The sequence below is a fragment of the Kogia breviceps genome, chromosome 4 (genome assembly GCF_026419965.1).
Source record: "Kogia breviceps isolate mKogBre1 chromosome 4, mKogBre1 haplotype 1, whole genome shotgun sequence".
Classification (NCBI taxonomy): Eukaryota; Metazoa; Chordata; class Mammalia; order Artiodactyla; family Physeteridae; genus Kogia; species Kogia breviceps.
This window is the reverse complement of record NC_081313.1, coordinates 150,940,184-151,062,079: the sequence shown is the minus strand read 5'-3', so window position 1 is coordinate 151,062,079 and position 121,896 is coordinate 150,940,184. Positions and strand designations below refer to the sequence as shown.

General features: G+C 41.7%; 1 protein-coding gene, 1 long non-coding RNA gene and 2 other non-coding genes across 6 annotated transcripts; 3 read left to right on the top strand and 1 right to left on the bottom strand.

Annotated features, from left to right (window-relative positions):
- Nucleotides 1-1,085: 1,085 nt before the first annotated feature.
- RUFY1 (RUN and FYVE domain containing 1) lies at nt 1,086-58,624 on the bottom strand. Of its 3 annotated transcripts, XM_059060523.2 has the most exons (19): nt 57,974-58,624; nt 48,738-48,911; nt 47,229-47,346; nt 42,373-42,474; nt 40,829-40,952; nt 36,113-36,174; nt 32,953-33,018; nt 30,241-30,310; nt 25,997-26,098; nt 25,146-25,262; nt 24,578-24,745; nt 15,785-15,882; nt 10,456-10,575; nt 9,642-9,771; nt 7,865-7,959; nt 4,893-4,941; nt 4,265-4,447; nt 2,846-2,923; nt 1,487-1,730 (listed from the first exon to the last, which is right to left on the bottom strand). In XM_059060523.2, exons 1-19 carry the CDS (start codon nt 58,245-58,247, stop codon nt 1,584-1,586), a joined length of 2,277 nt encoding a protein of 758 aa, XP_058916506.1. In that variant the 5' UTR covers nt 58,248-58,624; the 3' UTR covers nt 1,487-1,583. The 3 variants fall into 3 exon arrangements, with proteins under 3 accessions (XP_058916502.1, XP_066888333.1, XP_058916506.1); XM_059060519.2 differs by lacking the exon at nt 4,265-4,447 and having other exon boundaries at nt 1,086-1,730; XM_067032232.1 differs by lacking the exons at nt 4,265-4,447; nt 57,974-58,624 and adding an exon at nt 49,179-49,231 and having other exon boundaries at nt 1,086-1,730.
- On the top strand, nt 57,996-98,359 carry LOC131754670 (uncharacterized). The gene is made up of 4 exons (XR_010840394.1): nt 57,996-58,630; nt 84,324-84,436; nt 90,159-90,355; nt 97,555-98,359. It is a non-coding gene; the product is annotated as an uncharacterized lncRNA (long non-coding RNA).
- Nucleotides 63,603-63,675, top strand: TRNAE-UUC (transfer RNA glutamic acid (anticodon UUC)). Its single transcript has one exon. It is a non-coding gene; the product is annotated as a tRNA-Glu (tRNA).
- A 9,275-nt stretch (nt 98,360-107,634) lies between the features above and the next one.
- On the top strand, nt 107,635-107,741 carry LOC131756452 (U6 spliceosomal RNA). The gene has a single exon (XR_009335635.1). It is a non-coding gene; the product is annotated as a U6 spliceosomal RNA (small nuclear RNA).
- The last annotated feature ends 14,155 nt before the right edge of the window (nt 107,742-121,896 follow it).

Sequence of the window (121,896 nt, the reverse complement as noted above, 5' to 3'; positions counted from 1 at the left end):
GCTTAAATCAGTAAGTGAAACCATTATCGTAGGTAAGAACTCAGACATTTGCTAGGAAAGTAGTAAGCAGTTCTTACAAGTGTAGTTCTAGGATTCCCTTCAGATACTTAACACTAGTTTGGGAATTGCCACTCATTCATCCCCTCTAACAGAAAAAGTTCACAGTATTGAGGTTAGAATTAAGAATCGGAGCTGTGAATATAGGTTTGTGCTGTTTGAAACCATGTGTACATTTTACTTGCTGTGACTACTGAAGGTGGTTCTTGGGTGAGGCGAGTATGGTGAGTGTACTCGGAAAAAATTGCTTGGAATGATAGTCGTTATTTACAGACTGTAGATGGCAGCACTGTGTGAAGGTATGCATGAAGGGCCCTGCAGTCTGCCTGCCCTGCCACATGCTCTCTGAAGGCTGGGTGCATACCTTCAGTTGGGTTGGGGATACAGGAGTGTTGTAATTTTCTGGGGAGGCACTGTTGAGCATTGGTGTTCAGCTGCTGCCCCTGAGATCTTTACTGAGTCACTCCATGTCTGGGGAATTGGACACAAGGAGAGTTCCTTCCCCATGTCCTCTAATTTTTCACAAGGAACATCTTTGTTGAAAAACATGCCTTATTGGAGGAAGAAAAGGGACTAGAATTAGAAACTTGAAAGAACTCTAGAAACATTGTGGTTCTTTGGAACCTTGTGAAAACCTGCAGTTTGGAATGAATGCAGCTTTGGAGCTGGGCACACAGTTTCGTGTTTTTCTGTAAGAGGAAAAACCCGAGTGAACTTTTTGGCCAACCCAAGTATATATAGGGAACGACTCTTGGGCTTTGGTGACAGGTACTTTTCTGTGCTTGTTGGACTTAACGGCCCAACTTGTCCTCGGCTCAACTGGGCAGAGCAGCCTGCACCCCAGAACACAGGCTCAGGTCTTCACCTCGAATGCAGCCTCCCTCACCAAGGGCCTCTTAGTCCTGAAATGGGGGTTGCTCTAGGCATCCTCTGAAGTTGACACAGCTCTTTCATTTTCTGCACCAGAATGAAAAATGATTTTACTGCAGGGCTAATGATGGATAGTCACAAGAGTGTGAAACAGCAAATTTCTTGACTATGAAAAATAAATGATTTTATTGCAGGGCTAATGATGGATATTCACAAGGGTGTGCAATAGCAGATTTCTTGACTCTGAAGCAGGGAAGGCATGCTGGGGCAGCAGGGAGGGAAAGGAATTGATTACTCACTACACTAGTGGGTCTCCTGCAAAATAGGTTAATTCTTTGGAAACTGAAAAATGACAATAGCGAAATCATGAAGTTATATCTGAACCAAAGCCAGTGGTGTCAACGGAGAAGAATTTCAATCTAGAGGAGCTGAATCCATACAATTTGGAAAGGAGAGGTGTGCAGCTTCTGGTCCCGTGTGCTGTGTTCCAGAGTGCCAGCAGCCCAGGCGAGAATTTTGTTCTCTTGGGAAACTAACCTCCCAAGCCCCTGGCCACCTCGAGACCCAAAGAGTTTGGCACTGCTCTGAGGCCGCCCACGCCCATGAAGACAGGCTGGCAACTGGTCCAGAAAGCAGGCCCTGCTGATGCCCCCACCTTAGGAGCCAGTGGAGGAGGAGCAACGCTGAAGGAGCAGGGTGTGGCAGCTGTCGCACACTCGCACTGGCTTGGGGTAGGAGGGCAGGGCCAGCTCATTACTGGAGCACGTGTTGCAGAAGATGTGGCCACAGTTCCGGCAGTGGTGCTAGAGGATGGAAAAGAACTCACGCTCAGAACACGCTGAGCTGCCTGGGTCTGCACACCCGCTCTAGTTTATCGACCTTTAAAAGTTTAATGCTTTAAAATCCCTCCTTCATGTATCAGTGAGGCATGTACCAATTTGGAATGGGTTCTTGTAGACCTCTTGTTTCTACATTTACGTTCCTGTAAAATCCATGGAGTTTTGGAGGGGTGTGTTAAGGTTCTTTTTCTTTGTGTTTTATTGGACTTGACAGCTCCTAACTCACTGAGTTGGTAGTACGTGCTACTTTAAAGAGCCTGGGTTCATTCTCTACAATCGCTACATTCCATGGTGGTGACCCAAGGTTTCTTTAGCCAGCCCCTCCTGAGAAGGGCATCTTGCTTTTGTAAACAGGGCTGCCGTGAACCTTGGGCACATGGCAGACGCCAAGACAAGGACCTGTGTGTCCCTCTATACATCACTTCTGCCAACTGCCCCCCACTCCCCCAGTCAGGCTAGACAGTGGACCTTGAACTGGGCCATTCAGTGTGGGGAGCCTTAGTAAAGGCGCTCTATTTTGTGTGAAATCTATATCCTGCCCTTGTCCTGCCCAACTGGTCAATAAAGGCCCTGTCAACCCTGGACCCAAAGGCTGGGCCCAAGACCTGTTCTGGGAACCTGAAGGCAGGCTACACACATTCACCGGTGGGGTGGGGGTGGGGCAAGTGCCCTGCCCAGATTGCCAGTTACCTTTTGGTGCCACCCGGATGCCTGTCCTGAGACTTACTGCCCATAGGTTCCCCATAGATTCTGTTTTTGCCTAACTTAGATTTTGGTCCTATTGCTTCCAAAGAATTTTCAGTTGATATACACACGTAGACCATTTCTGCAGACAAGCAGCCCCAACTCCCAAATCATTGAGAGGACTGTGATGGAGACAAGCCCTGTAACTTACTGGCTGGGGTCCCTGAAAGGGGGCAGGCTGGAAGGTCGTCTGCATGGGCCAACAGACCAGTGAACATGAACACAGTGCAGTGGGCCTAGTCCCACAGGCCTTTTTCCAGAACCAGAGGAAGGAGAGCCCAGGCAGGGCATGAACTCGGCCCCTGGGCGAGCGAGTGGAGGGCTACCCCACATACCTTTCTCCGGGAAATGGAAAACTCCTTTTCACACTGCTTACAGTGCGTGGCTTCATCGTCTTTCAGCCAAGTATGGCCCTGAGGAGGAAAGAACACCACAGAATACCACTTTACGGCTTGGTTCCGGATGAACCTTTAGCTGTGTTCATCCTTCAACCCAGCATTTGCTGTCCCTTCCTAATAGCACCTGGTCTGCTTTTGCGGGACTGCCTCTTCTCCACTAGAAGTGGCTTCACAGGACTGTCCCCCACCCTGACCACAGCTGGAGCTCATGTGCTGCAGCCTGCCTGCCCTCTGGCTTCCTGGTCTCCACAGGTTGCCCCCAGTCCTCAAGCCAGATTCTCCAGCCTTCCGTTGACCTGAGACTCACCCACCCCCTTTCAATAAATGCCCTGTGGCTGAGGTAACCAGAATCAGGATCTGGTTAACTCCAGCCCTGGCTGAGACATAATCCAAAGTGGCTCCAACCCTGTCAGCGAGACTAGAAAATCTGTGACAACAGTCCCCACCATAGGACAGAAGGCAACGTGCTGTGGAGACAGGAAGCCCTTCTCCACACACACTGAGCCCCCAGTCGTCAGGGCATCGTGGGAGGCAGATGTCTCCATTCTGCCCAGGAGCCAACTGAGGCTTAGAGAGATGCCTTTTTGGAGGTCTTTCTAAGGGAAAACTAGGATATGCGATTTATTCAGCCTCAGGGGTCAAGGGCCCTGTGTACTTTCACGGCTCCTTGGCTTTTGTTGGCCATCATATTCCTGATGACACAGATCTTACGATTGGGAGCTGCAGCACCGCACCCAGGGCTTGCAACCTTGCATCCACTAGTTCCACGCAGCTCTAGAGTCCCATTTTATGATTTTTATCCTCCCTCTGGCACTGTTAGCTGACGTTTTCTGCACACTTCTGTGCAGTGCAGGGGATACAGAGATAAACAGCTCACAGCAATGACATCCAAGGAGCTTTCAGTCTACAAGGGAGGATACAGTAAACTGATGTGAACTGCAAGTCCAGGCTGCTGTTAGTTGCTGTGACAGTTTGCTGTTTCTGACCTCAGGTGCCCTGGTAGTCAGAGACATTAGGATTTCTGCTCTAGCATACGCTGGAGGGTGCCTTGTGAAGAGGGTGTTTGTGCACTGCTGCCACAGCAGAGCTGAGGGTGAAGGCTAGGAGTTCCTGCCCCCTCCTCTCCACTGTCTCAGCCCCAGCAGGCCAGCTTGGTACTGCACGGGGTCACCTGGACCACATGTTCCTGCTCTCCTTAAGCTGTGTGCCACTCTGCCCTCCCCAAAATGGTCCAGAAACTTGGCCCAGCTCAGGGCTTAAGTGGTTCCCAGAAATGGCACAGGGCACTTTAGTTGGGCCAGTGTGGCCTCTGGCCCCTCACCTGGAGGGAAAGGTCTTATTATTAAAAAAAAATACCTGGATCTTTTTCTGCCACTTTTCATTTCCTTTGTTAGGGCACCTATGATCTAGGCCTAATGTCAAACTACAGCTGACAGCAGAGAAACCAGAACCAGAGGACCTTGGTTCCAGCTTGGGCCCTGCCACTTGCAGCATCATCATCTCAGCTAAGTTACATGGCTCTGAGCAGCATTTTCTTATCTGTAAATAAGTGACAGTAACCACCAATCAACCACACATTCTCACCTGACTTTTGTGAGAAAACCTAAGAGCACGCTAGAATATTAGCACAAGCTGACTAGAGTTGTGATTCTTATGTTAATAACATTAATAATCCAGTACCGGGCTTCCCTGGTGGCGCAGTGGTTGAGGGTCCGCCTGCCGATGTAGGGAACGCGGGTTCGTGCCCCGGTCCGGGAGGATCCCACATGCCGCGGAGCGGCTGGGCCCGTGAGCCATGGCCAATGAGCCTGCGCGTCGGGAGCCTGTGCTCCGCAACGGGAGAGGCCACGGAAGTGAGAGGCCCGCGTACCGCACACACACACACAAATAAATAAATTAAAAAAGAAAGAAATATAAAAAAAAAAAAAAAAAAAAAAAAAAAAAAAAAAAAAAAAAAAAAAAAAAAAAAAAAATAATCCAGTACCTTCAGTGCCTTATTTACTTCTTTGATGTCTTCCATCTTCAACTTTGACCTTAAAAAAAAAAAAGACAGCGAGAAAGAGAGATTCATAGCCTCACTAGAGGGGCTTTCAAACTTGAAGTAAACCCACTAAAACTTTTTGGCTTTGTGAAGTCAACAAGACTTGTAAGAGAGGAGTGTGATAACACGAGTTCTTGTAAAATTATTTCTTTCCACCTTTTTATAATCCCAGAGTCATCTCATGTCTGGCGCAGTCTGAGGCTGAGCCTGTGGACTGAATCTGGCCTAAGAACAAACTATTGAATTGGCAAGGATTTAAAAAGACTTTGAAATAGCTGCAAGCATTTAAAAATAGAGAATTATAAAAGCCCATGTTTCTGGCTTCTCTGGGCAACTATTCCTGAGTGTGACATGTGCTTTAAGTCGGGGCAGGGGAGGGGGGCGCTCCCACATCAGGCGTGGGCTCCCCCATGGCAGGAACCTGAATCCGTAGGCCTCTCACCAGCCCCTTTCCTGCTGCCTGCTCTGTCTAGAACGACCAGGCTCAGGGGGCATGATTGTTTGTTCTTGTTCCATTCTTTTAAAAAATATTTATTTATTTGGTTGCACCAGATCTTAGTTGCGGCATGTGGGCTCCTTAATTGCAGCTCGCGGGGTCCTTAGTTGTGGCATGTGAACTCTTAGTTGCGGCATGCATACTGGATCTAGTTCCCTGACTAGGGATCGATCCTGGGATCCCGGCACTGGGAGTCCTAACAAATGCGCCACCAGGGAAGTCCCCTTGTTCCAGTCTTGTTAGTGCAAGAATAATTCCTTAGTTCTCCACATAACAGACAGGACTGAACATTGTCTAAACTGGAAGAATTAAACCAGATAAAACGAAACATATGTATTTGTCAAAGCCTTTTTTTAAAAGCTGAGATTAGCCTAAACTGTCACTGGATTAGCCTAATCTAAGTGCCAGAGAGGCAGGCCTCTGAGACATAGGCTAGACTTCTAGGGAAGGATTAGGAAACCAAACATCAAGGCCTTTAAAAGAAAAAACCCTGTGGCCTTCAGGAATGCTTGGAGGTGCTCCTTCTGTTCCCTGACTGGCTGCAGAAATAGGCTGCCAGTGGGCTGACAGGGCCAGAGGCTGCCTGGGATGGACAAGGTCAAGAGGGCAGCCTCAACATATAAGAACTTTCCTGGGAAATACAATTTGAAAAGGATCCAGATGTTCCCGATAAACTGGGCAGCTGGGCCTGTAGCTGGTGGAGGCATCTGAGAACAGGCTTCTCTGTCATCTGGTGTTGGCTTGCAAAAAGAAGGGAGGAGGGGAGAAAGCACTAGCCTTGCCATGGTATGTATCCCTGACATGGCAACACCTACACAACCCTGCTGTGAACGACATTCTGAAGCTGGGTCAGGCAGCAGTGCTGGGAGGCTGCCAAGTGCAGGGGTGCGTTTTCAAGACCAGAGCCTGTCCGCTTTTCTGAGGACTGTGGCCTACTAGGAGTGTGTTTCTGACTCTGTTTGCTGTCTGTCCAACATGAAGAGAACAGGCAGGAGAAAAAGTGGGGCTAGCCACCTGAGAAGGGGGGAGGGCACCCCGAGGACATCTCCCTCTCCGTCTGTCTAAACACCACTGCAAATCCAAGAAGCCAGCACCACGCCAGCCTCCACATCTGGTTCTCATTAGTCTCAGGGACGCCCTCAGAGCTGGCCTGTGCTCTGAGTGTGGGGTTGACACCTGGCCTTGCCCACTCTCCAGGAGCTCTCCCCACGGTGGGGCAGCAGCACAGGGCACTTGGCCTGAGAGGTGGCAGGCAGCCCTCAGGGCACAAGGGACCAGCAGCCCTGAGCTGATCTAGAACTAACATTTTCCTTGCTTTTCTTCATACTTTTGTGGGCCAGCCCAGAGCACTGCTTGAAACCTTCTAACTTTCCAGACAGAAAAATCCTAAGGTTGTGCGCATGTGTGGACTACTTTAGTGTGTTTCTGGTTTATCCTCACGTTAGTTCCCATCTCTGGACCTTTTCTGGTCACAGTGTCTTCTGCACTGGGCCTGAGCCCGGGCTGTGCTGCTCACTATGCCTGCATCAGGACTCAGGTGGGAGCAGTGAGTCAACCTGGGGTCTCTGTGTGAGTGCTGGGGAAAGAGGAACTTCCGTTCCTCTGACGGACAGCTCTGCTGGGTGCCACACTGCCCCCGTGGGGGCCAGACCCACCTGTGAGGTAAGTGACAGAGCTGGGAGGTAGAGACTGATTTCTGAAGACTTTTTGCTTAAGCAAGCCAGTGTGAGTTGGATATCTGTCACTGGCAACCAAGAGTCCTGACTTGAAGAGAAAAACCTACACACTGGGTTTAAAAATGCAATCATCACACAAATGGGCAAGTTCCACAGTCTGCAGTGTGACCTATCAGACTGTCCAGAGCAACCTGGCAGGACTGGCACACCAGGGAGGACAGCTGTCAAGTCGAAGGGGAGACAGAACCAGCAGGGTCTGCACTCCTTCAGCATCACCCATTGGAGACAGACAGACAGACTCTGCTAGATATGAGTATCCAGTCTCAAGAGAGGTTCAGTGGTTACCATACTTGCACTGTGGCAGGCTTACATTCTCAAGCCGTAGTCCTCCCTCTGGAGCTAAACACACAACCCTCTCATCACCCATCTTGTTCCCTTGGGACACAGATAGTAAGTTTGTGAACATGAGGGTTCCAGTCACTAGCAAAGGATATTCTTGATGAATTAATTAACCCAAACCAGTGCTGTGTCCCTGGGGCCTGACTTCCTGGGTTTGGTGGCGGGGGGGAGGGGGTCACCCTTGAATAGCTGGCAGGCCTCCCCAACTGGCCTTCCCTCTTCTGACAAGAGGACACAGGTTTGGGGCTTGAGTGATGCAGTGGGCAGGCTGGTGTGACTCTCCAGGGGTAGGCAGGCCTAGTGGCCCTAATGGAGGTGGCAGACAAGGGGAGTGGGGTTCTTACTGGCTGAGGTGCAGACCCATTTCCTGGAGGGCTTGTTCCTGCTCGTCACAAACCTTCTGTAACTCTGTCTTCTCATCCTGGAGCTCCCGCAGCTCCTAAAATTAACAAACCAGGTGCTTGACACAGAGTTGAAAGTCTTTTTTTTTTTTTTTTTTTTTTTAAGGTTTAGTAATCATAGTGACAAGCAGGTTGGAATTTTTTTTTTTTTCTGTTACGTTTTTTCTTTTTTGGCCACTCCGCGAGGCATGCAGGATCTTCATTCCCTGACCAACCTGTGGCCCCTGCAGTGGAAGCACCAAGTCTTAATCACTGGACCGCTAGGGAAGTCTCTGGAATGTTTTTTAAGAGCAAGAAACAGTTTTGTTGTATTAACCTTCTTCAAGACAGGGTTATTTCATAGGTTCCCTCATGTTTCACCAGAATGGGTAACGGGAAGGTGAGCGCTTCAGGAGTGGCTCTGCAGTGCAGACAGTGACGTGGGGTGAGAAACGTTCAAAACAGACCCTCACAGTGTAAAAAAGGCTTTGTCTATCTGAGTTTCTATGAAAAGACAGATTTGCATCAGGGCAAGCTAGTTTAGGAATAAACTGTTTTTTTGGAAAGGGATGGTCAAAATTTCCTGAGAATGAATGAGCAAGGCTGATGAAGACCAAGATCTGGGATCTCTTTCATGAGATCCCTCCCTTCTGGAGGCCCCGAGCCATGGAGTGAAGCTCGCTGGGGACGATGCTGATGACTGTTTGTAATCTGGGGCCAGCACACCTTGAGGACACAGGCTGGCAAGGGCAGAGACAAAGACCCAGAAAAGTAACCTGGGTTTTCAGGGCTGACCCTGGGGCAGCAGCGGGGCTTAGGCCTGAGTGGTGGCAGTTCCCCCTTAGCTGCTCCTGGGCCCTGTGCTCCACAGCCTATTAACACAGGCTCACAAGGGCATGCTGAGGCTTCCCAGTGATGTTAGACACATTGTTTTGTTTCTTTTGCAGGGGTGTGTGTAATTCAAATCTTAGATCAAAGTATTTTGAAGTAAAGGGGGCATGTTCCATCATGCGGCAGAACTTTCTAGAAGTCCTCTCCTCCCACCTCTGAGCCAGAGTGAGTGGCTCTTGAAGAAGCTCTCCCCTCCCTAACAATCCCCACACTGGGCCTAGCAGGCTCTCTCATGAGGGCCTCTAGGTACTTTCCAATGGAAATCAAAGGGCCTTTCTCTCAAATTGCAGCGGTACCCATTTTCGCACTCAACAAGACAAAATCTAGGTCTGGGAACTGCCCCCGCTGCAGGGATCCACCTCCAGGTAAGGTGTGGTGCAGGAAGGCCGCCTGAGGCCTCCGCTCAAGGCCTCCTGCCTCTGCTATCACACCTCAGCCACGCAGCCCTTCTTTCTGCTCCTTTGCTGTGACAGACCCTCACATTTCCTGGTGGCTCTGCATGGCTGGCCCTTGTTCAGCATTCAATTGTCTGCTTAACTGTCACTCTCTTCCCAGGCCACCCGCCATGCCAGTGTGGGGACATTTTTCTGTTCTACTCTCTTCACTGTCCTCATTACCGAGTCTCTCTGGTTTGCTCACTGGATTATGATGCGTCTTTGCCTCTTCCTCCTAGAGCAGATGTGGGAACAGTGTCCCAGGCCCGGAACTGGCTGGCGCATAGCGGGGACTGGCCCTGCAGCTGCGGATTCACGAGTCATGCGTGTGGCTCACTTGCCCACTGGGAGGCTCTTGAGCAGGAGTTTCTGCAGATGCTAGAAGCTCTTCTTCTCCCCAAGACAGTATGCCTTACCTTTTTTAATCCTTCTACTTGCTGTAGCTCTGCTCGGAGTAGAGAGGAAGTGTCTTTCTCATGCTGTAATTCTCGCTGAAGAGCCTGTCTTTGCTCTTTTTCTGATTTCAACTCTTTCTCTAGACTTGAGCTGTTTTCGCAAAATGAACTTGCGTTAGTCTCAATGAGAGATTTTCATGGAGGTGCACAATCCACAACCCAGGTCACCACTCAAGAAACGGGGGATTCATAGGAATCTGCATTGCCACGTGAGCATCTAGACCTTTCAACGAAGCATGGAAATAAGGCTCCCTCTCCCGCAGGGCCATCTGCAGCTCCAGAGGAAAGACCAGGAACATGTCATGGAAAGCAGGCACAGGCACACACTTGACAGTTATGTGAATGGAGAGGGAGGAAAAGAGCTCTAACGCTTGGGGTCACAAACACAGAACCCTCTACTGAGATGGAGCCCTGAGGAAAAGAGACATTTATTCTGCAACATTTATCCTGCTTTTTCCTATCCAGAGCCAGCTGACAATGGAGGATATTGAGGGGTTGGGGGCAAAGAGAAAGCTACAGGGGGGTAGGAAGTGAACCACAGCTAAATCCTGATGCCCTTCTGACCAGCTGAGTAGCCCTGGGGACTATACTGAAGCCCCTGCAATCGTTTTTCTCATTCATGAAACAGGGAATAGACATCTCTTCTCTCATCTGAATCCTAGCCTTGCAGGGGCCACCTCTGAAGTGGACACTGGGACAGTCTGCCCCAATTGGGAGATGGCCTTCCCAGTCCTTCCCACACCGCTCAGCCACCTGCTGCCGCCAGGGCTCCTACCACTGCTCGTGCAGCTGGGAGAGCTGCTGCTGCAGAGCGCTGCTCCTCCCGCCGAGCTCCTGCTGCAGCTTGTGGCTCCGCTCCTCGGCCCCCTGCCTCGCCCTCTCTGAGTGCTGTAACCTAGACCAAATGAACCAAATCTTTGTAAGGAAAGGATCATTCCTCACATTTACCATACAATTTTTGCATATTCTTGCTGGCTTTCTTTTACATTTAAAAATTAATTTATGGTAAAATTGACTCATTTTTGTGAACAGTTCCTGGAGTTTTAGCACAGGCATAAGTTCATGTAACCATTACCACAGTCCATTCTATCAGGTGATACAGAATAGTTCCATCACCCCACAAAACACGTCGGCACTGGCCCTCTGAGTCACACCTTCTCTCCACCCCTAATGTCATATACATGAAATTATACTTCATATAACCTTTTGAGACTGGCTTCTTTCAGCATATCTTTGTGATCAATCCAAGTTTTTGTGTGTATCAGTGGTCATTCCTTTTTATGGCTGAGTAGAATTTCATTGCATAGATGTACCAGTTTATCCATTCATTTGATGAAAGATATCTGAGCTGCTTTTAGTCTTTGGCAATTATGAACAGAGCTGCTATAAGCATTTGTGTACAGGTTTTTGTGTGAACATGAGTTTTCATTTCTTTTGGGCAAACAGCCAGGAGTGGGATTATTGGGTCATATGGTAAGAGTATGTTTGGCTTTTTAAGAAACTGTTTTCCAAAGTGGTTGTACCATTCTGCATTCCCACTGGTAATGTTTGAGTGTTCCAGTTGCTTTGTAGCCTCTCCAGCACCTGGTACTGTCATTATAAAAATATGTAGCTGGGGAGCTTCCCTGGTGGCACAGTGGTTGAGAGTCCACCTGCCGATGCGGGGAACATGGGTTCGTGTCCTGGTCTGGGAAGATCCCACATGCTGTGGAGCGGCTGGGCCTGTGGGCCATGGCCGCTGAGCCTGCACGTCCAGAGCCTGTGCTCTGCAACGGGAGAGGCCACAACAGTGAGAGGCCTGTGTACCGCAAAAAAAAAAAAAAAAAAAAAAAAAGTAGCTGTTCTAATAGGTGTGCAGTGTCATCTCATTGTGATTTTTTTTAACATGCACTTCCCTAATGGCTAATGATGCTGAACATCTTTTTTTTAACTCAAGTATTGTTGATTTACAATATTGTGTTAGCTTCAGGTGTACAGTAATTTGGTTATACAATACACATATATGTATACATCTATATTCTTTTTTTTCCAATTCTTTTCCATTATAGGTTATTACAAGATATTGAATATAGTTCCCTGTGCTACACAGTAAATCTCTGTTGTATGTATGTATATATATGTATATATATATAGTGGCATATATCTGTTAATCCCATACTCCTAATTAATCCTTCCTCCCCTTCCCCTTTGGTAACCATAAGTGTGTTTTCTAAGTCTGTGAGTCTCTTTCTGTGCTGTAAAAAAGTTCATTTGTATCATTTTTAGATTCCACATGTAAGTGACATCATGTATTTGTCTTTCTCTGCCCGACTCACTTACATTTAGTATGATAATATCTAGGTTCATCCATGTTGCTGCAAATGGCATTATTTCATTCTTTTTTTTTTTTTTTTTTGTGGTACGCGGGCCTCTCACCGTTGTGGCCTCTCCCGTTGTGGAGCGCAGGCTCCGGACGCGCTGGCTCAGCGGCCATGGCTCACGGGCCCAGCCGCTCCGCGGCATGTGGGATCTTCCCGGACCGGGGCACGAACCCGTATCCCCTGCATCGGCAGGCGGACTCTCAACCACTGCGCCACCAGGGAAGCCCTTTCATTCTTTTTTATTGCTGAGTAATATTCCAGTGTGTGTGTGTGTGTGTGTGTGTGTGTGTGTGTGTGTGTGTATCTTACATCTTCTTTATCCATTCATCTACTGATGGACATTTAGGTTGCTTCCATGTCTCAGCTACTGTAAATAGTAGTATTGCTATCAACACTGGGGTGCACATATCTTTTGAAATTAGAGCTTTCATCTTCTCTGGATATATGCCCAGAAGTGGGACTGCTGGATCATATGGCAACTCTATTTTTAGTTTTTTAAGGAACCATGATATTGTTTTCCATAGTGGCTGCACCAATTTATATTCCCACCAACAGTGTACGAGGGTTCCCTTTTCTTCACACCTGCTCCTGCATTTATTTGTAGACTTTTGATGATGGCCATTCTGACTGGTGTGAGGTAGTATTTCATTGTAGTTTCAATTTGCATTTCTCTAATAATTAGCCATGTTGAGCATCTTTTCATGTGCCTATTGGCCAACTGTTATGTCTTCTTTAGAGACATGCTTATTTAGGTGTTCTGCCCATTTTTTTTGGTATTGTATTGTATTTATTTATTTATGGCTGTGTTGGGTATTTGTAGCTGTGCACGGGCTTTTTCTAGTTGCGGTGAGTGGGGGCTACTCTTTGTTGTGGTGTGTGGGCTTCTTATCATGGTGGCTTCTCTTGTTGCGGAGCATGGGCTCTAGGTGTGTGGGCTTCAGTAGTTGTGGCACATGGGCTCAGTAGTTGTGGCTCCTAGGCTCTAGAGTGCAGGTTCAGCAGTTGTGGCACACGGGCTTAGTTGTTCTGCAGCATGTGGGATCTTCCCAGACCAGGGATTGAACCCGTGTCCCTTGTATTGGCAGGCAGATTCTTAACCACTGCACCAGGGAAGTCCCTTCTGCCCATTTTTTTATTGTGTTGTTTCTCTGTTATTGAGTCATTTGAGGTGTTTGTATGTTTTGGAAATTAAGCCCTTGTCAGTTGCATCATTTTGCAAATATTTTCTCCCAGTCTGTAGGTTATCTTTTCGTTTTGTTTATGGTTTCCTTTGCTGTGCAAAAGTTTGTAAGTTTGATTAGGTCCCATTTGTTTATTTTTGCTTTTATTTCTTTTGCCTTGGGAGACTGACCTAAGAAACCATTGCTACAATTTATGTCAGAGAATGTTTTGCCTATGTTCTCTTCTAAGAGTTATATGGTGTCACGTCTTATATTTAAGTCTTTAACCCATTTCTAGTTTATTTCTGTGTATGATGTGAGGGAGTGTTCTAACTTCAATGATTTACATGAGACTGTCCAGCTTTCCCAACACCACTTGCTGAAGAGACTGTGTTTTCTCCATTGTATATCCTTGCCTCCTCTGTCAAAGATTAATTGATGTAGGTGTGTGGATTTATTTCTGGGCTCTCTATTCCAATGATTCATATGTCTGTGTTCGTGCCCATACCATGCTGTTTTGACTACTGTAGCTTTGTAGTATCATTTGAAGTCTGGAAGGGTTATGCCTCCAGCTTTGTTCTTTTTCCTCAGGATTGCTTTGGCAATTCAGGGTCTTTTGTGGTTCCACATCAATTTTAGGATTATATGTTGTAGTTTTGTGAAAAATGTCATGGGTAATTTGATAGTGATCACATTAAATCTGTAGATTGCTTTGGGTAGTATGGTCATTTTAACTATATTAATTCTTCCAATCCAAGAGCACGGGATATCTTTACGTTTCTTTGAATCAGCTTCGATTTTCAATTTCTTTTATCAATGTTTTGTAGTTCTCTGCGTATAAGTCTTTCACCTCCTTGGTTAGGTTTATTCCTAGGTTATTTTTTTTTTTTTCGATGCAATTTTCAACAGATTTTTTTTTTTTTTTAACTTTCTCTTTCTGTCGTTTCATTGTTAGGGTAAAGAAATACAACAGATTTCTGTCTATTAATCTTATATCCTGTTACCTTGACAATCTTTTCATGTGCTTATTTGTCATCCATATGTCCTATGCGGTGAAGGGTCTGTTTAAGTCTTTTGTCCCTTTAAAAAAATTATTTATTTATTTATTTAAGGCTGCACTGAATCTTAGTTGTGGCACATGGGATCTTTTAGCTGTGGAATGTGGGCTCATAGTTGTGGCATGCAGGCTTCTTAGTTGCGGCATGCATGTGGGATCTAGTTGCCCAATCGATCCCTGGATTGAAACCAGGCCCCCTGCATTGGGAACGTGGAGTCCTACCCACTGGACCACCAGGGAAGTCCTTTGTCCATTTTAGATTGGATTGTTCGTGGAGTTCTGAGAGTTCTTTATATATTCTGGATATAAGTCCTTTGTCATATATGTGATTTTCAAATTTTCTCCAAATCTGTAACTTGTCTTTTTATTCTCTTAAGTGTGTCTTCCACAGAACAAAGTTTTAAATTTTGATGAAGTCCAATTTACCAAGTTTTCTCTTATGGACCGTGCTTTTATGTCATGTCTAAGAGCTCTCTGTCTAACCCAAGGCCACAAAGATTTTTCTCCTATTATTTCTTCTAAATGTTTACAGTTTTAAGTTTTACACGTCGATTTATGAAGCATTTTGAGTTAACTTTTGTATAAAGGTGTGAGGTCTAAATTGAGGTTCATTTTTTGGTGTATGGGTATCTAGTTGTTCCAATATCATTCATTGAAAAGATTATCCTTTCTCCATTGAACTACCTTTGCACCTTTGTAAAAAAAAATCAGCCACCTGTATTTGTGTGAGTCTATTTTTGACCCTATTCTGATCCCCTACTGACCTGACATTTACTTATTTATTTTTAAAATTTTTATTTTTTGGCGTGGCATGCAGGATCTTACTTCCTTAACCAGGGACTTAACCTGTGCCCACTGCAGTGGAAGTACAGAGTCTTAACCACTGGACCACTAGGGAAGTCTCTGACCTGATATTTGTTTATTTATTTAAATTTATTTATTTATTTTTAAAAATTTATTTATTTATTCTTTTGGCTGCGTTTGGTCTTCATTGCTGTGTGCAGGCTTTCTCTAGTTGTGGTGAGCAGGGGCTACTCTCTGTTGTGGTGCACGGGCTTCTCATTGCTGTGGCTACTCTTGTTGTGGAGCACAGGCTCTAGGTGCGCAGGCTCAGTAGTTGTGGCTCACGGGCTCTAGAGTGCAGGCTCAGTAGTTGTGGCACGTGAGCTTAGTTGCTCAACAGCATGTGGGATCTTCCTGTGCCAGGGCTTGAACCTGTGTCCCCTGTATTGGCAGGCGGATTCTTAACGACTGCACCACCAGGGAAGTCCTAACCTGATATTTAAATTTGAGCTCACTGGATAGTTCTAACCTCATGAGAGGACAATGTGATGTGGCCCTAAGGTTGATTAAATGAATACATGCTTAGGCAAGGCTGGGGAATCCAGTCCCCTTGCTGGGCAAGACTGCAGACCTGAAGGATAGTCATCCTAACTTGTCTGTACTTTTGAGAGACTCTGAGTAAGTCCCCAGGCCCAGATAATGCCCAGTAACTTCTAGGGAATATCTCCCGGGGGAAGTGTTTACCTTTCTTCCATTTGTTTCATGCTGGACATAACTTGATTGGTTTTTTCTTCAAAAGATGTGATGGCTTCATTCTTCTGTTGTAAACTGCTCTCTGCATTCTATAAAAGCAAGGAAAGAGGGTCATTTTCTGCTTCTCCCTCACCCCCCTGCCTGCTCTGGATTACAAGTGGGTTCAACTATTCTTGTACTTTTTTTTTATAACACTTTCAAGAGTGTTTCATTAATTGTTGCTCTTCCCCAGAGCCCTGGAAGACAAACTGGGCCAAGGCTCCCATGTCATCAACATAAAGAAAGGCAGAGGGGGAATTTCCTGGAGTTCCCACGGTTAGGACTCGGTGTTTTCACTGCTGTGGTGCAGGTTCAATCCCTGGTTGGGGAATTATGATTCTGCAAGCCAGCCGGCCAAAAAAAGAAAAAAAGAAAATAAAAGGCAGAGAGGGAGATACTGAAGCCCTCTGTTTGAACAGTCCATGCCCCTTTTTGAAAAGGAACTTCAGAGTCGGATCTGACTCAATATTACTGAGTCTTCTCAGGTGTCAGGCACATCCATGAGTTCACCTGACTCTTTCAGAGTTCTCATGGTGGGCGTTGTTAACCCCCACTTCTCTGAGTGAGAGGGAGGCTCAGAAATAGAAAGCACCTGGGAAAAGGATAGAGCACAAATATGGTGCAGCTGGGTTCTTACTCACAACCATGTGACTTTCTGAGCCCAGGCTTTTAACCATGGCAGATGCTGAGTGATTAGGAGGTAACAAAAGAACAACATGTTTCTGTATGCTTACAAGAGACACTCTTTAAAATACAAGGATACAGAAAGGCTGAAGACAGAAAGAAGTCCTGATAAATTCTTAAGAATATATAGATTGTAGTGTCTGGCTTTAAAGTAATAAAACTAGACATAAGCAACAAAAGAATAGATTGTAGTGTCTGGCTTTAAAGTAATAAAACTAGACATAAGCAACAAAAGAATAGCTAAACACCTCATATCTGGAAATAGAATAGCATATTACTAAAAACTATTGAGGTAAAAAAAAAAAGAAAAAAAATACCCAGAAGAGAGATTATGAAATACTTAGAGCTGAAAGACAATGAAAACACTCTGCAATATTTTACTATACTGAGGATGCACCCTAATTTTATATACCACTATGAAGGAAAATGCTACTTGAAACATGTCATGCCATTGACTATAAGATGCATCTTGATTTCAGAGATGACAAATGTGAAAAACATGCTTTTTAGGTGTGAAATACTTCTGTCAAAATTTGAGGGCCATAGCTAAAGCAGTACTTGCGGGTAATTTTTAACTTTAAATAAAATGTTTAATGAAATTTAAAAAGATAAAACAGATGAGCTAAGCATGCATTTCAGAAGTTGAAAATGAGCCACAGAGCAAACCCAAAGAAATAAGAAAGAAAATAATAAAAGTGAGGGTAGAAATCAATGAAAAAGAAATAATAACAATACACAATAAATATTAGAAAAAAAGCTGGTTCTCTGAAAAGATTATGAGAACAGACACACCTCTGGCAAGACCAGATAAGGAAGAAAGACAAAAAATGCAAAAAGAAAATGCTGAATAAAAGAGATTTTAAAATTCTGCAAAAGAATGTTACAAACAAGTATGAACTAAAACATTTGAAAACCTAAACAAAATAAGATACATTTTGGAAAAAAATATAAAAATATACCAAAATTGGTCAGAGAAGAAATGGAAAATATGAATAAGTCAGTAAACATTCAATAAATAGAAATGATAGTCAGTCTCCCTGCCCAAAAAGCCCAGCCCAGATGAATCCTACAACATGGGTGGGTTCTCAAAACTTTTGGAGAATAGACACTTTCTATCTTATAAGCGTTATTTCAGAGAAAGAGAACTGGAAACCTTATTTTATAGTACCAGTCCAACCATGATTCTGAAACCAAATAAGGCTAGTAAAAGGAAAGAAAGAGGTCTGTCTCATATATAAACACACAGATTATATATAACATGTTAGTTAACTGAGTCAAGAGTATATTTAAATATATCACAATCAAGCAGGAATCCAGGAATGTAAATGTATAAATTGCCACATAAATAAGGGAGAAAAAGAACAGGACTATCACAACAGATAAAATGCAAAAAAGCCGAAAATATTTAATAAGGTTCAATATTTATTTATGAGAAAACCTCTGAGCAAACAAGAAATAGAAAAGAACTTCCTTAACTAAGTAAAGATTATACATCAACCATCTAGTAAGCATTGTTCTTGATGGAGAAATTTTTACATGCATTACTTTTAAGATCAGGACCACAAGTCTGCTTACCATTCCTACTACTGTTTAATGTAGTCATGGAGGTCCTGGCCAATGCTAAAAGAAACAAAAAAGAATGAGGAGTACAAAACCTGAGAGTGAAGAAATTAAACTATCTTTATTTGCCTATGATATGATCAATCAATTACATATCAAACCAAAAGGATTAATAGACAAACTATTAGAACTAGGTGGTGAGCAAGGCTGTCAAACACAAGATCAACCTGTAAAGCACAAAAGCACTTCTCTACATCAGCAAGACCTCACTAGGGGATGCAGCCAAAATAAGGCACCCATCACACTAGCAACAAGAACTAGACAGAATTGAGGAGTTCACCTAGAGAAAATGCAACTCTTATGGAATAAAAAGGACAAAAAGAGAGTAATCTATAAATTCAATGCAATTCCCATTTAAGAAATTCAGCTGGATTTTTTAAAAAGGAAATTTATACCTTATTCTAAAATTTTTATCAAGAATCAGACTATACTACAAAGCTACAGTAACCAAAACAGCATGATACTGGCACAAAACAGCACACAGATCAACAGAACAGGATAGAAAGCCCAGAAATAAACCCAAGCACTTATGGTCGATTAATCTACAGCAAAGGAGGCAAGAATATACAATGGAGAAAAGACAGTCTCTTCAGTAAGTAGAGCTGGGAAAAGTGCACAGCTACATGTGAAAGAATGAAATTAGAACATTTTCTAACACCATATACAAAAATAAACTTGAAATGGATTAAAGACCTAAATGTAATACTGGATACTATAAGACTCCTAGAGGAAAACAAAGGCAGAGCACTCTTTGACATAAATCAGAGCAATATTTTTTTGGATCTGTCTCCTAGAGTAATGGAAACAAAAGTAAAAATAAACAAATGGGACCTAATTAAACTTATAAGCTTTTGCATAGCAAAGGAAACCATAAACAAAATGAAAAGACAACCTATGGAATGGGAGAAAACATTTGCAAATGATGTGACTGACAAGGGATTAATTTTGAAAATATACAAACAGCTTATACAGCTCAATATCAAAAAAAACAAACAACCCAATCAAAAAATGGGCAGAAGACCCAAATAGACATTTCTCCAAAGAAAACATACAGATGGCAATAGGCACATGAAAAGATGCTCAACTTGCCTAATTATTAGAGAAATGCAAATAAAAACTATAATGAAGTATCACCTCACACCAGTCAGAATGGTAATCATCAAGAAGTCTGCAAATAATAAATCCTACACTGTTGGTGGGAGTGTAAATTGGTACAGCCACTGTGGAAGACAGTATGGAGGTTCCTTAAAAAACTAAAAATGGAGTTACCATATGATCCAGTAGTCCTACTCCTGGGCATATATCTGGAAAAGACGAAAGCTCTAATTCAAAAAGATATGTGCACCTCACTGTTCACAGTAATACTATTTACAATAACCAAGACATGGAAGCAGCCTAAATGTCCATCAACAGATGAATGGATAGGGGCTTCCCTGGTGGCGCAGTGGTTAAGAATCCGCCTGCCAATGCAGGGGATGTGGGTTCGAGCCCTGGTCTGGGAAGATCCCACATACCATGGAGCAACTAAGCCCATTTGCCACAACTACTGAGCCTGCACTCTAGAGCTCAGGTGCCACAACTACTGAGCCCACGTGCCACAACTACTGAAGCCCACGTGCCTACAGCCCATGCTCTGCAACAAGAGAAGCCACTGCAATGGGAAGCCCGTGCACCGCAACGAAGAGTAGCCCCCACTCGCCGCAACCAGAGAAAGCCCACGCATGGCAACAAAGACCCAATGCGGCCAAAAATAAAAATAAATAAATTTATATAAAAAAATAGATAAATGGATAAAGAAGATATGGTATATATATACATTGGAATATTATTCAGCCATAAGAAAGAATGAAATAATGCCATTTGCAGTAATATGGATGGACCTAGAGATTATCATACTGAAGTGAAGTCAGACAGACAAAGACAAATATCATATATCACACATAGAATCTAAAAAAATGATACAAATGAACTTATTTACAACACAGAAACAGACTCACAGACTCAGAAAAGAAACTCATGGTTACCAAACGGGAAAGGGGTGAGGAGGGATAAATTAGAAATTTGGGATTAACAGATACACACCACTATATATAAAATAGATAAATAAGGACCTACTGTATAGCACAAGGAACTATATTCAGTATTTTGTAATAACCTATAATAGAAAAGAATATGAAAAAGAATCACTTTGCTGTACACCTGAAACTAACACAACACTGTAAATTAATTATAGTTCAATTAAAAAAAAAGAAAAAAAGGATAAACGTTTACAAATAGATAAGTCAATCAAAAAAAGAAGAGGGAAAAAAGGGAAAAGTGGGCAGGCTTGATCTATGTTATGGGTCGAGTGTGTCGCTCCCAAATCCATTATGTTGAAGTCCTAACCCCGAGTACCACCCAGGATCTTATTTGGAAAACGGGTCACTCACCGCAGGCATAATTAGTTAAGATGAGGTCACACTGGAGTAGAGAGGGCTCCTAATCCAATATGACTGGTGTCCTTATACAAAGGGGAAATGTGGGCACAGGCATGCACACACAGGGAGAAAGCTGTGTGAAGATGAGGGCAGAGATGGAGGTGATAACTTCTCCAAGTGAAGGAAACCCAAATATTGCCAGCAACCACCAGAATCTAGGAGAGATGGATGGGACTGACTTCCTCACGGCCCTCAGAGGAAACCATTCCTGCCAACACCTTACTCTGAAACTTCTGGCCTCCAGTACTGTGAGATGGCAAATTTTTGTAAAGCCACTCAGTTTGTGGTACTTTGTTACAGTAGCCCTAGCAAACTAACAGAACCAACCAGACACTAAAACATATTACAAAGCTATGGCAATTAAAACAGACAAATAAACCATCAAGCAGAATAGAGACCTAAGAGATAGTTACATTCACAAAGGAACTTGATATATGATAAAGGTGGCACAACATACTAATGAGAAAAGTATGATTAGCTTTTAAGCAGCTTACTATATGGAGAAAAAGAAAACTGGATCCCTAGGTAAGGCCATATACAAAGGTTAACTCTAGATACATTAAAAACCTAAATGTGAAAGGTTTAGACTAGTGTGGAATATCTTTGACACCTAGGCATGAGAAAGAGTTCTAAAACAAAACCTCCAAACTGCAAACCATATGTGAAAAATCAACACATTAGACTACATCAAAAATAGGGACTTAAGGACAGTAGATGACAGACTAGGAGAAGATATTTACAATCTGTAAACCAGTAAAGGACTAAAATGTAGACCATACATGGAATTACTACTAATCAATGAGGAAAACATAGGAAACCCAAAAGAAAAAAGGACAAAAAATATGAATAGGAAAGCCACAAAGAAGAAACATAAATGGCTAACCAACATGAAGGGATGCTCAAGCTCACTAGACTGAGAAATGAATATTAAATCAACTGTACCCTCGCAATACAGGCACCACAGGACACAGCTGGAGGGAGCGTGTGTTGGTGCAGCCCTTCTGGAAAGCAGTGAGGCTGGGATTATGCAAACCAAGGACACAAAGGAGGAAAGGAAGTGTCTGGCTGGGAGGACACTACAATTACGTCTGCCAGAGAGATTTCAGAGGGAGATGGGTACACTAGCTGTCAAGGTGTTGCTTGTGCTAGCGCAGTGGAGGAAAACCGTTTGTCTGTCACCGGGTGAATGGGCAAGAAGACACAGTGGGTACAAATGCGGGGAATACACATGTGGATGAATGTAGCACTGAGGGAGAAAAAGTAAGGAATAGAATGAGATCCACAACATGATACCACTTATGTAAATTAAAATTCATGTCCTCAAAATGATACATGTTTTAGAATGACAAATATAAATAAAAAGATAAACACTTTAGAATGTTGGCCTAGAGGAGAGGATGGGAGTAGGGGTGGAGGGTAAAAGGGAATAAGAAAACAGGAGGGGTGTCTTATTATAATGTCCCAAACAGAGGGATATGACTGACTCAACTTTCTGCATCTGAAGCCTAGAGGGAGAAAAGGGTATGAAGCCAGAATTCCAGCAGCACCAGAGACGGCCTTGGGGGTGGTGCTTCCCCAGGGAACCCAATGTATGCTGTGCTGACTCAGCAGCCAGGGGTTTGGCACTGTCAAAGCAGATGTTATGACCCTTGTTAGTTATGGCAAACATTTAGTCAAACTGTCGCTTGCCCAAACTTGGAAGATGGAATCCACGCAACTGTGCCAGGGCTCCAGAATGCTAGGATGTGCAGTAGGGCTTGCCATGTGAACAGGTGCTATAAGCAAGGGGTTTGCAGGGAGAGATGGACAGGGATACAGAGGTCAAATGTAGGGGCCTCACAGGTTAGAAAAGTCAACTGCTTCTGGACTCAGAAGGAAGAGAGAGGACTGAAGAGTGAGCCATATGGCCTTGTGACATCCTGCAGCGAAGATCAGAGTAGGCTGCTTTCCTCATGCCTCAAGCTGTTGTTCCAGATGACTGGCCACTGACATGAGAAAGACTGACAGAGCAAAGAAACGGAGCAGGTGTGGGAACTGTTTCCTCATAACAAACTATGGTCACTGACACACGGATCAAGTGGATGCAGACCAGAGGCTGTGACAGAGGGAACTGGATTGTCCAAGAAACCACCAGTCTGGTCTGAAATATCTGACTGTTGGATCCCTTATGCAACCTCCAGGCCAGTAGACTGACACTGGCAAGAAGCTGGCCGTCAAAGCTGTGTAGCCCACTCCATGAGAGCCCACTTCCCATCAGCCATTGAAGATGGTGGCCTCAAGGGCCACAGAGGTCAGTGGACATGCTCTCTAGAAGGCAGAAGCGGTAGCCAGACATGCCAAGAAATGGAGTCCTCAGTACCCTGGGCAGCCTTCACGGTTCCTGCCCAGAGGACACAATGACCACCAAGGGCCAGGGACTGCCAGGTGTGTCCCTTGTTTCCTCTTTCCCAATAGGCATTTCATCATGGTTATCCTGTTTCTGCTCTACCAGTTCATCCTGGGCAGGACAGGCTAACGTGACTGACAGATAGTCTTCTAGTTGGAACACAGGCCCTGTGGGCTTGAGGGAGAGTGCTGCCCGTCACCCAGGGTTGTGGACTCTGAAGAAGCAGGGTTTGCCGGTAGCTCAGTGGGGTTGACTGTGGTAGTGACAACTACATCTACCCACCCTACTTTCCCCTTCACCTGGCCTGCAGCCCAGAAACAACAGCCCCAGGCTCCCCTTGCAGTCAAGCCTGGCCATGCTGACCAGCCCTTTCCTATGGGATCGGAAGAAATGGTGGGTGCAACTGCTGTCTCACTGTTTGAGAACAAATCCCTGGCTCTGGACTTTTGCTCTTCTGCCCACTTCTGCTGGCAAGAATGGTGACAACTCAAGTGGCCTTGAGAGCTGGAGCTGCCATTAGTCTGAAACCCTGAATGACTGCAGGGAGCAAAACTGCTGGTCTGAAATGCTTTAAGCTATTATAGTAGTTTAGTTTCCCCTACTGTGTATTAACAGTATGTCTATATGCTGATCAAAACCAGAAGAACACATGAAAAAATTAAAATAGATAATTTGCTGGGAGGGTAAAACTATTTTCTTCCTTTTCTCTTTTTGCTTCAATTTTCATTGTTGCAATTACAAACATTAATTATGTAATAATTTTAAAAAAGATGGACAAAATAGCACAGTTTATTTGTACCGTCTGCTCTCACATTATCTTTGACATAGATGTTACTACGAGTAAGAATGAAACCACTCTATGGAAAAGGAAGTAGGACTGTTTCGGCAATAAAATAGGAAAGAGAACTTCAAAAAAGGAAGAGTTTTGAGGACACAGAATGGTATCCTTCTGGGTAGTTTCTGGGCAAGAAAGTATTGCAGTGTTTAGATTCTGTCTATCAAACTGTGGCGTGACCGGTTCTTTCTGGGATAGCTCCCCTTGACCACTCAGAAATGACGAGGGAGGTGATCTTGAAGACTAAGCAAGATTAACTTATTGGCAAAGCTTGAAAAGGCAATACTAACTAACTAATATCCTTAATCCACTTCTCCATTTCTTGGGGCAAACAATTAGCACCTGAAGTAGACAGAAACAGACAGCAGGGGGACAGTGAACGTATGACAGGCAAAGTTCAGGTTTAGATTCAAGAGACACAGTTCAGTTTTCGGCTCTATTTATTAGCTGTGCCACCAGGGACATGTGACTTAGCCATTTGATTTTGCCTTGTCACTTATATTTCCCCCCATTTTATAAACTTTTGTCAGGGATTGCCGGGAGACTCAAATAAAATAAATGCAATAACATGTAAGATGGCCTAGGACCAGGTCTGCAAATACTAGGCCCTCACAGATGTGTCTATTCTCTCCTTCTGTGGAAAGAATGACCCAAGACTGGAAAGGCAGCACGTGACAAGCTCTACCACTGTAGACAAGCAGCAGGAAACCGGTTTGTGATGTGGACATAAAGCCAAGTCCCACCTGAACTTTGTGAAACATCTGTAAGTTAATTGCTTTGACTTCCTCCAGCTGCTGGCGCAGGGCAACTAGAGTATCCTGCTTCTCGTGGGTGTCCTTTTCTAGTAACTTCATTGCGATTTCCATTTCGGTTTTCATTCCAATTTGTAGCTCCAGTTCTTTTTCTAGTTCCTTAAAAGGATATTAATAAGGAAAGTATTATTAAAGTAGATCACAGAAATGAACTTAACTGATGTTGTATCTTGGGCAGTGCTGAAAATACAAATGGAAGGTCAGAATAGGTTAGGGAGATGTAGACAAGTCTGTCTGGAGCATAACTAGATTAAGTTTTTCCCCTTTCCTCATTCTACAATGAACACTGGCTCTGCATCAAATCAACAGAAAGTAGGTAGGTGGCAATGAGGAATACTCCAAGAGTATTTTTTTTCACATGTTAAAAACTTTATTTGCATAATAACTCACTTGGTTTTAAAAGGAGGTTGAAGCATGTGTGAGTAAAGTGCTGACAGAAGTAACATAGAGGGAATAAACTGAGGAATCTTTCTGGTAACTCTCAGGCTTGCAAACTCACCAAACGGGCTTTCTTCTCCTCCTTCAGCTGCTTCCACACATCATTGTACATTTCATCCAGACCTTGCCGAGTCTGCTTGTAAGTCTCCAGCTCAACTTTTGTATCCTGTTTTGTTATCTGTGATCAAACAAGCACCAGAGGAATCGTTTGCTTACAGAAGCAAGCTAACTACAAAGTATTTAAAAATATAACATATATATTTTTAAACAGTAGCATAATTTCTATTTTTTTAAGCATAATAGAGAAAGGGTAACATTTTAAAGGTATTTTGAAATATTTTTGAACATGAAGGATGAGAGCAAGCCAATAGATTTTTGAAAAGGTAGGTGCAGAAAACAATTTAATTTTCTTGAAAACAGAATAGTCATTCTGAGTGGGAAAGGTCCCCATTCAGTATTTATCTAGCACATTTTTAGCACTGGGTGAATTTCGAGATGAATCAGATATGGTCTCTACTCTCAAATCATCAGGTGAGACAGCTGCAAGCCAGCAATTCTACACAACAGCAAGCGAATTCTATAATGGAGGGAGGTGCAAAGAGCTATGGAAACACGGGAGAAGAAGGGTCCAGGCCTACTGATGGGTGCCAGAGGCAGCATCACAGGGGACCAGACTCATGAGAGAAGCTGAAGAGGGAACAGGAACTTTCACTCACAAAGGCCCAGAGGCAAGGGAGCAGTGCACTTGGGAAACCCCAAGTGGTCCAGGTGGCCTGAGAGTGACACGGAAGGGCACTGCAGCAGGATTTTCTGGTGTCAAACAAGGCATCTTTGCACGTTCTGAGCTTGAGATCTCTGATGGACCTGTCTGAGTGAGGAACATGCCACCCAGCTGCAAGGCCTACTTCTCACCTCTACGCTTTTTTCGCTTTTCTCACGAATTAATTCATTTTGTTCTCTTAATTGTTGCTGTTCTTCTTGAAGTGAACATATTCGGTCTGTTGCAGCTGAAAGCTGATTAAGAAAGATTTTTAGATTTCTTAACATCAAAATGAATCTTACTGTTCAAATTAAAAGCTAACATTTGGCATCTTCACAATTGACAATGTATTTTCACATATGTGATATTTTATTTTTTATCCTTGTTTTGAATAGGTAAAACATTCACATGATTCTAAATTCCAAAGATATAAAAACATAAACAGTAAAATCTCTCTCTTACCCCTGTCCCTAGCCATCTCTGCCCTCCCTAGATATTCTTCTCTTACAAAAATGATAGCATACTACTTCACGTGGGCAAAGATTTATGGACACAAAATATTAGAAACAGCTTAAATGTCCAATACTAGAAATGGTTTAACAAATCACAGTAAAAGCATAAAACAGAAATATGTAGTTATTAAAATACTTACAAAAGCTTTTAATGACTTGAGAACATACTTATGATATAATAAAAATAAAAAAGCAGGTTATACAGTATGTTCTCACGTCTAGTTTAAAGAAAAAAACTTAACTATGTTAAAAATCCTTAAGAAGAAAAACAAAAACAAACAAACAAAGTTTAAGAAGAGATGGGGACTCTATATACAGCTGTCACTTAGCCAAGGGATTATGGGCTTTTTTTTCCCCCTGAATCTTCATTCTTTTTAGTTTTTCTAGCAAATGAGCAAAAGGATATCTTATCACTAGAGAGAGAATTAAAGAATTTGGGAGAGGAATCACAACCAAACCATTAAAGATGTGCCCGAGGAAAACATCTTCCTTGCCCTGAACGAGTTAACGCAGTTTAGGGAAAAGTGTATAGGAGCAGGTGCCTTCATGTACATGCTGAGGAGAGGCTAGCAGGAGAGGCAAGTAAATACCCCAACCAACCTGTCCTTTCCCAGCCTCTGAGCCAGCCTGGAGAGAGAAGGTGAGGCTGGAGAAGAAGAAGCCAGACATTTGCCCTCGATACTTGGCTGTGCTCTTAACATCATTCACTAACGGGGGGCCCTGAAGCACTGAACTCCTCACCTCCTCTTGGTCAATAGCATCTAGGTCCATTCAGACTCAGAACCCAGGACTGGGGTTTCTAAACATAACTGCTGTGCCCAAGTAAGAAACTTTAAGGCTTGAAAGGAGGTGCTAGTTGCTGCAAGGGAAGAAGCAGGCAAAAACCATAAGCTAATTCCCATCCTACTCTCTGAAGACATAGAGAGCACACCCTGAAGTGAGAGATATACTTTTCTCTGAAGTACATTTTCTATTACATCTGTTTACCTTTGAAGGAAAATTAAGCCAGTTGTTCAGTTTCAAAAGCTAAATTACACTTTCATTCAAAGCATGCCACCTCCCCTCAGAATGGGAGAAAATATTTACAGATGAAGCAACTGACCAGGGATTAATCTCCAAAATATATAAGGAGCTCATGCAGCTCAATATCAAAAAAAAACAACCCAATCGAAAAATGGGCAGAAGATCTAAATAGACATTTCTCCAAAGAAGACATACAGATGGCCAAAAAGCACATGAAAAGATGTCAACATCACTAATTATTAGAGAAATGCAAATCAAAACTACAATGAGGTATTAGCTTACACCAGTCAGAATGGCCATCATCAAAAAACCTACAAACAATAATTGCTGGAGAGGGTGTGGAGAAAAGGCAACCCTCCTATACTGCTGGTGGGAATGTAAATTGGTACAGTCACTATGGAGAACAGTATGGAGGTTCTTTAAAAACTAAAAATAGAGCTACCATATGATCCAGCAATCCCACACCTGGGCATATATCCGGAGAAAACCATAACTCTAGAAGATATATGTACCCCAATGTTCATTGCAGCATTACTTACAATAGCCAGCACATGGAAGCAACCTAAATGTCCATCAATAGAGGAATGGATAAAGAAGATGTAGTATATATACACAGTGGAATATTACTCAGCCATAAAAAAGAACAAAATAATGCCATCTGCAGAAACATGGATTGACCTAGAGATTGTCAGACTGAGTGAAGACAAAGACAAATATCATACAGTATTGCTTATATATGGAATCTAACAAAGGGTATAAATGAACTTATCTATAAAACAGAAACAGAGTTACAGATGTAGAAAACAAACTTACGGTTACCAGGGGGTAAAGGGCAGGGAGGGATAAATTGGAAGATTGGAATTGACATATACAAACTACAATATATAAAACAGAGAACTAGTAAGGACCTTCTGTATAGCACAGGGAACTAACTCTACTCATTCCTATGTAATGGCCTATATGGGAAAAGAATCTAAAAAAGAGTGGATATATGTATATGTATAGCTGATTCACTTTGCTGTACACCTGAAACTAACACAACATTGTAAATCAACTATACTCCAATAAAAATTATAAAGAAAAAAACAAAGCATGCCACCTCATCTGGGAGAACAAAGAGTGAATCCGCTTGTTCTAAAATCAACTAAGGGGACTTCCCTGGTGGTGCAGTGGTTAAAAATCCGCCTATCAATGCAGGGTACACGGGTTCGAGCCCTGGTCTAGGAAGATCCCACATGCCACGGAGTAACTAAGCCCGTGTGCCACAACTACTGAGCCTGCACTCTACAGCCTGCGAGCCAAACCTACTGAGCCCGCGCATCACAACTACTGAAGCCCGCACGCCTAGAGCCCATGCTCCACAACAAGAGAAGCCACTGCAATGAGAAGCCCCTGCATCACAACAAAGGGTAGCCCCTGCTTGCTGCAACTAGAGAAAGCCCGTGTGCAGCAATGAAGACCCAATGCAGCCAAAAATAAATAAATGAAATAAAATAAATAAATTTTAAAAATCAATAAAATAAAATCAACTAAGGTCTCCTTGAGTGCCTCCACATGCTAAGTGTTGGGCAAGGCACATTTATATGTTATTAACCTAATTTAATCTTTACAATACTATTGTAAGTGTGTTGAATTATATCACCCAATTTAGAGATGAGGAAAGTGAGGCCCAAAGGCCCAATCCACCCCAGGTGAATTCGAGTCCTTCAGCTCTAAGTGCGATGAAATCTCTCCCATGATGCCCATCTTTGAGTTTCTTTCTGTTACAAATCTGAGCTCCTCTCCTGAAAGCTGTTTAGGCCTGGCCCCTCAGGCGGGCACAGGAAGTTTAAAGTGAGCCTTAAACTGGGTCCTCCATTACAAGGGTGTGCTCTGCGACTCTCCTTTCGGCTGTAACCTGCCTCCACACCGTGGGGGGGTCACTCTCTGGCCCCCCTCACAGCCCTCTTCCTTCCCAGTGAAACTTGGTGGGGAGGGCTGAGCAGCCAGGGACCGCTACCTGTGGAAAGCCTCAGAAAGGCTGAGCAACCCCCCTCCTGCTAACAGGAGACAAGATGTGTCCACCAAGGAGACTGCCGGGCAGCTGGCAGCAAGCTTTCTTCCTCGGCCTCAGCCCTCCTTCTTCCTGTCCTTTCATTCTCTCTCTTCCTAGTGAGAAAGCAGAGAAAGACCACACTGTGGGGAGACTGGTTCCAAGCTCCTGAGAGGCCGAGACACGGAATGGGAGGACGAGGGTACTTTTACCCCTAAAAGAGCCTGTGCCTTCTGGGCAGTTGGGAGACACACTACATCATAGGAAAGGTGGGAAAAGAGGAAGAGGATAGCACGTTCACAAAAGGAGTGGGGCTTTTCCAACTAGGACTTGTCTTCTACTGGACCACTGTGAGGTGATAAAACCTAAGTCACTTAGAACTGGCTCTTGATCAGTTGCACTGGCTCATGGGAGCCCAGGGCAGGGCAGAACACGGACATTCTGAGGATGTGAAATTCTGAGAATGTCTGTCCTGTGTGCAGCTCAACCCAAGGTTAGCAATTCCCATCCTACCAGTGAGAAGCTCCGGTCAGATATACCAACCATACCATTTCTCTTCTTGGGTCATTCTGCCTTAAGAATTTCAATAGGGCTTCCCTGGTGGCGCACTGGTTGAGAGTCTGCCTGCCGATGCAGGGGACACGGGTTTGTGCCCCGGTCCGGGAAGATCCCACATGCCGTGGAGCGGCTGGGCCCGTGAGCCATGGCCACTGAGCCTGCGCATCCGGAGCCTGTGCTCCGCAATGGGAGAGGCCACAACAGTGAGAGGCCTGCGTACCGCAAAAAAAAAAAAAAAAAAAAAAAAAAAGAATTTCAATAAGTTACAAACCTCTTCTTGAAGCTTTGAATTAGTCTTTTCCAACCCTTCTATCTTGGTTTGAAGATCCCCAACTGTGCAGCTGTAAAAAAGAAAATATTAAGTAAATGTGAACTTATAAAAGCTGACTGTTTTCCCAATCTGTAAACAAGGAGAATAGAGATTCCTAGATTTCCTATATGAAATGGAGAGTCAAAGGGTCTCCAATTAACTCATAGATGAGAATTCTAAATATATATGTATGCAGTGTGTGTATGTGTGTATATATATTATATATATATATATATATATATATTTTTTTTTTTTTTAACTGAAAAGTTTTCAATGTTTTCTCCAAATATGCTACCCATTTCTTGTTTAGCCAACTGGAAAGAAAACAGCATTTCCCCCAACACAATATATGGAAACCAAAATGCGCTGGCAGTCATACATCTAAAGTAATATTCATAACAAGATATTGGTACTTTTGGGTATTAGGATCAAAGGTGATTTTTAAATCTTTTTTATACTTTGTCCCATTTTTCACATATTCTTTAAGTAATATGCACTACTTTCATACTGAAAAATACATAAAGCTGATGTAGACTTGACAAACAACAATAATAATAACCACAACAATAATAGTAGTAGTTTTCTTTTTGGACAATGTGTCAGGCCTTGTTTGTTCTAAGCACTTTATTTTTTTTAATTTATTTTTTATTTTTTATTTTTTGGTGGTACGCGGGCCTCTCACTGTTGCGGCCTCTCCCATTGCGGGGCACAGGCTCCGGATGCGCAGGCTCAGCGGCCATGGCTCACGGGCCCAGACGCTCCGCGGCATGTGGGATCTTCCCGGACCGGGGCACGAACCCGTGTCCCCTGCGTCGGCAGGCGGATTCTCAACCACTGCGCCACCAGGGAAGCCCCTGTTCTAAGCACTTTAAATGCATCAACTCCCCATAATTCTGTGAGGCAAATCTTATTGTTAATCTGTTTTACAGATGAGGAAATCATAACTCTATATTGAAAAACTCACTTAACTTCGTACCCCTATGAACCCAGGTGGTCTGGCTCCAGAGCCTGTACTTTTAGGCAACAGACCCTACTGCCAAAAACTGGGGCTTTTTGCCAGTGAGGGGTGGTACCAAGAAACAAACCTGACAAGGCTAATGAACCAAGGTCAAGAATTGGGTGGGAGAAAAATAAAAAGACAAATTGACACAAAATGAAAAAGTCAACAAAACAAAACATATGGAAGGAATTACAAGTTTTAAGAGTATGCCATTTTCAATTCTGTACCAACTACATAACTCAGAAAATATCAATAAAATTTCTCTTTTTCCTTAGGAAACATAAATTACCAAAAAAGATATATCCTCACGAGGAGAAAAGCTGGATGAATTAATAGCTAAGGAAAAACTGAAAAGTTGGAAAAGTATTGCCTCCATACAGGCTTTGAGCTTCAAATTTTCAAGGAGCAAATAATGCTCATGAACTAGAAGGTGTTCCCAGGCACAGAAACAAGGCAAAGCTTCCTGATTCATTTTGTGAAGCTGCATAAACCTGATACCATGCCAGAGGGGAAACTATGGAACAACTATGTTAGGTTACATGTTAAGAGAATGACAAAATTATTAAAGCTATGATCAAGTAGAGTTTATCCCTATAAAGAAATCCATTAATAAACTATATTACATCAATAGACTAAGGGATAAAAGTTATGATTAACTTAATGGATGCTAAAAGGCATTTGATAAAATTCAACATCTATTCCTCATAAAACTTCTCAATAGGGCTTCCCTGGTGGTGCAGTGGTTGAGAGTCCGCCTGTCGATGCAGGGGACAAGGGTTTGTGCCCCGGTCCAGGAAGATCCCACTGCTGCAGAGTGGCTGGGCCTGTGAGCCATGGCCGCTGAGCCTGCACATCCGGAGCCTATGCTCCGCAACAGGAGAGGCCACAACAGTGACAGGCCCGCGTACAGGGAAAAAAAAAAAAAAGTTCTCAATAAACTAAGAATGGATTAAGAATCTCACTCTCAAAATAATAGCCAGCGTCACACCTCAGGAAGCTCAGAGCAGCACTACCCGAGGTATGTTCTGAAGAACACATTAGCTCCTTTGCCTGTTTCATTGGCTTTGGGGGCCAGAGAGGCTGTTCCCGCAGAGAACTGCTAAATGTGCACAGTGTACTCTCTAAAGAGGGTTCAGAGAGAGAATTATATTTCCCAAACATGTTAGGCTGAGAATCTCCATCGATTCTCCATCAACACCCACAACAACTAGTGTTTCATGAAACACAGGAGCAGCTTTCCAATTAAAATGAAAATTCAAGATAGAGATACGGGCTATCACTACTGAATTGATTTCAAAGATGTAGCCCAATGGTTTTCAACCCCTTTTTCCTGCCCAGAACGTTGGAGGGATGTGTGTTGATTCCCAGCAGCAATAATGCTTCCCATGCAGTGATTTCCAACTAAGTTTCGGTGGGCTAAGGGGTGGAGAGGTTTCATTTATTACTCTCTAATTTGCATAACTACACAGAACAAAAGATCAAAGGATTCCCCAAAGCTCTTTATCAAGAAATCATACTTCTACAGTCTGTACACATGAGCACTGAACGACAACCCTTTTTCTTGGTTTGGAAAAAAGTTAGTTATAAATATATGGCAACTCAAAAAGGTTCCATGAGGCAATTATCAGGCACTGAGAATGAACCGCAACACTGGAAAATAGAGGGAGTCCTACCTTAAGTGCCGGTTAAGTTCTTCCACATAATTTTTTTGATCAAGGACATCAGTAATTCTTTCATGCCTTTTAAAAAGAACATAAAAAGAGAGAAATTATTTTTACTCAGGGTTAATACTTTGTAATTGCCCCCCAACCTTCCAGTCACCTTGTAGGAGTACCAATGTCATCAGTAAACCAAGAGATGGTCAGAGCTTGCAGATATTAGTCTGCAAGGTCCTAAGTGAACCAGCAAGGCGGGCTGGGAAGACATGGGAAACACTGGAAACAGGTTGCCTGGAGAGGAGCCTCCCTGCAGACGCTCCTCCCACCTCTCCCCTAGCATTTGAGAAAGCCACTGGCATGCAAGGTAGAAACACCAAAAGCCAATGTAAATAGCTCTCCAGTTAGGAGATGAAGCAGCCCTTGTTATACTGAAGGAAAAGAAGCTGCCTCAGAAAAGACCACAAGACTCTTCAAAACACAAAGCTGATTAGTCTGGGTTAAAAAAAAAGACTCTGGGAACTCTTTGGCGATCCAGTGTTTAGTACTCCGTGCTTTCACTGCCAAGGGGGTAGGTTCAATCCCTGGTCAGGGAACTAAGATCCTGCAAGCTGTGCAGCATGGACAAAAAAAAAAAAGCAAAAAGCAAAAAGCAAAAACACAACACAACACAGCAAAACAAAACAAAACTTCATACATCTTTATAAAAAATGCAAAAAAGACTTTATCATTTTAAAGTTAGGCTCCCCCCACTAATTTCTTTACATACATATGTACATAAATGGGATCATGTGACCCAGGTTCATGCCACAGGTGCTGGATTTGCTGGTCAGTGCAGTCATTTTTTTTCTTTTACCTTTCTGCCCTTTACATAGCTCTCCCAGGTAACACATACTGATAGCTTGCTGAGTATCCTATGTGTATATAATCATAATACCTATATTTTTACATATAGTATATGCAATTAAAATATAAAATATATATTAGAGAATTTGGGGGTTTTAAAAAATGGGATATATATACTTCTCAGTATTATACTTTTCTCACTCAATAATACCTGTGGAAATCCCTCTAAATCTACTGTACAGTAGGTCAAATTTGTTTTTCTTTCATGTGTGTATAATACACAGTGTGGAATACTTCAAATGTTCTACAAGTCATTCAACTGCAGATGTCCCTAGGTATCCACGGGGGACTACTTCCAGAACCTCTGTGTATACCAAAATCTGCAGATGCTCAAGTCCCTTATACAAATGGCATAGCACAGCTGACCCTCTATATCTGTGGGTTCCACATCTGCAGGTTGAAGGGCTGACTGTATTCCCTTAATAGTGGATAATCAGTTTATTTCCAGTTCTTTTTGACATTAAGAATGTATTTTAAATTTCAAGTGAGTGAATCCTTGTACTGTGGGTGCATGAAGCATTAATGGGATTCCCACTGGTCCCTTCCTTGGTAAGATGCACTGCCAAGGCACTGAGAAGGAAGAGTTCTCATTACAAAGACGTGTGAAAGACAGGTAACAGATGTACGTGGTAAAATATTCAAACACAGCATAAGGGTTTACAGTGAAACTCCCTCCCATGCCTGTCTCCTGACCTCTTCCCCACAGGCGGCCGTGTTTTCAGGTCGATGTGCCTCTCTAGAAATGATCCATGTATACGGAAGTACAACATATAAATATGGGTGTATGTCTTTTTTGTTATAACATAAATGGTAGCATGTTATATACATTGTTTGCTTTCTTTTCTTTTCTTTTTCTTCTTCCAGGATAACTTCTTTTAATGCTCTTGTTAACAAGGATGAGGTAGAGCTACAATGTGGCATGAAAAGACACCCAAGACACAGTAGGATCAAAGAATAAGTCTAGTGGCAACTTAAATATATAATAGTACCTTTCCATTTACATCCAAACCATAAAGCAAATTATACTACCAACAAATATATACCTGCAAGGCAGTAAAGAAAGGCTTGGAAGGAGTCATGCATGAGTAGCTTCCTCTGAAGAAGAAGGGGGAGTGGGATTGAGATGGAGACGAGAGTATAGTGTTAATGGGGAAATTTGCCTTGTACTCTCTATTCTTCCACAGAGCCTAATTCCTTAAACAATGGGAATAGGAATGTATTACCACTGTAATTAAAAATAGCTAAATAAAAAATAAAAATTCAAACAACGCAAAAACAAAAGTAGCATTCTTTGTCAAGTTACATGAAAAGATGCAACATCACTAATCATCAGGGGAATGCAAATCAAAAACCACAATATGCTATCATGTCATACCCATTAGAATGGCTATCACTGAAAAGACAAGAAGTAGTAAGTGTAGGCCAGGATGCAGAGAAAAGGGAACACTTGTGCACTGTTGGTGAAAATGTAAATTGGTGCAGCCACTATGGAAAACAGTATGACAATTCCTCAAAAAATTAAAAAATAGAATTACTAAACGATCCAGCAATTCCACTTCTGGGTATTTATCCAAAGAAAATGAAAACTAACTTGAAAATGTATATGCACCCCCATGTTCACTGCAGCATTATTTATAACAGCCGAGATACGGAAACAACCTAACTGTCCATCAATGGATGTGGTATATTCATATAATAAAATACTATTCATCCATAAAAAAGAAGGAAATCCTACCATTTCTGACAACCTGAGTGGACTTTGAGGGCATTATGCTAAGTGAAGTAAGTAAAACAGTGAAAGACAAATACCTTATGATCTTACTTATATGTGGAATCTAAAATAAACACAAAACCAAACTCACAGATACAGGGACTGGTGGTTGCCAGAGGTGGGGGGGTGGAGAAGTGGGTGAATGGGGCCATAAGGCACAAACTTCCAGTTATAAAATAAGTAAGTCCTGGGGATGTAACGTACAGCATGGTGACTGTAGTTAATAATACTGTATTGCATGTTTGAAAGTTGCTAAGAGAGTGGATCCTAAAAATTCTTATCACAAGAAAAGAAATTTTTTGTAACTATGTATGGTGATGGATGTTAACTAGACTTATTGTGGTGATCATTTTGCAATATATACAAATATCAGATCATTATGTTGTACACTTGAAACTAATATAATGTTATATGTCAATTATACCTCAATTTTAAAAAAGAAGCATTCTTTGCCAGAATTTCATTAAAAACGTGAAGAACAGCATACAATACAGAACTTACTCTTTGCCACCATCAAGATCCTGCACATCCTTAATGTAGAGAGAAAAATCGATCACTCCAACCTGATCGAAATAAAATATACCAGTTTAAGTGAAAAATAACTTTTTGCACTTTCCACAAACCTTATAGTCTTTAAAATTCAGGGTATTTACCTTCCTATCTCAGGATAAAACAGGATTGTTAGGATAACCTGACAATCAGTTAGGTTAACCAGCTTAAAGCAGCAATCAATCAAACAAACCAACCAAAAGAAAAATAACCCCATCACCTTCTAGAAGAAAAACTTACTAAAAATCAGAATTTAAGGGAATATTCTGAAGTTTCACCACCTAGTTATGATTTGTTTCTTGCATTTATTTAACAATCAAAGTGTTGACAAAGATCAACAAAGTTCTTTGGGTACAAAGTAATAAAAAAAAAAGAGACCTGGATCTCTAAAGCGGTGACCTTATGACTCCTTCTTCCCCCAAACTGGGGTGAAAAGGTCCAGTCAGTATTTCAGGGAAAATTCTCTGCTGTTGTGGGGAACTAGGGGCTCCAAGACCCCTCAAAACCTCAAAGTCAGGGGCTTTGTCCAGAAATAAAGCACTTCAGAGAGAGTGAATGAGAGCCCTAGTCTGCCACCATCCACTCTAGTGTGAGTAAGTACAGCCATTCCTTTGAAATACAAGAAAATTGGGTCCATCAATAGAGAAATATTTAAATCAGTCGCATTATAGCCATATTGCAGAACCCTATGCAACCATAACAAAGAATGCAGAGAATGAATATGTAATGAAATGAAGAAAGCTCCAGGATAAAATTTTAACTCAAAGAATACTATGTACAGCATTAACTCCTTATAGTAACCTCACTTATGTTAAAACCAAAGCTATACATGATGTTTTCTGCAACTCCTCTGTTGCGCGTCCCACCCTTGAACCTGGGTGGCCAGTAAGGCCTGTCTTTATGAGCAGAAAGCAGCAGAAAGGATGCTGTGACTTCTGCAACTAGGTTAACAAAGGCAGTACAAGCTTCCTCCTGGCTCTTTCCCTTAGGCATATACCTTTGAAGTTCTGAGCTTCCATGGGAAAAATCTGGCTAACCTTGAGGCATCATGCTGGAGACCATGTGTAGTGACCACGTGTAGACAGAGATGCCCAAGAAGCCCCTGCTTCTCTAGCCTCAGCTCCCTGAGCCTTCTCAGCCCAGAGGACAGAGAGTGAGAGTGCATATGCCTTCAGCCACTCCAGCCCCAGCCACCAACTGCCTGTGATCACAGGTGTGCTTAAGAGTCACCGTGCTGAGCTCAGCCATCCCTCAAATATGAGGGACTGTAATCATTTATGTGACTGTTAATTTGTTATACTGCAACAGAAAACCAGAAATTAAAAACAAAACCTATGTATACATAAATGCATAGGAAAAGTAGAAACAGTCCCTCAAATTTTTACCGTTATCTGTGGGGACAAGACCGGGACTGAAGGGGGAGAGGAGAAGGGGAGCTTGAATTTCACTTTTCACTTTACATTCTTCTGTAATTGCTTATGCATTTCTTTTGTAATACAAAAATAATTTTAAAAGAAATATATATTTGACTGGAAAAAAAGCAACAATAGAAGGAATGAGAAAGAATACCCAAAGTAGAAATTAATGAACTAGAAAACAGATAAAGCTCTCCTCTCAAAGCAGAAGTGATGTGTAAAAGCAAGACCTGGTTCTTCGAGCTCAACACAGTAGACAAATCTCTACCAAGTGCACAATATTACAATTTAGAAGTGAGATTTTAAAAAGCTGTAAGAAAATACTCTCATGCAACTAATAGATCTGAATGAAACAAATGATTTCTGAAAAAATACAAATGACTAAAAATTTTTCTAAGACTTAGGAAACTAATAAACTGACCAAAGCTGTGCAAAAAATTAAAGTGGTCAAAGCATGAGGGCCATAAAGGTTTTGCATAAAGCTGAAACTGTCCTACCAGCAAGTTTTAACAAACTTTTAAAGAAAAATAATTCCTGCTCTAATAAACTGTTGTGGAAAACAAGAAAGAATATCCAGTTTATTTTATGAGGTTATACAATCCTGACACTGAAAAGTGACAAAGACAGAATAGAAAAGGAAAATTCAGACCAGTATCACTTTTAAGTAGAAATACAAAATTTCCAAATAAACCACAGACATATTAAATCTAGGAGTATACTAAAAGAATAAGGCACGATGACCAAGTAAGGTTTATTTTATAATATCACAATAGGAAACCTAAGAATTAATTCAATTATAATTATGCGTTAAAAATGGATATGACATCTCAATAGATGCTAAAAAAGGTATTTGATAGCATTCAATGTTCATTTTAAATAAAAATATAAAGTAATTTAGAATAGAACAATACCTTCTAAACATCAGAAAGAGTATCCCTCAGGGTGCAATAGCAAATACTCATACTTTATGGTGACATACAAGAGGTATTAAAGATAACAATAGGCCAGGGGGCTCAATCACATCTATTACTTAATAAAAATCTCAATTAAATTTTTAATTTGGAATCTGACAAAATGATGTTCAAGGTCTTCTGGCAGAATGGACAGCCTCAACTATATCTGAAAAATAAGTACAACAAAGTAGGCAGGAAGTGAACTGCCAGAGCATAAAACACACTATGTGGCTTTGGTAATTAAAAGACTACGTTACTGGCATAGAAATAAAAAGATCCAGAGACTAAATAGAGAGTCCAGAAATAAGCCTCAGAGCATAATGGATATTTCAACACATGATAAAAGTGCAATTTCAAATTAGGGAAATAATATTTGATACATGATATTGAGAAAACTTTACTACTACTGTAGTAGTAGTTTACTACTGTACTTATATAAGAAATCTAGACTTCTACTTCACACTTTGTCAAAACGAATAACAGGCAGATCATTTGAATGTAAAAAATATACATGTGATTTAAAAAATCAGGTTAATTTTTAGACGTGGAAGGACCTTCTAAGCACAATACCTTAGAAGGTATAAAGGAAAAGTCCATTAAATATGACCGCAAAAAAAAAAAAAAAAAAATAGTCTACAGGGAAAACAAGCCCCGAGACAGCAGAAAAAAAAATTTATAACAAATATTCTGACAAATGGTAAATATCCTTAATCAATAATAAAGGAGTGGAAAAAGGTGGAAAACTCAAAAAAATGGGCAAAGGATATGAACAGGTGAACCACCAATGGCAAATAAAACATGAAAAAATACTTTATCTTCCTAGTTCTCAAAAATATAAATTTGAGATGAAGAGTTGTTTTTCTCTCAGATTAAAAAAGACCAAGAATGCTCACATGTCATCACAATACTCATGCAGAATGTGTACACTGACACAGCAATCTCAAAACTTATCCTAAGAAAATAAACAGACAAGAGTAAAAAGAAGTATGAGGATGTTTATAACATTACTGTTATAACATGGAAACAACTTACATTAATAAGTACTGGTTAAATAAATTATGGTACATTCATAAAATGGATTACTATGCAGTTGTTTAAAATGGTTTATATCTCTTGACATCAAGAGCTATGTGGAACATATTATTAAATAAAAAAATTGCAAAATGGTGTGCTTGGAATAATCCTATTTTGGTTTAATGAAAAAAGAAAACACCAAACATCTGTCTCTGAAATATAAATACACACATACACCTTTCTTCATGTGCTTCAAGGATGTATCCTGAAATGTAACACTGAATTAGCTCTTTCTGTGTAATGGGATTATATGTGATATTTTGTTTCTTATCAAAAAAACTTCTTTGTATTTTTTGAAAGATATTTAACAGGCAAAAACAAGAAAACTACTGGGAAAAAAAAAAAAAGAAGAGGAGAGGTTACAATAAAAAAAGTTGACCTGGTCACAGAGGGATTGGGGAAGCTTTAGATTCATGTCCAAACATGTAGTGGGAAGAAGCCTGGGGCACTGCCCAGTTACAGATGCCCTGAAGAGGTGGAGGTGAGGGTGGGGCAGGGTGCCCTGATTTACAGTCCCTGCCACCATGAGTTTAGGCCTCAGCCCTGGTCACCGGCTCCCGTGCAAGAGGAGAGCCCATGGTAAGAGGGCTGTCCCACCCCATGGGGCACTCTGCATCTTACTGCCTACTTTCATTTGTGCTCCGTTTTACCATCTGACTTCCCAAATCTCTCCTGAGTCTATTTTCCCACTCCCCATGCAACCTGGGGCTTCCAGACTTGTCTGCTCAATGTTTTTGCTTTCCCTATTCTTGGCTGCTTCTAACTCATGAACTGGATGGTTGCTAGCTTGATCTTTCTCAATCCCAGGCCTGATCATTTCAGTGTACGGCTTAAATACCTCCAAAGGTTTTTAAGTTCCAGAGCTCCAGGGACAAAAACTAAAGCCTCTAACATGGCACTGATGGCCTAACAACTGGGCCAGCCTCCACCTTTATTTCACTCATCGAGCATCCTGTGTTCTAGCCATGGAGAACTGCTTCCTGTTCCCAAACATGCCATGCTCTCTGTGTGTGCCTCTATGCTTTCACCCAAGCTATTTTTCACCCTTCCTCAAGACCTTTGCCAGCTGCTCCCCACTCTGGTCCAGCACAGCACCTTGCACAGCCCTGTGCCAGATGCACCCTACCATCTGCCCCTTCCTTAGGTTCAGCATATGTCTGCGGATCCTATGTAAAATCCCTGGCCCAAACAAGGCATTCGATCTGAAGTCAAAATTCCCATTTTACCTGAGAATCCAAGTCTTCTCCTTTTAAACAGAGGTTGGCATCAAGCACATTGAGTCCCACCAGCAGACCAACAATCACCATCCCTTCTTCCTCCATCATTAATGCCTCAGGCTCATAGAACTCACTGAAAGAGATTGATACAACAGGAACACCTTCACCGCCATGCTCTTGGACCTACTCTGCCTTTTCACCTCTTAGCTCATGGCCTGGCTGCCAACTTCATCAGGAGCCAGAGGCTCCCTTGTGTGAATTCCCTTCTTCCTTCTATTTCTTCTCCCACTTTAAGTGCTGCTATCTCTTCCTGGCCTCTCCTCTCTTCCTGTGGCTTAAAATGGACACTTCCTACCTCTGGTCTAGGGTTAACTCTTCTGTTTGGACCCTGGACCCCAGTCCTTCTCATCTCTTGGCTCCTGTGTTCCTGAACATCACTCTGCCCCTCCTGACCACGCTGGCTCCTTCTTTCATGTTGCTATGAACTACTTCTACACTTACATTCATGTCAACATAAAGTGGGATCCCACAGCCTCCCCCACCACCCATCCAAGGATGGGTGTCCTCTTCCCTCTTCCCTCTTCCCTGTGTCCCATGCAACAACACTGGCTGCTTTTACTTCCTTACCTCCAAGTCACCTCAGCCATTACAGTGAGACTCCATCCATTACTGCTCTGGTCACCAGCGATTAGCTAATTTACCATTGTGTATGTGAGTACATGAGAACTTATTATCCTAAGAATTAGTTGTTTAGAACAAATTAGTTGTTTAGAACAAAATCTGTACCTCAGAGTTACTCAGTATAATGGTACTCAAAGAAGAGTACAAAGTACATGAACTATTTGAAACCAGTATTTATCATGAAAAGATATGTTCAATAATAAGCCATGACTTGAAAACAATGGAAAATTTTGGGTGACTGTAAAAGACATTTTTATTTCAGTTAGATAAGAAAATTATCTCTGGAGAGATTTGTTTCTTGTAAATGCTCATATCCTGGAGAAAATTCCTCTTATAATGGTTACTTTTGTTTATAGAGTTATAAATATAAAAAATGAACCCAGTCATAAATTTCAGAGATAGACAGTTCATCTTTACTGATGCCAAGAGATATAAAAGTTTACAAACTGAAGTGGAATCCTAAAACAGGTAATCTAGATATGTTCCCTTACAAAAAGCAGGGTTTTATACTTTAAAATTGCCCACTGAATCTAGTTCAAGTCATTTTTCCCCTATTATCATCCAATCAAATACCATTTTGTTGAAACTTAATGGAGTATGCTATCAGGGTGCCTAATCCTAGGTATTTTTGAAGAACTATCTTCAAAATGACTTTTCAAAATGAAAATATACATCTTCATTCATAAAGACTTTCAGACATCAGTGCTCAAAAAATAAAATACTGCTATTTTAAAACTAAGCCACAGAATAGTTACACTTGATAATTTGAATAAAAACTGTACAGTATATATTCTTGTTTTAATTCCGAATGATCTACAGAACTGTGTTCTAATTACGAAGCAAAAGCTAAGCAAAGATAGGTGATGAAATACCTTAAGAGATGTTTATTGTCTATAAGCACTTTCAGATAATCTGCCAGTTTCTTCTGCATGAGTGCAAGATAAAGCCAAGCTCTGCCCCTTCCCACAGCTGTCCTGGAATTCAAACAGAGAATCAAACTATTATGGCATAACAATAATAACAACAAAAAACAAAGGGAAAAAAATCAACTTAGCCAAGGAGAAACAAATGTTCATGCATACACATGCTTGTGAATGCAGAGAACGCTGTAATAGAGCTGCCCTGCGGGCTGGGGGAGCGCACTGTCTGGGAAGGCTGAGGAAATGGCTCATTTCATTCTTTGGATATTGTTTGAAGTCTGTATCATGGACATGTATTCTGCACCCCCCCAGAAAAAAATAGGAAAAAAAATTTAAGACACAAACATCTGATTTCTGGAACAAATACAATTAGATAAAACTTTGCATGTATTCATAAAATTTCACAGGGAGCCAGGAAATACCAGGTTAGATTGTATAATGGATAAATTTTCTTTCAAAAGATGAATATAGAACGTAGTTGTTAAAGGGTTGAAGTCTCACAAGATTTCTAGGGCATTAGCTCAAAGGTACAATTTTATTTCTGATGTGGTAAAATACACATAACATAAAGTTTACGACCTTACCCATTTTTAATTGTACTGTTCAGTACTGTTAGGTACATTCATGTGTTGTGCAACCAATCTCAAAGGTGTGATTTTGAAAAGATCTGTTTTAAACATGAAAAGAAAAAAGAAGGCCTCCCAATTGTAGACCTAACATTATTTAAGGAAAAAAGGATCCTGTTCTAAGCAGAGTAACTGCATTTGTTAACACCCAAGAAAGTACTAGAGGTACTGCTGTAATCAATATCAGCCTCAAAGGGTCAGAGGGCACCCAACTTAATCAATACAAAAGACTGGATTCCCCCCTTCTCCCTTCAATAAATGATGTAAAGCCAGAGTAAAAAAGAAAGGAAATAAAGTAGGAAAAAAAAGATATCTGATGCTGGCATGATAGGAAAAATGGACACTGACATGTGCTGCTTGGTGGGAGTGCAAACTGGTACAATTCTTCTAGCAGGCAATTTAATGACAGCAGGTTATCAAAATTCTACATCTAGTAATATAAGGAAATAATTTAGGTGGTACACAAAGACATATGTTTGGGGGTGGTCACCACTGCACTGTTTGGATAATGAGAATTTGAAGACAACCACAAAGAGCAAAGTGGGAGGAGCTATACAAAAATGATGTGGATGACTATTATGGCAAAAGGTTTAAAATCTAATATTAAATGGGAAAAAAAGCCGCAAAACAGTACGTACAGTTTAATACTTGATTTTTTTCCCCAGTTCCCCACCTCTGTACAATATACTGTTCTTAATTTAGGTTCACTTCCAAAGCATTTTTATGCATATGAAAATAAATATAAATTCTAGTTTTCTCTCCTTTTTACAAAAAAATTAGTATGCTATATATGCTGTTCTGCAACTTGCTTATTTCACTGAATATCTGTCATTTTGAAATTCTTTCCAGACCCAGGGAATTTTTCGTTCATTTTTTCATAGCTTTAGAGTGTTTCAGTATTGGACTGCACTATAATTTATTTAGCCAGTTTTTATCTAGGCTGTTTCTAATCTTCCGCTGTTACAAATAATGCTGCAGCAGGTATTTCTGTACATATGTCATTCTCATGTGTTAGATCTACGAGATAAAACTCCTAGAAGTGGAATTGCTGGGTCAAAGGGTAGATGTATTGGTGGTTTTCGTGGATAGTGCCAAACTGTCTTCCATGAGAAGCAGTGCAATAATGAAGCCACTGGGGGAGGTGGAGGGGAATAAAAATAGAATCTTATATATTTGTCTGTCCGACTATGCACTGAAAGGATCTAGAAGGATACTGACCAAGATATTAATTGCAGTTTTTTTTTCTGAGTAGTAAGCTAACAGAAACGCCTTTTTTGTTTCTTTTTTTTTTTTTTTTTTTTGCGGTATGCGGGCCTCTCACTGTTGTGGCCTCTCCCATTGCGGAGCACAGGCTCCGGACGCGCAGGCTCAGCGGCCATGGCTCACGGGCTTAGTTGCTCCACGGCATGTGGGATCTTCCCGGACCAGGGCACGAACCCGTGTCTCCTGCATCGGCAGGCGGATTCTCAACCACTGCGCCACCAGGGAAGCCCCCTTTTTTGTTTCTTAATTAAAAGTTATGTAATAAGAAAAAAAGGTTGTTTTTTTTGGTTGCTATTTTGGTTTTTTTAGAATTTATTTATTTAATTTATTTATTTTTGGCTGTGTTGGGTCCTTGTTGCTGCGTGCGGATTTTCCCTAGTTGTGGTGAAGGGGGGTTACTCTTCGTTGCAGTGCACGTGCTTCTCATTGCGGTGGCTTCTTGTGTTGCAGAGCCTGGGCTCTAGGCATGTGCGCTTCAGTAGTTGTGGCGCACGGGCTCTAGAGCACAGGCTCAGTAGTTGTGGCTCACAGGCTTCGTTGCTCCATGGCATGTGGGATCTTCCCAGACCAGGGATCGAACCCATGTTTCCTGCATTGGCAGGCGGATTCTTAACCACTGTGCCACCAGGGAAGTCCCCAAAAAGGTTGTTTTTAATTTTCAAAAAAGAGAGAGACAAGCTTTGTCTGTTATCTGGGTTTAACTGCCAATCTTAAGTGTAATCTTATTCATTGTGTAACAGTATGTTTAATAATAAACCATGACATGAAAACAATGAAATATTTTGGGTAATAGGCCATACTGTAAAAGATATTTTTATCTCAATTAGACAAGGACATTAAACTCTAGAGACATGTCTCTCAGGATGTAAAGTTCGTCATGCAAGTTTCAAACCACCTTAGAGCAAATAGTCTCTACCCTCAAAAAAAATTCTGGTCATAACTTCCAAAATACTGCAGAATTTTAGAACTTTTGTTACTATTTAATGAAATAGTAAAAACACTGCAGCTCTTTACAGAACAAAGCAGTAGCCTTTTCTCACATGGCTCCCAACAAGGCTACTCCTCCAGAGGCATCAAGAGGAGGGAGCTACTGTGTACTTCCTTTTTGGCAGACAGAGGGAGGATTTTGGTACTTAAGCTAGTTACTTGTTTAGCATCCACAGGGAACAGAAGCAGTGAGTTTAGCTGACAATAAGCTCTTTGTTAGCACAAGACTTCAAAAATGCCTCCCGTGCCTAAGTGGAAACAGCCTGAATGCAGGAGGGAGAGCCCTGCTCCATCCAACCAAACTGCCCAGGGACACGGTCTAGTGCTGTACTCTTGAGGGAGCTCGCTGGAAGGGAATGGACAATAGGACCACATAAAGAACAAGTGAAGGGACTTTCCTGGTGGTGCAGTGGTTAAGAATCCGCCTGCCAATGCAGGGGACACGGGTTCGATCCCTGGTCCGGGAAGATCCCACATGCCACAGAGCAACGAAGCATGTGTGCCACAACTACTGAGCCTGTGCTCTAGAGCCCGTGAGCCACAACTACTGAGCCCACATGCCTAGAGCCCGTGTTCTGCAACAAAAGAAGCCACTGCAGTGAGAAGCCTGCACACTGCAATTAAGACCCAATGCCACCAAAAAAATAAATAAATAAATAAAAATAAAGAACTGAAGAAACAAGGCAGAAGACGTAGGAGGCTCATGAGGGGGTCACCAAATAAATATATGAAAGGTTGTTGCCTGTTGAAGGTTTTCATCTTAGGTGGTATAGGCCCAGCGGGATGAACCAGGGACAGAGACAGAAGGCTTAAGTCCTATGAATGCACAGGGCTCAGCAACGATGGAGTTTAGTGGGATTTAGAGGGTTTCAGAGACCAGCAGACCTGTTTTCTTCCTGGTTTCACCACTCCCTTGCTGAGGGACCTTGAGCAACTTACTTAACTACTCTGAGTCTCAGTTTCTGCACTTGTAGATGGGGACACCAACAGTTTAGTTCCTAGGGATTTGTGGAGGATAAAACAACGAGATAATGAAATGTCCTTAGCACAATGCCTGGCACATGGCAGGCCCTTAGTTAATGGTGGTGGCTATTATTATTATCTGAAAATGGAATAAGCTGGCTCTGCAGGAGAAGGTCAAACAGAGGCTGGACAGTTGAGTCTCCTGTGAAAGACTCTGCCGGGAGAAATTTTGCATTGGCCTAAGGATCTCCAGGGCCCCTTCTCAATGCAGATTCCACGGTATACCTTTTCGTGTTCCATTCAGTTTTTGATTTTGAGCCTATACGTAGGGATTCCAAGGGCAAACCCAGATATGGCAAACGATTCATTAGTGCCAGCCTTTCCACAAATGTCTCTTGTCCTGGAATCTAAAATCTGTTCCAAACTGTATTATTCAGAAAACTGCCCAGGTGCATCTGTGAGTCTGTTGTTGTTTTTTTAACACCTTTATTGGAGTATAATTGCTTTATAATGGTGGGTTAGGTTCTGCTGTATAACAAAGTGAATCAGCTATACGTATACATATATCCCCATATCCCCTCCCTCTTGCGTCTCCCTCCCACCCCTCTAGGTGGTCACAAAGCACCCAGGCACATCTGAAGCAGCAATTCCAGGAGTGTAACAACTCCTTTTCCTCCTGTAACTGCTCTTTGGGTGACAACACCTTTTCACTATTTGACCTTGTATGACACGCAGAAATCACTGTCCCCATTTTAAAGAAAAGGAAACTGAGGCTCAGAGAGGGGCAAATTTTCTCAAGCTTATGTGGAGAATGAGCAGCAGAGCTGAGACTAAAGTCTAAGTAGAGTGTAGCTTGTGCTACAATTTGTTCTAAATTAGAAAACGCTTTATCAGCAAGGAATAGAGAAATTGATAAATACAAGGAAGTTTTCTTAAAACATCAAATTGATGTAACTACTTCTCACTCACTTTAATTCTGGCAGATTTCTGACACTAGTGGCTATATCTGATGCTTCTGGACAAAGTTTCTCCACCAGCTCCAAAGGACCAAAGAAAGATTTATTTTGGCCAATAAAACTCTTCTTAACTAAAAGGGAAAACAGAAGTGTTATTCATAAGAACAGGTTGCAAAATGTCTTCAGGGTCCCACAGTCTCTCTCCCAAAAGCAGAATGAATGCTGTGGAGCTGCACTGCTTACTCCTTCTGATTCAGTCTTAGGGACTGGGAGAGGCCAGGTACCAAGTGAGCTCTCCCTTCCTCTAATGAAAGGGTTTCTCTGACATACCCACTAGGCTCTTTCTTTCAAGTATTTATTGACCATGAAATAAAACAAGTGCTCAAATGATCACCTGTGAAATCCTTGCCCTTTCTCCCTCCTATGCCAAAGTCAATTCTTGATTTCAAATCGTCACCACCATGATGCCAAAGTCAATTCTTGACTTCAAATCATCACCACCATCCCTCATCTGAACTATTGCAATAATCTCCTAATGGGTTTCCCTGCTCCTAATACCGTCACCTCCCCATCTTTTTAATCTGTCCTCCACATAGTTGGAAGTTCTTTTACAAATGTAAGTTAGATCTTGTTTTTCCCTTGCTGAAAATCCTCTAAATACTCTTAGAATAAAATCCAGCTCCTCACCTGACCTATAAAGGCCTACGTAATCCAGCCCATCCCAACTGCCCTGACCTCACCTCCTCCTTCTCAGCATGCCTCAGTTACCTGGTGTCTTCCTGAAACCAAGGTTGGTACCACTCAGGACTTTGCACCTGTTTTGTTCTGTCTTTCTAGGAAGGCTCTTGCCCCAAACATTTGCAAGGTTGACTCCTTCTTCTCTTTTAGGTCTCAGCTCACATTTCACCTCCCCAGAAAGACCTTCGCCTCTCACCCTAGTTGAAAGGTTTTTCCCTTGATTCTCTATCATTTAACCTATTTTGCATCCCTGAATTTGTGGCATTTTGTAATTATGTTTGCTTCTGAGTTTGTTGTCTGTCTCCGCTTCTAGAACTGTGCTGTCCAAGGTAGTCACTAGCCACAAGTGCTACTGAAATGTAGCCAGTGCAATTGAGATGTGCTGTAAGTGTAAAACACACTGTGGATCTTTAAGCCTCAGTGTAAAAAAGAATGCAAAATATCTCACTAGTAAGGTTTATACTGATTATATGTGTCAAAATGATAATATTTTGGTTATATTGGGATAAATTACTAAAAGTAATTTCATCTGTTTCTTTTCGGTTTTTTAAAACGTGTTTACTAGAACATTAGAAATTACACATGTGGCTTGCATGACATTTCTATTGGACAGCGCTGCTCTAGAATGTCGCGTCTTGTGGGCAGGGACCTTGTTTGTCTTGTGCACTGTTTGTCTTGTGTGCACAAGAACAACACGAGCACCCAGAACAACGTTTGGCATTGATGATGCTGGGAAACAGCTAGCCCGAATTTTTCAAGCCCCCGACCCCGCCCTCAGGCTCACCTTTCAGCCCATGTTTGAGGCAGTGCTCCATCACTACAAAGAACTGCTGCAAGGGGGCATGGTCTGCATCCAGGCTGCGGCCCAGGCTCAGGGCGGACTGGAGCAAGACCTTAATGCTGAGTTTCATCATGTGCATCAGGTTGACACGCTCCTCCATCATCTGGCACTTGGAAGCTGGAGGACAGAAGCGGGGACAGCTTCGTTAGTGGACTGAGTGTAGCCCGGGGTGAGGAGGCTGGACGCGGAACAATGGAGGGAAGACCGGCCAGGCGGTCTGCTCAGAGCGCGGACGTGCGGGTTATCTGGAGATCGCAGCCAGATGGGACCTGACCCCGGGAGGTCACAGCCGCATGTGGGCGTCGGGGGCCGCGGGTCAGACTCTAGAGGCCTCTCCCAGGTAGCTCAGCGTGTTGCTACGGCGACGACCCTACCAAGACTCACCGCGATTGGTTTCTCCCACGCCCCCATTCCATTTTTGACTAATGGAAAGGCGCAAACTCCCGGAAGCCCTGCCCCAAGCTAGAAGGCTTGCTGGGAAAGTGCTCCACCCCCTCTCGTTCCTATTGGAGGAGTCCAGCTCGAGGCCACGCCCGTGGAGCTCACGGGCGCCATTTTGACTTTTCAGCCACGACGGAGGTTGCGGCTTTCGGGATTGGTTGGGTTGATCCGCACACCGGCCACAGGGCTTTCTGAGCCGGTTGTTTTGCCTGATAGTGCCAGCCGGAGCCTTCGGGGAAGCATCAGTTCCTCGGTAATGGACTCAAGTTTTCGTTGTTACCCATCTTTCGTCGACAATTAGTGGACAATTACGAGTTTTACACTTGTTTTGCAAATAAAACCGTTAGAATAAAATGAACTCAGCTGCTTTTCAACTCCATTAACCTTGTCACTTTGAGAGTAAAAGTTTGTGGTCAGTATCAGATATCCATGACAAATTCTTACCAAGTGTCTTCGCAAGCCCAGGAAACTGTCACTCGAGAAATTAAAAATATAGACCCCAAACTATAACCTACTCCCGGCAGGAAAAATATCCCGGGCCAGCGCGCCCCTCTCTCCGCACCTGCGCTATTGTTTTAGTTTGCAGTTGTTCATTACAGGTGTTAAACAGCTTTTCATGTTTGTCTCCTAGTATTCCTTCTATGAATTGCCTGTTAAATCTTTAAACTTTGATTTGTTTGCCTTTGTTTTATTGGTCCGTATATTCTGGATATTAATCCTTTGTCTACATGCTTTATTTCATGGACAGTAAGTAATATGGACATATAAATAGTTAAAAGAGCATATATATGTGTAGCTAAACCGAAAAGAATGATATGATGACTGTGAATTTATAATATAGGTATTAAGTAAATTTGGTTGAGACTAGAGACAGCCTGGGACTGAAAATTCTAAATTCTCATCAAAACCGAAGACAGCTGCTGGGAAAGAAAAATCGGTCTAAACCTGTCATCTTGGTGTGGAAAAAGAAAAATGGACTTCAAGTAAAGCATTTGGGTGGGAGTGGTATAATTATTTTTAAATTTTGAGAGAATCCTATGTATTACATTTATAAATTTGAAAAGTTTAGTGAAATGGATGATAGGCAAAGGGAATAGAGATTGTAAAACCCCATCAAGAAGAGGGAGAAATCCTGAATAGACAATTAACCACAGAAGCAATTTGTAAAGATTTATTCTTAAAGAAGATACCAATCCCCGGTCTAAAAGCGAAGTCTAGTGTTGTTCAAATGGGAATACGTACGCAGGAAGTCCTACAGAGGGCTAGGCAGGCCCAGATATTTTAAGGAAGTCAATTTCTAGATCCTCAAGTTTCACAGGCACTGTTTCTTCTTCCACTCTGCAGAAGAACCGCAATTCACTCCTTGTCCCATATCTTCCTCTTTTTTAAAAAAATAAACTTATTTATTCATTTATTTGATTTTTGGCTTCATTGGGTCTTTGCTGCTGCATGAGGGTTTTCTCTAGTTGCTGAGAGTGGGGGCTACTCTTTGTTGCGGTGCGCGGGCTTCTCATTGCAGCGGCTTCTCTTGTTGCGGAGCATGGGCTCTAGGCACGCGGGCTTCAGTAGTTGTGGCACACGGGCTTCAGTAGTTGTGGCTCGGGCTCTAGAGCGCAGGCTCAGTAGTTGTGGCGCACGGGCTTAGTTGCTCCACGGCATGTGGGATCTTCCTGGACCAGGGCGCGAACCTGTGTCCCCTGCATTGGCAGGCGGATTCTTAACCACTGTGCCACCAGGGAAGACCCCATATCTTCCTCTTGATGCACTGACCTGGGGTGCAGAAAGTCTCACACACCAAATGGAGGTGAAACCTCCTTTGATGATTAATCAAGTCACCCAAAACATGAAGAACTTCCAGTCTCTCATTGCTTTGTTAACTTAAACTTGGTCTTGGGAGAGAGGGTTGGTCCCCAGCCCTCTGCTGGGTATCCTGAATTTAGAGAGTTAAAAAAAAATTTCCCCCACAAATATGAATATATATAATTGTCTTCAGTCAGTCCCAATACTCATCCCTTGGATGTGCCATTAACTTGATGGACACGTTCAACAAATTAAATGAGCCAAACTGCAGCTCCACTTGAAAATGGATTTCAAGTACATGTAAACTAACTTTTAAAAAATTAATTAATTAATTAATTTTGGCCATATGGGACTTAGTTCCCTGACTAGGGATCAAACCCGTGTCCCCTGCAGTGGAAGTGTGCAGTCCCAACCACTGGACAGGCAGGGAATTCCCTAAACTAACTCTTTTTGTCAAAAAATATTGTATTGGCAAGGTGTAATGAAATAAGCAATGTTTAGATATCCCCAACCATTCTGAGTGTTCTGAGTTAAACAAAGTGAAAGAATTATAAGGTATAATTATCATCTGATAAGTCTTGATAAAGCCTTTTTTTGGGAACTTCCCAGAGGTAGAGAAATTTCTTTAATGTGACTAGGTTGCATCCTTTTGCAAGTAAGGTGATTTTCATTTGAACAAAAATGAACAAAATTTTTTTTTGACATTAGATCAATGTGATTTGGGGCATATAACTTAGAAGGAGTTCAAAGACTTGAACAACATTACTATAACAAAACTGTCCATTTCATACCTGAGTCACTTTGCTGTACAGCAGAAATTAACACAACATTGTAAATCAACTATACTTCAATAAAACTTAAAAAAATGTTTGGTAGAATTTACCAATGGGGGAAAAAAAACCCCTGTCCATTTCTATTTCTTATTTATATAAGCCAGATTTCTCAAGGATCACATCTATAAAAAATCAAAAAATAGGAATAAAATTGATTCTGAGTCCTATCACATTTTATCAGTAAATATATATATTCATCTACAAGTACATGCTAATGAAAAAACCAACACCAGCTCATGAAGAGAATTCCAAGAAAAATTTATGTATAATTACTTATAAAATTATATTATTATATTTATATTCCTTTAATCAACTTTGCATTACTAATAATTCTAATGGTAATTTGTTCCAGAAGAAAAAAAAATTTTTTTTAATTTTTTTATTTTATTTATTTATTTTTGGCTGCATTGGGTCTTTGTTGCTGAGCACAGGCTTTCTCTAGTTGTGGCAAGAAGGGGCTACTCTTCATTGCGGTGTGTGAGCTTCTCATTGCGGTGGCTTCTCTTGTTGCAGAGCATGGGGTCTAGGCTCGCGGGCTTCAGTAATTGTGGCTCGCGGGCTCTAGAGCGTAGGCTCAGTAGTTGTGGTGCATGGGCTTAGTTGCTTGTGGCATGTGGGATCTTCCTGGACCAGGGCTCGAACCCGTGTCCCCTACATTGGCAGGCGGAGTCTTAACCACTGCACCACCAGGGAAGCCCAAGAAAAAATATACACTCAGCTTTAGTCACAAGATAAGTTTATTACATTTTAATTAATTTACATATTTTTTCTGAGATGTATGATAGGATGACCAATAAAAAAATTTTAAACATAAATTTCTGTCCATTTCCATAAGTGGATTGGAAATTCAAGTCCAAGGAATAAAAGGGAAAAGTGTAAAATTTTCAAATATTAACTTGTTATTTATTTTTAAGATGGATGGTAGTGTTATCAAATCATTAAGGTATTTATATACCACTTGATACACTTAAAAGAATAATATCATGGTTTTATTTTAAAAAGTCAATTTTACAATAAACCAGAAAATGTATTCTAAACTTTAAAATTATGATGAAGAATTTTATGTATCCACTTTAGAAGGTGAAGGTTTTTTTTTTTAGGGGGTCATGTGAACAAAAAATGCGAAGACTAGCGCTTAAGGCAGTGGCTCCTACCATCGTTCCTGGGAACACAGCAGTGTTCTGCAGCCATCTCATCCATCCCCTGGTTGGGTTAGTCAACTATTCCCATTTGAGCTCAATTTAGGTTCATGGAAAATTGGAGCTGGAAGGATCTTTAAGCTGTTTCATCTCTCGATTTTATTAGCTTTGGGACCTTGGCTAACCTATTCACATCTCTAAGCTGTGTTAATAATAGTTCAACACAACACACAGAATGTCACAAAATTCTACACTTATTGAATTGCCAAGTAAATGGTCTGATCAGGAATCTCGACCTTGACTGTTGCAGAGGGGCTGGGCCTGTAACATAAAAGAGTGACCCAGTGAGAGGAGAAGCTGGAGAGAACGTGCAGCCACCTTCTTGCTGGCGGAATGCTGATTGATCATATGTGCCAGATGGGAGTTTTCAGGAGAAGCTGGTGATCTGGATTTTTATGGAAAACCTGGTAATTGGCTAAAAAAATTTTAAATGCTTATAAAAGCATTTAAGTATAAACTATGCAGGATAGAAAAAAATGCAACTACCAGCCACAAACATCTCAAAGGGCTGCTCTATACCTTTGGTGTAGAGAATAAGTATTCACTTCAGGGAGTGGATTCTACAGATGTTTTTTTGTTTTTTGATCGGGTTCTGAATTATAGAGAATTAACTAGATTCTTTATAAATTTGAGTTTTAGTTTTGATTAGCCCTTTGGTGTCTTGAAAGATCTTATAATACAGTATGGTGTAACCCTGTACTGACAATTAAGAAAACCATTTTACACCTCCTAATTTTCTGGAATTTTCACTTATCTCAATGGCTAACTTAAGGAGTTCAGCAATGTGAAATGAAAAAGTCATTGTACTTCATTTTGGAAGGAGCAATATCACTTGTGCAGAGGTGCTCTGACACATGGAAAAAAAATTTGCCATGGAAGACAACAGAGAAAGGCATAATACATATCACCTAACTAATGCCAAATATATATCTAAATACTTTTAAAATTAAAGAATGACTTCTTCAGTGAGTTTTGTTATTCATCCTTTAGGACAGGGGTCCCTATCCGCCAGGCCACGGACTGGTACTGGTCTATGGCCTGTTAGGAAGTGGGCCACACAGCAGGAGGTGAGTGGCGGGTGAGCAAGCGAAGTTTCATCTGTATTTACAGCTGCTCCCCATCACTTGCATTACCGCCTGAGCCCTGCCTCCTGTCAAATCAGTGGCGGCATTGGATTCTCATAGGAGCACGAACCCTACTGTGAACTGTGTATGCGAGGGATCTAAGTTGCCCGCTCCTTATGAGAATCTAATGCTGATGATCTGAGGCAGTGATGCTAGTGGTGGGGAGTGGCTGCAAATACAGATTATCATTAGCAGAGAGGTTTGACTGCAGAGACCATAATCAATTGCTTGCAGACTCATATTAAAACCCTATCAGTGAGTGGCAAGTGAAGACAAGCTCAGGGCTCCCACTGATTCTGCATTATGGTGAGTTGTATAATTATTTCATTGTATATTACAATGTAATAATAATAGAAATAAAGTGCCCAATAAATGTGCTTGAATCATCCCAAAACCATTCCCCCCACCAAGTCTGTGGAAAAATTGTCTTCCATGAAACCGGTCCCTGGTGCCAAAAAGGTTGGGGACCACTGCTTTAGGACGAGGCATTACTTTAAAAAGCACGATGTAGAACCCTGTGTGTGTATACTGTGGTTTGTGTGAAAACTGTGTGTATAGAGATGAAAGCACATGTTACATGCACAGACACTCTGAAATACAATAGGATTAGGGACAGTTTCTGGGAAGGAGGACTTATTCTATACTGAGTGTCCTTTAGTACAGTTTGATTTTTGTTTTTGTTTTACCATGTGTATTACCTTTAGAAAAAATACCAAAAAACCAAACAAGATAACTACAGAGAATGCAATCATTCTGGCAAGTTGTGCTACCAGACCCCACGTGGGATAACATTTTAAAACAAGTATTCAAAGTGTTCCAGATTCCACGACATTCCACAGCATTTTCCTTAAACCTGTATAACCAAAAAAATTTTATCTGGCAAGAGTGCTGCTCACATTCAGTCTCCGCTCCTTCACCACTCCCTCTGAATAATCTCTGTTCTCACTGCTTTTGTAAGCAGATAAGCAGATCAAAGGAAAAGAGATGAAATGAGCCAGCCCTGACTGGGGTGCTGGCCGCCATCTTCTCCTGACCTGCTTTTCTGAGGCCTCTGCAGAGCATGCTACCCAGGGTTCAGTTCCTTTTCCCCATCCCCACTCCTGTCCTACCTGATGGCTTCAAATCTGGGTTACTCTTGGAGACCAGCCACATAGCTCATCCCAGCTGTTCCCCACATTTCTGCCCTCAGCAAGCCATGTTCACAATTTTTGCCAGATTTGACTGGCAGTTATTTACTTAATATTTTCTTTAAATTGACTGATTAAAAATCCATATGTATATATTATAGCATTTTACTTATAAAATTATTTAAAGGCATCAAGGCATTGAGGTGATGTGACTAAGCACAGGCTAGAGAGGCAGCCTGGCTTGGTTCAAGTCCTGGCTCTGACATTTCTAAGTAACTTTGTCAAATTACTTCTCTTTAAAGCAGTTTCCCTCTTTATAAATAGGGGATAATAACGGTACCTACCACGTGGGGCAGGCTATGTGGGCGGAGGCATGAAGTCAACCTCTCCCTCCCATGGCCCTAAGTGACAGCAATTTCCTGCAGGGATGCAGTCCCTATCTGGTTGGGTGGGTGAGAGGCTGCTGCCCAGTGCCTGCCTAATGTGCTGTGGTGCTGCCAGCCCGGGGCAGGCCAGTGCATACCTGGCATCGCCCTGAGAGTCAGACAGCGTAACCCCAACCCTCCCTGGGGCAGCCCTGGTCATGCAGTGTGGTCAGGGAGGGGTGGGGAGAAGCCCCAGGGCAGTTCAAGTGGACCAGAGAGGCCGAGAACCTGTCCCAGGAAGACAGTGGAAGATGGGACCACGCAAAAACCCGGCTCCAAGGCCCCCACACATGCTCCTTTGTCCCATCAGACTTCACTTAATACAAATTCAAAGATAAAATTAGTAAGAATTTCTATCATGGGGCACTTCTGAGTACCGGGGCCTGCACAATCACACTGATTAAAGCCTGCATTGATTGCACATCATGAAGCCAGTTCAGCGATCACCTAGGATTATTGTGAAGATTAAAGGAACTAATGTATGTGCAGACCTAAGACTAATATCTGGCACCTAGGAAGCACAATATAAGTGCTGGGTATTATTTATAGCATTACCATAAATAGAAAACAAGTATTTTTCAAATATGCATTTGTTCAACAAATATTTATTATTCTGTGCTAGGCACAGTTCTAGGTACTGGCACATTTTATTTATCACCAAACAGCTAACATGTATTATTTGCTTATTAAGAAGCCTCCAGAAGACCCCATGCCTTGACTCTCAGGACTAACCACCAATGGTGGGCATACAGTCAAACAGGCATTGATGTGTGTAAAGGTAGCGAGCTAGTGGCACCTAGGTTCCTGAGTTAAACAGGTTCCTTTGTTACCTTCTAGTCCTACTTTCTATCGCCAAGGAAATACTGTTTTCTGTCTCAAGTCAGATTTTAAACTTTACTCATTAATCTTTCTTAACCAATGAAACTGTCACAATTCACTATCCTGATGCCAGTGCTGACTTCTACATCAAATATACATTGGACAGGATGGAATCAAGAAACCTCAAAGGCAGGGACTTCCCTGGTGGTCCAGTGGTAAAGAATCTGCCTTCCAATGCAGGGGCCGCTGGTTGGATCCCTGGCTGGGGAACTACGATCCCACATGCTGCGGGGCAACTAAGCCCGCTCGCCTCAATGAGAGAGCCCCCATGCTGCAAACCACAAAGCCCAGGTGCCCTGGAGCCTGCGTGCCACAACTAGAGAGAATCGTGTGCACCTCAATGAAGATCTCAAGTGCTGCAACTAAGACCTGATGCAGCCAAAAAAATAAATAAAAATAAATGTTAAAAAAGAGTACTAGTTAAAAAAAAAATGGAACCTCAAAGGCACGCTATAATATAATGCTTCTTAGAGAGCACTCCAGTCTTTAGTGAACACTGCCCCACAGCACTTTGTGTGATGAAAATGTTCTCACTGCACAATCCAATACAGTAGCCACTAGCCACGTGTAGACTACTGAGCACTTCAAATGTGGCTGTTGTGACTGAGGAACTGAATTTTTAACATTTAAACATCACATGTGGGTAGTGGCTACTGTATTGGTTGGCACAGCTCTAAATATTTGGCTTTACAGGGCTAAGTCACACTCTAAATATCATAATCATTTAATGTTTCCATTCTCACTCACTTCGCTGAACCTCTATTATAGATGACAAAGACTTAAAAGGACTATAAGAGAGCATTGGGTGAACCACAAAATTCCTATTTAATAGGGTGGTAAATGTGATGACTTTTCTGCATGACACAGGTTGTAGAGCTCACCTGGAACCCTCACCCCCTTAATTCCGTCTTGGTGCTTTGACTCCCCGGTGATTCGGGATGCGCCGTCAACAACTGGAGGTGTGAGCCAGGATGGCATTTTGAGATTTAAAGCAGAGAACAGTACGGTTTCATTTCTTAAGTAAATCCTTTAAAAATTAATAAGGACTACCTAAGCTTAAACTCGTACATTTTAAAGTATAAAGTTCACCAGTGAGAATAAGAATGCTGCCTGGGGAACACAACTAGAAGTGAAGTCGCCCCAATCTCAGGCCACCCACGCCCACGTATTTATCTTGGCATGGACACACGGTATAAAGAAAACAGACGACTAGTTAGGCGAGGTAGCAGGCTGTTTTTTTTAGTAACCTAACAGGCTGAGTCGGTTAAGCACCCTTGCCAGCCTGGCTCCCACCGTAAAACAGCCACCCGTCCCACAGAAAGCTCGTGGGTCGCGCTCAACCGGTGCCTACCTGCGCGCGCCGCGCCGTTCGCGCCGCCGTCCGCGCCGCCCAGCCCAGCGGCCGCGCGTAGCGCGGTGCCGCAGCTCGCCGACAGGTTGCCGGTGGCCCTGCGCGCCAGGGTGAGGATGGGCGCCGACCAGCCTTCCGCCGCCGCACGCGGCTTCGCCGCCTTCCGCAGTTCGCCTGGGCCCGGCAGCTGGCTCCGGTCCACGATCTCAAACTCTTCTCCCGGGTCCGGACCCGGCTCCTGCCCCGCCCGGCACTGGTCTTCCCCGTCGGCCATCTTGGTCTTGTCACGTGGCCCCGGCAGGCAGCGGACTCGGCGCAGGCGGGCGTTTTTGCACCCTTGCTGTTAGTTTTTCGTGTTCGCTACGGGCCTTCCTCTTTACCGCCCTCCTTTCTTTTCTTTCATTTTAAAAAAGCTCGGGAAAGTGCAAATCATAAGAAGCACCCACGTTCTCATCACCTGGGAGGACTTGTTTTCGTGGAAGTTATTCTTGCGCTTTCTCCTTTTGTTGTGGTGCATCCAACCTGGCTTGGGCACAGCCCACATGGCCGTAGGTTTTTTTTGTGACACTATTTCCTCTTTTTCATTTTCATTTCATACTTTACTTCTACTTAGTGATTTTTCCGCAGCAGTTTTCAGAACAAGCCCTAAAAGAGCGGGTAAGGAAACTGGGGGACAGGTGAGGCAGGAAAGCAGGACTTTTTTTTTTTAATAACTAAAATCTACAACTTGGCAGGAAAGAGCACACTGTGGCGGACTGGGAATCAGAAGATCCGGACTCTGCTATTAATTAGTTAAATGGTGATAATAATAAAAATAATAAAAGCAATTAAATAAGGAGCACATGGCAGACGAGAATAATTGTGATGACTATCTGTTATTCAACTATGTGGCTTCGGCCAGACACTCGCAGCAACTAGAGAAAGCCTGCGCGCAGCAGTGAGGACCCAACACAGCTAAAAATAAAAATTAATAAATAAATAAAGAATTTAAGTTGCAGATATTTAGAAATCAAAAATTTTTTACATTAAAATTTGGATATTGGCCTTCTCTTGAGACATAATAAGTCTTTTGCAACTCAGTATATTCTCTGATGGTAATAAACTGGTGGATTGGATGTTGGCTGCCCTTTTTAAAAATTTTTTTTAATTAAAAAAATTTTTTTTATCAGAGTGTAGTTGATTTACAATGTTGTGTTAGTTTCAAGTGTACAACAAAATGATTTAGTTATACATATATGTATTCTTTTTCAGATTCTTTTCCAATTTAGGTTATTATGGAGTATTGAGTAGACTTTCCGGTGCTATACAGTAGGTCCTATTGATTATCTATTTTATATATAGCATTGTGTATATATGTTAATCCCAACCTCCTAATTTATTCCCCCCCCTTACCCTTTGGTAACCATACTTTTTTTAAAAAAATTTATTTTGGCTGTGTTGTGTCTTCGTTGCTGCATGTGGGCTTTCTCTAGTTGCAGCGAGTGGAGAATACTCTTCGTTGTGGTGTGTGGGCTTCGCATTGCAGTGGCTTCTCTTGTTGCGGAGCACCTCTCGGCATGCGGGGCTTCAGTAGTCGCAGCACGCCGGCTCAGTAGTTTTGGCTCATGGGCTTAGTTGCTCCGTGGCGTGGGGTCAAACCCGTGTCCCCTGCATTGGCAGGCAGAGTCTTAACCATTGCACCACCAGGGAAGTCCCCATAAGTTTGTTTTCTGAGTCTGTGAGTCTGTTTCTATTTCGTAAATAAGTTCATTTGTATAATTTTTTTAGATTTCACATATAAGTGTTATCATATGATATTTGTCTTTGTTTTACTTCAATTAGTATGATAATCTCTAGGTCCATCCATGTTGCTGCAAATGGCATTATTTTATTTTTATGGCTGAGTAATATTCCATTGTATATATGTACTACATCTTCTTTATCCATTCATCTGTTGATGGACACTTAGGTTGCTTCTATGTCTTGGCGTTGTAAATAGTTCTGCAATGAACATTGGGGTACATGTAGCTTTTTGAAGTATGGTTTTCTCCAGATATATGCCCAGGAGTGGGATTGCTGGATAATATGGTATTGGGTTGGCCAAAAAGTGCCTTTGGTTTTTAAGTAAAAATAAAAGACACTTTTTTCATTTTCACCAAGAACTTTATTGAACAACATATTCATCCGTTTGTTCCACTACCCTTTGCCATTTTTCAGGCAACTTCATAATTCCATCTTCCCAAAACTTTTATCTTTTTGATCAAAGAACTGTTCCAGGTACCGCTTACAGTCTTACAGGGAATTGAAATTTTTTCCATTAAGAAAATTTTGTAAAGACCAAAATAAATGTAAATCCGAAGGTGCAATGTCTGGTGAATACAGCGGATGGATCAGAACTTCCCAGCCAAGATGTGACAGTTTTTGCTTGGTCATCAAAGAAACGTGTGGTCTTCCGTTATCCTGATGGAAGATTGTGAGTTTTCTGTTGACTAATCCTGGACGCTTTTCGTCGAGTGCTGCTTTCAGTTGGTCTAATTGGGAGCAGTACTTGTTGGAATTAATCGTTTGGTTTTCCAGAAGGAGCTTATAATAGAGGACTCCCTTCCAGTCCCACCATATACACAACATCACCTTCTTTGGATGAAGACCAGCCTTTGGTGTGGTTGGTGGTAGTTTATTTCACTTGCCCCACGATCTCTTCCAATCCACATTATTGTCCAGTATCCACTTTTCATCGCCCTTCACAATTTGTTTTAAAAAACAGAACTTTTTCTTTATGTTTAAGTAGAGAATCTCATGCGGAAATATGGTCAGGAAGGTTTTTTTCGCTTAACTTCTGTGGAACCCAAACATCAAAGCAATTAACATAACCAAGCTGGTGCAAAGGATTTTCAATGCTTGATTTGGATATTTTGAATAGGTAGGCTATCTCCCACGTGTTGATCTCAATTAATGTCTCGATTTGATCGCTATCAACTTCAGCTGGTCTACCTGACCGTGGAGCATCATCCAGTGAGAAATCTCCATCATGAAACTTCGGAAACCACTTTTGACACGTTCGATTGTTTCGAATGAAGTTAAAGACAACTAAGTGCTACTAGAGCCATCTTACAGAAAAAACTGAAAGAACATTTTGGCCAACCCAAAAGCTCTATTTTTAGTTTTTTAAGGAACCTCCATACTGTTCTCCGTAGTGGCTGTACCAATTTACATTCCCACCAGCAGTGTAGGAGGAGGTTCCCTTTTCTCCACACTCTCTCCAGTATTTATTGTTTGTAGATGGCTGCCCTTTTAGAAGCCAGGTTCTTCTGGCATCTTGGTCTAGCTCCTTTAACTAGTTTTTATGATATGTCTGGTCCCTGGAGGCCAGTTGTTTTCTGTGGGGAGAGTGGGGTGGGGAGTGACTGAGGAATTTGTGGGCTTGCTGTTTGAATTTTCACAATGTTTGAGGGGATGCTACTAGACTTTACTGGAATAGGATAGACGGGGTATTAGGTAGTCTGGAAGAACTGTCTGGATCCTTCATTACTTTCCAGTGTCGCTGGACAATCATGTAGGTGAAAAGCTTGTTTATAATGATCAGAGGCTTGAACCTAATTCTATTTTGCATAAAAACGTAAACTTTTTTGGGCGAGTAGTGTTAATATTCTGTCGGGCTAGGTTATGCTGCAGTAACAAATAACCCCCAAATCTTCGTGGTTTAACGTAACAGAAGTCTTTTTCTTATCGAGATATTGAATATAGTTTGCTGTGCTATACAGTAAATCATTGTTATTTATCTATTTTATATATGGTAGTGTGTATCTGTTAATCCCATACTTCTAATTTATCCCTCCTCCCTTGCTTCTCCTGTGGTAACCATAGTTTGTTTTCTATGTCTGTGAGTCTGTATTTGTTTGTACATAAGTTCATTTGTACTATTTTTTAGATTCTACATATAAGTGGTATCATATAATATTTGTCTTTCTCTGTCTGACTTACTTCACTTAGTATGATACTCTTTAGGTCCATCCATGTTGCTGCAAATGGCAATATTTCACTCATTTTTATGGCTGAGTAATATTCTATTTCATATGTATATATCTCACATCTTCTTTATCCATTCATCTGTTGATGGACACTTAGGTTGCTTCCATGACTTGGCTATTGTAAACAGTCCTGCTATGAATATGGGGTACACATATCTTTTCAAATTAGAGTTTTTGTCTGTTCTGGATATATGCCCAGAGAGCATTTTAACAAATGCCTTCTGTATGGTTGGACCTAGTCCTTTTCTCCTCTCTTCTCAGACTTGTTTCTCGTGTCTTGGATTTCATTGGTCTGCTGCCTCCTGCTGAGTGTGATTCCTTCCTCTGCCCATTGCCATCACTCTCACTTAAAAAAAAAAGTCTTTTGGAGGATTCTCAGACTCCATCTCTCAAATCAGGCCCTGCCTGTCTATGCCCAGTACCACTGCCTGAGTGGATTCTTGCCTGGTTTGTAGTCACTCTCCAGGATACCTCCTTGCGCCTTGAAGCTTTCCTTCCTCCATCTGTTCTAGACACCTCAGCCAAGGACTTCCAAGACCCAGGGCTGATCCTTTCACCTTCCTGCTTTCAGATCTTCCTTTGCTTCCCTGTGGCAGGAGGCTTTGTCTTGTCTATGTGCTGCAGTTGCAGATTGCTCATTTTCTCCTTGGTGTGGACTAGAGATTGAGTTTTGCAGCAGCTTGAGACCAAAGTGGTAGCCAAAGAGATGGATCCTTGTGACTTCATTGGGATTGTGAGTACGCCTTGATCAGTAGGGAGCCCTTTACTAATTTTGTCTCATATGTATATATTTTGTACACTTTGACTTGCATTTCATAATCTAGGAGAGTTTCACTATCTGGACATAGTTGGTGCCCTGGAGCCAAGAATGGCCAATTAAGGTCAAATCATTTTTCTGAACAATGCAATACGAAGCACACACCATTGGCTATGGTCTTCTGCCATAAGTGTTTACCTACAAACAAAACAAGCTTTTAGCACTGTCTGATAGAACCCTTGGATGTAAATGTTCTAGATCTGTGCTGTTCTGTACGGTAGCCAGGAGCCACAGGTGGCCACTGAGCACTTGCAGTGAAGCTTATGTGACTGGGTTTTAGGAAACCTAGGGGAGAAAGGAAGAATGGAGACAGCACCTATAGTAAACAGTGAGACACTCCCAGAAGGGGCAGCATCCCCTGGACCTGGTGGAACAGGCAAACCTGATTAGACTGTAACTACCTGCTGGAAAGACTTCTTTTTGTCAGTTGGGAACATTTGAATACGGATTACATATTAGATATTATGGAATTATTGTTAATTTTGTTCAGTGTGATAATGGGTTGTGGGTATGCCCGAAAACGCCTTTATTTTTTAGAACTGATTTAGAGTATCAAGTGGTAACACCACATGATGTCTGTAACTTACCTTAAAATACTTCAACACAAGAAAATATTTGGTGCAAACATGGCAAGATCTTGACAGTTTTGAAATCTAGGTAATGAGTGTAGGAGAGTTATTATGTATTCTCTCTACTTTTCTGAATGTCTGACTTTTCATAATAAAAAGTAAAAAGATATATAAAAAAGTGAATCCATATAAAATAGAAGCCAATGTTTCATAAAGACTGAAAAATCCTAGGGAGTTCCCTGATGGTCCAGTGGTTAGGACTCAGCGCTTTCACTGCTGTGGAGCCAGGTTCAATCCCTGGTCAGGGAACTAAGATCCCACAAGCTGCACAGTGTGGCACAAAACAAAAGGACTGAAAAATGCTCACAAAAGGCTTGATTGAGATTTTATTTTGAATAATGAAAACAAAAATAAGTTACCTTTATCATATATTTATCAAAATTTAGAATGTGTTTGCAACCATGTGCTATTTTTATAATGAGTAAAGAATGAGTAAGTGCTAATTTTTTTGCACAATTTTTCTGAAGAAAATCACATTATATAGCTTTATTCATTTCACATCTGACTCACAGTGGAGTCAGAAAGAGGGTCCAAAAATATTTAGGCTTCATGTTTTTTCTCAAGGCCTCTTTAATCCTGTGATAGATAAACCATACATTATTTTGGTTACCTTTTTTTTTTTTTTTTTTTTTTTTTGTGGTATGCGGGCCTCTCACTGCTGTGGCCTCTCCCGTTGCGGAGCACAGGCTCCGGACGCGCAGGCCCAGCGGCCACCGCTCACGGGCCCAGCCGCTCCGCGGCACGTGGGATCCTCCCGGACCGGGGCACGAACCCGTATCCCCTGCATCGGCAGGCGGACTCCCAACCACTGCGCCACCAGGGAAGCCCTACCTTTTCATTTTATTTGTATCTCTTTTCATGTAGCTAGTACTCAAGCTAGTTGGCCCAAAGTGGAAAAGTAATTATCCCATTCATCATGCTATCGTCCTTCTAGATATTTTTGTGAGATGTCTCATACAAAAAAATAAGCTATTTTGCAATATTATTACTCTTATGTTTGAGCCCATCTAAGCTCACTCTTGCCTTTTAATATGTTCTAAATTTACTATTTTTTTCAACCATTCTGTTTTGAAGCTCCTGTTGGATCAGCAGCATTGGTTTTCTTTTCTGCCGATCTTATGTGTCAGTGGCTTTGTGTGGGATTGGGTGGGACTTGAGCATCACTTTTGTTTACTCTGTGAAATCTGGCATCGTGTGCAGATTTACAGCTTCACTGTACAATTGATTTGCATTGTACACATCAGACACTCAGCTAGAGACTGGCTTGCCATTGGCCCAGTACATGAGGTATGGTGCTTTGGGGTTCAGCAGGAAATGAGCTTTGAGTAGGGATGGATTTTATAAGTGGTAATATATTTTATAAGTGATAATATTAATATACTCATTAGTGAATATTTTAACATTATCAAGACTTCTGCTTCTCTGAATGGCCTTGTAACTGCAGGGACTTGGGTAAAATATCCTCAGATGATGAGTTTAGAACTGTAGAACTTGTTATGGTGGTTGGTTATAACTGAATGGGATGTAGGTGCTGTTGCTGAGATGGCATCAAAGTATGGCAGTTGAAAGGGTAACCAACTGAAAGGACAACTCAGTATTCCTACTCACAGTACTTCTGACACTAACTGCCCAGAGTTAGTGCAGATCCCACAGGGTAAGGGCTCAGTCCTACAGGACTGTTCCCTCAATTCAGATGCCAATCTAGGCCTCCAGTGAACTGAGCCCCCTAAGACTTACATCATCATTAATGTACAAACTCAGGTTGTTTCTCCAGGGCAAGATGAGCTAACAGACCCCCAAGCCATGGACCACCTGGCTAGAGAATTTCAAACTGAAGACATCCTGACCCCTGACATTACGATTAATAAATGTCACAAGACGATGATTAATCCCAGCTTCTTTGTTCTTCACCTTCAAAAGCACCCCCAACTCAAAGATCAGGTTGGAGTGCATCTGAGGCTTGTCTCCCACTCCCTTGCTTGATGCCCTGCAAATAAACCCTTACTTTGCTGCACCTGCTTGCGGAGTTTGGCTTTCTGTGCTGTGGGCATAAGAGCCCTTGCTTAGTGACACAGGTACTTCTGACTGACTGGCTCTAAATAGGCAGTTCCCACAACCCCCTCTTCAGGTTTCATAACTTGCTAGAATGATGGAACTGAGGAAAACTTAACTAACTTAACTATTATTGTTTATGGTAAAGATATAACTCAGAAACAGCCAAATGGAAGAGATGCATAGGGCAAGGTATGTGGGAAGGGGTTTGGAGCTTCCATGCCCTCTCTGGGTGCATTACCCTGTCAGCACCTTGATGTGAACCCTATTGTTTAGGGTTTTAATGAAGGTTCAATTACATGATTGATTATTGACCATAGGTGATTGAACTCAATCTCCAGCTCCTTCCCCCTCCCAGGAGGTGGGGTGGGGGGGGCGGGGTGGGGGGGGTGGGCATGAAAGTTCCAACTCTCTAATCACAGGGTTGGTTCTTCTGGCAACCAGCCCTTATCCTCTAAGGGTCACCTCATTAGCATAAACTCAGGTATGTTTGAAAGGGGCTTATTAGGAATAACAAAAGATGCTCCCATCTCTCTTTCATTCAGGAAATTACAAGAGTTTTAAGAGCTCTGTGCTGGGAACCAGGAGCAGAGATCGAATATAACTTTCTTATTATGTATCACAGTTATTTTATGAAAATAATCTTGTATTAATTAAAAATAACTCACTTATGAAAAAGTTAATCTGATCATTTGCATAGTTAATTTGCATAATGTGTCCCTAAGGGAGAGAGCCCTCATTATGTCAATGAGTGACCTGTCCTTTTCCTGCTTGGCACCTTGCAGTCACCATGGAACAGTGGAGAGAATCTTGAGTGCAGCCCAGCTCATGCTTTTGGAGGAAATACCAAGGGCCAGAAAGGTGGGCTTTAAAGCCCCTGCCGGGGACTTCAAAAACAATGGACTTTCTGTTTTGGTAACATTTTTCCATAACAGATCATATAAATTTACCTAGTACTCTCCCCTGCCCCACATTTTATTATGAAAAAATTTAAACATAGAGTACGTATAACACTATGTCTATGTATTTATCCCTGTGTTCATCCATTAATCCATCTTTTTTTTTTTTTTTTTTTTTGTTTTGCGGAACGCGGGCGTCTCACTGCTGTGGCCTCTCCTGTTGCGGAGCACAGGCTCCGCGGCCACGGCTCACGGGCCCAGCCGCTCTGCGGCATGTGGGATCTTCCCGGACCGGGGCACGAATCCGCGTCCCCTGCATCGGCAGGCGGACTCCCAACCACTGCGCCACCAGGGAAGCCCCATCTTATTTTTTGATGTACTTTAAAGGCGATTCCAGATCCTAATACTTAAAAAATCTTTTTATCTAGAAATGATTTCAATCTTAAGAAAAGTTGCAAAGAATAAAGATAGCACAGAGTACAACTGTATACCCTTTACCCAGATTCACCTGTGGTTAACATTTCACTCTATAAGCGTTATCATTTGCATGTGCTGTCTCTCTATCTGTATTTATATATGTACATTTTTACCCTGAACTTTTTTGAGGGTATATTACATAAATTATGACCTGTTACACTTAAATCCTTCAGGATGTATTTCTTAAGAACTGGGATATTCTCTTACATAACCATGGTAAAGTTATCATATTTAACACTGAACATTTATATCAATTCCTAACTTAAAAAAATGATTGTACAGGGACTTTCCTGATGGTCCAGTGGTTGAGTCTTCCTTCCAATGCAGGGGGCGCGGGTTTGATCCCTGGTTGGGGAACTAAGATCCCACACGCTGCGTGGCAACTAAGCACTCGCACTGCAATGAAGAGTCCGCATGCAGCAACAAAAAAAGATCCCACATGTCGGCAACCCGATGTAGCCAAATTAATTAATTAATTTAAAAAATTGATCACACAACATCGTATGGATGTTATTGAATGAAAGTTTGTGTGCCCAACGCACAGTGAGGCCAAACAAACTGAAATGTTGGAGTTTGGAGCAGAGAAAGGTTTATTGCGGGGCTGAGCAAGGAGAATGGGTTACTCCCAAACTCCTCAAAGTGTTTCAGCAAAGCATTTAAAAAAATTAATTTATTTTACTTTATTTATTTATTTTTGGCTGCGCTGGGTCTTTGTTGCTGAGCGCAGGCTTCTTCTAGTTGCAGTGCACGGGCTTCTCATTGCGGTGGTTTCTCTTGTTGCAGAGCATGGGCCCTAGGCACGCGGGCTTCAGTAGTTGTGGCTCCCAGGCTCTAGAGCGCAGCCTTAGTAGTTGTGGTGCATGGTCTTAGTTGCTCTGCAGCATGTGGGATCTTCCCTGACCAGGGCTCGAGCCAGTGGCCCCTGCATTGGCAGGCGGATTCTTAGCCCCTGCGCCACCAGGGAAGTCCTCAGCAAAGCATTTTTAAAGGCAAGGTGAGGGAGGGGCATCCCAGAGTATGTGATCAGATCGTGTACAATCCTCTGATTGGTTGATGTAACAAGGTGGTTAATGTTATCAATCCTTAGGCTCCTGGAGTTCTGGGGGCTGCTCTGTGCTCACAATCATCAAGTAATTAATTGCTTCCATTCCGTGGTGGCTTTAGCATCTGAAAAACTCAGGAAATATTCATCATGTGCATCAGATACTATTCTCTGGGTACTTCAGAGAGGAGCTAAAGCAGAGGGTATGGGGGAAGGGTCTGTCCCCATAAGTTCCAGCTCAGTTACATGGCAGTATCTTCATTTATTTTATCAATTCCCTATTGTTGGATATGTGGATAGTTTCCTAATTTTCAGTATTTAAATACCACTCTATCTTTGTGTACTTATCTCCTAGATAACTTTCTGGGAATGGAATTTTGGGTCAAAATATTAACATTAAAAAAGATCTTGATTTGCAGTAGATTGTCAGATGAAGATTGTACACTTCTACCAAGGAGTTATGAAAATGTTCACTTTCCTCCATCTTTCCAACACTAGATATTTATCAACCTTTAGAAAAGTGGGCCAATTTGATAAATGAGAAAGATGTCTCATTTTAAGTTGCATTTCTTTGATTACTAAGTATAGATGCACTGTTAATTGCATACCCAATTATCAATTTCCACTTCTTTTTTGCTAATTGAATGCTGATTTTGTTAGTAGGCTAAGCCCTACATGGGATACTCATGTTTATTACCTCCCTGGTAGCCAGGGGTGCCATGCATCATAGTTCTGACCAATGAGCTGTAACTAATGTATTGGGGCTTTTGGGAAGTTTTTTGCTTTTCCTGATAAGTGGGAAAACGTATATTTACCATGTCTGTCTGTGTATTCATCAGCTGATGATCCACTTCCTTCCTCTTTTTTTCCTGCCTTGAATGTAGACATGCCTGGAGCTATGGCAGCTATTTTGGCATCATAATGTGACAAGCATGAGGGAATAGTCAAGTAAATAACTCTATTTGTTTAAGCCACAGTAAATCTCTTACTTGCAGCTGCAAGTATTTCTAAGTGATGTATACCTAGTGAACCTGAACTTCATTTTGTGTGCTAGTTGCACAGTTTGTTTACTGCTGTATGATAATCCTTGGTTTGCCTGTCTGGCTCCTCTCTATAGTGGGAGCTCCTTGAGAAAAGGGACCACCTGACAATAACACTCACTTCTGTATGGCAGAGCAGACACAGATTGAGTGCTTATTAAGTATGTCTTGAAGGAATGAATGATATAATTTAATTCCATATGCAAATTATTTTTATTTTTAAAAATTATTATTTTTTATTAATTTGGCTGCATTGGGCCTTAGTTGCAGCATGCAGGATCTTCATTGTGCTATGTGGGATCTTTCGTTGTGGTGTGCAGGCTCTCTAGTTGTCACGCATGGGCTCTAGAGCACATGGGCTCAGTAGTTGCAGTGCACGGGTTTAGTTGCCCTGCAGCATGTGGGATCTTAGTTCCCCGACCAGGGGTTGAACCCCTGTCCCCTGCATTGGAAGGCAGATTCTTAACCACTGTGCCACCAGGGAAGTCCCCCATATGCAAATTTTTTTTTTTTTTTTTGTGGTACGCGGGCCTCTTACTGTTGTGGCCTCTCCCCTTGCGGAGCACAGGCTCCGGACGCACAGGCTCACGGGCCATGGCTCATGGGCCAAGCCGCTCCGCGGCATGTGGGATCCTCCCGGACTGGGGCACGAACCCGTGTCCCCTGCATCGGCAGGCAAATTCTCAACCACTGCGCCACAGGGGAAGCCCCACAAGTTATTTTTAAAATGGAGAGTCCAGGATGGATATTTACTTGTTAGGGTAGATGGCTCCTCCAGGTCATTTCCTGAACCAGTATTCTCAAACTCTTTGGTCTTTTTACTCCTTTATCAGTATGAGAGATTCTCTCTAAGGCTGTGCCACCTAATCTTTTTCATATCATGACTCACTTAGAACATGATAATGTTTGTTGTACAACACAGCATTGTAAATGGATGGACGGCTTTTTGCTGCAGAAGTAGCACTTGGGGAGTCTGGCTTCTCCAGACTTCACTGGGTCACCCCTGGGCCAAAAGCATCAGCATCTCTGAACAGCTAATTGCCCAATAGCTTCACTAGTCTGGAAGTTCTGCTCTGCTCTAAGGAGAGGTGAAGGCTTTTCTATTTTCCAGTGAGAAATATCATGAATACTTTAAAATTTATGCCAAAAGAAAGACACACACGACTGTGTAACAAATATCAATGTTTGGCTCCATCTAGAGGTCTAAAATGGATTTGGGTTTCTAACAATCCAGGATTTGGCAGTTTGCATTCATCCATCCATTCTTACCCACCCATTTATCTTTATCCATCCTCCATTTCATCCATATCCATCCTCCCATCCATCCATCCATTCATCCTCCCACCCAGGCTTCAATCCATTCATATCCATTTTTCCATCCATGTAGCCACAACAGTCTACAAGGCCCTATGTGATCTGATACTTGCGAATCTTTCTGATCCCATTTTGTATCATTATATGTGGATTTGTTAAGTTATACATGATTTTTTTGTTCCTTAAACACATCAAGGTTATTCTTTGCATATGCTTTTCGCCCTCTGCTTGGAATGATTTTTCTCCCAGGCTTAACCTTACTGACTTTTTTTTTTTTTTTGGGGGGGGGTGCGGTACGCGGGCCTCTCACCATTGTGACCTCTCCCGTTGCGGAGCATAGGCTCCGGACGCACAGGCTCAGCGGCCATGGCTCACGGGCCCAGCCGCTCTGCAGCATGTGGGATCTTCCCGGACCGGGGCACGAACCCGTGTCCCCTGCATCAGCAGGCAGACTCTCAACCACTGCGCCACCAGGGAAGCCCACCTTACTGACTTTTGATCATCATCCTTCGTATCCAAGCTCAATTCAACTTTTCAGAGAGACCTTCCCTAATCACCCTAAAATATATTCCCCTTCCAGCCTCCAGTCCTTCTTTGTCACTTCACGCAGTTTTACTTCCTTCATAATATTAATACTTATGACATTTTCAGACATTTTCCTGTTTTTTCGGTATTGTTTTTTTTTGGTATTATTTCCTCCCCTCACTGGAATGTAGCTCTGAGGGAAGCTTATTTCTCTTGTTCACTGCTGTATCCCCAGTGCTCAGAACAAACTACCCCGGTATGTTAGCGATTTTAAACGACAGAAGTTATTGTTATTTCATGCTTACATCACACAGCCACCTTGATTGGCAGAGTTGTCCTCTGTTCTTCTCACTTAGAGTTCTCCCAGTTGGCTGAGAGCCCCTGACTCTGGAACTTCCTTTATTACCTCCGCAGGAGGAAGGGAACAGAGAGAAAAGTGACCAAGTGACCTGCTCCTAAAGGCTTCCTCACAGAAGTGACCCATGCTCTCCTGCTCATATTTCATCTGTGAGAGTGGATGCATGGCCATGCCTAAATTCAGAGGGGTGAGAAATGCAATCCCATCATGTGCCTAGAAGAACCAGAACTGGAGGTGACCAAGACTGATGATTTCCACCTTAGTGAGACAGACAAACAAGAAGTGCCATGAGGGGCTCTGCTAGAAAGGGTAGCAGAGCACAATACCTCCTGATCCACAGAGGAGCCAGTGGTCACCCTCTTGGGCCATGGTGGGGAAGTGCCGAAAAGGATGCACAGGGAGCTAATATGGCCTGAGTCTTGAAAGATGAGCAGTTGCTCACCTCCGTCAGAGCTGGGGGTAGGCAGAGGAAGCAGAGTAAAGCACAGAGGCCTGTAATAGCTCTAAGACCTGCAACTTGTGAAGAATGGGATGTGGGCTTTGACTGATGGAGTGGGTAACGGTGGGTCTGGAAAAATGCCTGAGTGCAGACCTTGGAGGATGCTGATGTTATCCTGTGAGTAACAGGGACAGTGATGCTTGTAAAGCAGGGGAGTGACTTGTTCAGAATTGTGCTCTAGAAATTAAAGTATGATGTCAGGCAGCGTGGTTTGAGGGCATATGAGATCAAAGACAGGCCAGTTGGAAGACCATTCATGGTCATCCAGGTGAGAGATGAGGAGATCTGAAATGAGAAACAGTGGGGATTACAAAAAGCGGTCTAATGTCAGAGATGTTTGAGAAGGAGGGTCTAGAGGACGTGGATGTTGGTGGGACATGGGGGTGAGGGCGAGGGAGAATTGAAGGATATGCTCAGCTTTCTGACCCAGGTGAGTGGATGTGTGGTGGAGTGGAGAAGAAATTTTCAGTGTGGACATCCAGGTGGAGCAGTCCAGAATGGGGTAGGATGTGTGGACCCAGAACTCAGGAGAGCCTGGCTGAGTGTGTCTCCTGCCATGTGAATAGTAGTGAAGGAATGCTGGTGTTAAATATTAACTCCAGCTACTTGTGAAGGAGTGGGGCTGTGGGAGATGTGATGAAACCACTTGAGGCCTTTCCATCAAGGTCTCTTTACCTGCGGGATCACAGGACTGGTTTCTTGTTCCTGATCTCCAATCTCTCTGGGAACCTTGCATGGACCACTATATCCATCTGGCCCTAGATTTGCTCTTCTGTGCCAGAATGATACCTGCAGTGTGAGTTTATGGGAAGCTCACATGGTGATTATTTTCTTAAAGAAATTACACATGGTTACATGTCTATATGTTCACTGTAAAAAATCAAAACACGAAAAAGCAAAAGTTCCACTTTTTGTCTCCCTCATCCTTCCCTTCTCCAGCAATAACCACTCTTAAAAGCTTTCTGGGTGTCCATATAGACTGTTTCCTTTGCATTTACTTACATATGTATAGACTGAGATACACAAATAGTTTTGTTTTTGGTGTTTCCTCCCAACATTTTATTATGAAAAATTTCAAATGTACAGAAAAGTTGAAAGAATTATAGAATCAATACCCTCAAACCACCTAGATTCTAGAATTTACATTTTGCTATATCGCTTTATCACATGTTGATCCATTTATCCTTATTTCCCCGTATTCATCCATCAATTCATCTTTTTTTAAAAAGTATATTTTAAAGTAAGTTTTTGATATCAGGACACTTCATTCGTAAACACTTTAGCATACAGTGAATTGCACCAATCTAGAGTTTCCATTCTGTGAGTTTTGACAAATGAATATACTCATGTAACCTAAACCTGTATCAAGAACATTATCATCACCTTCATGCCCCTTTCTGGTCAATCTCTGTCCCCACACTCCAGGGGCAGGCAACCATTCTCTCCTCCTCCTTATTAGTATAGATCAGTTTTTGTTTTTTGGCTGTGTTGGGTCTTTGTTGCTCTGTGCAGGCTTTCTCTAGTCGCAGTGAACAGGGGCTACTCTTAGTTGCAGTGTGCAAACTTCTCATTGCAGTGGCGATCTTCTTGAACCAGGGATCAAACCTGTGTCCCCTGCATTGGCAGGCAGATTCTTAACCACTGTACCATGAGGGAGGTCCTATAGATCAGTTTTTCCTGTTCTAGAATGTTATGTAAATGGAATCATACAGCATGTGTTCTTTTATGTATGGCTTCTTTCACTCAGCATGATATTTTTGAGATTCATCCATATGAATGAATTAGTAATTACTTTAAAAAACAGCTTTATTGAGGTATAATTGACATACAATAAACTATATATGTTTAAATTGTACAATATAAATTTTGACATAATGCAAATACCTTAGAAACTATCACCATGATCAAGATAATGAACATCACCCCCCCATATTTTCCCCATGTCTCATTATAATCCCTCTCTCCAGTCATTCCTGCATAATCCTCCCAGCCCTGGCTTTCTGTCACTATAGGTAGTTTGCATTTTCTAGAGTTTTATATAAATGGAATCATACATTATGTAAACTTTTATGTCTGGCTTTTTTCACTCAGCATAATTATTCTGAGATTTATCTTTGTTGTGTGCATCAACAGTTCCTTCCTTATTATTGCTGAGCCGTTTTCCATTGTATGAATACACCAAAATTTACCTATTCACCCTGCTGATGGACACTTGGATTACTTCCAGTTTTTGCAAATAAACCTGCTATGAGAATTTCCAGTCATTTGGATAATTGTTTCCCTTTGCATTGTGTGTCTTTTTCATGGCTGCTTTAAAATTTTTTGTCTTTGATTTTTAGCAGTTTGATTATTATATTTCGGAGCATGGATTTCTTTGGGTTTATCCAGCTTGGGTGTTCACTGAGGTTTCTGAATCTGTAGATTTAGGTCTTTCACCAAATTTGGGAAAATTTCAATCATTATTTATTCAAATATTTTTTCAGCAGTGCATCCTTTTGCCTCTCTTGTAATTCCAATGACATGGATTTTAGACCATTAGGTATTGTCTTATTGTCTCACAGGTCCCTGAGGCTCTGTTCATTTATATCAATCTTCTTTAGTTTCTGCTCTTCAGATTGGGTAACATCTATTGGTCTGTCGTTAAATTCACTGATTCTTTCCACTTTCTTCTACAGTCTGCTCTTGAGCTCATCCAGTAAATTTTCATTTCAGTGATTATATTTTTTCATTATAAAAATTTTACTTGGCTTCTTTAAGCTTCTGTTTATCTGCTGAGATAGTCTGCCTTTTATTTGTTTCAAGAGTGCTTGCCCTTACATCTTGGAACCTGGTTATAATAACTGTTTTAAGATCTGATAATTCCAGCACCTGGGTCATCATGAATTGGTGTGTTAATTGCCTTTTTTTTGGGAAAATTGATCACAATTTGCTGGTTCTTTGTATGTTAAACAATTTTGGATTGTATCCTGGGTATTTCGAGTATGATATCCTATGAGACTCTGAGTATTATTTAAATCTTGTGGAGATTTTTTTTTCTTAGCAGGAAATTCACTTGGTTAGGTTTAGATTACAAGTTCCAACCTGCCCTCTGTGGATTCTGATATCTGTTCAGTTTTCATAGCTGACTTGAGCCCTGGTCACTGACCTAACTTGTAATTCAGTTCTCAAAGCCTTTGGTATCCTGTTTGGGGTCAGATCCACGCATGTGCACCTTGGGGGGTGAGCCTAGGAGTTCATATACCACTTTAGGGGACCCCTATTCTCAATCTCCTCTACACTCTCTCACTCGTAGGAGCCCCCTTCCTTGTCCTCTGGCAAGAATACCAGGACTGCAGTCTCCCTTCTCTGCACACTTTCTGTGAAGAAGTCTGCCTTCATGGTTAACTAGTGGAAGGAGAGACAGGAATAAAAAAGCACAGGGCTACAGCTTCAAGACTGAAATCACTTGGGGCCAGGGCCATGATAGAAAACCAACCAACCAACCTGGGCGTACTCTCCATTCTTTCTTTCCATTAGGGATTCCCTTCCTGCTCCTCAGACAAGAAAGGGAAGGCTTCTCTTGGAGCAATTTCTGTTGATGCCCAGTATCCAGTTCCAGGATTTGTGCTGCCTTTGAATCTAGACCAGGAGCTATAGAGGCCAAGAACCCCAGGCAATCCACCTCCAGATCATTTGTACTTGAGTTCTGGATTCTTCAATCTGTCCATCACCACTTATTTTTCAGACCCTCGGAGAGCCACCCCACAGATTGTATCCAGAGTTTTTAGCTTCATTCAGTGGGAGAGACAGAGAGGGCTGTGCTGACTCTATCTTACTTGGAATCAGAATCTGTTAATTGTTTTAAAGAAGATTTAAGAAACATTTGAAGTTGCATTATAATTTTTCCTGGTGGGAAGCTTTGTTTGAATAAACTTCCATTACTAGTATCAAAATATTTCAGAGTAAGTTTAGGTTCTATAATAAATTCAACTGAAATTATAATGGAATTGCATTAAATTTATAGATTAATATGAAGGAGACGTTGGTGTGTTTCTTCACTTCTTCAGATGATCTTTTATGTCTTTTAAAAGAGTGTTTAAATTTCCTTCATAGTGGTCTTGTGCATACTTGTACCACTTGGTTAATTTATAAATAATTTTTATATACACATATATCTTTGCCATTGTGTGTGATATCTTATTTACATTAATTTTGTGTTGGTTTAAGCTAGTGTGAACAAATGTAATTAATTTGTATATTTTTATAAAAAATATATGATCTGTATTTAGATTTCATAAATTTATAATTGAAAAAGTGGATCCACATACCTGAGTTATTTCACACATCTGTAAAAGCTTTCTAATATAGGGGTAGGATGGGAATAAAACACAGACCTACTAGAGTATGGACTTGAGGATATGGGGAGGGGGAAGGGTAAGCTGTGACGAAGTGAGAGAGTGGCATGGACATATATACACTACCAAATGTAAAATAGATAGCTAGTGGGAAGCAGCCGCATAGCACAGGGAGATCAGCTTGGTGCTTTGTGACCACCTAGAGGGGTAGGATAGGGAGGGTGGGAGGGAGGGAGACACAAGAGGGAAGAGATATGGGAACATATGTATATGTATAACTGATTCACTTTGTTGTAAAGCAGAAACTAACACACCATTGTAAAACAGTTATACTCCAATAAAGATGTTAAAAAAAAAAGCTTTCTAATAGGTACATCCATAGGTTACATGCTTATTATTCCACTTACAGGACATTCTGGAAAAGGCAAAACTATGAGAACAGAGAACAGATTAGTGGTTGCCGGAGGTGAGGAGTGGAGGAAGGGTTTAACTAAAAAGGAGATGTATGAGGGACAGTTTTGGGGCAAGAGAACTGTTTTGTATCAGAATTGTGGTGTTGGTTATACTGCTTTGTGCATGTATCAAAACTCACAGAACTGTACACCCAAAGCAGTAAATTTTAATTAACTTCATGTAACTTAAAAAAATAAAAAAGACTCCACAACTGAATAAGTTTAATACATGCTGAATTTAACAACATTAAAAAAAGGTTTCTGATAATGGAATTGAGTATCAGTTGTTCAGTTATAACTTAAAATTAATTAAAGTGAAATAAAACTAGAAAATTCAGTTCTCCAGTCATACTAGCCACATTTCAAGGGCCCATAACCACAAGTGGCTAGTGGCTACTGTATTAGAAATGCAGTTCTAGAACAACGGGTATAAAGAGAAGAACCAGTTCTGCCTTGCAAATTTGGAAGGACTCACCTATAAAATAGGTTGTTTTTTTTTTTGGTCTAGTCTTGAGTTGGAGGAGGTCTTTGATGACCATTTCAATTAAAAAATAATTACCAATTTATTCAAATTATCTTTCCCTTTGTGCAGTTTTGGTGTCTTAAATTTTGTCTTTGGATTTATCCATTTTGTTTAGGTTTAAAAATTATTAGCATTTTATAGGTTATAAATATCTGTTCCTTTACTAATCTTTCCTATTATCTTTTAATCTACAATTATCTCTATTGTATTCCCCCTCTCATTTCTTTGGATTTGGTCTGTTGTTCTTTTTCCAACTTTTTGAGTTGAATGCTCATCTCATTTATCTTTAACATTACTTGTTTCCCAATAAATGTATTTAGAGATATATATTTTCCTTCAAGTACTGTGTTAGTTGAGTCCCACAAATTTTAACATCTCTATGGTTCAGTTTTAAATATTTCTTAGTTTGCTTTCTGCTAAGAGTTATTTGGTAATACATTATTTGCTTTCTTTCTTTCTTTGTTTTTCCTTTTCTTATTTCCCTCCCAGCTTCCTTCCTCCTCCTTCCCTCTCTCCCTTCCTTCTTCTCTATCTTTCTTTCTTTCCATTTCCATTAGGGTTGGAGAACACAGTTGGTATGATATTGAATTTTTAGAATTATTAAAGTGTCCTTTATAGTGCAATCATATGTTTACTTCTTATAAATTGTTCTGAATGTGCTTGAAAATTATAAGATTCTGTTTATTGTGGCTATAGACACATACACACATATACATTTAAAAAGCATTGTGCAGGTCTTTCATATCTCTGCTTATTTTTTTTATCTGCTGGGTTTATTGGTTTCTGGGAGAGTTTTGTTAAAATTTTTGATTCTATTACTTCCTACTGTTCTCTCAGTTTCTGAGAATGTATGTTAGCATTATTTACTTATCACTTCTCTTAAAAATTCTTCCATTTGTGGCTTTCCATAACTCAAGATTCTAAGTTTTGGGCCAAATATGTCTGTGTGGATATATTATTTTCTATTAGGGTAAATGCATATGTAATTTTGCTAGATTTTGTCAATTTCTGCTCCACAGGGTTATAAAATTTGGGCTTCCTACCCAAAGTTTATGAGAGTGACAGTTTCCCCAAAACCTTGCCAATAGGGTATATGGTTAAGTTTTTAGATTTTTGTTACTGTGATGGATGAGAAGTTATATCTCAATGCAGTTTTAACTTACACTCCTCTTATTATAAGCTGAGTTTTTTTCATAGATTTGAATGGCATTTCCATTTCTTTTTCTGTGATCTGTCTCTTCATTTCTTTTGTCCATTTTTCTATTGGGTTGTTGATTTTTTTTCTTTTCAACATTTAGAAGATCCTCATATATTAACCATAATAATCCCTTGTATTATGAGTTTCAACTTTTTCTCTCATTTATCTTTTAATTTTGAGGTGTTTTTTTTTTTTTTTGCGGTACGCGGGCCTCTCACTGTTGTGGCCTCTCCCTTTGCGGAGCACAGGCTCCGGACATGCAGGCCCAGCGGCCATGGCTCATGGGCACAGCCTCTCCACGGCATGTGGGATCTTCCCGGACTGGGACACGAACCCGTGTCCTCTGCATCGGCAGGCGGATTCTCAACCACTGTGCCACCAGGGAAGACCTTTGTGGTGGTTTTTGCCGTGCAATTCATACTTTAATGTAATCAAATATATACGTCTTTGTCCTTACTGGTTTTGGATTTTGAGTCATATTTAGGAAATCAGAATTTTGTTTCAGATGGGAATTATTGTGTGAGAAAACATCTGAGGACCTTTGCCTGAAATTATTTCTTTTTTTATTACTCTCTCATATTGGAGTGAAAATTTGCCTGGATATTTGGCTAGGTTCAAGTTTCTTTTACTTTGAAAAATTTGACTTGCTCGTTTTGTGTCATTCAGTGTTCTACTGAAAAGTCTGATGTCAATCAGATTCTTATTCAGTAGTAGGTGAACTGTTCTTTTGTTTAGAAGTTTTCAAATATTCTCATTGTCTTTGATCTGCTTAAATGTCATTATACTGTATCTAGCGTAGTGTTTTTCCTTACATCTCCTCTGTGTCATGCTGTGACTTTTTCAATTCAAGAACTTCCATCTTGCTTTGATTCTGGGAAATTTATATCCATTTTTGTTTCAGGAATTTCTTCTGATTCCTTCTTATCTTTCTTTTGCAGGTCTGTTATCATCTAAATATTGACATTTCTACCTCTATCCTCTAAATCTTTTTCTGTTTCTTTTAATATTTTCGAACCCATTACCCTTTCCAGCTTCATTCTGGGAGAACTCCTTCATCTGATATTCCAAATGACCAAGTCTCTTTTCAGTACTACCTCTTGTATTATTTACACCATCTATTGTGATCTTGATTTCTACTATTACATTTTTGATACCTAATTTTCCACTTATTTTTTATAGTATTTTTTGTTCTCATTTCCTGTTGCTAATATAGTCCCCTGAAGTTTCCTTAAGCTTATTTAAAGTCTCTGTTTGTCCTCTCTAACACTTTTGCTTCAGATGATGTATGTTATCCATCTCTCTCTCTCTCTCTAGTACATGTTGGTGCCTTTTGAGCTGATTGTACTCCTTGCATGTCTAGCTATTTTGAGGGTTTCGGATACTTAAGCTGGCCATAAGATTGAAGAAGGGCTGTCTGAAGGTGAGGTTCTAGACTGGTGATTAAGGAGTGAAAGGGGATGGGCCCCAAGATGGACTCTGAGATACCACGGAACCACCACTGATCACTCCTTGTTTGCTGCCACCACTGGGCATCTCCTCAGCTCTGAATTTTACTTTCTAATTCCCGTGTTTAAAGGCAGCACCATGAAGAGGCAGTTTCTATAGGTTGTAATCCTCTAGCCATGGGGACTGGAGCGGAAAAGTGGAGGAGTGATGCCCTGTGAGCCTACACCTCTCTTCATCAACTTTTTTCCTAGCAATATGTTTCTTATTGTGATAAAATATACACAATATTTTATAATGTGATAACAGTTATCATTTTAACCATTTGTAAGCATAGAATTCAGTGGCCTTAAATAATTAGATACATTCACAATGTTGTATATCCAGCACCAGTATCTATACCACAAATTTTTTCATCATTGCCAACATAAACTCTGTACCCATTAAACACTAGCTTCCCTTTCCCCCTCCCCACAGCCGCTGATAACCTCTATTCCACTTTCTGTCTCCATGAATTTGCCTATTCTAGGTACCTGATATAAGTGGAATCATAAAATATTTGTCCTTCTGTGTCTGGCGTATTTCACTAAGCATGTTTTCAAGATCCATCCTTGTCAAAATATAACTACATTGATTGTGGCAATCATTTTGCAATATATATGTATTTCAAGCCATTATGTTATACACCTTAAACTAATACAATGTTATATATCAATAATGTTTCAATACTGCTGGAAAATTTTCATTTCTTTTTATGGTGGAATAGTATTTCTCCATCAGCTTTTATCTCAATAGAGTTTTACACTGCCCTGACACCACCTGCACGATCTGCAGCACCCATGGTCCAGGCAGTTACCACAGGTTTCTAGGGAGGACGTGGTGTCCCAAGGAAGTGGGTGGGTTGGGGGCTGGGGGATGAAGTAAAAAACTCTCTCCAACCTGCCTTCTCATTGCAACTTCTGGCTTTCCTTAAGTTTTTGTCTTTTCAGAGCTTTCTCAGATATTTTTTTGGAGGAGGGGGATGTTTAGTTCCTGGTATTCATGCTTCCTTCTCCATTCTTGGGAGCAAGTCTGCAGCTTTGGCTTGCCAAGTTGGCAGGAAGCAGGGCCATTGTGACCTCTGGATTTTTTCTTTATCTTTAAAATTCCAATTTTATTTTATTTTTTAAATTTCAGTTTTATTGAGATATAATTGACATACTGCACTGTATAAGTTTAAGGTATACAGTGTGATAAACTTGACTTAACATATATTGCAAAATAATAAGTTTACTTAACATCCATCATCTAATACAGATAGAAGAAAAAAGAAAAAAATTTTTTTTCTTCTGATGAAAACTTTAGGATCTACTCTCTTATCAGCTTTCAAATAGACTATTCAGCAGTGTCAACTATAATCATCATGTTGTATATTTCATCCCCAGTGGATTTTGAATTATGGTTTGAAGGGTCTTTCTTCCATCTAATGGACACCTTTAATCTGGAAACTCGTATCTTGCTTTTCTGGGAATGGTTTCAGATTATATCTTTGATAATCCTGCCTGCTTAGTTTTCTTGGATTTTTGTTTCTGGAACTTATATTATTCTTTTATTTTATCTCTTTGGGGTTTTCTTAAAATCCATCCCCCTGCCCCACCATCTCAAGATTCTAAACACTCCTATATTTTGCTTTAGTACTATTATAGTTTTATTCTTTATATCGATATATTGATCTGTCTGGAATTTATTTTTGTGTCTGATATGATACAAGAGATAAGCTTCTCCCCCAAATGTTAGCCATTTATTCAAACACATTTATTCAAAACATTTATTCAATAGTCCATCTTTCTTCCACTTACTTGAAATGCAAAATATTGATATTTTGTATGTTGAGATTATAGCTCTCTATTTTATTCTTTTATTATTTCTTCACTTACCAATTGATTCTCTTGAACTTTCTAGGCAGGCAATCACATCTTTTGCAAAATATTGTCAGTTTTTTTTTCTTTTCCAACTTTCATATCTTTGTCTTTTGCTGATTGAATACTTCAGGCTATGGCATTTGTTTCTTGCTGTAGGTTTGTGGGGAGAAATTTTTTAATTTTATGAAGTTAAACAAGCTTCTTACTATTCTTCAACTTTAAAATAAAATCAGGAATGGGATCAACCAGTGTAAAATGCCTTATAGACACAGATATCCCCCGCCTTACGCCACTTCACTTTTACAAAGACTTGCATTACAAAGACCTGTTCTTGCTTTGAACTGAAAGAAATCTGAAGAGGATTTTTGCTTTTACAAAACAGGCAAGAAGCGAAAATAGCATTCAGCATTTGTTTTGCAGCCAGATGAGCTGGTATAGAGGCAGCCGCTTCCCTGAGCATAGAGCGGCCCCACCAAGCTCCCTCCCTGGGAAAGATACTCAGCACCTCAGCATGGAGCTGCTGAAGCTGTGAACCGTGTCTGTGAGCATCTGTGCTTTATCTCGATTTATTCTGTGCATCCTTTAGCAAGATGTATACTAAGGTAATCGCTTCCTAGATTTATTGCCCCCTTTTTTTGTTTTACAAAAGGTTTCATAGGAACGCTCTACTTTTGGATAGTAGGAGAAACCTGTGTTTATCAAGATAGTAATGAAATTTTTCTCACTGATCTGTTAACGTGGTAAGAAGAGAGTTTTTACTCTTGAACCATTATTATATTCCTTTTAAAAAATTTATTTATTTTTGGCTGCGTTGGGTCTTTGTTGCTGTGCACGGGCTTTCTCTAGTTGAGGTGAGTGGGGGCTACTCTTCGTTGCGGTGCGTGGGCTTCTCATTGTGGTGGCTTCTCTTGTTGCAGAGCACAGGCTCTAGGCGCGCGAGCTTCAGCGGTTGTGGCATGTGGGCTCAGTAGTTGCGGTGCACGGGCTTATTTGCTCCACGGCATGTGGGATCTTCCCGGACCAGGGCTTGAACCCGTGTCCCCTGCATTGGCAGGTGGATTCTTAACCACTGTGCCACTAGGGAAGCCCCATCCTTATATTCTTGAAATAAGTTCCACTTGGTTATTACTATTATTCTTTTAATAGAATGCTGGATTCTATTTACTAATATTTTATTTAGAAATTTTGCATTTGGTTTGTAAGGAGATTTTTTTCCCTCCTTTCCCTTTCTTCCTTCCTTCCCTCCTTCCTTCTTCTCTTTCTTTTCTTCCCTCTGTTCATCTTTCTTCCTTTTAAAAAACATCCTTGTTTGTCTAGTTTTGGTGTCATGATTATGGCAGCCTCCAAGAATATTGTGGTCAGGGAAGTCAAATTTATACCCCAAATATGTGTCTGTCTCTGTTAGGACAAATCGCTGTCCCCTCCGTGATAGAAGTGCCCAGTGTAATCACCTGGAGTGGGCTGAGTGGTCTCCCTGGGAAGTGGTGCCATTATTGCATTTGCCTTTGGCAGGATAGGCACTCAGCAGTGGCTGTGGCAGAGAAAAATAGTATGATGCTGTCATACTATTTTTTTAAAAATAAATTTATTTATTTTATTATTTTGGCTGTGTTGGGTCTTTTGTTGCTGTGCACAGGCTTTCTCTAGTTGCAGTGAGCGGGGGCCACTCTTGTTGCAGAGCACAGGCTCTAGGCATGCGGGCTTCAGTAGTTGTGGCACGCGGGCTCAGTAGTTGTGGCTCACGGGCTCTGGAGCACAGGCTCAGTAGTTGTGGTGCACGGGCTTAGTTGTTCTGCGGCATGTGGGATCTTCCTGGACCAGGACTTGAACCTGTGTCGCCTGCACTGGCAGGTGGATTCTTAACCACTGCACCACCAGGGAAGCCCCTGTCATACTCTTTTCATTCAGAAATTTGTTTGCCTTTTAGCACATTTTGGATCATACCGTGTAGATGCTTTTTATAACTTAGAGGTAATCATTAGTACAGATGATTAAATTCCTAGTTGATCAGAAGACCTAGGTCTGAATCCTGCGCTCACCACTCACTAGGTGTGGAAACTTGAGCAAGTACTTTATCTCCAAGAGGCTTCCTTGTCAATGGAGGTAATGCCTGATTCACGAAGCTGGTGGACAGCAATGAATGTCTCTTGAGGGCTTATACCTACCTACCTGGAGCTGTGCTAGGCAATTTAATAGGAGTTTTTTAAACAGTAGAGCAACTAGCATAGGGCCAGGCACATATGCAGAAGACAGTGAAAGAGTAATTCTGTTCTCCCATGTACACACACACCACACACACACACCACATGCACACATACCACATACAACATGTGCACCCCAGCAGTACACATTGCAGGCACACATACCACAAACATGCATACTATAGACACGGTGCCTGTGCACACACAGACACCACATACATGCATGCACACACAGACACCTAGACATACAATACATGCACACACACTGCACACGTGCAACATATGCACACATGCCACAACCTCACATATACCACATACCACCCACCCGCACACTTGTATCACATGCACACACAATACGCATCACAGATATGACCTATGTGAACACACACACGCACATACTCCACCACACACACGTATATTCACTCCATACACTCTATGCATACACACAAGTGTGGTAACCAGGAATTGCAATAATTAGAGATACCACCAAGTGGCATCATGACACTTTTAATCAGGCATTTTTACTTGTCTGTTTTTATATAGTTGTGATTATACTCTCTATTAGTTCTCAAATGTGGCCAAAACTATTTTCCTAATAACACTAAGATGTCATTTGCCTTTTTTCACTGTTTCTCCCAGGAGTATACAGTGGAATTTTCCAGAGACTCCATTTTGTGTGACATTGCAACAGATTGAAGGCTGAGGCAGATCTGAGAATCCAGCTGTCTTCTACTAAGCCAGACATTAAAGAGGTTTGTAAATGTAAAATAATGCCACCCTTCTCACTACATTTTTAGAAGACATAGTTATTTTTCATAAAGTGTTATTTATATTAACATGTACCAGGTTTATTATTGATATTTTAAAGTAAATAAATATTTCAAAATCTCCTCAGTTTTACTAATACAGTTAAAATCGATAGATATAACTCACATAAACAAAAGTTATTTAGAGGGTCTGCAATATATTTTTTTAAGAGTATAAATGTATCCTGAGGCAAAAACATTTGACAGTCACTGTTCTATATGTAATCACACGTCCATAGATACATTTCAAGGTTTTTCTTTTATTATAAATTTATAAAGTGCCGACACATTACAGAGAAAGGGAAAATCACTTTTAAAAAATACATATTTCATTTTTTATTACCAATCAAAAATAAATTCCATATATTGTCTAGCAAATATTATTATTGTTTTGTGACAAAAGACACAAGGGTTGTAACAACAAAACTCCCTGAGAATCAGACTCATAACAATGCCAAAATAAATCATAAAAATATACAAATTAAGATCATATGCAAAATTAATGAGTTATTTTGCTGTGATGGCTGTGACTTGCCTACCCCTTTGGAGGCCACTTGGGAAGGTCTCCTGTTCATGGGAAGACACACAGGGGTGGACTGGTTCCAGGGTATGACCAAGAGACAAGAGACAATTGCTATTGATGTTTTGCCATGTTTTGACCCAGTGTTTCTGCACATATTTCTGCACAGCTGAGGTGTTCTGGATATAAGCTTAGAGTCCCAGGTTGCATCAGCTAAGTCCCGTGTTATTGATGTTGACATGTGCGTGCGGCGGCTCGGAGCCTTCACCTGCTCAAGCTGCAGCCCACGATCCTAGGCTGGCCATGCCCCTCAGTATTTTAATGGCCTTCAATGGGTCTTACTTGAATAACCCTAGTTGCCTCTAGGTTGTCACCTGTGCATTCTGGCTAAGGCGTGTTTTTACCTGCAGGCAGCAGCCCTCAGGCCCCCTGCCTTTGTCCCTCTTGGCCTCTGTGGGGTGTGGAGGGTGTCTCCCATCCTGGGAGGGGCCATGGCCTTGTGGTGCCCTGTTCCTGCTCCTCTGACCTCTGCTCACTCTGCCCTCCTGGGTCAGGGCCCCTGCCATGACCTGCTGCTCCACTGATGCTATTTTCAGGCTCTGTGTGGGCCCCATGGTGTCCACTTCTTTAGCACCTGGGGCAGGACCAGCTCCCAGGACCTCCCCATGCATCTCTCTCCTATGACAGAGCTAAGAAAAGCCTGCCTGGCCCACGTTCACCTCTCAGAGGGTATAGATTGCTGGAACTGCAGAGTTACATAAGACTCTTGGCGAGCCAAGGTAGGAAGGAGGTTCCTTGAACAGAGAAGCCAGTGAAGGGGAACTCCACCCTGCCTCCCCAGGGCCCGTGGGATTCCAGGCAGGGCTGCCCAGGAGGGTTCAGGGCTGACCTCCTGCTATTGATACTTCTGCTTGCCTGCACATGCCCTGTTGTTTCCTCTGCTCACCTGCCTTCTTCAGCCTCCTTCCCTACCACGCAGCAGACATGTTCCAATGTGATTGTGAGCCCAGTTGAAGTTCTTTCCTATGATTCATCTGGGCCCTCAGAAAAATCTAGAGATGTGCCCAGACCCTGAACCCCACGAAAAGTGTTCCAGACTCTTCACGAGAGCGCCGAGCTTTGTCTGCCTAGAGCCCGCTGAGTGTTGGGGGCTGTCCAGCTCCACAGATAGGCCTATCTGTCCCTCAACTTCAGCCAGATACCATATCCAACTCCACACATATACATTTTAAAATTGAAGTATAGTTCAGTCAAATGCACAGATCTTAAGTGTAGAGATAGATGATTTTTGACAAATATTTATATATCTGTGTAGCCAACTCCCCAATCAAGATATAGAACATTGTCATCACTCTAGAAAAATTCCTATCAGCCCCTTTCCAGTGTATGCATCTCCCCCTGCCCCCATCCTGCTCTCCAAGCAACCACATTCTGATTTCTATTCCAAAAGATTAGCTTTTTTTTTCCTGGTTTGAACTTCATATTAATGTATCATAAAGTATGTACTCTTTTGGATCTGGCTCCTTTAGCTCAAAACACTGTTTTTAAGGTTCTTCCTTGTTTTTGCTTGTATCAGTAAACCATTCCTTTTTAAAATTGTCAAGTAGTATTCCACCGTATGAATATACCACAATTTGTTTATCCATTTTCTTGTTGATGAGCATTTGAGTTGTTTTCAATTTTTTCTATTATGAATAAAGTTGCAATAAATATTCTTGTACAGTATTTGTGTGGACACATGTTTTCATTTCTCTTGGGTCAATACCTAGGGGTGGAATTGCTGGGTCATAATGTAAGAGAATGTTTAACAGTATAAGAAGCTGTCAAACTTTTCCACAATACTTGTATCAATTTATACATCGTTTTTTTTTTTTTTTTGGTACACGGGCCTCTCACTGTTGCGGCCTCTCCCGTTGCAGAGCACAGGCTCCAGACGCACAGGCTCAGCGGCCATGGCTCACGGGCCTAGCCGCTCCACGGTATGTGGGATCTTCCCGGACCGGGGCACAAACCCACATCCCCTGCATTGGCAGGCAGACTCTCAACCACTGCGCCACCAGGGAAGCCCTATACATCTTTTTAATGTGAACATCTTAGTGTGTGTGTAGTAATATCTTATAGTTTTAATTTGCACATATGTTCAATTTTATATATATATATTTTACTTATTAGTGTATTTAAACTCTGCCTTATTCTAAGAAGGATTTAAGGCAGTTAATTTGCTTTCTATATTTTTTCTATAATATACTGCCTTATATCATAATGTATTTTCAAAGTATTTAAAAAATGATTGTGTACTTTTTAGAACAGTTTGTACCTCTTAATCCCCTGTAATGCTCCTCTCCCCTTCCCTCTTCCCAATGGTACCCACTAGTTTGTTCTCTATATCTGTGAGTCTACTTCTTTTTTGTTATATTCACTAGTTTATTTTAGTTTTTAGATTCCACATATAAGTGATATCATACAGTATTTGACTTTCTCTGTCTGACTTGTTTCACCTAGCATAAGAACGTCCAAGTCCATCCATTTTGCTGCAAATGGTAAAATTTCATTCCTTTTTAACGGCTGAGTAGTATTCCATTGTATATATATGCCACATCTTCTTGATCCATCCATCTGTTGATGGACACTTAGGTTGCTTCCATATCTTTGCAATTGTAAATAATGCTGCTATGAACATTGTGGTGCATGTATCTTTTTGAATTAGTGGGTATTTTTCATATATATACCCAGGAGTAGAATTGCTGGGTCATATGGTATTTCTATTTTTAGTTTCTTAAGAAACCTCCATACTGTTTTTCACAGTGGCTGCACCACTTTACACTCCCACCAACAGTGTACAAGGGTTCCCTTTTCTCTGCATCCTTGTCGACATTTGTTATCTTTGGTCTTTTTGATGATAGCCATTCTGACAGGTGTGAGGTGATATATCATTGTGGTTTTTTTTTTTTTTTTTTTTTTTTTTTTTTGTGGTATGTGGGCCTCTCACTGTTGTGGCCTTTCCCATTGCGGAGCGCAGGCTCCGGACGCGCAGGCTCAGCGGCCATGGCTCACAGGCCCAGCCGCTCCGCGGCATGTGGGATCTTCCCGGACCGGGGCACGAACCCGTGTCCCCTGCATCAGCAGGCGGATTCTCAACCACTGCGCCACCAGGGAAGCCCATCATTGTGGTTTTGATTTACATTTCCCTGATGATTAGCGCTGTTGAGCATTTTTCATGTGCCTGTTGGCCATCTGTATTTCCTCTTTGGAAAAATGTCTATTCAGTTCTGTCCATTTAAAAATCAGTTGTTTTTTTTTTTTGATGTTGAGTTTTATGAGCTGTTGTATTAGGGGTTAATATGTTGGATATTAACCCCTTATTGGTCATATCATTTGCAAATATTTTCTCCCATTTATTAGGTTATCTTTTCATTTTGTTGATGGTTTCCTTTGCTGTGCAAAAGCTTTTAAGTTTAATTGGGTCCCATTTGTTTATTTTTTCTTTTATTTCCTTTGCTTTAGGAGACAGATCCAAAAAAAATATTCCTACAATTTATGTCAAAAAGTGTTCTGCCTGGGCTTCCCTGGTGGCGCAGTGGTTGAGAATCCGCCTGCCGACGCAGGAGACACGGGTTCGTGCCCCGGTCCGGGAGGATCCCACATGCCGCGGAGCAACTAAGCCTGTGAGCCATGGCCGCTAGGTCTGCGTGTCCGGAGCCTGTGCTCCGCAACGGGAGAGGCCACAACAGTGAGAGGCCCGCATACCGCAAAAAAAAAAAAAAAAAAAAAAAAAAAAAAAAAAAAAGTGTTCTGCCTATGTTTTCTTCTAGGAATTTTATAGTATTTAGCCTTATATTTAGGTCTTTAATCCATTGTGAGTTCATTTTTTATATGGTATTAGAGAATGTTCTAATTTTACTCTTTTACATGTGGCTGTCCAGTTTTTCCAGCACCACTTATTTTTTTTAAGATTTATTTATTTATTTTACATTTTCTTTTTTTTTTTTTGTCTGCGTTGGATCTTTGTTGCTGCACGCAGGCTTTCTCTAGTCGTGGTGAGCAGGGGCTACTCTTCTTTGCAGTGTGCGGGCTTCTCATTGTGGTGGCTTCTCTCATTGCGGAGCATGGTCTCTAGGCACATGGGCTTCAGTAGTTGTGGCACGTGGGCTCAGTAGTTGAGGCTCGCAGGCTCTAGAGCATAGGCTCAGTAGTTGTGACACATGGGCTTAGTTGCTCCGAGCATGTGGGATCTTCCCAGACCAGGGTGCGAACCCGTGTCCCTTGCATTGGCAGGTGGATTGTTAACCACTGTGCCACCAGGGAAGTCCCTATTTTTTTTTGATAAATTTATTTATTTATTTTTGGCTGTGTTGGGTCTTTGTTGCTGTGTGTGGGCTTTTTCTAGTTGTGGTGAGTGGGGACTACTCTTCGTTGTGGTGCATGGGCTTCTCATTGTGGTGGCTTCTCTTGTTGTGGAGCACAGGCTCTAGGTGCACAGCCTTCAGTAGTTGTGGCTTATGGGTGCTAGAGCACAGGCTCAGTAGTTGTGGTGCACGGGCTTAGCTGCTCTGCAGCATGCGGGATCTTCCTGGACCGGGGCTCGAACCCATGTCCCCTGCATTGGCAGGCAGATTCTTAACCATGGCACCACCAGAGAGGTCCTGAGCCCCACTTATTGAAGAGACTGTCTTTTCTCCATTGTATATTTTTGCCTTCTCTGTTGTAGAATAATTGACCATAAGTGTGTGGATTTATTTCTGGGGTCTCTATTCTGTTCCATTGATCTATGGGTCTGTTTTTGTGCCAGTACCATTTTGTTTTGCTTACTGTAGTGTTGTAATATAGTCTGAAATCAGGGAGTGTGATTCCTCCAGCTCTGTTCTTCTTTCTCAAGATGTTTTGGCTATTTGGGGTTTTTTTGTGCTTCCATACAAATTTTAAAATTATTTGTTCTAGTTTTGTGAAAAATACCATTGGTATTTTGATAGGAATTGCATTGAATCTGTAGATTGCCTTGTGTAGTATGGTCATTTTAACAATATTAATTCTTCTAATCCAAGAACATGGTTTATCTTTCCATCTGTTTGTGTCAATTTATTTCATCAGTGTCGTTTTTTTTTGGTGGGGTACGCGGGCCTCTCACTGTTGTGGCCTCTCCCGTTGCAGAGCACAGGCTCCGGACACACAGGCTCAGCGGCCATGGCTCACGGGCCCAGCCACTCTGCGGCATGTGGGATCCTCCCGGACCGGGACACGAACCTAAGTCCCCTGCATCGGCAGGCGGAATCTCAACCACTGCGCCACCAGGGAAGCCCTCATCAGTGTCTTATACTTTTCCAAGTACAGGTCCTTTACCTCCTTAGGTAGGTCTATTCTTAGGTATTCCCAGGGGTGCAAGGATTTTTTAATATCCACAAATCAATTAATGTGATACATCACATAAACAAATTGAAGAATAAAAACCATATGATCATCACAATAGATGCAGAAAAAGCTTTTGATTTTGACAAAATTCAAGTCCATTTATGATAAAAACTCTCCAGAAAGTGAGCATAGAGGAAACATACCTCAACATAATAAAGGCCACAGATAACAAACCCACAGCTAACATCATACTGAGTGGTGAAAAGCTGAAAACATTTCCTCTAAGATCAGGAATAGGACAACGATGCCCATTCTCACCACTTTTATTCAACATAGTTTTGGAAGTCCTAGCCACAGCAATCAGAAAAGAAAAAGAAATAAAAGGAATCTAAGGGAAAGGAAAAAGCAAAACTCACTCTTTGCAGATGACATGATACTGTACATAGAAAATCCTAAAGGTGCCACTAGAAAACTACTAGAGCTCATCAATAAATTTGGTAAAGTTGCAGGTTACAAAATTAATATACAGAAATTTGTTGCATTTCTATACACTAACAACGAACTATCAGAAAGAGAAATTAAGGAAACAATCCCATTTACCATTGCATCAAAAAGAACAAAATTATTGTGCATTTTTAAATGGTTGCATCATAATCCAGAATGTGAGTGAATAGTATACTTTCTTTTGGCTGTTTTAGGCAGTATGCATGGAGGTTAGAACAATGGACCCTAGAAACAGCAGTCTGGGTTTGAAGAGAAAGTGACTCAATCTCTCTGAGCCTCTACAGAGAGCATGTTGTGAGCATAGAATAAGAAAATGCATGTGAAAACCGTAGTGGAGTAATGTGCAGTAAATGGTTCTTTCTGTTATAATCCACATTACCCTTGTGCACAAAGCTTTTTTCCTTATTTAAGATTACTCCTTTAGGATCAATATTCAAAAGTGAAATTACTGGGTCAGTAGATGTGAGCATTTTTAAGAATCTTGATATCTATGCCCAAATTGCTCTCTAAAAGGAACCCATTTACCCTCCCACCAGCAGCATATGAGAGTGTCTTTGTCACCACAACGTTCCTAGAAGTGGTGACTTTTTACCATAGTGGAATTGTTCTGTCTACAGTGGGAGAAGTCATGTTAATAGGGAGTGACTCAGGAATTACTCCCTACACCTGCTGCAGTGACACCTGACACCTGTTCAGTGTCAGTTAGCTATTGCCACAGTTATGCTGCTTAACGAAACATCCCCACATGTCAATGACATACAGTAATAAGTATTTCCTACCAATTAGTTTGCAAATTGGCTTGTGTGGCTCCTTTTCATTCTTTCTGGGACTCTCACCCTCCTCCTGGGACTAACAGGGACATACTCATCACAGGCGCCAGAGAGAGGGCACACCTGACCACTCAAACCCATTTCAAATTTTTGCTTGTGTCATAGCTGCTGATATCTCATTGGCTGAGCCCAAAGTCAAGGGGTGGGAAAATGGATCTCACTCACAAGGAGACTGTGGCAAGGGTGTGGATGCAGGGAGAATGAAGAACTGGGGCCAGCAGTTCAATTTACCACTCCCTGCTTCCTGTTGTTGTAAGTTAAAAGAAACTTCTTTATTGGATTTAAAAGGATAAAGGAGAGATTTCTTTTAAGCTTAATATGTTGATATATTAGTAATATATATAATATATATTAGTTATTTTAGAAGTTTTTCATACTTCAGCAATTCAACAATCTCTTTAAGAGAACCTGTCAGGATACAACTTTTCCTGTACAGTTCCTGGTCATATGTGATCTCTCTTCCATCCCAGGCAGCTCTCCACCTAGCATGATCTGATTTACTGAAAAGGATATGTGATAATTTAAATGAATATCTTAGAGGTATTCCCCACCTTACTTCTGGCCTTGACAAAATTTATAAACTATTAGCTTAAAAGAGCAAACCTGGTTTACTCGTCCAATTATTTAGTAAATCAGAGCAATTTATTGAAAATAAAAAATTGAGTTATTTTTACAGAGTATGGCAGTTATAATTGGATGCTTTGTAAAAAATTTGTTCTTTCAGTCGGTCAGTGTCATATGAACTTTGAGAATGATTTCACTTCTTTCCCTCCTAGCTGCTCCCATTAACCCTGCAACCAGTTCCCTACCACAGTGAGCTCATTTGAGATTTTAATTCCAGATTGAAATTTAACTTTTTGTTAAACCTAGTGCACCAACTCTAAGTTTTTACTTTACTTCCCCCTCCACTATTTATTGGATTCTATATCTTCCACTTTCTTTGATTCTTTGGGGCAAGCTTTAAATAGTATGAGCTGACACATGCCTGAAGATGTCTTTTTTTTTTTTTTTTTTGCGGTATGCGGGCCTCTCACTGTTGTGGCCTCTCCCGTTGCGGAGCACAGGCTCCAGACACGCAGGCCTAGCGGCCATGGCTCACGGGCTTAGTTGCTCCGCGGCATGTGGGATCTTCCCGGACCGGGGCACGAACCCGTGTCTCCTGCCATCGGCAGGCGGATTCTCAACCACTGCGCCACCAGGGAAGCCCTGAAGATGTCTTTATTTAGCATCCCCACTTGAATGCTAGTTTGGCTGGGTATTAGATTCTAGGTTAAAAATGATTTTTCCTTCAGATTATTAGAGAAATTGCCCTACCATCTTCTAGCATTCAGGGTTGTTAATGGAGATGTCTGATGTCAAGCAGATTTTCATTCTATTGGGATAACTTATTTTCTCTCTTTGGAAGCTAGTAGGATTTTCCTTCCACCCTTGCTTTCCAGAATTTTACCACAATATGTCTAGATTTTTGAAATTCTATTTTACTTTTCATTCACTCTGCTTAGCACTCAAAGAACCCTGTTAGTCTAAGATGGATATCTTTCTTCAGCTGTTGAATTGTCATCCATCATCCCATTATTTCTTTGAGTATTTCTTCACTTCCATTTTACCTGTTCTTTCCTTTTGGTACTCCTGTTACACACATACTGGAATTTCTGGGTCTACTGTTCACATCTCATGACTTTTAACTCATATTTTCTTTCTTTGTCCTTCAGACTTAGCTTTAGGGTAATTCCTTGGTTTGATCTTCATGTCACTAGTTTCTTCTGAGCCATGATATTCTGGTAACACCCTATTTTTTTTAAAGGTATAATTCAGTTTGCCTATTTTTCAAAATTTATTTATTTTATTTATTTATTTTTGGCTGCGTTGGGTCTTCGTTGCTGTGCGTGGGCTTTCTCTAGTTGCGGAGAGTAGGGGCTACTCTTCATTGCGGTGCATGGGCTTCTGATTGCGGTGGCTTCTCTTGTTGCAGAGCACAGGCTCTAGGCATGCAGGCTTCAGTAGTTGTAGCATGCGGGCTCAGTAATTGTGGCTCACGGGCTTTAGAGTGCAGGCTCAGTAGTTGTGGCGCATGGGGCTTAGTTGCTCTGTGGCATGTGGGGTCTTCCCGGATCAGGGCTTGAACTCCTGTCTGCTGCATTGGCAGGCGGATTCTTCTTTTTTTTTTTTTTTAACTTCTTTATTGGAGTATAATTGCTCTACAATGGTGTATTAGTTTCTGCTTTATAACAAAGTGAATCAGCCATACATATACATATATCCCCATATCTCCTTCCTCTTGTGTCTCCCTCCCACCCTCCCTATCCCACCCCTCTAGGTGGTCATAAAGCACCAAGCTGATCTCCCTGTGCTATGTGGCTGCTTCCCACTAACTATCAATTTTACATTTGGTAGTGTATATATGTCCATGCCACTCTCTCACTTCGTCCTAGCTTATACTTCCCCCTCCCTGTGTCCTCAAGTCCATTCTCTATGTCTGTGTCTTTATTCCTATCCTGCCCCTAGGCTCCTCAGAATCATTTTTTTTTAGATTCCATATATATGTGTTAGCATACAGTATTTATTTTTCTCTTTCTGACTTCACTCTGTATGACAGACTTTAGGTCCATCCACCTCACTACAAATAACTCACTTTCGTTTCTTTTTATGGCTGAGTAATATTCCATTGTATATATGTGCCACATCTTCTTTATCCATTCATCTGTTGATGGACACTTAGGTTGCTTCCATGTCCTGGCAATTGTAAATAGAGCTGCAATGAACATTGTGGTACATGACTCTTTTTGAATTATGGTTTTCTCAAGGTATATGCCCAGTAGTGGGATTGCTGGGTCGTATGGTAGTACTATTTTTAGTTTTTAAAGGAACCTCCATACTGTTCTCCATAATGGCTATATCTCACCAACAGTGCAAGAGGGTTCCCTTTTCTCCACACCCTCTCCAGCATTTATTGTTTCAAGATTTTTTGATGATGGCCATTCTGACCGGTGTGAGGTGATACCTCATTGTAGTTTTGATTTGCATTTCTCTCATGATTAGTGATATTGAGCATCCTTTTACGTGTTTGTTGGCAATCTGTGTATCTTCTTTGCAGAAATGTCTATTTAGTTCTTCTGCCCATTTTTGGATTGGGTTGTTTGTTTTTTTGATATTGAGCTGCATGAGCTGCTTGTAAATTTTGGACATTAATCCTTTGTCAGTTGCTTCACTTGCAAATATTTTCTCCCATTCTGAGGGTTGTCTTTTCTTCTTGTTTATGGTTTCCTTTGCTGTGCAAAAGCTTTTAAGTTTCATTAGGTCCCATTTGTATATTTTTGTTTTTATTTCCATTTCTCTATGAGGTGGGTCAAAAAGGATTGGCAGGTGGATTCTTAACCACTTCACCACCAGGGAAGTCCCAACACCCTATTTTTGAACTTCATCTTCAGTTTTTACTATTTGCAATTAATTTTTATGGGTAAAATATCCTCTTTTATCTTTCTGAAGAGAGAAATTATAGTTATTATAATGTCTTTACTTTCCCTATTGACTTGTTGTAGTTCTTCTATGTTATATTTGATATCTTTTTATCATGGTGTTGATTTTTATCAAATGTTTGGAGATTCTTGGTTACCATTATGTATTTCTTTTTCCTTGCCTTTTCTCCCCCCCCTTTTTTTGCTTCTTTTAATTAAACAAGTCTTTTCTGTCATTTATGGGATTTTGATTAGGAAGGAGGTCAAATGGGGGTGCCTGGTCCTCCATCTGGGTCTGATCTGCATTTTTAGCAAAACAACTAAGTTTGGAAGGTTGAAACTAACGACACTAGGGCTGAGAGATTTCTTAATGTAAATATATTTCAGCAGAGTTAATGAAAACTTGGAGTGCTTACAAAGTTGGATATATTACATGTGTGACAAATTATATATAAACCAGATTTCATTTCCTGTTTTTTTTTTTAATCAGCAAAGGAAAAATGGCAAGAAAACCAAATCTCCTATATTTTAGCTACACATTTTAAGGGATAATACATATTTAAACATTTTCAGCATTTGCTGTTAAAATGAATAAAACTTTACAATAAAATCCCCCCAAAGCATAAGTTTTAGCCAGCGATTAGCCCCTCATTCGAATGCTGTCCAGGTTTTGCTTCAGAGGGCCTGCCGGCCTCAGGCTGCTGCTGTTAGCAACCACAGAGCCATTTCTCTCACTTGTCTCACATCACTATGGAGATTCTCGTTAAATAAAGTGAACAGTCCTAATCATGTGCACTGGCCCTTATTTGGCATTTTATCTGTGGCTGTCAGTTTCCAAAAAACAACTGCCATCTAACCAATAAATACTTGTTGAATGCCTACTATGTGCTTGGACTGAGAGACACAAAGATCAATAGGCCAAAATACTTTCCCTCAAGGGGAGAAAATGGAAAAATGTGTAGATTCCATGGATCATCAGCAAGTGCAGCCCAACTTGACATATTTGTGTGGTTCCTGAATTTAAAAATGTTTTGTTTGTGTAGGTATAATCCTTTAAAAATAATGCTTAATTTTCAAGTGGGAGGTACCTTACAGGGTTCAAAAATCAAAATGACATGAAAAGTTATCCCCATCCACTCTTTCCTCATCTTCCACCCCGTCTAGCTAACCATTTTTATTAGATTCTTGTTTCTACTTCTAATGTTTCCTTATGCATAATATATGGAAACATATTTTAATTTTCCCTTCCTGACAAGGGTGACATGCAATATACTTACCAAAATAACCTGCAGATCTTTTCATATCGTTCCACAGAGATCTCCCTTGTTGTCTTTCACAGCTCTTAGTAGTCCCCTTGGTGGATGTATCATAGTACATTAACCAGCCCCCTATTGAGGGCCACTTGGGATGTTTCCAATCTTTTCCAATTACAGTGAACACCCCAGTGAATAATCTTGTGTCTATCATTTGTATGTGTGCCGGGGTAATTGCAGAATTGATTTCCAGAAGTGGGATTGGTGCATTACAATGTACTTGCGTCTATACTTTGGCAGGTTTTGCCAGCTGTCCCTTCAGAGCTGTCCCTTTACATCTTCCCCTCTCTCAGCAATGTCTGACACCACCTCTTTCTCCTGGGTGAGAATATTTCTAATCCTTTCTTGTCAGCTAGTACCAAATAATACCTTTTCCCCTTTTCTTCGCAGTGTTGTCTTTGTTCTCCAGTATTGTCCAGGTTTCTTTTAGCACAAGTTTCTTATAGCTGCTCATAAGTAGACAATGTGTTATATTTGCTTTGTCGTATGCCAGATGAGGAATTGTTGAACCCAGAATATTTAAGGGATGATGTGGAGTTCAGGGTGGCTGGGATCCATGTTCAAGCTGCTGAGTAGTGAGAAGGAAGCTCAGGGACAGATTGTGGAGAACTTGGGCTGCCAGACGCCAAGAGCTTTGGATTTTTCCTGCAGGCCATAGGCCTGCAGTCATTGAAGGTTTCACAGTAGAGGGAGGAGATGGTTAGAGCCATGTCAAGGCAGGTTTTAATTCCAGTGGCCTCAGGATGGGGGAAGAAACTAAAGACTGCAATTCTTAATTCTTACATGTAGCTGCTGTGACTTGCTATGGTAAGAAATGTGTAATATTGCTATTTAGCAGTTGTCTGTTACATCACATGCAGCGGGTTCGGGTCTCCCCGAACCATTAGTCAGGAGGGGTAATTTCTCTATGATGCTTTCTGACTGGAAGGGGCAAGGGGCCACTTTCTCACTTGGCCCCTCAAGGGCTGGCTTCATCATTGTCATTCAATGCATAATAATTGAAACACTGAGTCCCTTTAAGCTCACAGAGCAGCTGGTGCCTTTGAAACAGGATTTCTTATCCGCTATTCTTTTGATATTATTTCCCATCCTGCAGGGAGAGACGGTCCTCCTGATGGGGCAATCCCTCGTTCCAGACATAAGAAGAGAGGGTGTCAGACCGGAGAAAAGAAGGCCAGCTTCCCAAGGTTTCGCTCAGCTGTTTTCTATCCACCGAGTGGCCTTGCCAAACACTGTCGCCTGCTCCGTGAGGGTGCGAGAAGCCGTGATGCTGTGTGCGGTTTCCATGGCAGTGTGCTGCGGAGGCCCGCGGGGACCGGCCAGGTGGTTGGCTCGTTCCGCTCGGAGCTGACTCACCTGCTTCGCTGTTGGTAGCCGCCCTCTTCCCTCCTCTTAGTTACTGGAGCTTTAGAATTTCTTTCGTTACTCCCTTTATAAGTCTGGTCTCTGTGTGAGAGAACCTTAAAGTTCTGAGTTTATAAAAAGTGCGACTTTACGCGATTGAATGGCAGGAATTCAGAATGCGAGGGTGGAAAAGTACCGGGAGATAGCACGTCTCTCTGAATGGAGGCTGGAACTCCGAGGTGAGGCCGATTCTGAGGGCTGAGCTTCCAGCAAAGGGTGGCAGGAGGAGGCATTCCACAGCGGAAAGACAGGGTCGCCCCCAAAGGGCCATGGGATTCTCTTCACAGATGTCATTGGCACATGGGCTGTTAGAATTAAGAGTCTGGCCATCTTTGTTTCATAGGATCTCTTCATTTAATTAACTTCAGAGAATTCCCTGGCGGTCCAGTGGTTAGGACTCTGCAGTGGAAACTGCAGGGGGCCTGGGTTAGATCTCTGGTCAGGGAACTGGGTGGGATCCCGCAGGCCCGGAGGCAAGACAAGGCAAGGCAAGGCAAGGCAAGGCAAGGCAAAAAAAAAAAAAATTTAACTTCAGAAGATTGTATGTGTTGCAGTTACTTGCTGATAGAAATGTCAGTTCAATCATTGTCCATAATTTTCCAGTGAGGACACGGTATCACGGGATTACTAGGAACTCAGGGTCATGGAAGGGAAATGAAGGATCTCAAATGGAGAAGGATGTCAAAGTCAGGTCCCAGTTCCCCAACGCTTTTTCAGCAAGTGCTTCTGGCTTCCATGTCGGCAGGCTGCAGTTGCTATGTTTTCAGCCTTGTGGTGTCTGGGACCAGCTGGCTCTGCAGGCATGGGACCCTGTGCTCTGCCCAGCAATGACACCAGGCTCAGGGCTCTGCCCTTGGGGTAGGTTCTGTTGGACTAGGCTTTATCTGATGAGTTAACGCTTAAAAGAATTCCATGATGGGGATGGAGACAAAGGCTTGAGGTAAGGGACAGGACTTTGGCTTGGGAAATGAAGATGGAGTGGGTTCCATCCAAAACAGTCATGGTGGCACAAACAGCAGGGGCTGCCAGGACATGGAGCAGAACAGAGCTCTTCTCAACTGCTTAAGACCCTAAAGAAGTGGCCCTGAAGCCACATGTTCTCCTTGGACATGCTGAAGAATCACTGAAGAGAGTGGAACATATTTTAGTATCAAGAGCCATTGGGAAACAAAAAATTAAACTCATTTTAAGCCCATATATGAGTCAAACCAATTTATTTAGTTTTCATCAGGGACAAAATATTCTTCATCCTAAATCATCTGCAGTTAGGTCATGAACAGAGACAATGAAATTCCCTTTGGTAACCCCCTAAACTAATTAAACACATTTCTTTGGTTCTGTATCATGACCAGTAAAAGGAAAATGAGAGAAGGGAAGAGCGAGTAAATTAGTCCATTTGATGACTCCTTGGGTAGACATTTTTTAAGCACTTACTGTGGTTCTTGGCTCTGAAGTAGGAACTGAGTGAAGCCAGCCCAAGCCTTGCCACCAGGGACTGATTTTGCTGGGGATTCAGGGAAGTCAGCAACCAGCCAGGTGATAGCCCAAGGCCTGACAACTTGGGCTTAGACCCGTGGAGCAGTTGGGGAGGTGGAAAAGTTGAAGAAAAGGTGCAGAGGTGAGAGAGGGAGGCCTATTCCAGCCATGGAACTAAAGCGGGCAGCGGCTGAAGTAGGAGGTATGGTGAGAGATGGGCAGAGCTCACTGGCTTAGGGGTGTGGACTCCATGCTGTGCAAGGGAGGTGTCTTTAGACAGGGAAAGTGAGTTTCTCAGAGGTCATTGTGGCTGGTGGGTGGATGAGGAGGGTGAGGCTGTCATGGGGGCAGGGAGTCCAGTGAAATGGCTACTGCCAGAGCCAGAGGGAAAAGAGGTTGGGGTAGGGGTGGAGGGGTGGGCACAGATTCGAGAGAACCACACTCCCTCACCCCTTCCCTCTGCCTGGCTGACTGGGTATATGAGGGGCAGGAAGGAGGAGTCAGGTCACACCCCAGGGCTTCTGACTTGGGGAGCTGCCAGGCAGGCCATGCAGTCCATCAGGATAGGACCGTGGGAGGGCATCTGGGTGGGGGCAGTGGTGGGGCAGAGAGACCGAGAATAATGAGTTTGAGATTAATTAATGGTATTAAGCAGTGTATCAGTCAGGGTTCTGCCAGAGAAACAGAATCAGCAAGATATTAAAGAGAGCGAGAGAGGTCGATTTATTGCAAGGCTTACACATAGAGCTGCCTAGGCAATTCTGAAATCTGTAGGGCAGGCTGTGAGGAACTGCAGGCTGCAACCATCAGGGAGGAGCTGACACTGCATCCACAGGCAGAATTTCTTCCTCAGGGAAACCTCAGTTTTACTCTAAAGACTTTCATCCTATTGGATGAGGCCCACCCAGGTTATCAAGGGTAATCCCCTTTACTTAAAGTCACTTGACTGTAGAAGTGAATCATAACTGCAAAATATTTTCACAGCAGTATCTCAATTAGTGTTGGGTTGAATAACTGGATACTACAGCTTAGCCAAGTTGATACATAACACTAACCTTCATAGATGGCAAACCATAGAACCGTGAAATATTCATGTAGTAGTGAATGAGTAAAGTAAAAAGGGTGTTCCTCCCATCCCAAACTCCTGGAACTTCTCCCCAGAGGAAACCACAGTTAAAAGTTCCTGTATGTCCATCTACAGATGGGAGAGGGACCTGGGCAGAAAATAGAGGTCTTTAGCGTTTGGGTAGGATGCGAAGCCATAGGACTGGGTAGGAGCACCTAAGGAGAGTGTGAAAGTCACAGACACAGGAAGAGAAGGGTGGACTCTGAGGATACCACAGGTGGGGACTTGACAGGCAGGGCACCAAGAGAGGGGGCATAATGGAGCAGAATTCCAATCAGCTTGTGCATGAGCAAGTCCAGAGCAAGTACCCAAGAAACTAGGCTGGGTGAGCAGCAGAAGAACAGACAGAAGACCCCCTGGGAGGATGTGGTGTTATTTGTCTCTGGGCTGGCTGGTAAAGTGGGAGGAAACACCTCACCCTAGCCCACCCTTGAAGTGGGGGCCCTGCTAAGAACAGACCCAGGTGTGTTGAAGGAGGAGGGGTCAAATCTTCCTTTCTGTGCTGCTGAGGGCAGAGACCAAGGGTCCTTGGTGTTTTGCTTAAGATTCACCTTAGTGAGTTCGTAGTTGAGTAGAGGTTGTCCTGGAGTCTCATTTGGGGTTGTGTACAGGAATTTGAGGATAAGAGGCTGATACTGTGGGAGAAGAGAGTAGACCCAGACCATGGCAAGAGGAGGTGTGAGGAGGATAGATGGCCAGTGATCTCTGCTCAGAGGGGCTTTTGCAGACTGCAATTTTTTTTTTTTTTTCGGTACGCGGGCCTCTCACTGTTGTGGCCTCTCCCATTGCAGAGCACAGGCTCCAGACGCGCAGGCTCAGCAGCCATGGCTCACGGGCCCAGCCACTCCGCGGCATGTGGGATCTTCCTAGACTGGGGCACGAACCCGTGTCCCCTGCATCGGCAGACGGACTCTCAACCACTGCGCCACCAGGGAAGCCCAACAATGCAATTTTGATGCTGCCTCCTGTTGTATACAACAGTGGCTCCCCCATTACTCCACCCTCCCCCATTACTCCAAAAGCTGGAGGGGCACGTTAGCATAGACTAACAAAATGTTTACTGAGTGTGCATTGAGGTCTGGGCACTGTGCTGGGCCCCTGTGGGTTTCAGTGATCCTTAGAGGTCACCTGGTTCCTTTCCTGAAGAAGGGTCTTTTCTAGCCTCCCATCACATGGGAGCCCAGAGATGGCAGCCACTGGCTTACATGCTAGTCCATTGTTGTCTCAGAGGTGTTCAAGTAGGAGGGACATTTTCTCCTAGTGATCAGCCTGTTTCCTGGGCCTGGAATTGCCTGTTCTTCTGCACTCAGGGGAATAAGTCCCTTGTAGCTTCTTATGGACACAGCTCTCTGATCTGCCATCCTCTCTTTCCCAGGATTTCTTTCTTGATCCCCTTGACTGCTCGGAAGACAGGTTTCAGCTTCTCACTGTCTTGGGCACACTTATCTGGTAGTCCTTATGTTCTATGATAAAGAATTTGTCTGGTTTTTGTCTTGGGTTTCTGGGATGAAGCTTCTAAACGCTTGAAATTTTCCAAATGACAGGAGAGTCTTTGTTATTAATGGTGGCCCTTGAACCACACCTGAGTTTATGTTAATAAGATGACTCAGAGGACTGCCCTGGTGGCACAGTGGTTAAGAATCTGCCTGCCAATGCAGGGAACATGGGTTTGAGCCTTGGTCCGGGAAGATCCCACATGCCACGGAGCAACTAAGCTCATGCGCCACAACTACAGAGCCCACGCTCTGCAACTACTGAAGCCTGCGCACCTAGAGCCTGTGCTCTGCAACAAGAGAAGCCACCACAATGAGAAGCCTGGGCACTGCAACGAAGAGTAGCCCCTGCTTGCACAACTAGAGAAAGCCCGTGTGCAGCAACGAAGACCCAATGCAGCCAAAATAACAAACAAACAAAAACTTAAAAAAAAAAAGATGACTCAGGATGGGCTAGTCACGCCAGGAAGACGATGGGACTGGGGCTTTGAGCCATGGGGCATTAGCCCAAACTCCTAACCTCTGGGGATGGAAGAGGGGCTAGAGACTGAGTTTAATCACATGGCCCATGATTCAGTCAACCATCCCTATGTAATGAAACCCCAGTAAAAACTCTGGACACTGAAGTTCAGGTGAACTTCCTGGTTGGTGAACACCTTGATGTGACAGGAGGGTGATGTGTCCTGATTCCAGGGGAAAGGCTATGGAAGCGCTGCATTTGAGCCTCTCCCAGACCTTGTTTTATGTGTCTCTTCATTTGGCTGATCCTGATTTGTATCCTTTATAATAAAACTATAAGTCTAGTGCTTTCCTGAGATCTGAGTCATTCTAGTAAATTACTGAAACTGAGGGGCTCATGAGAACCCCCAAATTTGTAGCCAGCTGTGTCTGAAGTAAGGAAAGGCTTGTGGAATCTGATGCTAGCTCTTGGTGGTTAGCATCAGAACTTAACTGAAGTATTGCACTCTGGCTCAATAATCCCAGTAAAAATGTGGCATTGAGCATGCAAGGGGACAGTAGTCTCTGTTCCTTGGTGTGGGAGCCATGTTACTGTAACCTAGGGTACCCCCAATACCATGGGCTGGGACAGCCCCCTGTTCCCTCTCACATGAGCTGTGGTCAAGACCGAGTTATTTGGTGATACAGCTCCTTGGAACACCTGCAGGGGCTCAGGCAGGAGTTTGGCAGCAGCTTAGTTCCAGACTTTCACACTTCTTTTGGCGGGGGGGCTTACTTTAGCTTTATTTATTTATTTTGAGCTGTTCAGAACATTTATTACTCCAGAAATGATTTCTTTTATGAGTATACACTTAGTGGAGTTTTAAAATTTAAAAAAAAAGAAAAAAAAGAAAACACTCTTGATTTGCCATAAATAAATGAGAAGTTATAGGGAATTCTCTGGTGGTCCAGAGATTAGGACATGGCAATTTCACTGCAGGGCCCAGGGTTTTCGTTTTGTTTTTTTTATACAGCAGGTTCTTATTAGTCATCAATTTAATACACATCAGTGTATACATGTCAATCCCAATCGCCCAATTCAGCACACGACCATCCCCACCCCACCGTAGTTTCCCCCCCTTAGTGTCCATACGTTTGTTCTCTACAGCTGTGTCTCAACTTCTGCCCTGCAAACCGGTTCATCTGTACCATTTTTTTAGGTTCCACATACATGCGTTAATATACGATATTTGTTTTTCTCTTTCTGACTTACTTCACTCTGTATAACAGTCTCTAGATCCATCCATGTCTCAACAAATGACTCAATTTCGTTCCTGTTTTGGCTGAGTAATATTCCATTGTATATATGTACCACATCTTCTTTATCCATTCATCTGTCAATGGGCATTTAGGTTGCTTCCATAACCTGGCTGTTGTAAGTAGTGCTGCAGTGAACATTGGGGTGCATGTGTCTTTTTGAATTATGGTTTTCTCAGGGTATATGTCCAGTAGTGGGATTGCTGGATCATATGGTAATTCTATTTTTAGTTTTTAAAGGAACCTCCATACTGTTCTCCATAGTGGCTGTATTAATTTACATTCCCACCAACAGTGCAAGAGGGTTCCCTTTTCTCCACACCCTCTCCAACATTTATTGTTTGTAGATTTTCTGATGATGCCCATTCTAACTGGTGTGAGGTGATACCTCATTATAGTTTTGATTTGCATTTCTCTCATGATTAGTGATGTTGAGCATTCTTTCATGTGTTTGTTGGCAATCTGTATAACTTCTTTGGAGAAATGTCTTTTTAGGTCTTCTGCCCATTTTTGGATTGGGTTGTTTGTTTCTTTATTATTGAGCTGCATGAGCTGTTTATATATTTTGGAGACTAATCCATAGTCTGTTTATTCATTTGCAAATATTTTCTCCCATTCTGAGGGTTCAGACCTTCACACTTTTTTGTCCTAAAAACCATGCAGAACAGTGGAGACCCTGAACTTTCCTCCACCCCCCAGTAATAAAACAAAGCTCCACCTTTGGTGCATCTAGGAGACAGAGTGAGGTAGGAGATAGGTGGGCCCCTGAGCCAGACAGCTGGTGTTTGTCAGGTGGAGTAAAACTGAAGCTTTGTTCTCACCCAGAAACTCCAAGGACAAAGCTATTGGCAGAAGCTGAGCTCTGCTAAAGTAAAGAGATAAGGTGCCCACCCCTGAGGTCAAGGAAAACTTCCCTGTCTGCACATGTGCAGGAAGGCTCCTTGGGGATCGGAAAGGGAGGTGGCGCCACCCCGTAATATGTATGGACATACACCCATAGGCCTCTGCAGTGGGATCCATCTTAGAAAAGAGTTGCACAGGCATCTTGGGGAGGGTCCTAAGACTAGTCAGTTGTGAAAAAAAGAAACAAGATAATTGGCCAAATGTTAAAAAAGACTCAGAAGAACTGTCCTATATGAGTGATTTAAATCACCTCTTCATGCACTCCTCATTCAGGATGCTTGCACTCCTCTCTGGGTGTGTATTTCTGCTTTAAATAAATAAACTGTTTCTCTGTGTGCTCTCCCATATGTTGTGCTCTGTCTCTAATAATACACTTTTTATCTGTTTTGCAGTTTTTGCCTCCTTGAAACATTTTTGCTTTCAAATGGGGTAAGAATCAGGGAACTTTGCTTCTAACCTCTAGCCCCTGGTGGACTGGCAGCTAGGCTCAATCCCTGAACAGGGAAGTAAGATCCTTCTTCAAGACTACTCCCTCCAAGAACAAGAAGAAAGCTCCAAGCCTCAAATTGCATTTAACTGTGCCCAAAAGCTCTTACAGTGGAGCACTAGGACTGGCAGAGAAGCAGGGGGAGTGGGGAAGAGTCTAATGAGCAGGTCCTAGAAAGAAAAGGCCTCACCCTGAGGAGAAGCTGCTGTGATAAAGATTGAAAATCAGCTGGAGGATGTTGAGAGAAGATGTGGATGGGCCTGGATGAGGCCCAGATGTGGTCAACCTAGGGATAACTGCTTTGGAAAAAGAGTAGATCTCTGGAAGGCAGGCTCAGTGTCCCTTGGAAACAGCAGCTGCTGGTGAAGGAACTGAAGGAGCTCAGAGGCTGGGAAGGCACCCTTCCTTAGAATGGTTTGCTGTCCTTTTTCCAGTGTCTTAATGTAAACCATTAGGTTATTGATTTTAGATCTTTCTTCTTTCTTAATATAGGCAATAATAGCTATAAATTTCCCTCTAAGCATGCTTTAGCTGCATACCATAAGTTGTGGTATGTTGTGTCTTCATTTTTATTCATCTCAAAGTACTTTCTGATTTTACTTTCAATTTCTTCTTTGACCCATTGGTTATCTGGGAGTGTGTTGTTTAGTTGTATTTGTGAGCTTGGGGGAGCCCTTCTAGTCTGGTGGCCTGGCTCTGCAGAGATATAGGTGAAAAAAACTGTCCTTTGTAGTCACAGAGGAGGGAGCCCTGGAGCCATGTCCCCCAATCCCACTAACACCTAGGACTCTCCTGCTAATAGCTAGTCCAAGAAAATAGAACTTACCTAAATATCAGCAACATAATAGGTATTTCAGCACATTCATAAGAATACCATAAGAAAAATCCTGAAAAGGGACAACAGAATTATTCTGCAGATGAAGAAAATACATCAGAAAAAATGCTGCTAAAGGAGGGGGAAAATTGCACCCTAAACTTACAACATATATTAATAATAATAACAATACCTCAATGAAGTATTTGCAGCTGTGAAGAAAGACAGCAAAACAGAAATTTAAGACCTTAGGAAAGAAAAAGCCAAACAAGAGGAAGAGATGGGGCGATAGTCAGTGGATATTAGGGTCTGGTAGAAGTTAGGAGAGAAGCAGAAGAAAATACAAAATCAGAAATGAACACAGAATTTAAAGGCACTCAAAGGAGAATAGAGCAGAAAGCATGATAAGACATATAGAGGTTATCAATGAGGAAAGAACTTGAAACAGAAATAAAGTGATAAAACAGATTAGAGAATCAGTACAAACTGTGAAAGACTTTGAAATGGGCCAAAAGAATTATTGGGTATCTTCAATGGAAAACTATGCTTTGGATTGGGATAGAAAATTAAGCACTACCTTCTGGATTATTCCAGAATAATAATAATAATTTTTATTGGCTCTCTGTGGCCGAAGGACCAGAAAGAGACAGCCTAGCAAGACATAAAACTTTTAGACAATAACCACTTTACTTCAGCCAAACTCCACAGAAAAAAAATTATGGCCTCACCCCCACCTCCATCATTAAAGGCTGTGAAGAAAGCCTAGACTTCATTCTTGCCAGGCTGTAATGAGATAGCTCGATCTATGCCCCCATCATAAGCTTGGTGGAAGAGAAGACCAAGTGAGGAGCCAGGATTTCTATCCTTGTTGGGTGAAAACAAAGCGTTGCCACCCCAACACCCTGCTTGTCAGTGGAGACCATATGGGGAGCCTGGACTTCCACCTCCATTTCAGCAGTAACAGGGCACACCTTTGCCTCCTTGTTGGGGTGTTGTCAGAGGAGGCCTGAGGGAGGGTCAGGAATTTAACAATTGCTCAGAAGTAATGAGGTCACCTCCTCAAGGGATCAGATGTGGGTTGCAGTAATGAGGTACTCCTTGCCCTCCTGGCAGCGTGGTTCATTGGAGGCTTAGTAAGGAGCTTGAACTCCCATCCCTGCCCAGCAGTAACAAGGAGCCCCTTCTCCAACCTGGGTGTCAATGGAGGCTGAGTGGAGAACCTGAACTTTTACCCCACTTGGTATTAATGAGGCAGCATTCCTTTCCCCACTGGAGTAGTGTCAGAGGCAATCTGCTAAAATACAATATTTAAATAAGATCCAGTGCCCTATAGCATAATCACCAAAATATCCAAGTATCAACAGAAAATCATTCATCACACCAAGAAACAATAAGATCTCAACATGAGTGAGAAAAGACAATCAACGGACACCAACACCAAGATGACATGGATGTTAGAATTATCTGACAAGAAATTTAAAGCAGCCTTCATAAAAATGCTTCAGTGTGCAAATTATGAATATGCTTGAAACAAATGAGAAAATAGGAAGCCTCACAAAGGAATAGAAGATATAAAGGAGAATTAAGTGCAAAATTTTATAACTAAAATGTACAATAACAACAACAACAAAAACCTCAATGGATGGGCTTAATAGCATATTGGAGAGGATAGGGGAAAGAATCAATTAAATCAGTTAACTTAAAGATAGAATGATATAGTGCTTGCTTCAGCAACACATATACTAAAATTAGAATGATACAGGGAAGATTAGCATGGCCCCTGTGCAAGGATGATGTGCAAATTCATGAAGTGCTCCATATTTAAAAAAAAAGATAGAATGATATACATTATCCAATTGAAATGACAGAGAGAAAATACAGAGGGAAAAAAAAGAACAGAGCTTCAGGGACATGTGGGACTATAACAAAGATCTAACATTTATGTCATCAGAGTTCCGGGAGAGGAGAAGGCATGAGACTGAAAAGTATTTGAAGAAATAATGGCTGAAAAATCCCCAAACTTGGTAAAAAACATACATCTAGATGTAAGAAACAACTCTAAATAAGATAAACCTGAAGAAAGCCATGTCAATACACATCAGAGTCAAACATCTGAAAAATAAAGACAAATAAAAAATCTTGAAAGCAGCTAGAGAGAAACAATGTATTACCTGTGGAGAAAAATAATTCAAATTACAGCAGATTTCTCACCAGAAACCATGGAGACTAGAAGAAAGTGGTACAATATTTTTTAAGAGCTGAAAAAAAATGACTGTTGACCCAGAATTCTGTCAACCCAATGAAAATATGCTTCAGGAAGAGAGGGATAATCAAGATATTCTCAGACGAAGGAAAACTAAGAGAATTTGTTGCCAGCAGACCTAACGTAAAAGAATGGCTAAGGAAGTTCCCCAAACAGAAAGGAAATTAAAAATGATGGAATCTTGGAACATCAAAAAAGAAGAACAATGGAAAGAACAAAAATATAGATTAAAAACAATAGACTTTCCTTCTTCAGTTTTCCAAATTAGTTTTTTTTTTTTTTTTTTTTTTTTTTCGGTATGCAGGCCTCTCACTGTTGTGGCCTCTCCTGTTGTGGAGCACAGGCTCCGGACGTGCAGGCTTAATGGCCATGGCTCACGGGCCTAGCTGCTCCGCGGAATGTGGAATCTTCCTGGACCGGGACACAAACCCATGTCCCCTGTATCGGCAGGCAGACTCTCAACCACTGCAACACCAGGGAAGCCCTCCAAATTAGTATTGATGGTTGAAGTAAAAATTATAACACTGTCTAATGTGGGTCTCAATATACATAGAGGCAACATTTAAGACAACTATAAATGGTGGAGGGTAAAGAGACTTTAAAGGAGGTAAGATTTCTTTCACTCAAACTGGTAAAATGGTAATACCATTAGACTGTGATAAATTATGTATATATAATGTAATACTTACAGCAACCACCAAAGGGCTCTACAAAAAGATACATTCAAAAACATTAGTGATATATCAAAATGGAATTCTAAAAAAACAAAAAATGTCCTGGTAACCCAAAGGAAAATGGGAATAGAAAAACAGAAATGAAAAAGAGAGAGAATAAACAGAAAAAATAAAATGGCAGACTTAAGCCCTAACATGTAAATAGTTACATTAAATATAAATGGTCTAAATATACCAACTACAAGGCAGAGATTGGCAAAGTGGATTAAAAAACATGACCCAACTGTATCTATTTACAAAAAACTCACTTCAGCTATAATGATATAGTTGAAAGTAAAAGTGTAGAAAACTATATACCATGCAAACATTAATTTTTAAAAAAGCAAGAATGGCTATATTTACATTAAATAGAGTTCAGAGCAAATAAAATTACCAGGACAGAGAGAGATATCACATAATGATAATAAAGCCAATCCACCAAACAAAAGGACCAGTCTGTCAAGAAGACATATCAGTCCTAAATGTGTATGCATCAAACAACAGAACTGTAGAACATGCATAGCAAAAACTGAAAAAATGGAAAGAATAGACAACTCCACAATTACAGTTAGAGACATCAACACCCCTTCTGAACAATTAATAGAACAGTTAGACAGAAAATCATTAAAGATATAGAAGAATTCAGTAATACCATCAACAAATAAGATCTAATTGACATTTATACAACCTTCCACCCAACAACAGCAGAATACACGTTCTTCTCAAGCACCCACAGATTATATACCAAGATAGACCATATCTTGTGTCATAAAATAAACCTCAACAAATGTAAAATAACAAATCATACAGAGTATGTTCTCCAACTATACTGGAATCAAACTAGAGATCAGTAACAGAAAAATAACAGGAAAATCTCCAAACACTTAGAAACTAAACAACACACTTGTAAATAATCCATGGATTAAAGAGGGAATCTTAAAGTAAATTAAAAAATACATTGAGAATGAAAATATAGCATCAACATTCATGGGATGCTGCTAAAGCAGTGCTGAAAAGGAAATTTGTAGCACCAGATGCTTACATTAGAAAAGAGAGAAAGTCTCAGATCAATAGTCTAAGTTTTCACTCAAGAACTTAGAAAAAGAAGAGAAAAAGAATCCAAAGCAAGCAGAATGAAGGAAGTAATAGAGATAAGATCTGAAATTAGTGAAACTGAAAAGAGAAAAACAACAGAGGAAATCAATTAACAAAAAGTGAGTTCTTTGAAATGATCAATAAAATTGACAAAGCACTGGCAAGGCTGACAGAGAAAAAAGAGAGATGACACATATTACTAATATCAGGAATAAAACACATCCTGCAGACATTGAAAGAATGAAAGGGGAATACTATGAACAACTGTAAATACATACATTTGACAACTTACATGAAATGGACTGCTTCCTTGAAAACACAAATTCCATACTCACCCAATATTAAATAGTTAATTTAATTAGCTCTATCACTATTAACAAAATTTAGTTCATAATTTAAAAACTCCCCCCAAAGGGAATCTTTAGGACCATGATTTCACTCCTGAATTCTATCAAACATTTAAAGAAGAATTAACACCAATTTTACACAATCTCTTCCAGAAAACAGAGGAGGAAAGAATAGTTCCCAACTCATTTAATGAAGTCAGTATTACCCTGATACCAAAAACAAAGACAATGCCGAAAAAAATGGAAAAGAAAAAAAAAAAGAAAACGAAAAAGAAAAACCTACAGACTAGTGTATATATCCTTTATGTGTATAGACATAATATATATATCCCTCATGCACATAGATGCAAAAATTCTTTTTTCTCTGCTAATTTAGTTTTATTTTACAATTTCAGTTTTGTTGAGGTATAACTGACATATAGAATTGTAAGATATTTCAAAAATTCTTAACAAAATATTAGCAAACAGATTTCAGCAATATATAAAAACAATTATACACCATGATCAGATAACGTTTGCAAGGTTGGTTCAACATTCAAAAGTCAATTAATGTAATCTGCTATATCAACAAAATCACAAGATTGTATCAATTGATATAGAAAAGCATTTGACACATTTCAACATCTATTCATGATAAAAACTCCTAGGTAACTAGGAATAGAGGAGAACTTCTTCAACTTGAAAGAGAACATTTACAAAAAACCTGTAGCTAACATTGTTCTTAATGGTGAAAGATTAGATCCTTTCCCCTTAAGATCAGGAACAAGGCAAAGATGTCTGCTCTCACTGCTGCTATTCAACAGAGTACCAGCAGTTCTAGCTACTAAGTGAAAAAGCAAGGTGCAAGATAGTGTGTAAATTATGTTATCTTTCTGTAAGGAAAGTATGGAAAACAGGAATAAATATATTTGCATTTCCTTATGTTTGCATAAAGAAATACAGAAAAAATAAATAGAAAACTAATGAAATGATTACCTATAAAGAGGGGCTGGGAGTTAGAATTCTCTGTTTATATTTTTATACTTATTTTATACCACTTAATGTTCTTTTGACTTTTGAACCAATATAAACATTCAACATATTAAAAACCAATTCAGGGCTTCCCTGGTGGCACAGTGGTTGAAAGTCCGCCTGCCAATGCAGGGGACACGGGTTCATGCCCTGGTCCGGGAAGATCCCACATGCCGTGGAGTGGCTGGGCCCATGAGCCATGGCCTCTGAGCCTGTGCGTCCGGAGCCTGTGCTCCGCAACGTGAGAGGCCACAACAGTGAGAGGCCCGTGTACCGCAAAAAAAACAAAACAAAAAAACAAACAAAAAAAAACTGGGCTTCCCTGGTGGCATGGTGGTTAAGAACCCACCTGCCAATGCAGGGGACACGGGTTTGATCCCTGGTCCAGGGAGATCACACATGCCACAGAGCAACTAAGCCCGTGCACCACAACTACTGAGCCTGAGCTCTAGAGCCTGTGAGCCACAACTACTGAAGCCCATGCGCCTAGAGCCCATGCCCTGCAACAGGAGAGGCTGCGGTGGTGAGGGGCTCGTGTACCACAATGAGGGGTAGCCCCCACTCGGCAGCTAGAGGAAGCCCACGCACAGCAACAAAGACCCAACACAGCCAAAAATAAATAAATAAATAAATAGATTAAAAAAAAAACCCTAATGAACTTTTGGCAAATTAGAAATAGAAGAAGCTATATACTATATGGCAAAAATTACACTCCAGGGTGAAATGCTAGAGGTAGATCTTAGCTAATCAGGAATAAGATTGGATACCCAGTGTGCTTTTTCCATCCAGTATTGTCCTATAGGTCCCAGACAGTGCAGACAAAGAAGAAAAAGACATTCAACATAAAAGATTAGAAAAAGGAAACCAAATAGTAATTATTGTCTGATGATATGCTTGTATAAATAGACCCCCTCCCTCCTTGTACAGACGGAAGACTGGAATAAATAAGGTGGTTTAGCAAGCTGCTGGATATATAATCAATAAACAAAAATCAATTGCCTTTGTATATACTCCAAAAAACAATGTAAATAAATAAATCTACTAAGGCAACAAAAATATGGGGTGGTTAACAATAAAGTCAACAAATATTTTGCAAGGGACTTTTAAATGTCACAGTTCCAACAGCCTTGGGTCCAACCCAATCATGGCAATGGAGGAGGGAAAAGGTGGAGCCTGGGGCTGTCAACTCAGACACAGCCTTCTGCTGTGGGATTTTCTGGTACCAGCCTCCAAGATAGAGTCAGAATGTCTTGAGTTAAAGAGAATATTAAGTAGAGTAGTGGTCCCCAACCTTTTTGGCACCAGGGACCGGTTTTGTGGAAGACAATTTTTCCACGGACCTGGTGACGGGGCGATATGATGGTTCAGGCGGTAATGCGAGTGATGAAGAGCAGCAGATGAAGCTTCGCTTAATCGTCCACCGCTCACCTCCTGCTGGGCAGCCGGTTTCTAACAGGCTGCAGACCGGTATGGGGGTTGGGGATCCCTGAAGTAGAGGGTGTAGGAAGCTGCCCAGCAGCGACTATCCTAAAAGCTGGACCACTTCATCTTGCTTTCCCCTAGTTGCAGCTGGTGGCGTTGACCCAGCAGGGGCACCTGCAATCATACCTAGACCACTCACCTTCACCAGACATGCCTGCCGGGCCCAAGGGCAATAAAGGGCTTTGGTGGCCGGCCTGGTATGTTCCAGCCTCAAGCTTTCACACATATTTTTAAGATAAATTTAATTTTGTGAATAGGTAATACATTTGTATTGTTAACCAAACCAAACCAAAAACCTTGGTGATAGGTTACAGATGGGACACAGAGCTTGGAGCAGGAAGCAGCTTATTTGGAGTGAGCATCTTTGGCTGTCTCAGGGCTGCTGTCCCAGTATCCCTTTCCTCTGCAGTTATCTTCTGCCTCATTCTCTCACTCTTCCCTTTATCCTTTGACTCTGTCTCCTGTAAAAATTGCATTCTCTGGCAATCTCCTAGAGGAAGGAAGAACAAAGACAGCGTTTCCTTAAACTGCTCTTCCACCTGAGAAGACAGCCCAGCTCCTCCTGTTCCCTGGGCCTGATGTGACCTAGCTAACCTCCAGGGCAGATTTCTCCTTGTGTTCCTGACCCCAGTCCCACCCCGTGAGCCATTATTGCCTTCCCTACATGGGGGGACAGGCAATGGCTGACCATGAGAGCACAGCTAGCCCATCAGGGCTGTCTACACCAGAGATGTGGGGGACCCCAGAATGGAGGTAGTTGATCTTCTTTGGTTGCTGGGGTGCAGGTGAGGGAAGCCACCATGAGGGGTGTAGTCCTGGTCTAGGGGCAGATGGGGAGGGGCATTTTGGTCCAACAGCAGCACAGCCAAGGCATGAAGGCAAAGTGTGCTTGGGGCCCACATTTCAGACAGGGTTCAAAGCCTTCCTGGTCAGGAATGCACTGCCTGGCCTGCACAGACAGAAGAGTACTGCTGCACTCACAGTGTTTCCTTTCCACTTGTGTTCCCTCCTGGGGACCTGGGAGGGACTGGGGAGGAGGCCTGTGTGGGTGGCTGAAAGGCCAGGGTCCCAGGACAGGAGAGCCTGAGAGCAGAGATCTGGCAGAAAGTGAGGAGCCTCCTCCCCCCCAGTCACTTGGATCCTGTTTGGGACCCTGGGATCCTGGGCAGAGGTGGCAGCTAGATGTCACCGTGGTCTTGGAACTGAGCCTGGAGCAGGGCTGGGGGCTCTGCTCACCCAGTCTCCTGACCTTGTGTGGCCCAGTGAGTTTCTGAACTATATGCCAACTGCCCATTAAAAGCACCCCAAATTGTCCAGAGCAAGACGGTGGTATGTTGTGATAATAGCCTCAAATTTCTGGAGTGGGCAGTGGCCTTGGGTTGTTGGCTTTGTCATTCCAAGGACAGGGAGAGGGGTTGTTCCTCTGGGTAGTGATGGATTAATGACAAACCTTAGGAGTCTGGGTGTCCTTGCCCTTTAAATCAAGCCCCAACATAGAATTTAGCATTTTCATTCTGATTGGAATTTAGGGCTTATTACTGCCACTAGAACCATCCCAGAGAGTGTGGCTTAAATGTCAAGATATATTTTTCAGGTGCATAAGACACCAAAGATCACAGCTGTCTGGAAGAGTGAATTTTAATTAGCAAAGGGATCCCATAAAATCTCACCAGCCCTGATGAAACAGCCATGCCAGGCTTTGTTCAGCCCCGGTGTCTATTACATACTCAGATGGCTGGTGATAGTATCCAAAGGACCTCGGGACTGTGTTAGTGGGAACTGGTTTTAACTTTCAAACCTTATCTGTCAAGTCCCTTATGCCAAATACCTCTGGAGAAAGAAAGAGGGCTGCATAAAGGCACTTTATGAATACCTAATAGCGTAGTGTTGCCCCTAGGGCCTTGCATGCACTGTGCTTCCTTAGCAGTTAATTTATATGGTTTAGAAAGAATTTGTTCTTTGAGGGCTTGGGGAGCCACTCACATTTGGAAAGGAGCCCCCTTACTAGTTCTTACTTCATTTTCCCTCACACCTGCTTTCTCAGCACTGCCAGAGAAATCCAAGGATATCCCCTTCTTTGATGCCAGCAAAGACTTATCCAGTTCAGTGACAGTCCAGCCAGCCCTGCCCTGGTAGCTGGGTACTCAGAGATGAGTGGGGATGTCTTGTGCTTTGAAGAACTCACAGTCTCCTGATGTGTAAGCAAGCTGACTGTGACACTGAGTGACAAGGTGCCCTGGCTACAGTGTGACTGAGGTAGGCAGTGAACACAGAAGAACACTCAGGAAGGTGTGTGAGTGTGTGTCTTGGGAAGGTGGTGAACTCACTAAGTAAGAGCTGGATTTTACAAGATGAATAAGACTTTACTAAGTTAAAGAGGGTATATTACTACCGATGTTACAGAAATAAGATTATAAAGGAATACTATGAACAGCTATTTGTCAATAAATTAGATAACAGATGAAATGAACAAATTCTAGGAAGACAAACTGCAAAAACTGACTCAGGAGGAACTCGAAAATCTGAATAGACCTATAGCACATAAACAGATTGACAACAAAAGCACAGGCAGCAAAAGGAAAAAGAGATAAGTTGTACTTAGTCAAGAACTTTTGTGTTGTGAAGGACATCATCAAACATGTAAAAATATTTGTATATATGATAGGGCCCTGTATTTAAAATATTGAAGAACTCTTACATTTTTACTAAGAACAGACAAATAACCCAATTAAAATGGGCAAATGGGGAATTCCCTGATGGTCCAGTGGTTAGGACTCCACGCTTCCACTGCAAGGGGCACAGGTTTGATCCCTGGTCGGGGAACTAAGATCCCGCATGCTGCGCTGCGTGGCCAAAACCAAAAAAAAGGACAAATGATCAGAATATACATTTCTTCAAAGAAGATATATAAGTGGCTAATAAACACATAAAAAGATGTTAAACATCATTAGCTATCATGGAAATGAGAGTAGCATCGACATATATACTCTACCAATGTAAAATAGATAGCTAGTGGGAAGCAGCAACGTAGCACAGGGAGATCAGCTGGGTGCTTTGCAATGACCTAGAGGGGTGGGATAGGGAGGGTGAGAGGGAGGCTCAAGAGGGAGGGGATATGGGGATATATATATATACATATAGCTGATTCACTTTGTTATACAGCAGAAACTAACACAACATTGTAAAGCAATTATACTCCAATAAAGATCTATTAAAAAAAAACCACAATGAGAACCACTTCATACTTGGCTTGGCTAGAATAAAAAAGTCATATAACAAGTGTTGGTGAGAATGTGGAGAAATTGGAACCCTCAAATACTGATGGTGGGAACATAAAACAGTACAGTCATTTGGGAAGACAATACGGCAATTCCTTGAAAGGTGAAACATGGAGTTACAATATGACCCAACAATTCCACTCCTAGGTATATACCTAACAAAAGTAAAAACATGCTCACACAAAAACTTGTACAGGCATACCTTGGAGACATTGTGGGTTTGGTTCCTGAATACAATACTATAGTGAGTCACATGAATGTTTTGGTTTCCCAGTGCATATAAAAGTTATGTTAACACTATACTCTAGTCTATTAAGTGTGTAATAGCCTTACATTACAAAAAGAATGTATATACCTTAATTGAAAAATACTTTATTGCTAAAAAATGCTAACCATAATCTGAGCCTTCAGTGAGTCGTAATCTTTTTGCAATAGTAACGTCAAAGATCACTGATCACAGGTCACCATAACAAACATAATAATGAAAAATTTTGAAATATTGGGAGAATTACTAAAATGTGACACAGAGACACAAAGTGAGCAAATGTTGTTGGAAAAATGGCACCAATAGACTTGCTCAACACAGGGTTGCCATAAACCTTCAATTTGTAAAAATTTCAATATCCTTGAAGGCAATAAAGTGAAGTACAATAAAATGAAGTATGCCTGTACAGGAATATTCATAGTAGTTTTTTTTTTTTTTTTCTGTACACGGGCCTCTCACTGTTGTGGCCTCTCCCACTGTGGAGCACAGGCTCCGGACACTCAGGCTCAGTGGCCATGGCTCACGGGCCTAGCCGCTCCGTGGCATGTGGGATCTTCCCGGACTGGGGCATGAAACCGTGTCCCCTGCATCGGCAGGCGGACTCTCAACCACTGCGCCACCAGGGAAACCCTCATAGTAGTTTTATTCATAATAGCCCCAAAGTGGAAACAACTCCAAAATCCATCAACTGATGAATGGAACAAAATATGGTATACTCATACAGTAGAATATTATTTGGCAATAAAAAGGAATAAAGTTCTGATATATGTGACAGCATGGATAAACCTTGAAAACATTATGTTATGTGAAAATCAGTCATAAAAGACCAATTATATGATTCCTTTTATCTGAAATGTTCAGGAGAGGCAAATTTACAGAGACAGAAAGTAGATTACTGGTTGTTTAGGACTGGAGGGGAAAAGGGGGTGAAGGCTAATGGGTATGGAGGTTTTGGGGAGAGTAATGAAAATGTTCTAAAATTGATTTTGGTGATGGTTCATAACTCTGTGACACACTAAAAACCATTGAATTGTACACTTTAAAAAGGTGAACTTCATGGTATGTTAATTGTATCCTTCATGGTATATTAATTGTATCTCAATAAAATTGTTAATAAAAAAAGAATTCACTAGGCAGTAAGAAGAGCATGCGGGGCTGGGGAACGGCATTATAAATGGGTGTGTTTGGGAACTTGGAACATTTGATGTGATGATGGCAGCTGGCAGTGAGTTGGGGGCACTGGTGCAGCAGAAGACGAGAGCAGTGGGCATGGGCTGGAGCACACAGGCTGTGGTGCCTGGATTTTCTTTGAAGGCCATGATGGGCCAGTGAAAAACATGAACAGGAGGGTGGCAAGCAGAAGAAAGACTACTCCAGAATGAAGAGCGTGTGGCTGAGGCCAGGGCTGAACCGGGGCAGTGGGTGCCAGGCATGGGGAATAGGAGGTGGATTTGAGAGCCAGGGGGAGGGTGCTAATCTTTTCACAGCTTTCTTGATTTTATTTTAATTGGAAAAGATGACAGAAATACTCAAGATGGAATTTGAAAACAAACCAACAAATGAAAAGCCTCTGAACAGTCCTCCCTACCTTCAGTGAATGCTCCTTTTCCTTGGAGAGCTGTGGCTGGGGATCACCGCCAGGCTGCTTAACTCTTTTTTTAAAATTGATTTTTAAAATTGAAGTATGGTTGATTTACAATGTTGTGTTAATTTCTGCTGTATGCAAAGTGACTCAGTTATACACATATATACATTATTTTTTTATATTCTTTTCCATTATGGTTTATCCCAGAATATTGAATATAGTTCCCTGTGCTATACAGTATGACCTTGCTGCTTATCCATTCTATATGTAATAGTTTGCAACTACTAATCCCAAACTCCCAGTCCATCCCACCCTCAACTTCCACCTTTTGTAACCACAAGTCTCTTCTCTATGTCTATGAGTCTGGTTCTGTTTTGTAGAGAGGTTCATTTGTGCCATATTTTAGATTCCACATATAAGTGTGGTATCATATGGTATTTGATACCATGTCATATGGTATTTGTCTTCCTCTTCCAGACTTACTTCACTTAGTATGATAATCTCTGGTTGCATCCATGTTGCTGCAAATGGCATTATTTTATTCTTTTTTATGGCTGAGTAATATTCCATTGCATATATGTATCATATCTTCTTTATCCATTCATCTGTTGGTAGACATTTACATTGTTTCCATATCTTGGCTATTGTGAATAGTGCTGCTATGAATATAGGGGTGCATGTACCTTTTTGAATTATAGTTTTGCCCAGATATATGCCCAGGAGTGGAATTGCTGGCTAATATGGCAATTCTATTTTTAGTTTTCTGAGGAACCTCCATACTGTTTTCCACAGTGGCTGCACCAGCTGACATCCCTGCCAACAGTGTAGGAGGGTTCCCTTTTCTCCACACCCTCTCCAGAATTTGCTATTTGTAGACTTTTAAATAATGGCCATTCCAACCAGTGTGAGGTGGTACCCCATTATAGTTTTGATTTGCATTTCTCTAATAGTTAACCATGTTGAGCATCTTTTCATGTGCCTATTGACCATCTGTATGTCTTCTTTGGAGAAATGTCTATTTAGGTCTTCTGTCCATTTTTCGATTGGGTTTTTTTTGTTGTTGTTGTTGAGTTGTATGAGCTGTTTGTATATTTTGGAAATTAAGCCCTTGTTGGTCGCATCATTTGCAAATATTTTTTCCCATTCCACAGGTTGTCTTTTCATTTTGTTGATGGTTTCCTTTATTGTGCAAAAGCTTGTAAGTTTGATTAGGTCCCATTTGTTTATTTTTGTTTTTATTTTTACTGCCTTGGGAAACTGACCTAAGAAAATATTGATACGATTTATGTCAGAGAATATTTTGCTTATGATCTCTTCTAGGAGTTTTACAGTGTCTTGTCTTTAAGTCTTTAAGCCATTTTGAGTTTATTTTTGTGCATGATGCGAGGGTGTGTTCTAACTTCATTGATTTACATGCAGCTGTCCAACTTTCTCAGCACCACTTGCTGAAGAGACTATCTTTTCCTGTTTTATATTCTTGCCTCCTTTGTCAAAGATTAATTGACCATAGGTGTGTGGGTTGATTTCTGGGCTTTCTATTCTGTTCCATTGATGTATGTCTGTTTTTGTGCCAATATCATACTGTTTTGATTACTGTGGCTTTGTAGTATTGTCTGAAGTCTGGGGTTATGCCTCCTGCTTTGTTCTTTTCCTTCAGGATTGCTTTGGCAATTCTGGGCCTTTTATGGTTCCATGTAAATTTTAGGATTACTTGTAGTTTTGTGAAAAATGTCATGGGTAATTTGATAGGGAATGCTTTAATTCTGTAGATTGCTTTGGGTAGTATGGCCATTTTAATGATATTAAGTCTTCCAATCAAGAGCATGGGATATCTTTCCGTTTCTTTGAATCATCTTTAATTTCCATTATGAAAATTTTATAGTTCTCAGCATATGTCTTTCACCTCCTTGGTGAGGGTTATTCCTAAGGCTACTTCTTGAAGGCTTGGTGTCCTTGTTTGCAAAACCCACCTGCCTAAGAGCCGTAGTGAATGTTAAATATGGTAGTATATGTATGTCACTTAGCACTGGTCCTGGCATAAAATTAGGGCCAAATAAAGACCCATTCTTGCCCACACATGTGGTTACTTCTTGTATATTTGGAAGGATGAGATGGATCTCATTCTGAGTTCTTCTTTCCCTTAATTGGGCATCATGTGTGTTTTTTTCATACTGTGTGTTTGTCTGTGTGTGTTTCTGTTTGTTGATATTGAGGAGGGTTTTTTTTTTTTAAGTGGGAAGATGCACAAAAGAAGCTTTTATTTATTTAATTAAGCTTTTATTTATTTATTTTCAATTAATTAATTAATTAATCCTTATTTTGGTCTCCTGCACTGTCATGGAGAAGAGATGTGAGCTTAAGGTTTTAATATTCATGTGTCTATTATTCTTTATATCTTCTGTAATTTTTGCTTTATGAATATTAATGCTATGTTATTTGCTATTTAGGTATCATTATCTATGTTGAGAATTGCACCTTTGACCGTAACAAAGGGCCAGTCTTCATATTGATTAATGTTTTTCACCATGAACCCAACCTCCTTTATACTCTTTCTGCTGCATTTCTGATATAAGTTGTTCATACTTTTATGTTTATCTTTCCCAATTATTCTGTTTTAGTTATATCTCTTGTACCTAGAGTGGAGTGGGATGTTGCTTTTGGGGACATTTTTGATTGTGTAGGTTTTTTTTCTAGAATTACAAAATATTTATTTATTTATTTATTTTTCGCTGCGTTGGGTCTTTGTTGCTGTGTGCGGGCTTCCTCTAGTTGCGGTGAGCGGGGGCTACTCTTCATTGTAGTGCACGGGGTTCTCATTGCTGTGGCTTCTCTTGTTTCGGAGCATAGACTCTAGGCATGCAGGCTTCAGTAGTTGTGGCTTGCGGGCTCTAGAGCTCAGGCTCGGTAGTTATGGCTCACGGGCTTAGCTGCTCTGCGGCATGTGGAATCTTTCTGGACCAGGGCTTGAACCTGTGTCCCCTGCATTGGCAGGTGGATTCTTAACCACTGGGCCACCAGAGAAGTCCCAGTTGTGTATTAATCTATGTACTAGCCCACATGACAAGTGTGTTTTGTCTTAGTTCTGTCATATAATTTAGTTTTTAAGGTTGTTAAAAAACTCCGTATATTATCTGTCTTTTTACGTGTATTTCTTCTGATAATTAGAAAGGTATCTATTATTATTATTGTTTTTATTGAGATAAAATTGACATGCAGCATTGTATGAACTTTAGGTGTACAACATAATGATTTGATATACGTACTACTTAGTCTTTATATCATTTTAAGGCTACATCCGATTCTATTGTGCTGGTGTGTCATCATTGCTTTTTAGTAAATCTTGTGTGGTAGACTGAGATTGTCTCTAATTTTGCAGAGATGCTCTAAGCATCTCTGTGTTTAGTCCTGATTTTAGTCAGGACTCTTTGGTTGTAAGTGACAAAGATAACTTGAGTAGCTGAGGGATATTGGTCCCTAGGCCTCCTGGGGGAAGGGCCTTGCCCAGGAGCCCCATGTGCACCAGTGCACAGATTTCATTATGCCCTTGCCAGCATCCAGAGCTACCATTTAACTTTCCTATTCTTTGCTAATTTAATGGGTGTAAAATGAAACTTCAATGTTGCTTTAATTTTAATAGCAAGGGGTGAAGATGTCTATGGATTTGTTTGGTGTGGGCTCTTTCTCCTGTGGTGGGACTGTGTTTATTCCTTAGCTACTGCCCATGGGGCTGCTTTCAGACTGTGCTGGAGAATTGGGGCACAGGGCCTGGCCTCCACATGGTCTTCCCATTTCTCAAGAATATACAGAGCACGTCTCCAACTGTGTAGCAAAGGCCAGTGTATTCTGCTCCCATCACGGGGCCAGCTCTGTTTCTGTGGGCTGCCTGAGAGGGGCCAAGGAGGTGATAAGTGAAAAACAATCACAACTTTTGGAACCAACTC

Coding starts and splice junctions, on each gene's coding strand:
- RUFY1 (XM_059060523.2), bottom strand. CDS start 58,247: ATGGCCGACGGGGAAGACCAGTGCCGGGCGGGGCAGGAGCCGGGTCCG. Junction 48,912..57,973: donor GAACGGCGCGGCGCGCGCAG/GTAGGCACCGGT, acceptor TCTGTCCTCCAG/CTTCCAAGTGCCAGATGATG. Junction 2,924..4,264: donor AGTGGCAGAAAAAGATCCAG/GTATTTTTTTTT, acceptor TTTCCTCCTCAG/GGCCATACTTGGCTGAAAGA.